The 136,985-nt window shown below is 41.9% G+C and overlaps 6 protein-coding genes and 1 long non-coding RNA gene across 8 annotated transcripts; 4 read left to right on the forward strand and 3 right to left on the reverse strand.

The window, feature by feature from the left end:
- The first annotated feature begins 1,813 nt into the window (after positions 1 to 1,813).
- cxcr4 (C-X-C chemokine receptor type 4) lies at positions 1,814 to 3,782 on the forward strand. Its single transcript, NM_001165293.1, is given in 2 exon segments — positions 1,814 to 1,860; positions 2,201 to 3,782. Coding segments are annotated over 2 exon segments (1,089 nt in total). The 5' UTR covers positions 1,814 to 1,836; the 3' UTR covers positions 3,266 to 3,782.
- A 547-nt stretch (positions 3,783 to 4,329) lies between these two features.
- LOC106586146 (uncharacterized) lies at positions 4,330 to 12,947 on the reverse strand. Its single transcript, XR_001324138.3, has 3 exons — positions 12,811 to 12,947; positions 5,268 to 5,440; positions 4,330 to 4,941 (listed from the first exon to the last, which is right to left on the reverse strand). It is a non-coding gene; the product is annotated as an uncharacterized LOC106586146 (long non-coding RNA).
- Positions 11,086 to 46,499, forward strand: dars1 (aspartyl-tRNA synthetase 1). Its single transcript, NM_001140539.1, is given in 18 exon segments — positions 11,086 to 11,190; positions 17,282 to 17,384; positions 27,212 to 27,241; positions 27,427 to 27,484; positions 28,803 to 28,895; positions 30,022 to 30,124; positions 33,775 to 33,877; positions 34,156 to 34,236; positions 35,210 to 35,269; positions 42,012 to 42,123; positions 42,764 to 42,898; positions 43,599 to 43,746; positions 44,375 to 44,521; positions 44,822 to 44,864; positions 44,979 to 45,059; positions 45,189 to 45,300; positions 45,496 to 45,567; positions 45,811 to 46,499. Coding segments are annotated over 18 exon segments (1,596 nt in total). The 5' UTR covers positions 11,086 to 11,167; the 3' UTR covers positions 45,903 to 46,499.
- A 1,001-nt stretch (positions 46,500 to 47,500) lies between these two features.
- Positions 47,501 to 56,380, reverse strand: tmbi1 (Transmembrane BAX inhibitor motif-containing protein 1). Its single transcript, NM_001141406.1, is given in 12 exon segments — positions 47,501 to 48,047; positions 48,163 to 48,216; positions 48,368 to 48,463; positions 50,596 to 50,683; positions 50,806 to 50,843; positions 52,430 to 52,469; positions 52,564 to 52,614; positions 52,746 to 52,799; positions 52,925 to 52,989; positions 53,093 to 53,163; positions 53,304 to 53,535; positions 56,342 to 56,380. Coding segments are annotated over 11 exon segments (918 nt in total). The 5' UTR covers positions 53,515 to 53,535; positions 56,342 to 56,380; the 3' UTR covers positions 47,501 to 47,897.
- Positions 56,381 to 59,370: 2,990 nt separating this feature from the next.
- pnkd (PNKD metallo-beta-lactamase domain containing) lies at positions 59,371 to 70,595 on the forward strand. The gene is made up of 9 exons (XM_014173050.3): positions 59,371 to 59,549; positions 59,737 to 59,852; positions 59,961 to 60,073; positions 60,688 to 60,746; positions 61,016 to 61,108; positions 64,612 to 64,775; positions 64,975 to 65,061; positions 65,205 to 65,320; positions 70,112 to 70,595. The coding sequence occupies exons 1-9, from the start codon at positions 59,392 to 59,394 to the stop codon at positions 70,283 to 70,285; spliced, it is 1,080 nt and encodes a 359-aa protein (XP_014028525.1). The 5' UTR covers positions 59,371 to 59,391; the 3' UTR covers positions 70,286 to 70,595.
- Positions 70,596 to 76,247: 5,652 nt separating this feature from the next.
- gmpaa (Mannose-1-phosphate guanyltransferase alpha-A) lies at positions 76,248 to 83,927 on the forward strand. 2 transcript variants are annotated; one of them, XM_014172936.3, is made up of 13 exons: positions 76,248 to 76,446; positions 76,936 to 77,033; positions 77,112 to 77,215; positions 77,309 to 77,501; positions 77,645 to 77,704; positions 80,710 to 80,840; positions 81,020 to 81,034; positions 81,854 to 81,994; positions 82,082 to 82,179; positions 82,268 to 82,314; positions 82,396 to 82,488; positions 82,668 to 82,836; positions 83,187 to 83,927. In XM_014172936.3, the coding sequence occupies exons 1-13, from the start codon at positions 76,407 to 76,409 to the stop codon at positions 83,285 to 83,287; spliced, it is 1,290 nt and encodes a 429-aa protein (XP_014028411.1). In that variant the 5' UTR covers positions 76,248 to 76,406; the 3' UTR covers positions 83,288 to 83,927.
- Positions 83,928 to 84,448: 521 nt separating this feature from the next.
- Positions 84,449 to 91,755, reverse strand: si:ch1073-416j23.1 (rac GTPase-activating protein 1). Its single transcript, XM_014173051.3, has 16 exons — positions 91,320 to 91,755; positions 90,574 to 90,776; positions 90,177 to 90,313; positions 90,012 to 90,084; positions 89,828 to 89,881; positions 89,649 to 89,747; positions 88,338 to 88,482; positions 88,082 to 88,248; positions 87,810 to 87,965; positions 87,626 to 87,721; positions 87,332 to 87,530; positions 85,836 to 85,941; positions 85,460 to 85,592; positions 85,132 to 85,252; positions 84,868 to 84,970; positions 84,449 to 84,718 (listed from the first exon to the last, which is right to left on the reverse strand). The coding sequence occupies exons 1-16, from the start codon at positions 91,432 to 91,434 to the stop codon at positions 84,664 to 84,666; spliced, it is 1,962 nt and encodes a 653-aa protein (XP_014028526.2). The 5' UTR covers positions 91,435 to 91,755; the 3' UTR covers positions 84,449 to 84,663.
- Positions 91,756 to 136,985: the final 45,230 nt, after the last annotated feature.

Genomic DNA, 136,985 nt, shown 5'->3' on the forward strand with positions numbered 1-136,985 from the left:
ATTTGAAAGTATGGCGTTGACATCAGTCCAATCAAAGCTACTGTAGAAATAACGGGATTTGACACAATTTTATCTGTGGCCAATGACCTTGAGCTTTCTTGGATGGGCACTTCTAATGTAACTCCATGGCAGCACCCAAGGGGCTTGAATTTTTGAGCTCTCCTCGTCGATTTTTGCCTGTTTTGCATGTTATTTTGGCATCAAAACAATGTAAAAAAATGTTTTATCATTGAGTTAATAAATCTGCATACAAACATGGTCTCTTTTGGCTTTCTTCAGTAAGGCAGCTCCAAAAGGCAGGTGTTTCAGCCTAGCTCAGTGCTTTCTGTGGTGGTGGGGCAGCCAGCGGAAAATACGGAGCATAGGGGTTGGTAATGTTCTCTAGTTGTGCTGTGATTGGCTTAGTGTTCTGTCACTCATGGGGACACTACGACACAGCAAAATCTACGGGGAGAGCTCGAAAATTCAAGCCCCATTTTGAATGGTCATCCAAATTCGGAATTCCAAGTCAGGAACTTGGGCCTCTTTCTAGAGCTCCGACCTGAAGATCACTAACGCCATGATTCAACCTTGTTTTTTTCTTTGAGTTCCCAGTTGTCTTGAAAGCACCATAAGTCCAGAGAATGCCAGACTTTGATGACAACATTTGATGACAAAATTTGCCCATGAAGGACCGCCATGATTAAAATGATCCCATATGGTATCAGGGAATATTCCCTTTTGACTGACCACTGTTCAAGTGAGCATAGCACAAGAAGATGAGTCCAAAAATGTATTGTATGCTGCTGCAGAAATTATGTAATATGCCAGGGAGATATGTATACTGTAGCTAAGAATGTAATACTAAGTGTGTGTTGCATAGTAAGCTGTTAGTAGCCCATGTGCCTCACCCAAATAAGTTGGTCCCTTTTCCCCTCATAATTTAGCATACTGTTCTGATTTGGTGGTGCACATGTAGCCTATAGACTGTTTTAGAGAAATGTCATCATCAAATATTGTAAGTGCTTTCATTGTCTGCTTAAAAGCCCCCTTTTATTTATGCTATGGTTCTGACTTGGTGTACAGAGAGAATACTGTAAGAACGGCCCATCTTCTGAATTCTGTAGCTGTACTTTTCAAAAGTGCTGAACAAATAGTTATTTATATTGACTATGTCCGTCCTAGCTCTAATACCTTAATCGAAATTACGGATTGCCTCTTATCCGCTCGTCGTCCCCTTATGCCATAGTTTGAACATCTCAATTGTCAGTAGAAACCACATTTGTTTAAAAGCAAGTCAGCCATATCAGCTATGTTTTTTTTAAATGGCAGTAAATGAGGTTGAATGAACTGTTCGCTGTTAGCACGGTGTAGCAGTGGTAAGGTGTTGGGACAGCTTTATGTAGACCCTAACAGTTTATGGGCACCGTTTGTCACCGTTATAGTCCAATTAATGTATTGTTTAGTGTTGTGTTGTGTAGTGGCTTTGCTGGCATGCATCTAAAAACATGTTTGGGAGTTTGCCACACCAAGATGTACATACTAAAATCGCCACTGAAGTGCACGGAGATTCCAATACCAATTAACGCCTCATTCAACACTCCAACACTCTAAAATCTGTCCCATGTTTAAATATTGCAAAAGGGCTACTGGGTAGATTTGTCATTGCCTCGTCTATGCATTCAAGTGACGTCGGCCACTTCTGTGAGAACCCTAAAAACGACAGTGTCACACGCGACCAAGGCTCCTCCTTTGGGAGGAGCGCAAGGAGGGTAGGCTATTTAGGTGCATTCGAATCCTCAGGTTACTAAAGTTATTCAGACCCGCGGAGATAACCTGCATCACTGCGTTGCCACGATGTCTTCTTTTTACGAGGTCGAAGTGAGTTTACCATTTCAGTCATTATTTCAAATTATAGTAATTGTATCTATAACTTTAATATAGACATAGGTTCTATAACACATTGTTCTATACAATAAACGAGGCTATGTTTCTCAAATGACTATTCTGTATAATTCGCCGCAATTTTGCTATGTATTTTATTTTCTCGAAGTAATTTATCAATGTTTCTCAAATAACACAAATATAGCCTTATAATAGGCCTAAACTATTCCGTCAAAACTAACTTAGTTTTAAGTATGTTCACAAATTGCCAATTATTATATTTAATAGACTTATTGTAAACGATTATAATATTACACTTTGTTTTTCTTTTTTGCAGCACATATTTTTGGACAACACCAGCTATGAAGAATCAGGGGATTTTGACTTGGATTTGGGTTTCGAGGAGCCGTGCAACAGAGTCGGAGGTGATTATTTTCAAAGGATCTTCTTACCGACAGTTTATGGAATAATCTTTCTACTTGGAATCGTCGGAAATGGACTGGTAGTAACAGTGATGGGCTACCAGAAAAAGGTCAAAACGATGACTGATAAATACAGGCTCCATCTTTCTGTGGCTGACCTCCTACTCGTCTTCACGCTACCTTTCTGGGCGGTGGATGCGGCAAGCAGTTGGTACTTTGGTGGCTTCCTCTGTACCACTGTGCATGTGATCTACACCATCAACCTGTATAGCAGTGTACTGATTCTGGCTTTCATCAGCGTGGACAGGTACCTGGCAGTGGTGCATGCCACCAACAGCCAAACCACCAGGAAGAGGAAGCTGCTTGCAGACAGATGGATCTATGTGGCGGTATGGCTACCTGCTGCTGTTCTCACTGTGCCAGACATAGTGTTTGCCACAGCTCTGGATAGCGGCTCCAGAACCATCTGCCAGCGCATATACCCCCAGAAGACTAGCTTCTACTGGATGGCTGCTTTCCGTTTCCAGCACATTCTGGTGGGCTTTGTCCTGCCTGGTTTGGTCATCCTCACCTGCTACTGCATCATCATTGCCAAGCTGTCCCAGGGTGCCAAGGGTCAAGTGTTGAAGAGGAAGGCTCTCAAGACCACCGTAATCCTCATCCTGTGCTTCTTCAGCTGCTGGCTGCCGTACTGTGTGGGAATCTTTGTGGACACCCTAATGTTGCTCAATGTGATCTCCCATAACTGTGCCCTGGAGCAGAGTCTGCAGACCTGGATCTTAATCACAGAGGCTCTGGCATACTTTCATTGCTGTCTCAACCCCATCCTTTATGCTTTCCTGGGTGTTAAGTTCAAGAAATCTGCCCGAAATGCACTGACCGTCAGCAGTAGGTCAAGTCATAAAGTACTGACTAAAAAAAGAGGACCCATTTCATCTGTATCCACTGAATCTGAGTCTTCAAGTGTCTTGTACAGTTAAAAGTCACCATCCTTTGACTTTTAAATCTCAGGTTGAAACTAAGCTTTCTTTTTCAGGGACAAACTACATTCTGTACAGTTTTGACATCTTTGTAAAAAAAACAAACAAAAAATAAGCTCTTTCTATTTGTAGTTGCCACTTACATTTTTTGTTCTCTGTAAAGAAAATCATTTTATGTACAAAGAAGATTTAATCTACAGGCAGAGCCTGATGTCCATTGACTGGTCAACTGTATATATCAATCCTGCTACAGACGCAATTCCTTGCGGACTATCATAGAGGATGCATTGTTCTAATACGGGACGTGCCATACTTCTTCATGTCTGCTTAGGGATACTATTTGTCCGTTTAAAATATCTGTAGATAGTTATTTGCCTTTTTTCTGTTCGCACTTAACTTGTGTGATTAGAAGTTATTATTTATTGCTGTCGCTCACACTGAACGTTTTGTATCATTATTTCCTATTTTGTTATGTGTTTATCATTTCAATGTCAATGCTATTTTGTTCAAGTGTTGTAAAATAAAATATTGATAAATGACATGTAATGGCCATGGTGTTCATTGCTTCTCAACCTTTTCTCGACAAATGAGTGACTAATGTCCCCCGGGGGCCTTATTTGACTGTGGAGGAGGACTGACCAGAGAGTCTTGTAATTGCAAGAACATCTGTGCACTTTTATATCCTAAGCAGCCGCGACACTACAAAAGCTCTGAGGTCGAGTCAGAAGGATGAGCACCCATATGGCTGGTTCTGGAGTAAGAAAATAATGTATGTTTAGTTTAGGTAGACAAACTGCACCCCTCCCCCAATAATGTAGTGGCTATGTAATGATCCAGTGTGTTTCAACTTAATTAGAACATTTTAAAGCAATCTATTGGCATGAGTACACAAATAGAGATGCTGACTGACCGATGTCTTCGTTCCAATCCCATATTGTTATAATAATACAATAGGGAACACATGATTCCCATTTAATGGACTTTTTTTTTTAAAGATGTACAGCAGGGGTGGTCAACTGTTATTTAAGAAGGTCCAGTCACACATTCCCTAGGTGGCAAAAGGTCCAGATGGATATTGTCATTTATCGGCGTAGTAACAAACAGTCATCTCACAATGCATGTATCCCGAAACTGTTAACACCCCTCTTGTAGGCGGAGATAGCATTTTGCAGTTTTAAAAGCTCATTTCCTGCAATTCTACACATTTGTCTTGGGGCAGAGAAAATGTGCCATTTTATAAGCTAATTTCCTGTAATTCCACACATTATGCAATTTCTTATGTGTGTTCATATACCTGAGTGACTCCACAAAAATCAATGGGTGCCCCCATGGGGTAAAGCCCCCTGGGCATGTAATCTGGTCTGATAACTACAAGATTTAGATAGCTAGGTAAATTAGTCTAACCAGCTAGCTAACATGGGCTAGTTTATCAACAGGACATTTCTGACAGGTTATAAATATCTCTCTAAGGTCTGTCAGTGAATGACATGACAAGTGGAAAACTACTCATGCCCTACCAAATTTTGACATTGCCCCTTGTGGCTTCTACTATTACAAATCAAATACTGTATAACATTTATTATTTTTGTGACCGGGGGCCTGTATTGACCCCGTTCTGGGTCCAGATCCGGTCCGTGGTCCACTTGTTGAGTATGGCTCATGTACAGTATGTAGGCCTATGGATAGTGAAACAGAAAAAATAAGCAGACAGACTCATTAATTGATAGTAAGCCATTGGTAAATGTGAACAGTGAATGTATCCATTTGAAATGATGAAAGGCTGATGATCAAGTTGGAGACTGGAGGAAGCCAACAACAATGGATGCCGTAGTAAATTAAGATGTTGAATGGGCTTCACTGCGTTGTTGTGGTTACAGTCATTCCACCAGAGTCCAACTAGGAGGCATTACCATGACTTTACCTTTAAAAAAGGTGTAAATCACCCCCCATAAGTTCCATAAGTGTTTGGTTATTTTTTAGTCTAGGTTCTCAGTCTACTCACAATAAAACAGGATGAAATAAGAAGTGCTTTTCCTGCTGGAAACGTTTTGGAAAGGTCCACCTATTAGCATACGAGCTAATTGTCCCACTCAGCTGAGGGAGAACTGGGCCATTCACACTCCATTGAGTTCAGCTGGGCTCACCACTTCTGCTTCTTAACTGCCACTTGGAAACCTATATATGAGATTATATAGAATTGATCAAAGACTAATGTTTATACTCCATCTGAAAGTCAATGTCTTTGATATGGCATCAGAGATGTATTATATTGAAATGATGCAGAAATGATTTGTTTAGTATGACAGAAGCACAATTCAGTTGAATGCAATCATCATAATCATCATTGTCCTCCAATTTAGACTGAATCATTTAGATCCATCTTGATTATCACACAAACCAATGGTTTCAAACTCAAAACTCATGTGTTTTCAGGAAGAAAATGGTCAACACATTTTGAGTCAAAAATGTTCCGTGATGATTCACTGGGTTGGATAGGATGTTTTTCCATTTCGAGAGGTTAAAGGCTAAAGCTGTTGACATGCACAGGAAATTGTTTCTAACCTGGGTTAATTAGCAATGTGCATTCAATTGTTTAGAGGTTCCGATTGACGGAGATATAAAGATCACTTCTATTACAAGATTTGACTCAGCTAATTGAGCTAAGATTACATTTATGGGAGATGAAAGTATAGGGTAATAGAGATCTCCTTCATATTAACCTGATGGAAGTGTTATTAGTTGGGGGCTAAAGTAAAACAAACAGACAAGGTTGCTCTGGGACATTAACCTATTACTAATGTTTACATTGTTTTGGTTGGGAAGTGACCAGCAGGAAGACTGTTTCCTGCATCAGGAGCTTCTGTGGCCAACAGCCTGTGAAAATACTTACGCCCCCCCCCCGCCCCCCCCGACTGTATTCAACCCTCCCAATGGACCACTAGATGCATTTAAGAGCAGGGTGCCAAAGTCATTTCGTCGCAAAGGCCATTCATGTAAAATATAATGTCAGCGGGCAACAAACTGGGGATTTAAGTTTGACCGATACAAATGGAATAGTCCCAAAAGTGCAAACTCCCACCAAAATCTAACGCACTTCAAAAGCTTACACGGTTTTGAAAACATTTTGACATTACCTGTAAATTCTGGTATTTTCTGTGTATTATTATTTCCTCAACTTCATGTTTGCTTGTTTTAATTAATCGCTGAATCACCTAAAAGTAGTTAGGCCCTCAATGAAGTCCTTGATATTATATAGCTTTATACAGTTGAAGTTGGAAGTTTACATACACCTTAGCCAAATACATTTAAACTCCGTTTTTCACAATTCTTGACATTTATTCCTAGTAAAAATTCCCTCACTTTATTTTAAGAATGTGAAATGTCAGTTCAATAGCAGAGAGAATGATTTATTTCAGCTTTTATTTCTTTCATCACATTCCCAGTGGGTCAGAAGTTTACATACACTCAATTAGTATTTGGTAGCATTCCCTTTAAATTGTTTAACTTGGGTCAAACGTTTCATTTAGCCTTCCACAAGCTTCCCACAATAAGTTGGGTGAATTTTGGCCCATTCCTTCTGACAGAGCTGGTGTAACTGGGTCAGGATTGTAGGCCTCCTTGCTCACACACTCTTTTTCAGTTCTGCCCACAAATTTTCTATAGGATTGAGGGCAGGACTTTGTGATGGCCACTCCAATACCTTGACTTCTTTGTCCTTAAGCCATTTTGCCACAACATTGGAAGCATGCTTGGGGTCATTGTCCATTTGGAAGACCCATTTGCAACCAAGCTTTAACTTCCTGACTGATGTCTTCAGATATTGCTTCAATATATCCACATCATTTGCCTCCTCATGATGTCATCTATTTTGTGAAGAGCACCAGTCCCTCCAGCAGCAAAGCACCCCCACAACATGATGCTGCTTTTCCAACAGACTTGAAGGAGTTCCCACATATGCGGAGCACTTGTTGGCTACTTTTCCTTCACTCTGCAGTCCAACTCATCCCAAACCATTTCAACTGGGTTGATGTCGGGTGATTGTGGAGGCCAGGTCATCTGATGCAGCACTCCATCACTCTCCTTCTTGGTCAAATAGCCCTTACACAGCCTTGAGGTGTGTTGGGCCATTGTCCTGTTGAAAAACAAATGATTGTCCCACTAAGCGCAAACCAAATGGGATGGTGTATCGCTGCAGAATGCTGTGGTAGCCATGCTGGTTAAGTGGGCCTTGAATTTAAAAAAAAATAAAATCACAGACACCATCACACATCCTCCTCCATGCCTCACGGTGGGAACCACACATGTGGAGATCATCCGTTTACCTTCTCTGTGTCTCACAAAGACACAGCGGAACCAAAAATCTAAAATTTGGACTCATCAGACCAAAGGACAGATTTCCACCGGTCTAATGTCCATTGCTGGTGTTTCTTGACCCAAGCAAGTCTCTACTTCTTATTGGTGTACTTAAGTAGTGGTTTCTTTGCAGCAATTCGACCATGAAGGCCTGATTCACGCAGTCTCTGTTACTTGAACTCTGTGAAGCATTTATTTGGGCTGCAATTTCTGAGGCTGGTGACTCTAATGAACTTATCCTCTGCAGCAGAGGTAACTCTGGGGCTTCCTTTCCTGTGGCGGACCTCATGAGAGGCAGTTTCATCAGAGCGCTTGATGGTTTTTGCAACTGCACTTTAGGAAACTTTCAAAGTTCTTGCCATTTTCCGGATTGACTGACCTTCATGTCTTGAAGTAATGATGGACTGTCATTTCTCTTTGCTTATTTGAGCTGTTCTTGCCATAATATGGACATGGTCTTTTACCAAATAGAGCTATCTTCTGTAACCATCCCTACCTTGTCACAACACAACTGATTGGCTCAAATGCATGAAGAAGGAAATAAATTCCACACATTTACTTTTAACAAGGCACACCTGTTAATTGAAAAGCATTCCAGGTGATTACCTCATGAAGCTGGTTGAGAGAATGCCAATAGTCATCATAAAGGCAAATGGTGGTTACTTTGAATAATCTACTTTTTTAAACACTTTTTTGGTTACTACATGATTCCATATGTGTTATTTCATAGTTTGGATGTCTTCACTATTATTCTGAAATGTAGACAATAATAATAATAATAAAGAAAAACCCTTGAATGAGTAGGTGTGTCCAAACTTTTGACTGGTACTGTATATTTTTTACCTTTATTTAACCACACAATTCAGTTAGGAGCAAATTCTTATTTACAATGACAGCCTAGGAACAGTGGGTTAACTGCCTTATTCAGGGGCAGAACGACAGATTTTTACCTTGTCAGCTCTAGGATTTGATCTAGCAACCTTTCGGTTACTGGCCCAACCACCAGGCTACCTGCCACCCCAAATATATAATTATAAACTGAGTGGTTTGATCCCTAAATGCTGATTGGCTGACAGCCGTGGTATATCAGACCGTATACCACGGGTATGGCAAAACATTTATTTGTACTGATCTAATTACGTTGGTAACAAGTTTATAATAGCAATAAGGCACCTCAGGGCTTTGTATTATATGGACAATATACCATGGCAAAGGGCTGTATCCAGGCACTCCACTTTGCGTCGTGCCTAAGAACAGCCCCTAGCCATGGTATGTTGACCATATACCACACCCCCTCGTGCCTTATTGCTTAAATATTACATTTACGTGTGTGGAGTGTAAGCAAAACATCCATTTCTTGCATGATCTTACACACACAGAAACGTGTACAAAGCTCTCCCTCGCCCTCCATTTAGCAAATCTGACCATAATTCTATTCTCCTGATTCCTGCTTACAAGGAAAACTAAAGCAGGAAGTACCAGTGACTCGCTCAATATGGAAGTGGTCAGATGACGCAGATGCTAAGCTACAGGACTATTTTGCTAGCACAGAATGGAATATGTTCTGGGATTCATCCGATGGCAATGAGCAGTATACCACATCAGTCACTGGCTTCATCAATAAGTGCATTGATGACGTCATCCACACAGTGACTGTACGTACATATCCCAACCAGAAGCCATGAATTACAGGCAACATCCGCACTGAGCTAAAGGCTAGAGCTGCCGCTTTCAAGGAGCTGGACACAACTTATAAGAAATCACACTATGCCCTCCAACGAACCATCAAACAGGCAGAGCGTCAATACAGGACTAAGATGTAATCCTACTACACCGGCTCTGACGCTTGTTGGATGTGGCAGGGCTTGCAAACTATTACAGATTACAAAGGGAAGCCCAGCTGAAAGCTGCCCAGTGACACAAGCCTACCAGATGAGCTTCGAGGCAAGCAACACTGAAGCATGCATGAGAGCACCAGCAGTTTCAGACGACTGTGTGATCCCGCTCTCCATAGCCGATGTAAGTAAGAACTTTAAACAGGTCAACATTCATAAGGCCGCAGGACCAGATGGATTACCAGGGCGTGTACTCAGAGCATGCGCTGACCAACTGGCAAGTGTCTTCACTAACATTTTCAACTTCTCCCTGACCGAGTCTGTAATACCTACATGTTTCAAGCAGGCCACCATAGTTCCTGTGCCCAAGAACGCCAAGGTAACCTGCCTAAATGACTACCGACCCGTAGCACACCACATCTGTAGCCATGAAGTTCACCCACAACCGCATGGCCAAGCACGACTCCAACACCATTATTAAGTTTGCAGACGTCATAATGTTGGTGGGCCTGATCACCGACAACGATGAGACAGCCTATAGGGAGGTCAGAGACCTGGCAGTGTGGTGCCAGGAAAAACAACCTCTCCCTCAATGTGAACAAGACAAAGAGCTGTTCGTGGACTACAGGAAAAAGAGGACCGAGCACGCCCTCATTTACATTGACAGGGCTGTAGTGGAGCGGGTCGAGAGCTTCAAGTTACTTGGTGTCCACATTACCAACAAACTAACATGGTCCAAACACACCAAGTCAGTTGTGAAGAGGGCACGACAACACTTATTCCCCCTCAAGAGACTGAAAAGATTTGGCATGGGTCCACAGATCGTCAAAAAGTTCTACAGCTGCACCATTGAGAGCATCCTGACTGGTTGCATCACTACCTGGTACTGCAACTGGTTGGCATCCTACTGCAAAGCGCTACAGAGGGTAGTGCATATGGCCCAGTACATCACTGGGGCCAAGCTTCCTGCCATCCAGAACCTTTATACCAGGCAGTGTCAGAGGAAGGACCTAAAAATTGTCAAAGACTCCAGCCACCCATGTTACAGACTGTTCTCTCTGCTACTGCATGGTAAGCGGTACCAGAGCACCAAGTCTAGGTCCAAAAGGCTCCTTAACAGCTTCTACCCCCAAGCCATAAGATTGCTGAACAGTTAATCAAATGGCTACCCGGACTATTTGCATTGACCCCCTTTTTTACGCTGCTGCTACTCAATGTTTATTATCTATGCATAGTCACTTTACCCCTACCTACATGTACATATTACCTCAATTACCTCGACTAACCCATACCCCCACATTGACTCAGTACCCCCTGTATATAGCCTCCTTATTGTTATTTTATAGTGTTACTTTTTTTACTTGGGTTTATTTACCCTCGTTATTGTTATTTTATTTTTAGATAATATTTTCTTACTCTGCATTGTTGGTTAAGGGCTTGTAAGTAAGCATTTCACGGTAAGGTCGGGGAATGTGACAAATACAACTTGATTTGAAAGATGACAGGGTGAGATTTCCACAGTTCTGGCGGAACTATTGTTATTTGACCTAGTTTCGGGCCGGATTGAGATAAACTATTTTTCTGTGCATCAGGGAAATAGGTCCGTCTTCTACCACCCATGAATGCTCTGTGAACAGCTGACTCTGTCTCAGAAGTAACTGTCAAGAAACGTTTGATATCAACTAACTACAATCTCAAAATAATAATAACTGGAATGACTAAAGATGGAGTCCAAGGGTAAGAGAAATGCTTTCTCGTGTCTCAGAATGTTTTAAACGCTAACGTTAGATACTGTAGCTGGCTAGTTAAAGCCGGTTGTATTTGCAGATGATTGCATCAGCAATATGATGTATCAGTTTTCCATCAAGATAGTAAACTAGTTTGCTAACTAGCCAGTTTAAAACAGAAAACGTCACGAATAGCAGCTACAGCTGTGAAGTCCACATTTCTTTCCGCTAGCTACTACAGCTAAAGTTTGACAGCTAACTTGCTAGTATCTTAACAGTAGCAAGCTAACCACTATGCATGCCAGTGCTCTCTGACCGTGCCATCATGCTCAATAATATATGCCACTTAATTTAGCTGGCTAACTTTTCATGCGTGCTGAACCTAGTAGTTAGTTAGGTAGGTAGCTAGCTTGTTAGTTAAAACAACAAAGCCTTGATTTAGTGGTTGAACTTTCATTTTGCATTCCTCCGTACTCAATAAATGATGTAAATAGCTAACTACCGGTATGTCGTATAAAACCTATTTGTGAGAAAGCTAGCATGACGTGCCATTCATTATTGAGTGTGGTTGTAAAGGCTCTGCAAAAGGGAACTTGTCATAACCTGTCCATCCATACACATTCCCCCAGTTGTTTGACCAGTGGCAGTTTCTGCTCGGGTCAGAGTGCACAACCATGTCATAAAGTGCAGTGTTTCCCTTAAAACAGCTAGGCAAGTGCAGGGGAAGCATTAGAATTGATTTTGGGACAGAAATAAACTGACAAGTCTAGATCACTGTTTGACAGCCAGTGTTGGACATTGTATAGCATGCATTAACACTTGTCCACTTGCAGAGACAAGTAAAACAAATTGTCAGTCCAGCAGATTAGATTTAAATTGCCCGACTGGACAAGTACAAAAAAAAAAAAAATGGATCAAAGTTACCTCTGGATGCGGTGTGTTGTGCACTGGCCTCCCAATCTCTGCAGAGCGCATCACAGTAGAATTATTTTAGGCCTGCGTTGACAGGCACGAGCGGTCTTTCAATCACGCAGTCGCAAGATGCGTTTTTGAGATCAGAGCCAGCGTAGCCGCGTGTGCATGTTTGTTGATATTCATTGCTAGTGAGTTATTTCCCCAGTTATAGCTGTAAAAGTCATGGTGTTTGCATCACCTGCATGCATGCGAGTGGGCTCTTGCCAGAGGCGAGAGAGACATTGTAGCAGCAGATAAAATAACGATATACAATAGACTAACTAGATAACCAGCCAAACTACACAATGTGTTTTGAATTGGCTATCTCGCTAGTTAACTATTTATGTATTAATGTCATGTCCAATGTCCTAAATATCTTTCCCACCCGGCACTCGTGTACAACCGCAAATGGCCGCCACACAGCTGATATGGGTGCACAGTTTATGAAACCAATGCTGAGTCCTCCGGGTTGCAAAACGTCTCTCAAGTGCTCAAAATTGGGTGTTTAAATAATTCTCACACCGTTGGAAAGCTGGGATTCTCCTCTATTCAATACTGGCCATATAATTCTAAAAACGTAAAAATAATATGATTTAAAATAGCCTAATTGACAAGTAACTCCTATGCTGCCAAGATCTCCCCTGAAAACAGAGAGAAGCGTGTCTTAGTTAGCTACCTTGCTTTGAAGTCGCCCACCTTAGCCATTTGATCCCTGGTAATTGAATGAGGGAATTATTTTACAAAGACAAAAAAAAAAAAACAGCTGCTCAGCAGTCCCTTGATAAGCTGACTGTGTTTGAGCAGGATTGGATCAAAAGCCGACACACCCAGTAGCTCTCCAGATAGAGGGTTGACCACATGCTTTATACAGTAGCCTATCAGTGTAGTATTTTACTTTGGGGGGGGGGGGTTTAGTGCCTTTCTCAAGGCAACAAAGGCAGGAGATATAATACATGGGATCAGAGACCAGCAGCCTTCCATTGTCAACACTAGTGATAATAATGCTTTTTATCTTTTGAAGTGGTTCCTTGCATTATGCAACACAATTTTCAAGCACTGTTTTGGCCCATGGTGTTACAGATGTTTTTTCACTTGTAAGTGACTTGAAGTTTCGGACAAGTAAAAAATCTGTCCTATTTGTCCTATGGACAAGTGACAAAAAAAGAAAATGACTGTCAAGCCCTACTATGTTCACAGCAGGTGAGGCCCAAGACTGATTTTACATGAGGGCAGGGGGGTGTTCAGCAAGACGCAACGTTTTGGAATGTTCAGATAGAAATATGGTACAGTATAACAAACATGCCTGTAGAATAAGGAATCACGTCTGCTCTATTTAGGGGCTCCCGAGTGGCGCAGCGGTCTAAGGCACTGTATCTCAGTGCTAGAGGCGTCACGACAGACCCTGGTTCGATTCCACGCTGTATCACAATCAGCCGTGTTTGTGAGTACCATAGGGCGGTGCATAATTGTCCCAGTGTCGTCCGGTTTAGGGTTTGGCCGGGGTAGGCCATCATTGTAAATAAGAATTTGACTTGCCTAGTTAAATAAAAGGTTAAAAATATATAGAGAGAAATCCATGAATATATCTGCAACGTTTTTGTAACTGAACATGGGGGCAGCAGTTGTCCCAAAAAGTGTAGACAAAAATGTTAAAGTAGGCCTATATGATGAAAATTTTAAATAAGTAGGGTGCATAATCAGCCAGTTCATGTCTGATCTTACTTTCACTTATTCAACACGTCAAGTCTTCTTTTGTTTTCTGTAAAATAACCCATAGTCTAACATGATGGCACATGTTGAAGTAGCCACACTGACTCTCTGAGTCTTTCATGTGGAGGAATATGGGCTTATTCTCACTGAATCGAGTTATCGGGAAGAAATCTCTATTTACATAATATGTACATACACTTAGAAGGTTCGGTTGACTTTCTTGCTTAGCAACTCAAAAATACTGTAAATGTCACAATAGCCAGCCACTAGCCAGGAGGCTACGCATGGGAATAGGGTTGCACATTTTGGGGAATATTCAGAGGTGGAAACTTTACGTGGGAATATATGGGAATTAACGGAAATATATGCAAATTAATATTAATACCATTTAAATGTAGATATTAATACCATTTAAATGGATATATTTACCATATCATATGGAGACAGAAACATAAACATTTTACCTTATCATAAGTAGACATATTTGCAAATTATTAAATCCTTCCAATAGAAAGAAATAAAAAAAAGAATTTAGTTGCGAAATTAACTTTAATTAAATGAGTTGACTCTTCACATGGGATGATTTCACTGAACAACAAAAGAAAGGGAATATTGAATGATCCATCGCATCTCCCAAAAATGTTTTCAACATACATCTGTAAAATGATAGTCTAGAAACTAAAGCTTTGGTTGTCTTCCGCTCAGGCGTCCATATCTTCTCCCTGGACCTCCTCAATGTTCACCTCTTGAACATCAGACTCTGAGGCCTCATCTTCACTGTCACTTTCCAATTTGGTTGAGGATGGCTCGTTGTCAGGCTCAAAAAGCCTCACATTTGCCTTGTATTGGTCAGCCTGTTGCGTGCTTTGGTGTGTGTGTTCCCAAACAAGGACCAGTTGCGCTCTGGACGGCTGATGTTGGTGGGATTTGTAGGATGATTGAGGCAACAGGGGAAAGAGCCTTAGATCCACAAAGTCCCTTCCACCAGGTGGCTAATGAGATATGTTGGCATGTCTGCCATATTCCATCTTCATCCCAAAGCCCTTGCTTGGAAGTGTACTTCGCCAGACTGCCAAGAACCTTGCCCTCATCCAGGCCAAGGTGGCGAGACACGGTAGTGATGACACCATAGGCCTTGTTGATCTCTGCACCAGACAGGATGCTCTTGCCAGCATACTTGGAGTCAAACATGTACGCTGCGGCGTGTATGGGCTTCAGGCAGAAGACTTCACGCTTTTGGATGTATTTCAGAACTGCAGTTTCCTCTGCTTGGAGCAACAGTGAAATGGGCAGGGCAGTACAGATTTCTTCTCTTACATCTGCAAACAGAGTCTGAACATCAGACAGGATGGCATTGTCTCCCTCAATCTGTGCAATGGCTACTGCTATAGGTTTCAGGCTGCTTACCACTCCCTCCCAAAATACATCATCCAGGAATGTCCTCTTGATGGGTCTGTCCATATCGGCAGACTGTGATATGGCCATTTCTTGGAGAGACTCCTTCCCCTCCAGGATACTGTCAAACATGATGACACACCACCACCCCAAATGGTGTTGCTGGGCAGCTTCAATGTGGTGCTCTTATTCTTCTCACTTTGCTTGGTGAGGTAGATTGCTGCTAGATGACCCTTCACATAACTAACAATTTTTTAAAATGTTACTAGGCAAGTCAGTTAAGAACAAATTCTTATTTTCAATGACGGCCTAGGAACAGTGGGTTACCTGCGTTGTTCAGGGGCAGAACGACTATTTTATTTTTTTAATCTCTAATATATATATATATATATATATATATATATATTTTTATTTAATTTATTTATTTGTTATTATTATTTTTTGACAGGACTTTTAATGTTTTCATCCTCCGTAGGGCCAGGCGTTTTCCCATAAGTTTACTTTTTTTTCTTCTCCATATTACCTAATTATAAAAGAATCGAGTCCCATCATAGTTTATATAAAACCATTTTTGGGTTGCTGCAACTGCTGAATTATTACTATGTCATACCTGGAGTTTTACCTGGTTAGGTTAGCCTACCAGATCAGGAGAAACTCTGTTTTCCTGAAGACCAATGTCCCCCCACAACTCTGGTACCTGTGGTGCCAACTCTGAAATTACCACACAATATTACAAATGAAAAAACATAGTAGAATATCTCAACATTTTTGACTTTTGTTGTTTGACTTCCTTTTCTCAATGTTGACTTGCATATGTCAACATTTTTAAGATAGTATCAACATGTTTTTAAAAGAAATGGTGGCGGGAAATGGTTTTCTATAGTTTTCCGTGGCTCAGTGCAGCTGGCAGGCTTAAACAAGTCTCAAATATTAGGAAAATGGCAATACATTTCAGCTGTTTCAAAAACATGGCCCAACGCGACATCTGTTCTAGCACTTGCAGCGTGATCATTTCGCAAGTTTACACAAACAGTATTGTCTCTCCAGCATCAATGCCTTTCGAGAACCTCTCAAGTGTCCCTTTTCTATCGTCACTGTGAAAACGGCCTATGTTATCAGTGATGCTAGATGCCATTAAATCAGTTGCAGCCTGGTCAGGGGTCCTACCACCATTTCCTCCTCTCGTCATTGTGTGTTAATGCCACTGGATATGTATATAGGTGTGAATGTGCTTAATTGCCCTCACTCATCCTGACTCTGTTGACATACTTGTATGGTTCACAGGGGTCGCTTTTATAGTATTACAGGAGATAAGGATGGTATTGTTTTGAAAATGTTCAAGATTCAACATCAAGAATTTTGAGTTTCGGTGAAGGATTGCCTTTGCCTAATGCCTATTATGCCTATTATGATTTCCTTTGTGACAGGAAACAAGTGGACGGGGAAAACATTGTAAAAACACTGGCAGGTCCTTCTTTTGAGGTCATTGCTTAACGCCATCTGTTGCTGTTGTGATTGTTGTTTATATTGCTATTTATGTCACTGTTCTCCTTTTGATCAGTGTTATTTCCTGTAGATGCTTACTGTCAGCGAGCACAATGACACAACCTGACACTACCACAGGTTGTGGATGAGAAAAATACCGTCTGCTGTGCGTGTGCAACATGCGTAGTAATATTATTGAGGAAGTGCAATGTTATTTTTTTTTTTCATGGAATCTTTGATCTCATTCTGGAAACAAATCGCCTATGCCTACCGCTCCTTGGTTACTATAGTCATAATAAAGGCTAGACACCCTTGTAGTCCGTATGAATCATATTGACCTAGAATGTTAAGTGATCCATTTATCCCCAGTAGCTGTGTTTATTGTTAGCCTGGACAGAAACATGGCTCATCAACCTGTGTCATTAGCCACATCCAGAGGTGGTGGTGATGGCTGGAATACATTTTCCCACCGGTCAAAAACTTCCTACAGGAAGCCCCCAAAAATGTAGGTAGCTAGTTGACTTATGTTTTGCATTGGTCTGGACTTCCTGTTGCAGGGTCGTGGAGGAGGTGGACCAGGCACCGTCGAAGAAAGGCTTGAAGAAACAGCAGAAGGAAGCGGAGAAAGCGGCTAAGAAGGCTGAGAAGCAGGCCAAACTGGTCAGTGGGTTTTGTATGCCTCTCTGCCCCTCAGTGCTATTGACGTGACACAATCGGGCAGGGAGGAGGGGGAGGGGGTCCATTGTTTTGCGATTCCTGTCGTTGGTTTGTTTTTGTCCACTCAAACAAAGAGCCATTTTCTTAAGTCGGGTATCAGTGTTGCATCGTAAGCAAGTGGGAGAAAGTTAAACTGTTTTTATGTTGTTTTTTTTTTAACCCATTTTTCTCCCCAATTTTGTGGTATCCAATTGGTAGTTACCATCTTGTCCCATCGCTGCAACTCCCAGACAGATTTGGGAGAGGCGAAGGTCGAGAGCCGTGCGTCCTCCGAAACACGACCCAGCCAAGCCGCACTGCTTCCTTGACACAATGCCCGCTTAACCCGGAAGCCAGCCGCACCAATGTGTCGGAGGAAACACTGTACCCCTAGCGAACGTGTCAGTGTGCATGCGCCCGGCCCGCCACAGGAGTCGCTAGAGCACGATGGGACAAGGACATCCCTGCCCTAACCCAGTTGACGCTGTGCCAATGGTGTGCCGTCCCATGCGTCTCCCGGCCGGCTGTGACAGAGCCTAGACTCGAACCAGGATGTCAAGTGGCACAGTTAGCACTGCGATGCAGTGCCTTCAGACTACTGCGCCACTCGGGAGGCCAGAAAGTTAAACAGTGTATGAAGAATGGTATTTTTGGTGGGTCATTCTCTCACTAGGGACAATCTCCGTTCAGATGCTTTCATGAAGTAGAAGTGTTTCCCCTAAATTCATTTAGCAGCTGTGCCCCGCCGCTGCTAAATCGTTGCCGCCATTTTGGACACACGTACTCATTCAAGGGTTTTCTTTGTTACTATTTTCTGCATTGTAGAATAAAAGTGAAGACATCAAACCTATGAAGTAACACATGGAATCATCTAGTAACCAAAAAAGTGTTAAACATGGCAAAATATATTTTAGATTCTTCAAAGTTGCCATCCTTTGCCTTGGTGAGTTTTACACACTCTTGGCATTCTCTCAAACAGCTTCACCTGGAATGCTTTTCCAACAGTCTTGAAGGAGTTTCCACATATGCCGAGCACTTGTTGGCTGCTTTCACTCTGCGGTCCAACTCATCCCAAACCATCTCAATTGGGTTGAGGTCTGATGATTGTGGAGACCAGGTCAACTGATGCAGCACTCCATCACTCTCCTTCTTGGTCAAATAGCTCTTACACAACCTGGTGTTGTGTTGTGTAATCGTCCTGATGAAAAACAAATTATAGTCCCACTAAGCGCAAACCAGATGGGATGGTGTATCGCTGCAGAATGCTGTGGTAGCCATGCTGGTTAAGTGGGCCTTGAATTCTAAATAAATCACTGACAGTGTCACCAGCAAAGCACGCCCACACCATCACACCTCTTCCTCCATGCTTCACGGTGGGAACCACACATGCGGAGATCATCCGTTCACCTACTCTGCGTTTCACAAAGACCGGGCGGTTGGAACCGTAAATCTGACATTTGGACTCATCAGACCAGTGGAAATCTTTCCTTTGGTCTAACGTCCATTGCTCATGTTTCTTGGCCCAAGCAAGTCTCTTCTTCTTATTGGTGTCCTTTTAGTAGTGGTGTCTTTGCAAGTCGACCATGAAGGCCTGATTCACTCAGTCTCCACTGAACAGTTGATGTTGAGATGTGTCTTACTTGAATTCTGTGAAGCATTTACTTGGGCTGGAATCTGAGGTGCAGTTAACTCTAATGAATTTATCCTCTGCAGATGAGGTAACTCTACGTCTTCCTTTCCTGTGGCGGTCCTCATGAGACCCAGTTTCTTGATGGCTCTTCAAGCGCTTGATGGCGCTTGATGGTTTTTGCAACTGCACTTTAAGAAACTTTCGAAGTTCTTGCCATTTTCCGGATTGACTGACCTTCATGTCTTAAAGTAATGATGGACTGTCGTTTCTCTTTGCTTATTTGAGCTGTTCTTGCCATGATATGGACTTGGTCTTTTACCAAATAGGGCTATCTTCTGTATACCAACCCTACCTTGTCACAACACAACTGACTGGCTCAAATGTATTCAGAAGTAAATAAATTCCACAAATTAGCTTTTAACAAGGCACACCTGTTAATTGAAATGCATTCCAGGTGACTACCTCATGAAGCTGGTTGAGAGAATGCCAAGAGTGTGCAAAGCTGTCAAGGCAAATGTTGGCTACTTTGAAGAATCTAAAATATAAAATATATTTAGATTATTTTTTGGTTACTACATGATTCCATTTGTGTTATTTCATAGTTTTGATCTCTTCACTATTATTCTACAATGTAGACAATAGTAAAATTAAAGAAAACCCCTGGAATGAGTTGGTGTCCAAACTTTTGTGTGTGTGTGCCAAATCAAAACAAACTTTATTTGCCACATGCGCCGAATACAACAAGTGTAGTCTTTACCGTGAAATGCTTTACATACAAGCCCTTTACCAACAGGGCAGTTCAAGAAGAAGAAAATATTTACCAAGTTGGCTAAAATAAAAAGTAATAAGAATAACGAGGTTATATACAGGGGGCAACGGTACCGAGTCAATGTGCAGGGGTACAGGCTAGTTGAGGTAATCTGTACATGTAGGTGGGGTGAAGTTACTATGCATAGGTAACAAACAAACAGTGAGTAGCAGCAGTGTACAAGGGGGGAGGTCAGTGTAAATTGTCCTGTGTGTGTAATATCATCAACCATGTGTTGTTAACTAGTGATTATGTTGAGATTGATCTATTTGATATATATATATATAAAATCAGCAAAAAAAAGAAACGTCCTCTCACTGTCAACTGCGTTTATTTTCAGCAAACTTAACATGTGTAAATATTTGTATGACCATAACAAGATTCAACAACTGAGACATGAACTGAACACGTTCCACAGAAATGGAATAATGTGTCCCTGAACAAAGGGGGGGTCAAAATCAAAAGTAACAGTCAGCATCTGGTGTGGCCAGTGCATCTCCTCCTAATGGACTGCACCAGATTTGCCAGTTCTTGCTGTGAGATGTTACCCCACTCTTCCACCAAGGCACCTGCAAGTTCCCAGACATTTCTTGGGGGAATGGCCCTAGCCCTCACCCTCCGATCCAACAGGTCCCAGACGTGCTCAATGGGATTGAGATCTGGGCTCTTCGCTGGCCATGGCAGAACACTGACATTCCTGTCTTGCTGGAAATCACGCACAGAACGAGCAGTATGGCTGGTGGCGTTTTCATGTTGGTGGGTCATGTCAAGATGAGCCTGCAGGAAGTGTACCACATGAGGGAGGAGGATGTCTTCCCAGTAACACACAGCGTTGAGATTGCCTGCAATAACAACAAGCTCAGTCCGATGATGCTGTGATACACCGCCCCAGACCATGACGGACCCTCCACCTCCAAATCGATCTCGCTCCAGAGTACAGGCCTCGGTGTAACGCTCATTCCTTCGACGATAAACGCGAATCCGACCATTACTCCTGGTGAGACAAAACCGCGACTCGTCAGTGAAGCGCACTTTTTGCCAGTCCTGTCTGGTCCAGCGACGGTGGGTTTGTGCCCGTTGTTGCCGGTGATGTCTGGTGAGGACCTGCCTTACAACAAGCCTACAAGCCCTCAGTCCAGCCTCTGTCAGCCTATTACGGACAGTCTGAGCACTGATGGAGGGATTGTACGTTCCTGGTGTAACTCAGGCAGTTGTTTTTGCCATCCTATACCTGTCCCGCAGGTGTGATGTTCGGATGCACCGATCCTGTGCAGGTGTTGTTACACATGGTCTGCCACTGCAAGAACAATCAGCTGTCCGTCTTGTCTCCCTGTAGCAATGTCTTAGGCGTCTCACAGTACGGACATTGCAATTTATTGCCCTGGCCACATCTGCAGTCCTCATGCCTCCTTGCAGCATGCCTAAGGCACGTTCATGCAGATGAGCAGGGACCCTGGGCATCTTTCTTTTGGTGTTTTTCAGAGTCCGTAGAAAGGCCTCTTTAGTGTCCTAAGTTTTCATTACTGTGGCTTTAATTGCCTACCGTCTTTAAGCTGTTAGTGTCTTAACGACTGTTCCACAGGTGCATGTTCATTAATTGTTTATGGTTCATTGAACGAGTATGGGAAACAGTGTTTAAACCCTTTACATTGATGATCTGTGAAGTTATTTGGAAGAAAGGGACCTTTCTTCTTTTTGCTGAGTTTATATATGTGTATATTTCTACCGAGACACGATTTTAATGGGATAGTGTGAGATTTTGGCAACTAAGCCCGTTTTCTACTTACCCATAGTCAGATGAACTCATAGATACAATTTTTATGTCTCTGTGTGCGGTTTGAGGGAAGTTGCTACCTAGCGTTGGCGCAATTGTTAATGGACTAGTGCAATGACTGGGAGTCTATGTGATCAGCTAGCATGCTAATTGTTCCAATTGATTTCGTCATTGCACTAACGCTAGTTAGCAATGGCAAGCACAACTTCCTTCAACCTGCATGCAGAGACATAAAAATGGTGTCCATGAGTTCGTCTGACTTGAAGTAGAAAAAGGGCTTAATTTACAAAATATCACTCTATGAAAGTTAGGATGCATGAGTTTTTACTCACCAATGTAACAACACAGTGTGGTCAGACTAACATAGTTGTAGTCAAGATTTGGTTACCTGTAAGTACATAGTTATGTTTTTGGGTTATTACATATTTATTAACTTCCGGACATCTTCGAAACTACCCACAATGCACAATCTCAACGTCATATGGAGGATCTACTCTGTGCTGCCGAGTTTGTATGCTAGCTCAGTAGTTAGCTCAAGCTGGCTAACGTTAACCACTAGTCATGATAGCATGTAATTTCATTCCAGACCAAGTGTTGGTGGTCGTGAGCTACAATCCACCAATAACAGGAAGTGTAATGTAAACAAGAAGCAGATGGGGCATGTCCGGCCATGCAGCATGCTCCTCAGACTTTTTTGCTGGTTATCTAGTGGGAACCCGTTAGCACGACAGATTTCTTCCCGTGGGCTCAAAACAAAAGAGAAAATCATTGCTTGCTCTAATTTTGTAGTACCTCGTCTGTTCTCCTTTTTGTTATGTGAACTTTTCGGCATGTTCTCTGAAGTAGGCTATGGGAGTTTTGTAACTTTTCCCACCTTGGCTTATTGGTAGCGCGCCATCTGACGGACATCTGGAATCTATTTGGGATTTCCCTGACTCTCCATCAGGCTGGTGAACCGCCCGTCTCCCCCTGGCTTTGGTAGTTAACTCAGCCTGCACACTTTTAAAATGTTTCCCATCGGATGGCCCCAACTATCAATCTGTAAGTCTCTGCTTTCTCTTTGCTTTGGTTATAGGGACTAGGGACTCTTTTGGAAGAAGCTAGCTAGCTAACGAAGAACAACAAAGAATATCTAGTTAACAGAAGAAAAGAAAGAGAAAATCAGAACAGAAGAAAAAGGATATCAAAGTGAAACAGTTCTCTAAAGACACAGGAGACAATAATACAAGAAACAACACTTCTGTAGCTTGTCAACTATGTGTCTGTCTATCCCTGTTCTCTCCTCTCTGCACAGGCCATACAAACGCTTCACACCGCGTGGCCGTTGCCACTCTAACCTGGTGGTCCCAGCGCGCACGACCCACGTGGAGTTCCAGGTCTCCGGCAGCCTCTGGAACTGCCGGTCTGCAGCCAACAAGGCTGAGTTCATCTCAGCCTATGCTACCCTCCAGTCCCTAGACTTCCTGGCGCTGACGGAAACATGGATTACCACAGATAACACTGCTACTCCTACTGCTCTCTCTTCGTCTGCCCACGTGTTCTCGCATAGCCCTAGAGCATCGAGCCAGCGGGGTGGTGGCACTGGAATCCTCATCTCTCCCAAGTGGACATTCTCTCTTTCTCCCCTGACCCATCTGTCTATCTCCTCATTTGAATTCCATGCTGTCACAGTTACCAGCCCTTTCAAGCTTAACATCCTTATCATTTATCGCCCTCCAGGTTCCCTTGGAGAGTTCATCAATGAGCTTGACGCCTTGATAAGTTCCTTTCCTGAGGATGGCTCACCTCTCACAGTTCTGGGTGACTTTAACCTCCCCACGTCTACCTTTGACTCATTCCTCTCTGCCTCCTTCTTTCCACTCCTCTCCTCTTTTGACCTCACCCTCTCACCTTCCCCCCCTACTCACAAGGCAGGCAATACGCTTGACCTCATCTTTACTAGATGCTGTTCTTCCACTAATCTCATTGCAACTCCCCTCCAAATCTCCGACCACTACCTTGTATCCTTTTCCCTCTTGCTCTCATCCAACACTTCTCACTCTGCCCCTACTCGGATGGTATTGCGCCGTCCCAACCTTCGCTCTCTCTCTCCCGCTACTCTCTCCTCTTCCATCCTATCATCTCTTCCCTCTGCTCAAACCTTCTCCAACCTATCTCCTGATTCTGCCTCCTCAACCCTCCTCTCCTCCCTTTCTGCATCCTTTGATTTTCTCTGTCCCCTATCCTCCAGGCCGGCTCGGTCCTCCCCTCCTGCTCCGTGGCTCGACGACTCACTACGAGCTCACAGAACAAGGCTCCGGGCAGCCGAGCGGAAATGGAGGAAAACTCGCCTCCCTGCGGACCTGGCATCCTTTCACTCACTCCTCTCTACATTCTCCTCTTCTGTCTCTGCTGCTAAAGCCACTTTCTACCACTCTAAATTCCAAGCATCTGCCTCTAACCCTAGGAAGCTCTTTGCTACCTTCTCCTCCCTCCTGAATCCTCCTCCCCCTCCCCCCCCCCTCCTCCCTCTCTGCGGATGACTTCGTCAACCATTTTGAAAAGAAGGTTGACGATATCCGATCCTCGTTTGCTAAGTCAAACGACACCGCTGGTCCTGCTCACACTGCCCTACCCTGTGCTTTGACCTCTTTCTCCCCTCTCTCTCCAGATGAAATCTCGCGTCTTGTGACGGCCGGCCGCCCAACAACCTGCCCACTTGACCCTATCCCCTCCTCTCTTCTCCAGACCATTTCCGGAGACCTTCTCCCCTTCCTCACCTCGCTCATCAACTCATCCTTGACCGCTGGCTACGTCCCTTCCGTCTTCAAGAGAGCGAGAGTTGCACCCCTTCTGAAAAAACCTACACTCGATCCCTCCGATGTCAACAACTACAGACCAGTATCCCTTCTTTCTTTTCTCTCCAAAACTCTTGAACGTGCCGTCCTTGGCCAGCTCTCCTGCTATCTCTCTCAGAATGACCTTCTTGATCCTAATCAGTCAGGTTTCAAGACTGGGCATTCAACTGAGACTGCTCTTCTCTGTGTCACGGAGGCTCTTCGCACTGCTAAAGCTAACTCTCTCTCCTCTGCTCTCATCCTTCTAGACCTATCTGCTGCCTTTGATACTGTGAACCATCAGATCCTCCTCTCCACCCTCTCCGAGTTGGGCATCTCCGGCGCGGCCCACGCTTGGATTGCGTCCTACCTGACAGGTCGCTCCTACCAGGTGGCGTGGCGAGAATCTGTCTCCGCACCATGCGCTCTCACCACTGGTGTCCCCCAGGGCTCTGTTCTAGGCCCTCTCCTATTCTCGCTATACACCAAGTCACTTGGCTCTGTCATATCCTCACATGGTCTCTCCTATCATTGCTATGCAGACGACACACAATTAATCTTCTCCTTTCCCCCTTCTGATAACCAGGCGGCGAATCGCATCTCTGCATGTCTGTCAGACATATCAGTGTGGATGACGGATCACCAGCTCAAGCTGAACCTCGGCAAGACGGAGCTGCTCTTCCTCCCGGGGAAGGACTGCCCCTTCCATGATCTCGCCATCACGGTTGACAACTCCCTTGTGTCCTCCTCCCAGAGTGCTAAGAACCTTGGCGTGATCCTGGACAACACCCTGTCGTTCTCCACTAACATCAAGGCGGTGACCCGATCCTGTAGGTTCATGCTCTACAACATTCGCAGAGTACGACCCTGCCTCACACAGGAAGCGGCGCAGGTCCTAATCCAGGCACTTGTCATCTCCCGTCTGGATTACTGCAACTCGCTGTTGGCTGGGCTCCCTGCCTGTGCCATTAAACCCCTACAACTCATCCAGAACGCCGCAGCCCGTCTGGTGTTCAACCTTCCCAAGTTCTCTCACGTCACCCCGCTCCTCCGCTCTCTCCACTGGCTTCCAGTTGAAGCTCGCATCCGCTACAAGACCATGGTGATTGCCTACGGAGCTGTGAAGGGAACGGCACCTCCATACCTTCAGGCTCTGATCAGGCCCTACACCCAAACAAGGGCACTGCGTTCATCCACCACTGGCCTGCTGGCCCCCCTACCTCTGAGGAAGCACAGTTCCCGCTCAGCCCAGTCAAAACTGTTCGCTGCTCTGGCACCCCAATGGTGGAACAAGCTCCCTCACGACGCCAGGACAGCGGAGTCAATCACCACCTTCCGGAGACACCTGAAACCCCACCTCTTTAAGGAATACCTAGGATAGGATAAAGTAATCCTTCTAACCCCCCCCCCCCCCCTTAAAAGATTTAGATGCACTATTGTAAAGTGGTTGTTCCACTGGATATCATAAGGTGAATGCACCATTTTGTAAGTCGCTCTGGATAAGAGCGTCTGCTAAATGACTTAAATGTAATGTAATGTAATGTTATGTTAGCTGTGTTCTAGCTGGTCTCCAGTAATTGGGCTCTAGCGTTCCGACCATAATCGTTAGGCTTGGCTGGCTAGGCTAATAGCTAGTTGGCAAAATAGATAATGTTAGCAGGCTGGCTAGCTTGCTGGCATCAGACAACTGCATATAGCTAATATTCTTTGATAACTGGTTAGATGGTGTAATGTATTTCCAAAACTTTTGTTTTCTTGAATGTGTCTGTAAGCTAGCAGTTGATAGCACTACATGAGCCAGCAAGTTGCTAACGTAATGTAAGCAGCCTGGTAGTGCTAACATTAGCAGGCTAGTAGGGCTGACGTTAGCAGGCTAGTTGGCTAGCAACCTTGCAAGTTGATTTGTAACAACAAATTTAATAAGGTGTTTGCTTGTAAGTTGCCTGAAAATAAAATTGAATCGACTAGTCACGAGTGCAAATGATTTGGTTTAATTTGAAGTTATACATTTTGAAGTTATTTCTGTTGGAGTTTACATTATAGGGAATAGGCTGGCTTACCGGGTCCATATTACATCACCCCCCCCCCCCCCCGGAACAGCGTTTTTCGCCATTTCTTCTGAATTCGGATCGTTTTTATGTAATAACTCGAAACATTTACAAGTGAGGGGTAACTTTGCATTGCGACTTTTGATGTGTATACTAATGCAAATTCGTATGTTATGTGGTTATGTTTATGCTACCTACCCTTTTAAGATCATAGTGACAAGTTAAAACTTATATTAGTTGCAAACAGGGTGAGCAGTTGCGCAAATAAGACCCATGAGTGCACAGCCACCGCTTGCTCCTCATCTCCCTACAGTGCAGTGGCACGCATCAGTTATTTCAGATGGTGCCAACCACCGCTGCTGAAAAAGATCTTAGGGGAAACACTTAAAGTAACCTATATTTCAGATGGAATACGTTCTCCCTTGGATCTTAGAAACTGCGAAAGCATCCATCCACTTCCATGGCCATTCCACTCATTCTCCCTCTATTCTACCAGCCAATACCGTAGACATATCAATTTGCATGGGAAGTGAAATGGTAGCCTAACCGTTAATGCTAACTTTCATAGTATGGAGATTTAGCATGAAGGTCGCCAAGAAGTCGTTGCACAGATAATATCAGTCCACTTGCTGTTCCCAATAAAAGGCAGTTTACCATTATTTAAATGCAATGTTAGGCCTATGTCCCACTGTATTGATTTGCCTCTTCTTTTCAGTCTGCTGACCAACAAAGCACAGATGACGATGTAAGTATCCTCGAGGATCAATTCTTCCATGTTTCAATTAGCTTCAGATATTAAGTATTTATTTACACTTTTTCTATATGGCGCAATACCAAAGGAAAATCAAAATGTATGCACCTCTAGTGATGTTTCCTATAAAGCTACTGTATTTGAATGCTTAGCAGATGAACTCTTCTCTTATTCATCAGGATTTTGCCAAGGATCGGTACGGTGTCCCTCCGATGGTACAGTCCCAGCAGAAACTGGGTCAGTAGTACAGTCAACAACTAACTCCTCTCTTCTTTGTTCCAACATAATATTTACATAGGAAATCCCCATTTTCAACAGCCCCTACTGTTAAGTAATATAGATAACGTGATTTATATCGGAGTGACTCAGTGACATGGCGCCAGCAGTGGCAGTAGTAAAGACGGCGTAGATATCAACGATGATTGTGGTGTGCCATAACTCCCAGATAAATGTGACAGATGGGTCGTCCACCTGTCTGCCTGCTCTTTCAGCTCCAATGGCATACAACAAAGTTGCCTTCCCACCTGCATGCCTGTCCACAGGGATGAGGAAAGATGGCGCGAGACAGCCTGCCTTACATGTGGGTGGAATCAGGTTCAACCAAATGGGTGGCTCACTGCCGCCGGGGCGCATGTAACGTTAAGCATGCATCAGTGACACAGGGCAAAGTAGAGTCCATTTGTCATAAGACAGAGAATGGGGCGAATTCTACGCAGGGCCGCAGAGCGTTTCATATTTATTACTTCTGCTCTCCTTGTAATATGAGTGTCTTTCCACGAATAGTGCCTTTTGCTTCCCTTTGATATTTTAAGGAGAAATTGCACACCGATATTGCATTTTAAAAGCCTGTTATATTAAGTTAGGTGCCCTTTTTAATATAGACCACATGGATAATTTAATCGATCAACATTTTTTATATGAATAAAGGCTTGCTAAAGTAATCCCTTAATCCCAAAATGTCTTAAAGTTTCACCATCATTGTAAAGCCCTTGTTATTTTGTTGCTTTGACACTCATTTCTAAAGATGATTATTTTATTTAATGTGGTTAATTTACATCTGTCCCTCATTTTAAGGTCACCCTGTTACGTGAACTGAACTCTCGTTTTAATATGGTGAAACTATGTTTTTCAAAAGGAACATTGAACATCTAATAGTCAAATCAGAGTGTAAAAGTGGTTGAACTGGTGCTACTTTATTTTTTTCTTTCAGTTTTGTGGTGGAAAACTACATTCAATTGCTGCTCCTTGTAGCACACGACAAGTTTCCATTCCCCCTGTCAAGAGGGGATTTATGGCCGTTACTTTATTTGGCACTTAGGCCGACTATAGTCATTTTTTTATTTAACAACTTGAGATGGAAAAACTTGTTTTTTGTGAAGTTGAATATGTGCTTTTTATTTTTTTTAAACCAAGTTACACTTCTCAAAAGGCACCGAATTGGTGGAACAACCCATGAGCTTCTTTGTGTGAATGTGTGTGTGGGCAGAAGGGGGAAGGAGGTATATGGTCTTTGAAGTTTTCTTGAAAGGCACACTTTTCTTCCCCTGTGAGCCAGACAGAGGGTTGGTGCGTGTCCAGGAGCTGACACCTGAGAAGGCTGGCCAGCTGATCTGGGTGCGCGCCCGGATTCACACCAGCAGAGCTAAAGGTGAGATTCTCCATCTTTGTCCAGCTCCCAATCACTCATATTTTCCCTTTAGTCCTCAGGACATAGCCAGCCTTCTAATCTAAATGGCGCCGTAACTGAACCTTGGGGTTTACCAAAAAGATTACCAACTGTCCTTGGGCCAAAAAGTCGCTACTCAGAGAAGAGCATTTTTTTCAGTCAACTCTCCTCAGGTTGGCAAATATGGAAGGTCAAAAAGCTAAACGAGTTGTGCACAATCTTGGAAAATCACAGTATGGCACCAGACTTTAGGTTTTTACCTTATTTGCGGGTGATGTGGGACATAGGGGATGGGGGTTGTAGATTGCAATGTTTCTGCTATTATAGATTCATTACACAAGCACATGCAAGTTTCTTTTTGAAAAGTTTGAAAACTCCAACCAAAGCTCAGTTATTTAAATGGAACCTCAAATTTGGGTTAAATTGTTATTTTCCAAACTTGTCAGAGCTTGAGGCTATAATTCAATGAACTCATTGAGCCTTGGCTAACTGTCGGATTCCATCCAAAATTATTTGAAACATCCAGCACGTACACAACTGTGCTAACAATATGCTAATAAATAAAGCATCGTGTTATGATGATATCGTGACGGCTTCCTTCCAGGACAACTTCCGTGTCAAAAGCCATTTTCCTCAACCTTCATTCAGCTCCATAGTGAAGGATGTCCTTAAGAGCAGAATAACATCCTGATTTACACTGGGATGAAGTGACTGTTTTTTGGGGATTGCAGCACCCAACCCCCCCCCCCCCCCAGTCAATGAACAGAGGAAACCACATCAAAGCACTTGGGTGGTGTCTGATGGTTGACAAACCTGGTTTACACAGTCTCAAGGTGTTTGGTTGGGAATTAGCTCTCAGCCTCCTTCCATACACCTTTCTTCAAAGGGTCGTCCGTTCACGGTTCTGACAGTTACCTGGAAATGCTGTGAAAAGTGTTTTAATGGGTGAGAGGTGGAATCTGAAACGGGTATGACCTGTTGGCCTGAGAGAGTGACATGGCATTGTATAGAACCACCATGGCACCTGTTTTGACAAGTGCGTTAGGAGTTGCTAGCCCAAATGAGAGGGCCCCTGCTGATGCCTATTGTATTGTTGTCATCGTTTTAGGGAAGCAGTGCTTCTTGGTCCTGCGCCAGCAGCAGTTTAATGTGCAGGCCCTGGTCGCCGTGGGGGAGCGTGCCAGCAAGCAGATGGTCAAGTTTGCCGCCAAGTGAGTACAAGACTGAATTTCCTGTAGGCCCCCGACAAACAATGGTGGGAAAAGCTGGCTCCTAATGGGCCCAATCCATTTTCACACATTCTGAAGGAATCAATCATTTTTCACCTGATGTCAAAAGTGGCTACTTTCAGATGCGATACAGCAGTGTTTAATGGAGCCATTCCTGCCCAGATAACAGAGTAAATACAGTAGATCAGATGGGAAGAGCCTGAGCATCATTAATCACTCTTGAGTCCTGCAATTTTGAGTTTTTGGGGGAGCATAAACAGAATCACATGTAGAATCCCTATTAATATAATAGGGTCTCTATGGGTCTGAAAGTTTGTTTAACATTTAAAATGTGTTAACTTTTAATGTGGCATTAATGTAACCACTCATGCTGTTTTCATCTGATTGCCAAACAATCACTGCAAACTAACAAAACACCCAAAAGTTTATTGAATGACATTCGAAAATTTCCTATCACTTGTAACCTGGATTGATGCGTCCACTCTCGGCGCGTCTGTCTCAGCCACTCATCTCTGCCTTTGAAAAATGGCACCGTTATCATCGAACCACACCGCATTCTGAGCGTATTCCACATGATTTCAAGTCCCTTCGCAAATGTTTCATGCGGGTGACTTGCGGTAATGATCACTGTAGGCAATAACACTATCTTTCTTGGCATCTTTGTTTTAATTATTGTGACATGCTCATGTTCAACCGGTACAGTGTAGCCCTATTAGTTTATTATTTACCCTTCTGGCTTACATGCTGACCAAACCGGACACGATCAGGACAAGCAGGTTGACATATCAAAACAAACTCTGAACCAATATCTAAAGACACTGAAGCGGAAAACTTTCTGGAAATTAATATTTGTGTCATTCTCAAAACTTTTGGCCACGACTGTACAACCGTGTGGAGTGTGGACGCCGGTTCATCTTTCAATCACCCACATGGGTATATGCTCTTAAAAACCAATGAGGAGATGGGAGAGGCCGGACTTGCAGCGTGTTGAGTGTCACAAATAGAACCTATTTCTATTTTAGCGCCTAGCCAGGCAGACGCTCGCTGAAGCGCACAATGATTGAACAACGTGTGCGTAAATGTATTTTGTAACGCTCAGCGCACGCGACACAAGCGGTGTGGTCAGCGTGTTGCTTTCACCGATGGCTCAGACTCAACTTAGCCTGCTACTGGAGGTCTTTATGAAAAGCGTAACAGCATGAGAATACTGCACTTTACCAAGCCAAGTATGTCAAACACGTTCTAATCTCGAAGTTGACATGATTACACTTAATGAATGACTCTGAAAACACTTCAATGAAAAACGATGAATGAAGTATAAATGGAACGACGATATAGGCCCAACACCACTTATTTTATCATCAGTAGGTCAGTCCAATATGCTTGGAAAGTGGAAACGTCAAAAAGTTAACGTTACTGGAGACGTGTTGGAGACTAATTAACGGTAAATAAGTGAATTGTTCCGCCCCACAGTTAAAATTGATTACAGACAGTTAGCAATTGCTCCTACACTTTATTGCTAGCTACAGTAGTGTTTCCATGTCAATAACATGTCTCCATGTCTCTAAAAATGACTGTGTCTCCTGTAGTACAACGTTATCTAGGCCAAGGTCACATGGTCAAAACATTCACCTCATTGACAGGACCCTCTGACCTTGTACGTTGTGTCAGTGGTTTGACCTCTCACTGTTTCCTCTCAACCTCTTGTCTGTGATGCAATCTAGGAGGTTGCTTCAGAGCTGGTGTACACTGTAGCAAAACGTTTTGCAACTGAAAACAAAAACAATCATTTGTTATTAGACAAATTCAGGTAGGCCCCCCGTAGTTTCTGCCCATTTAGTTCCTATTAAATGTTTTTTCTTTCTAGTTTAAGGACAATAATGGTCCCTGTTTGTGCTCTACATCGCTACCACTCATTCACCTGTACCTTCAAACACCCTTCCTCACACTTTGGCTAGATCTAGACTATCAGATCATGTATTTTTTTTAAATCCTGTGTCGCGATTGCTCCAAAATAAGAATAGTTTTTACTTTGCTTGTGTAAATAGGTGTTTTGATTCGGCAGTTTATTGTATTGCAGATATTGCACACAACCACCAAATCCATGATGAAATGTCTGTCATAAACCAGCTTACATCAAAACACACTCAAGACAAATGTATAGTCGGGTTGTGTCCCAAATGTCACCCTATTCCCTATAAAGTGCACTACCTTTGACCAGAGCCCACAGGGAATAGGGTGCCATTTGAGATACAGATCGGGTTGAGGCCTGCAGCTTCCGCAGAGATCTAAACATCCCGCTCCCCAATCTTATCAATCCACACAATGCATATTGTACTTTTCCCAACAACCGTTTTTAAATCACAACTATTGGCCTTAAACGGTTAATCAAATCTAGCTATTGGACATGTTCTATGTTGATTGAATTCTGGGGAAGCTGAGTAAGCTTCTGGGTCACATGGGTCCTTTCGTAATCATCAAGAGGTTAAGCCAGGCAAGTGGTGACCTATAGGGAAGAGCGTGTAATGCTTGTGTCACATAGTATTTCCACTTCCTCACGCCGAGTTAAATTAGGATCAGGGTATCCTCTGCCTCACATTATCTTGATTAACTTTCTCTTACTAGAACATAATATTACACAATGGATTGAAAGGTTTCACATATCTTTATATAAGACACAGCCTATTCAGTTGCCTTGTCTGAGCCAGAGCGGACCATAGGATCTCCTGTTCCTGTGGTGTGAGTCATCTTGATGTACAAGTACACCCCATGGATATGACACTAGTCTAGGTAATCAGAAGTCTTACTTGTATGACTTACTCATATCAGTTGATGGGCAGCGTTCATTGTCCCTGGGCAGGCTGGCCAGGTGTTAGAGGGAGGAGGTTATTAATGTGGGCTTTTTATTTGTCTAGCTGATCCCCCCCCCCCATAGTGTGAAACATCTGACTGAGGCAGCTGCAGTGGACTGACTGGGTTCACCATTCACAACGCTCCTGTCTCTCATTACTGCTTTTTAATGAGAAGAGGTGAAGGGTCACACCGGGCTTGCTCCATCTGGCTCCGTGCTATGTGACAGTTGGTATTGACAGTTCTTCATATTTCTATGAGGCTCTCCTGGGGGGGCTTGGACAGTAGGATAGGATAGCAGTGGCCTGCTCTGATAGTCACTCAGCATGTCTTTCAGAGGGTTGTTTAACCTCTGTCTTATTGTTGCGTGGCCACTGGAGTTTTACTGTAGTTCATAGCTGTGGTGTTTGGTGTTTGCACGTTGTCGCAATCGGATGATTAAATGAAAAGAGAATAGGAATGTCCGACACCATGGTAACCGTGGATCAAAACAACATTATCCTGTGACATTTTGTCTCAGTAAGAGTAGCATCAGGTGAATTTATGTAGCCGTCATTTTTGTATTTTGTTTCTTTATATCGTGGTTACCAACTGCTCAAACCCCCCTCCCCCCCTCCCCCTCACCACCAAATCTTTCAGATCATGAAAAGCTCCTGTGACTGTGAATCAGGGTTTTGAATGGAAACTTTCAGTTCTCAGCTAGACTCCCACTCGTTTGACTTCAATTGATCTGTGTAGACTAATAAGGGCTGTGCCTCTTTATCCCCCCCCCCCCCCCGCAGCATCAACAAGGAGAGCATCGTGGACGTGGAGGCGGTGGTGAAGAAGGTGGAGCAGACGATCGAGAGCTGCTCTCAGCAGGATGTGGAGTTGCACATTGAGAGGGTAGGTCTGTCTTCTGCTCTGTCTGACCACACCACAGACAAACAGACCGACATACATGGCACACGGAGGGAGGACAGCCGTGAATCAGAGGAGCTACTGGTTCAAAGATATCAGTCTACGACTTCTTTTGACTGCTTTCTCTTTTTCGAATTGTGGTACTTTCCGTTCCGCCTAGCAGTTGAACCTGGAAAGTACTGTGAGTTTAGAGTGACTTTCTAGCTGAATCTAGTTGAACCAACCCTTCTAAAGAAAAATCTCACCTTCTTTTCCTGTTTCAGATTTTTGTCATCAGCCAGGCCGAGCCTCGTCTGCCATTGCAGCTGGAGGATTGCGTGAGGCCGGAAGGAGAGGGGGATGAGGTGAGGATGAGGACCAGGGCTCTTGGGCCTCGCGCTGGCAGCTCTTCTTAGGTCAAACTCATTTCATCCAGAGATCTTCCTCCGTCCTGATGCTGGGTGAAAAATACATACACACCCTCAAGGCCTTCCACTGCTGTTTTTGAATAGTATTGGTTCTATATTGCCATTTATTTGATTGAACCTTTATTTAACTAGGCAAGTCAGTTGAGAACAAATTCTTATTTAGAATCCGGTCAAACCCTAACCCGGATGACGCTGGGCCAATTGTGCGCCACTCTATGGGACTCCCAATCACGTCCGGTTGTGATACAGCGTGGAATCGAACCAGGGTCTGTAGTGACGCCTCTAGCACTGAGATGCAGTGCCTTAGACCGCTGCGCCACTCGGGAGCCATGTTGTCAGTCAGTGTCTGTATTAAGGGTCTACTCCAGTGTGATTCAGAGACAGCTGAAGTGTGTCAGTGTTTATGCAGTAAGCCAACCCCAACGGCAGTTGTGTCTAAGGTTTTGTCTGTGGGGTGTCTGTCTGTCTGTCAGTTACAGCAACTACCGTTGGGGAGGAGGCTCTGGACTGGGCTCGGTCTGTGTCCTCCGTCTTCATGTTCTGACTCAATAGGAGCTGGATGTGTGGAGCTTCAGTAAAGCCTGACAACCTTTGGCATCCTGTGATGTAACATTTTAAGCGCTTCGGTGTTCTTTTACTGTTTTATTGGGTTGTAAATTGGTTGTATTAGTTTATATAAAAAACAACAGGTTTATAAGGTTTAAAAATAGAACAGGATAGTGATTCATTTCCAGTGGGGGGGAATAAACAAACATTAAAACGCATAGATCGATGTCGCACATTATATTTCAATATCCTACTGTGTTTTCACACATGTCCGATAGTTTGTTCCCATATACTTCAGATGTGTTTAACACTTTAAATGTTTTGTAATGTGGTCAAATGATGTTGGTGTTATGCGTTTACTCAGGATGGAAGAGCGACGGTCAACCAGGACACCAGACTGGACAACCGAGTCATTGATCTCAGGGTAAGTTCCACTACACTATCACACTTCAACCAGTGTTACATTCTTCCATGACAAATGAATGACACAAAAAATAAATATAATGAGTTATTATAGATTCAAATTGGGTTTGAAGACGCTACATTTGTATCAACAAAATATTGTGACGATGAGATGGAAAAATGACAGAATCGTGGTATCTATCCCACTTTGCAGGCCCGCGAGTTAGCCTGCTGGTAGAGTGGAGTATAGAACTGTGCATGGGTTCAGAGGTTTTAGGAGAGGGGTTCTAAACCAGACTCTGCTAGAGGCCTCATTGTTCTGCTCTGATGCGTATCCACACTAGTGATGTGGCAGCAGGAAAACAGCCCTACCGCTCGCCTCACCCTGGCTTTGTCACAACACCTGTTTCTACAAAATGTCTCTTTGAGCTTGAGGACTTGGGCCTGTTATCACAACCACACTTAAATGAAGGGTAAACCCATAAACAGGGTTTCACACAGACCGACCCCTATCCCTAACCCCAGTCAACAATAAAGGGCAACCATAATGAAAAGGCACCTACCAACCAAGAACTGTTTTAGTGAAAATGAAAGGATTATTTCACAAATAACTTCCCTTTTTCACAGTGTACAGGCCAGACATTTTGTTGAAAATAAATGGTTGATGCTCTCTAGGGAAATACGGTACTATCCGTTAGGCACCATATGAGTGGTGGTGGTGGTGGTGGCGTGTGACCGAAACCACAAGCCATGGGCTGTTAGGCACGATTGTTTTGAGAGCTTGCATGTCAACGAGAGTGACGCACTGAGTTATTTCGCTCTCACTCTCTTTTATACCTCCCACCCTGGTGTGAGGACATAGAAAGATAACGGACCCCTCCTCCCAACTCACAGTCGAGAGAAGTGTTTTTTTGCACAGGAATTACGTAACTTATTTGTATAAGTCCGTTTCTAATCAGGCTTTCATGTCAGTTTGTTTAGCTCACTAGGTATCTGCTTAGCAATTTGATCTAGTGTTATCCAGAAGTGGCAGTTATTCATCAGAGCAGGAGTTATTTTCCAACCACAGTCAACTATAGGCTTACATATCAGTTTACCATTTCAACCGAGGCCAGACTGGACCAGAGTCATTGTCTGCAGATTCATTCTCTGACAATGAGAGAGTCCGAAAACTCCCGTTAAGCCATTTGGGAATGTTTAGAAGATAGAAATGTGAGCCTTCAGCTTTCAGTGTTCAATCAGGACGCTCAGAGCTTTTTGTATTAAACTCTTTGTGTAGATGACTAAAACCAGAGATGAAACCCGATAGAACTGGTTGAATAACTCCTCAGTAATAACACCAGTCATATTAGGAAATTAGTAATCTGATCAACTGAGAACTGAGAACACCCCTATTGGCTCTTAGTAACCTTACAGTCATAGGGTTTGGGGATTTTGGCTGTTCCTCTGCTCGTTCCCAGACGTTATGTGTAATACCCAGCTTACTGACGTGCCTCATCACGAGTCATTTTGATGACTGGGTTATTTTCTACGCCACAAAGTTGACCTCTGTATACAACCAGAATGAATTGCCAATGTTAGGTTTTGAAAATATGACAAATATCTCATGTTTATTTTCTAAAGGCTTAGATTAATGCGAAATGCACCCCGTCTCCACTCCCTCTTATGAAATCAAAGGTGTCGAGACTGTACAAGGCAAGATGTGACGCAAGCAGTGTTGTCTGTTCACTCTTTTTTTTTGGCATCGTGTAATATCTCTGTGTGTGGGTCATTATCTACTCCGCACATTTTTTTTCAGAGGAACCTTTTTATATGATGTACGTCAGTCTTCATATCATAGAAACTGCAACGACTGCATCCCACTCTGAAACTTCAAAGTTTAAAATCAGTGTTCCATTGATTTGCAACCTTTTGAAAAATGGAAGGGGTGTGTGTGTGTGTGTGTGTGTGTGTGTGTGTGTGTGTGTGTGTGTGTGTGTGTGTGTGTGTGTGTGTGTGTGTGTGTGTGTGTGTGTGTGTGTGTGTGTGTGTGTGTGTGTGTGTGTGTGTGTGTGTGTGTGTGTTTGTTTGTTTGTTTGTTTGTTTGTTTGTTTGTTTGTTTGTTTGTTTGTTTGTTTGTTTGTTTGTTTGTTTGTTTGTTTGTTTGTTTGTTTGTTTGTTTGTTTGTGAGGAGGAGGACCTTCTAGTTTTGTGCCAACATCAAATTGCTCAGTTTTTCTTTATTATATTTATATACACTACCGTTCAAAAGTTTGGGGTCACGTAGAAATGTCCTTGTTTTTGAAAGAGAAGCTATTTTTTTGTCCATTAAAATAACATCAAATTGATCAGAAATACAGTGTAGACATTGTTAATGTTGTAAATGACTATTGTAGCTGAAAACTGCACATTCTTTATGGAATATCTACATAGGCGTACAGAGGCCCATTATCAGCAACCATCACTCCTGTGTTCCAATGGCACGTTGTGTTAGCTAATCCAAGTTGATAATTTTAGAAGGCTAATTTATCATTAGAAAACCCTTTTGCAATTATGTTAGCACAGATAAACTGTTCTGATTAAAGCAGCAATAGAACTGGCCTTCTTTAGACTAGTTGATTATCTGGAGCATCAGCATTTTGGGGTTTGATTACAGGCTCAAAATGGCTAGAAACAAAGAACTTTCTCCTCAAACTCGTCAGTTTATTCTTGTTCTGAGAAATGAAGGCTATTCCATGCGAGAAATTGCCAAGAAACTGAAGATCTCGTACAAGGCTGTGTACTACTCCCTTCACAGAACAGCGCAAACTGGCTGAAACCAGAATAGAAAGAGGAGTGGGAGGCCCCGGTGCACAACTGAGCAAGAGGACAAGTACATTAGGTGTCTAGTTTGAGAAACAGATGCCTCACAAGTCCTCAACTGGCAGCTTCATTAAATAGTACCTGCAAAACACCAGTCTCAACGTCAACAGTGAAGAGGCGACTCAGGGATGCTGGCCTTGCAGGCAGATTTGCAAAGAAAAAGCCATATCTCAGACTGGACAATAAATAGAAAAGATTAAGATGGGCAAAAGAACACAGACACTGGACAGAGGAACTCTGCCTAGAAGGCCAGCATCCTGGAGTCTGCCTAGAAGGCCAGCAACTCTGAACCAATGACATTAATTTGGGGACAGGTCGAAAAGCATTAAACATGTATGGAAATTAGGTAGCTTGCACTTGCTAGCTTGCACTTGCTAGCTAATTTGTCCTATTTAGCTAGCTTGCTGTTGCTAGCTAATTTGTCCTGGGATATAAACATTGAGTTGTTATTTTACCTGAAATGCACAAGGTCCTCTACTCCGACAATTAATCCACACATAAAACGGTCAACCGAATCGTTTCTAGTCATCTCTCCTCCTTCCAGGCTTTTTCATCGTTGAACTTATATGGTGATTGGCATCTAAACTTTCATAGTATTACCACGACAACCGGCAAAACACTTCGTCTTTCAATCACCCACGTGGGTGGCATGTTGGTACCTGCTTCTATAAACCAATGAGGAGATGGGAGAGGCAGGACTTGCAGCGCGATCTGCGTCAGAAATAGGAATGACTTCTATTTTAGCCCTTGGCAACGCAGACGCTTGTTGACACGCGCGAGCAGTGTGGGTGCAATAATTGAATAACATATATTCCAAAATGTATTTTTCAACGCTCGCGCTAGCGACGCGAGCGGTGTAGTCATGGTATACGTTGACTGTGCCTTTAAACAGCTTGGAAAATTCCTGAAATTATGTTATGGCTTTAGAAGCTTCTAATAGGCTAATTGACATCATTTGAGTCAATTGGAGGTGTACCTGTGGATGTATTTCAAGGCCTACCTTCAAACTCAGTGCCTCTTTGCTTGACATGGGAAAATTAGAAGAAATCAGCCAAGACCTCAGAAAAATAATTGTAGACCTCCACAAGTCTGGTTCATCCTTGGGAGCAATTTCCAAACGCCTGAAGGTACCACGTTCATCTGTACAATCAATCGTACGCAAGTATAAACACCATGGGACCACGCAGCCGTCATACCGCTCAGGAAGGAGACGCGTTCTGTCTCCTAGAGATGAATGTACTTTGGTGCAAAAAGTGCAAATCAATCCCGGAACAACAGCAAAGGACCTTGTGAAGATGCTGGAGGAAACAGGTACAAAAGTATCTATATCCACAGTAAAACGAGTCCTATATCGACATAACCAAAGAAGAAGCCACTGCTCCAAAACCGCCATAAAAAAAGCCAGACTACGGTTTGCAACTGCACATGGGGACAAAGATCGTCCTCTGGTCTGATGAAACAAAAATAGAACTGTTTGGCCATAATGACCATCGTTATGTTTGGAGGAAAAAGGGGGAGGCTTGCAAGCCGAAGAACACCATCCCAACCGTGAAGCACGGGGGTGGCAACATCATGTTGTGGGGGTGCTTTTCTGCAGGAGGTCTTGACTGGTGCACTTCACAAAATAGATGGCATTATGTGGATATATTGAAGCAACATCTCAAGACATCAGCCAGGAAGTTAAAGCTTGGTCGCAAATGGGTCTTCCAAATGGACAATGACCGCAAGCATACTTCCAAAGTTGTGGCAAAATGGCTTAAGGATAACAAAGTCAAGGTATTGGAGTGGCCATCACAAAGCCCTGACCTCAATCCTATAAAAAATGTGTGGGCAGAACTGAAAAAGTGTGAGCGAGCAAGGAGGCCTACAAACCTGTCTCAGTTACACCAGCTCTGTCAGGAGGAATGGGCCAAAATTCACCCAACTTATTGTGGGAAGCTTGTGGAAGGCTACCCGACACGTTTGACCCAGGTTTAACAATTTAAAGGCAATGCTACCAAATACTAATTGAGTGTATGTAAACTTCTGACCCACTGGGAATGTGATGACAGAAATAAAAGCTGAAATAAATCCTTCTCTCTGCTATTGATCTGACATTTCACATTCTTAAAATAAAGTGGTGATCCTAACTGACCTAAGACAGGGAATTTTTACTAGGATTAAATGTCAGGAATTGTGAAAAACTGAGTTTAAATGTATTTGGCTAAGGTGTATGTAAACATCCGACACATTGTAGAATAATAGTGTAGACATAACTATGAAATAACACATATGAAATCATGTAGTAACCAAAAAAGTGTTGAACAAATCAACTATATTTTTGATTCTTCAAAGTAGCCACCCTTTGTCTTGATGATGAGTTTGCACACTCTTGGCATTTTCTCAACCAGCTTCATGAGGTAGTCACCTGGAATGCATTTCAATTAACAGGTGTGCCTTAAGTTAATTTTTGGAATTTCTTTCCTTAATGCATTTGAACCAATCAGTTGGGTTGTGACAAGGTAGGGGTGGTATACAGAAAAAGCCCTATTTGGTAAAAGACCAAGTCCATATTATGGCAAGAACAGCTCAAATAAGCAAAGAGAAACGACAGGCCATCATTACTTTAACACATGAAGGTCAGTCAATCTGGGAAAAAAGTGCAGTCGCAAAAACCATCAAGCAATATGATGAAACTGTCTCATGAGGACCGCCACAGGGAAGGAAGACCCAGAGTTACCTCTGCTGCAGAGGATAAGTTCATTAGAGTCACCAGCCTCAGAAATTGCAGCCCAAATAAATGCTTCAGAATTCAAGTAACAGACACATCTCAACATCAACTGTTCAGAGGAGACTGTGTGAATCAGGCCTTCATGGTCGAATTGCTGCATGGAAACCACTACTAAAGGACACCAATAAGAAGAAGAGACTTGCTTGGGCTAAGAAAAACAAGCAATGGACATTAGACCAGTGAAAATCTTTCCTTTGGTCTGATGAGTCCAAATGTCAGATTTTTGGTTCCAACTGCCGTGTCTTTGTGAGACGCAGAGTAGGTGAACGGATGATCTCCGCATGTGTGGTTCCCACCGTGAAGCATGGAGGAAGAGGTGTGATGTGTGGGCTTGCTTTGCTGGTGACGCTGTCTGTGATTTATTTAGAATTCAAGGCACAAAAAACCAGCGTGGCTACTACAGCATTCTGCAGCGATTCGCCATCCCATCTGGTTTGCGCTTAGTGGGACTATCATTTGTTTTAAAACAGGACAATGACCCAGAACACAACTCCAGGCTGTGTAAGGGCTATTTGACCAAGAAGGAGAGGAATGGAGTGCTGCATCAGATGACCTGGTCTCCACAATCACCCGACCTCAACCCAATTGAGATGGTTTGGGATGAGTTGGACCGCAGAGTGAAGGAAAAGCAGCCAAGTGCTCAGCATATGTGGGAACTCCTTCAAGACTTGAAAAAGCAATCCAGGTGAAACTGGTTGAGAGAATGCCAAGAGTGTGCAAAGCTGTCATCAATGCAAATGGTGGCTACTTTGAAGAATCTCAAATATATTGTGATTTGTTTAACATCCTTTTGGTTACATTCCATATGTGTTATTTCATAGTTTTGATGTCTTCACTTTTATTCTACAATGTAAAAAATAAGAAAAACCCTTGAATGAGTAGGTGTGTCCAAACATTTGACTGGTACTGTATATTTATATCTCCTGCGATTGCATAGAATGTTTCCAATCCTTTATACTCTACATGTTTTATGTTATGTGTCTTGTGTAGCAATCCGTCACCACACATGAAGTTCCCTCTCATGAAATACAAGTTGAATTTAATTGACTGTACTTTTTTATTTTTTTTGGCATTGTGTGTGGTGTGTGTGTGTGTGTGTGTGTGTGTGTGTGTGTGTGTGTGTGTGTGTTTCTGCTTGTTTCTCCTCTGGTAGACAACAACCAGCCAGGCCATCTTCCGCCTGCAATCCGGAGTGTGCCAGCTCTTTAGAGACACCCTGACCAACAAGGGCTTTGTGGAGATCCAGACCCCCAAAATCATATCAGGTACCAGCACTGAGCTCATATAAAGCAGCGCAGGCTCGACTCTGACTATCTGGTCATTTGTGCTCTTTGATGAGCTGACTCTCAATTGCACTTCACAAGCGTGAGCACATAGACAATGTGTGACCATGTGTCACATTTTGTAGCCATAGAAATATGTAACACAACAGTGTTGTTTACTACAGTACTTGTTACCACAACCCCAAATGTGATAGTTTTTTTAACTGAGCTGTGGTGAAAACAAGTGTTGCTTTCACTTCCTCATCTTCGGTAGGAGCCAATGGCATTCAACCCAGCCTGGCATTGACGTATTTAAAATTGCCGCTTTTTTTTCGGTGAGAGCAGCTGCGGATCAACAGTGTGCGCTAATCTAAAAACCGCATTCACCTCTGCCAACACCCATCACACGTACCCTGCACAAAATGTTCTCTGTGACCACCCTTCTGTAAAGGTAAACACATCAGACAATCTACTATGTGACGCGACCGTTTAACACGTGCGTAAATAAGTTAATGGCGCTGTTAGGAAATGGTGTCATCACATAGACGACTTGAAAAAAGGCTGTTCGCTACAGACGATTTTTGGGCCATGTGTTCCTTCTCTCCTGGGATAGTTGACTAAAAGGTGTTTTTCTCCTCTCTAGCTGCCAGTGAGGGTGGGGCGAACGTCTTCACTGTGTCCTACTTCAAAACCAGCGCCTACCTGGCCCAGTCTCCCCAGCTCTACAAGCAGATGTGTATCTGTGCTGACTTTGACAAGGTGTTCTGTGTGGGACCAGGTAAGGCAGCACCTTGTGAAGAACCAATGGTCTAGCGGGAATGCTACTAGCCAGGCACGTGTACGCTACTCGCCACCGGAGACCGGGGTTCAATCCCTGTGTCCACCCTTACTTATGTGTTCCCTCTGGTCTGTCTCCCCCTTTGTTTCCAACTGTCTGGATAAAGTAAAAAATATATAATATTAATCTATATATATAATACCCCATCTCTAAGCCGTTCACCTATCTCCCCTGTATCCAATAATGGGAATTAATTTGGACTATTGGGTTGAATACATCAGTCACTCTAGTTATGTAGTCAACAAACAAACAGTGGCTTGCACAATATTAAACCTGGGCAGATAACTGCAAACACAACACATTTTTACACATAGACGGTGTTGTGATAGGGCTCATGTTGAGCAATAGGAAACATAATGTATATGATTGGCTTGTGCTTGGTTACACAATGTCTCTTTGTGAGGTAGGTCAACACGGCCATCACCTGGCCGGATCCACATGTAACCAGAGGAGTATTGACCTCCCCCCCGCAGTCTCACATGTCTAGGCTGTGTCCCAAATGGTGCCCTATTCCCTGGTCAAAAGTAGTGCACTATAAAGGGAATAGGGTGCCTCCTAGTTTATCTCTGGGGTGATGGATCTAATCCTCATACTGAAACACTACGTCGCTGATACTGACTGAAGATGTTCTCCGTTCCAGTGTTCAGAGCAGAAGACTCCAACACCCATCGTCATCTGACAGAGTTTGTGGGCCTGGATATTGAGTTGGCGTTCAACTACCACTACCATGAAGTGATCGAGTCCATCACCGACACCATGGTTCAGATCTTCAAAGGACTCCGAGACAAGTAAGCTGGGATTCACTTTGAACCCATATTTGCAAACAAAGTGAATTAGTATGGTTTAAACTTTCGATGGCCTATTTCAGGGCTGTAACTGAGCAAGTGGATGAGCCCCATATAAAGTAAATGTGTGCCTCCACCGCCATCTCCTGGTATGAAAGGGCATTGCATCTGTGCTGAGGGAGCAGGTGGTATTTGGGTAATCTCTCGTGGACATACTACTTAACCACAACGGGATGCGTGAGATAACGAGCAGCTTTCAATTTGGCGCTTTGGACAAATCCCGATTTCGCAGGTGTTAGCTTCTGTTGAATTTTGGAAGGGGAGGGGATATTTGGCTCATCGACTTGCCAGTAATTTACAAAGAGAGAGGGTGGAGCGCTTCGTTCCAGTTCCGATCCTCATTCGATCTCTTCTCTTAACACGTATGGACCCAGAACCTAATCGAGTATCTGACCAATTATGCAAGACTTTAGTTCTGGGTTAACCAAGATTAGTATTTCAGTGACCCAGTTCTGTGTGTTTTAAGGGAAGGTTTTCCTTTTAACAATAGAGGCACTTATCAACTTCTACTGTCCTCCAAGTGTTGCTGAATTACCTTTTTCACGTGTGTGTGTGTGTGTGTGTGGGCCAGGTTCCAGACAGAGATCCAGACGGTGGGGAAGCAGTACCCCAGCGAGCCATTCAAGTTCCTGGAGCCCACTCTTAGGCTGGAGTACTCGGAAGGCGTGGCCATGCTCCGGGAAGCCGGGGTGGAGATGGGAGACGAGGAGGACCTCAGGTCAGTAGCAGGTCAACATAAGACATTAAAAGGGGTCGGCAAGTAGCATAGCGGTTAAGCGCATTGGGCCAGTAACCAAATGGTTGCTGGTTCGAATCCCAGAGCCGACTAGGTGAAAAATCTGACAATGTGCCCTTAAGCAAGGCACTTAACCCTAATTGCTCCTGTAAATCGCTCTGGATAAGAGCATCTGCTTCATGACTAAAACGTGAAAAATAAAAACATGTAAAGAGCAAATTAAAGACTTTCTTTTTTTTCTCTACTGAAAATAACATTATTTTTTTTAAACGTTTTCCATAGCACTCCCAATGAGAAGTTGCTTGGTCGTCTGGTGAAAGAAAAGGCATGTTACGTTCAGTTTCTTTATCAACCGATTTTATATTATTCTAGATGGTACGTGCTGAGCATTTTAGGCTGCAAAGCAGACTAACTCATCTCTTTATCGCCTTTCTGTTAGTATGACACTGACTTCTACGTGCTGGACAAGTACCCCCTGGCAGTGAGGCCCTTCTACACCATGCCTGACCCCAACGACAAAGTATGCAAGTCACTAAACACAGGCATACACACACCACACTTCACCAGGTTGATCATGACACCATTGTGGCAGGACGTTGGCAGTGTTATACCAGAGGTGTAACTGACTTGACTGATGTTGCCTCCTCAGAAATACTCCAACTCCTACGACATGTTCATGAGAGGAGAGGAGATCCTCTCCGGCGCTCAGAGGATCCACGATGCCCAGCTGCTCACTGAGAGGGCCATGCACCACAACATTGGTAATTAAACAACACTGCCTTGTTATTCAGGGCAGCCATATTGGTCAATCAGTAACTCAAGCTTCTTTTCTTCTCTTAAGCGATTGCTAGAGAATCTGCATATTATTACTATGTTACGAATACACTGGTGGCTGGTGCTAATATGTCAAGTGGTGATGCTAGTATCAAATATTACAATGATTTGTGTTGCTGCAGACCTGGAGAAGATCAAGTCCTACATTGACTCCTTCCGATACGGAGCTCCCCCACATGGAGGTGGTGGCATTGGTAAGAAATAAAATACTGATTCTGAACCTTGGCCCGTACCCTCTCAATCTAATCTAAATATACTAATTGTAAATATACTCCATATGAAAGACATTGTAAATATATTCAATAAGAAATCCATTGTACATCTATTCTAAATATACTCATTGTAAATATACTCAGCATGAAAGATGTTGTCAAGGTATTCTAAATATACTCATTGTAAGTGCACTGTAATGCTGACATGTGAGTTGTTTCCCTCAGGACTTGAGAGAGTCTGCATGCTCTACCTGGGTCTTCACAACGTCCGCCAGACCTCCATGTTCCCCCGTGATCCCAAACGCCTGACCCCCTGAGCGGCCATCGATCGCCACTGGACACAGATGCAGGACATGGGGAAACCACATTTAATCTCCAACACACCAGACAGAGGAGACATTAGTGGCACAACACTGAAGTGCCACTGTGATTAACACGAGAATAATAGATAATCAAGCCAGGCAACTACGATTACCAGTATTCAGTTATAGAAAATGACACGGGAAGAAATAGATCCATAATATAAGGGATAAATAATTTGAAGACATTATAGAAGTGGAATATGATTTAGAGATGTAATAACTAAGGCTTAGCTCGAGTGCCTGTCTGTTTCTGCTGTCTTGCCAACTGCTTATGGACTTGTCATGCCGTGTTTGGCTTGACGATGATAATGGAGTAGGCAAAAGTACAAACAGTTTCCAGGCTTCCCTAGGCTCACCAATGGGGAAAATAAACCTGTGTTTTATGTCTAACACTTTTCTATAGGGTTTATCAACTTTGATACCAGTCTTTGTCAGAGTACAGAGGTATGACTAATAAATAGTCTTGGTCTGGTGACATAATTTTTAATTATTGCAGATGTTTTTAAAGTAATTGCAAGGGGGAAAAAGAATAAAAGAACTTCCAAAAGCTTATTTCGCTTTCCGTCTTTGCTCTCTTATTTCAAAAAGACAATCCTTAGTTTCGGGGGGCATACATCTGTATTGGGTTACTGGAGCCCCTCGGATATATGATATCTCAATCGCTCAAGGAGGAGCCACTAACCAGGTCATTGAAAACAATGGGGGGAAACAACCCCTATCATATTCTACACGTTCTTTGCTATGGGTAATGTGCTAAGGAGCTTGCTTTGTTCATCACTATAAGCCCTGTCACTTGAGAAACATTCATGTAGAAGTCTTTTGATTACCTTTCAGGAGGAATGCTGTCATGTTTGAAACATATTTCAGGGTTTGTTACATTTTGAAATTGGTGGACATGATGTGCTTTTTGTAAGGAAAAGGACCATAGTGAACTGGCACCTGAAAGGAATAGTGTATGAAATCAACTCAATGGAAGGACTCATTCTCAGTAGGCTCATAATTGGAAAAGTTCACACGCTAATAATCTGTAGAAGAGAACATGCCTTTTTCATTACTTCCCATCTCTATGCCATCCTGATTCAGTTGGGTTGAAAAAGTCCATGCAATAATTGCTTTCTCACACAAAAACTGCATGACAAACAGAACCTTCTGAGATATCATTGTCTTTAATTATTGGTTCTGATAATCAGAAATGTATATCAAGAAAAGTTAACTTTTCTACAGTTATCACATTTCCAATTGAGGAAAATGGAAGCGACGTTAGAATATACTGTAATTTGTTTTATAAACTGGGTGGTTCGAGCCCTGATTGGCTGACGGACATGGTGTATGCTAAAACATATTTTTACTGCTCTAATTACGTCGGTAACAAGTTTATAATAGAAATAAGGCACCTTGGTGGTTTATGATATATGGCCAACATACCACAGCTAAGGGCTCTGTCCAGGCACTCTGCGTTGCGTCACGCTAAGAACAGCCCTTAGCCGTGGTATATTGGCCATATACCACACCCCCTCTGGCCTTGTTGTTTAACTATAACACCACCAATGGATGCATACAAAGACAGTTTATTGTAGCCATTTTGACAATTAATTATGTTTTACATTCTTACAGTTTAAGGAAAAAGGCAACATAAGGACAAGAAATGTATTTTAAACATATGTAGGTCAAATCAAATGCAATTCAGACAATCATGTATGCATATTGCATTCATAACTTACCAAATCATCACATAACCAACATCCATTCTGGGAATAAGTAAATATATTATAAATATATAACAATCTTAATTGAAAGTTTGCAGCACTCTCATAGGGTTATGTTAATATAATTAAAAGACCAAAAAATAAGTATCATTTCCTGTCCTGTATGAGCAGCAACAGTTTGAGGTGAAAAAATAAAATATAAGTAGGATCTATCCACACTAGGTCATATGTCATCCTCCTGCCTTTAATCTGTGGAAGCCCCAACTAGTTGCAGGAGGAAAATGAAGATCTGGACAATGTCAACATAAAGTGAAAGTGCTCCAAAAACATACTCCTCTGGGCTGATGGAAAGCTTGCGGTTTCCGATAAGAAGCTGGGTGTTGTACGCTAAAAACTACAAAATAAAAATGGTTAATTTCATACATACAGGTTGGTTCAAGAGAAATTAAGAAAGTCACCATTCTAGTCCCTTTGATATACTGAGTCTTTTCAAGAAAAAACAAACTCACCAGGGTGTAAACGACAGCTCCAATTGCAGCATAGAGCATATGAAGCCATGGGACCTGTGAGTGGAAGAAAACACAGGACATTTTGTATGTATAGGCCTTCATTTCTCAGATTTGTGCAAATAGAGACAAAGTGCATTAAAATGTGAAAGATGCATGCATATTACTATTAAAGCAGTTCAACTTTTGACCAAACTGAGGCACTTACATATTTAAAGGATAGTACGATGGCTGTGATGATCCCAGTAACCAAGACTACGATGGCAAGAATACTGAAAAGTCCCCCACAAGATGTAAAATCCACCTGTCATAAGCATAGACATACAGTTGAAGTCAGAAGTTTACACACACCTTAGCCAAATACATTTAAACTCAGTTCTTCACAATTCCTGACATTTAATCCTAGTAAATATTCCCTGTCTTAGGTCAGTTAGGATCACCACTTTATTATAAGAATGTGAAATGTCAGAATGATAGTAGAGTGATTTATTTCAGCTTTTATTTATTTTGTCACATTCCCAGTGGATCAGAAGTTTACATACACTCAATTAGTATTTGGTAGCATTGCCTTTAAATTGTTTAACTTGGGTCAAACGTTTCAGGTAGCCACAATAAGTTTGGTGAATTTTGGCCCATTCCTCCTGACAGAGCTGGTGTAACTGAATCCGGTTTGTAGGCCTCCTTGCTCGCACACGCTTTTTCAGTTCTTCCCACAAGTTTTCTATAGGATTGAGGTCAGGGCTTTGTAATGGCCACTCCAATACCTTGACTTTGTTGTCCTTAAGCCATTTTGCCACAACTTTGGAAGTATGCTTGGGGTCATTGTCCATTTGGAAGACCCATTTGCGACCAAGCTTTAACTTCCTGACTGATGTCTTGAGATGTTGCTTCAATATATCCACATGATTTTTCTCCCTCATGATGCCATCTATTTTGTGAAGTGCACCAATCCCTCCTGCAGCAAAGCACCCCCACGACATGATGCTGCCACCCCCCGTGCTTCACGGTTGGGATGGTGTTCTTTGGCTTGCAAGCCTCCCCCTTTTTCCTCCAAACATAACAATGGTCATTATGACCAAATAGTTCTATTTTTGTTTCATCAGACCAGAGGAAATTGCTCTAAGAAGTACGATCTTTGTCCCCATGTGCAGTTGCAAACTGTAGTCTGGCTTTTTTATGGCGATTTTGGAGCAGTGGCTTCTTCCTTGCTGAGCAGCCTTTCAGTTTGTCGATATAGGACTCGTTTTACTGTGGATATAGATACTTTGTACCTGTTTCCTCCAGCATCTTCACAAGGTCCTTTGCTGTTGTTCTGGGATTGATTTGCACTTTTCACACCAAAGTATGTTCATCTGTAGGAGACAGAACGCGTCTCCTTCCTGAGCGGTATGGCGGCTGCGTGGTCCCATGGTGTTTATACTTGTGTACTATTGTTTGTACAGATGAACGCGGTACCTTCAGGTGTTTGGAATTGCTCCCAAGGATGAATCAGACTTGTGGACGTCTACAATTTTTTCTGAGGTCTTGGCTGATTTCTTTTGATTTTCCCATGATGTCAAGCAAAGAGGCACTGAGTTTGAAGGTAGGCCTTGAAATACATCCACAGGTACACCTCCAATGATGTCAATAAGCCTATCAGAAGCTTCTAAAGCCATGACATTTCCTGGAATCCAAGCTGTTTAAAAGGCACAGTCAACTTCTGACCCACTGGAATTGTGATACAGTGAATAATAAGTGAAATAATCTGTCTGTAAACAATTGTTGGAAAAATTACTTGTGTCATGCACAAAGGCGATGTCCTAACCGACTTGCCAAAACTAGTTTGTTAACAAGAAATTTGTGGAGTGGTTGAAAAACGAGTTTTAATGACTCCAACATAAGTGTATGTAAACTTCCGACTTCAACTGTACATGTTCTTCACAACATTGGTCAAACGACAATAATTAAGGTACACAAATGACCCAATAGTTGGAATGTTTCATAGGATGGCACATGAATGGGCATTTTTTAAATGTTATTTAAGTAGGCAAGTCAGTTAAGAACAAATTCTTATTTACAATGACAGCCTACCAGGGAACAGTGGGTTAACTGCCAGATCTTTACCTTGTCAGCTTGGAGATTCGATCCAGCAACCTTTCGGTTACCGGCCCAACGCTCTAACCACTAGGCTACCTGCCGCCCGAATAACCTCATATGAAAGGTCTACAAAAATTACCAACCATGGAATGTGCACAGTAAACCCAGGGAATCAATGTATGCTATTTATTTAGACAATCGATTACATAATTAGGAATTGCACAAGATCTTACCCAAAATGCCATGAATATTTAAAAGACAGTCGCCCATTGTAATCCTAGACAAAAGAGTCATTTGACACTGACAACAAAGACACTCTCACAAGCTAGATTCTGAAGAGGCAGTTTTTTATACACGTACCTTAGTTTGAAAGCAGAAGATGGTGACAATTATGCACACTATTGCTGTTATTCCAATGGTCAGAAACACTGCTTTTGTGTCATAGTAACTGCAAGAAATGCAAAGTAGATTGAGTCACAAAACAAACATTACTACTTCACCTTACATTAGTATTTCTAGTAGTATTATGTAAAAGAAAAGAAAAAAATATATGAAAATTCTATAACAAACCTTGATATTGTTCCTGTCATGTAGGACATGGCCAGTGTCTATAATATGACATATAAAACAATACAATCATAACATATCTATACTGTAATGTAAAGTCAGCAAAAAAAGAAACGTCCTCTCACTGTCAACTGCGTTTATTTTCAGAAAACTGAACACGTGCAAATATTTGTATGAACAAAAGATTCAACAACTGATACATAAACTGAACAAGTTCCACAGACATGTGACTAACAGAAATGGAATAATGTGTCCCTGAACAAAGAAGGGTCAAAATCAAAAGTAACAGTCAGTATCTGGTGTGGCCACCAGCTGCATTAAGTACTGCAGTGCATCTCCTCCTCATGGACTGCACCAGATTTGCCAGTTCTTGCTGTGAGATGTTACCCCACTCTTCCACCAAGGCACCTGCAAGTTCCCAGACATTTCTGGGGGGAATGGCCCTAGCCCTCACCCTCCGATCCAACAGGTCCCAGAAGTGCTCAATGGGATTGAGATCCGGGCTCTTCGCTGGCCATGGCAGAACACTGACATTCCTGTCTTGCAGGAAATCATGCACAGAACGAGCAGTATGGCTGGTGGCATTGTCATGCTGGAGGGTCATGTCAGGATGAGCCTGCAGGAAGGGTACCACATGAGGGAGGAGGATGTCTTCCCTGTAACGCACAGCGTTGAGATTGCCTGCAATGACAACAAACTCAGTCCGATGATGCTGTGACACACCGCCCCAGACCATGACGGACCCTCCACCTCCAAATCAATCCCGGTCCAGAGTACAGGCCTCGGTGTAACGCTCATTCCTTCGACGATAAACACGAATCCGACCATCAACCCTGGTGAGACAAAACTGCGACTCGTCAGTGAAGAACACTTTTTGCCAGTCCTGTCTGGTCCACCAACAGTGGGTTTGTGCCCATAGGCAACGTTGTTGCCGATGATGTCTGGTAAGGACCTGCCTTACAACAGGCCTACAAGCCCTCAGTCCAGCCTCTCTCAGCCTTTTGCAGACAGTCTGAGCACAGATGGAGGGATTGAGCAATCCCGGTGTAACTCGGACAGTTGTTGTTGCCAAGCTGTACCTGTCCTGCAGGTGTGATGTTCAGATGTACCGATCCTGTGTAGGTGTTGCTGTGGTCTGCCACTGCGAGGACGATCAGCTGTCCGTCCTGTCTCCCTGTAGCGAAGTCTTAGGTATCTCACAGTACGGACATTGCAATTTATTGCCCTGGCCACATCTGCAGTCCTCATGCCTAAGACACGTTCACGCAGATGAGCAGGGACCCTGGGCATCTTTCTTTTTTGATGTTTTTCAGAGTCAGTAGAAAGGCCTCTTTAGTATCCTAAGTTTTCATAACTGTAACCTTAATTGCCTACCGTCTTTAAGCTGTTAGTGTCTTAACGACCGTTCCACAGGTGCATGTTCATTAATTGTTTATGGTTCATTGAACAAGCATGGGAAACAGTGTTTAAACCCTTTATAATGAAGATCTGTGAAGTTATTTGGATTTTTACGAATTATCTGTGAAAGATAGGGTCCTGAAAAAGGGGCATTTCTTTTTTTGCTGAGTTTAGTTCCATTATGTGTTAATACATGATATAGAGATTATTTTTTGCAAGCATTACTTACAAAAATGGCCAGCAGCACAAAGTTCCAAGGAAAGCGTCTCCTAAACAAAGATTATTAAGATCAAAAGATAAATATCATTATCTGATGTTTAACGGTGTATTGTTGTATCATAAAGAGGGCATGGATAATCTTACCTTGGCCCTTTGCAGCAGACAAGAATGCAGTAAGTGACAAAATAAACAGCGCTGGAAGAAAAACATGCCATTTGTATGATAGGTCAAAAATATTGCTCATGTTTTATTATAATATATAATTCAGAAATAATAAATGAGTAATACATGTAGTAAGGAACCTTAATGGAATATGAAGTACTTACAATGATGTCCAATACACGGCTGGGTTCCTAATGACAAACGCACGTACTTCCTCACTGTAAAATAGATCAAATGCTAAAACGTTAGCATTACACAAACAGAAAACTAAAACAGAAAAGAGCTCACATTGATATTACATGGTATGACAGAGATAATACAATGTTACACTGTTGACACTTACACAAATGTAAACACAGCCACAATTGATACAGTGACGATGAGCTGAGCAGCCAATATTAAGTACACCTGTTCCAACACAAAAAAAAGGTGAATTCTGTCATGATCACAGCCAGTATAAGCAGACTGAGTGATTAGGAACTCGATGTGTAAAAGGTATAAGATCTCATACTTTTCGGATGAATGCATGTCGAACAGAAATGCTTTCCCATGCTGTAGAATATGCAAATTCATCGTCTTCCACTGCATTAAAGAAATACATGAAGTCAATAATGACCAAGTAAAACTATTTTGACAAACTTCAGATATTAACAGTATATCTTTTTTATATTCTGTTACATAATAAGTAATATATTATACTGTACAGTCAATAGCTCCAGAACCTGGGTTGGAGGTGGGCATTCCTAGAGGAATGGAATAAGGCATCCCAGATGGAGGGTAGCCCAGAGGGTACCCTGCTTGTCCTGGGTATTGTGCTGAGGACTGAGCAGGGTATGGTCCATATGCTGGTGGGGGCTGTGGGTAGTTCCCATGCCGGGGCCTGGGGCCATGTAGTGCATCTTCATAGGCTGGAGGGAAATCCGACTTTGACATTATGACATGCGATATGGGCACCTTATAAGACAAGAGGGGGTAAGAGGGAAACATTATGCCACGTTCAAAACAACTGCGAACTTTCTCTGACTTCAGTGCGTTCAAGACAACTAGGGGGGAAAAAGAGCTCAGACCAAGGGTGGAAATCCCGGGGGGGACACGACCCCCCCCATCCTGGGAAAAATATGATTTGTCCCCCCCAATATATCACTGAAACATAACTATGTAATTTAAATAATATTAATAATAAGCAATGAAAGCAATTGTGCTGATTATAGACACTTAATAGCGCGTTTTTAAGTTTCAAAAGATTGCGACCCCCCCTCCCTTTGCCTCACAATGGTTTGATCCACTGCCAGTTCCTTAGTTGGCAAGGTAACAGAGGGGTCGTGTCTACTGTCTGAAAGGCACTCAATGAACGTAACTGACGTAAGGTTAATCCAGTCAATCGCGCACACACACTAGCTGAATATGCAGAGCTAGCACGCAAATATTAACTATTAAGCTAGCTAGTACCTATTCCATTTATGTGGCGTCGTCAAAGATGGAATCTTTGCTATCGTCCATTTATTCCAAGATCAGCATGCAGATGATGTAAGTTAGTGCTTCAAAGTCCCTGTGTTAGCGATAAACTGAAGTCCAAACTGAACAGAACTACACTCTCTTCTACCATTGTCTTAAATATATTTAATGGTCTTGTTGCAAAAGCTAAATTGTCGCAAGGGAACTTTTATTTCTTTCTTTTATTTCACCTTTATTTAACCCGGGTAGCAAAGATTATAGCAAACACCACTGAAACTGAATTGGTGCTCGCTAGCTTTGCAAATTCAGCTATTGTTGGAAGCCAGCCAATATGAAACAAACTATTAAAATTACATAAGGTTGCAGCATATGTTGTGTAAATGGTGAACTCATACAGCTGTCAACTCTTGTCATTTTAATCCGTTTCACATTTGCTAGCTACCTTTTAGATCGAAGCCCAAATAGAATGATAGAAGATGATAGAAGCCCATCTCCTACTGTAAATAACCTACACACTGTGTGTGTGTGTGTAGCCAGCCAGCCAGCCAGGTAGAAAAATGGTAGAAAAATAAAAGACGGACATCAGAGTATTTTTCAATACACCAAAACGCATAGTAAGAACCCTAGTAGCCTAATATCTCAAAGACTAGTTGATAAAATGTTCATACGAAAGAAATGAAATTCTAATGGAAATGTTTCACAATGATGTCATTAGGCAGAGCAGGCAACAGATGGCACACAGACAGCAGAGTTGGGGACAGATATGCAGGGACAGACTGGCAGAGACAGGGAGTCTCAGGTAAGTTTGTTGAGTCTTTGTTTGGCAACATTATGAAAGGTTCTCCATTTTTTGGACTTGTAAAATAGGAACATAATTGGAAAATGCCATGGATACCCCCACTCTCAACTTAAACTGGTGACTGAACTAAGATTTGTTAAAGGCAATGGTATTGCTGTTGTGATTAGTTGTGTAGTTTTGGGTACCGGTAGTTAGGAGTATGGCAAACACCTTATTTCTTTGGTTCCTCAATATACATTTACCATATTACAATGTAGGCTATGTGTTACAGCACTACTTTTGGTGTCCCCCTCAGGAACTGCTCTTGAGAAAATTTCATGTAATTGTCCCCTCCAAAGTTGATATCAGATTTTCGCCCCTGGCTCAGACTGGGAAAAATCGTTTTGAACGGTGGTGATCCGACTCGGAAAGATTTGACCTTGTTTTTTTTCAGAGTTCACAGTTGTCTTGAAAGCACCATTAGACCATGCCAATGACATCACCATTTTTCGTCCCACAACGCTATATATCCATTTTCGGAAATGTTGGTCAATTAGCTTTAGTTGTTTAAATAAATAATGAAAGCGATGTGTGTTTTCTCACTATCTAATCATGACATGACGTTCAATGACATATAGCCTATGTGCTGTATTTGTTAAGAATCTATCACTTGATGGGTTCATTTCTCAGAGACCAATAATCATGTTTTTTTTGCTAAACGCTATATGTCCGCCTCACTCAGAGAAATAGGTAGTAGCCTCCTGCTAGATTTTGCACAGTCCAATGTAACAAATAACGACTTTTTTTAAATAAAGAACTGTACAGGTGATACATTTGTGACATCAATATTAAAAAAATATGTTTTGAATATTGTATACAGTAATATCTGTATGTAAAACATTTACATTTGAGCCAATTAGCAGATGCTCTCCCAGAGCGACGAACAGTAAGTGCATTCATCTTAAGATAGCTAGGTAAAACAACCACACATCACAGTCCAATGTACAGGATAAGAACATTCCATTCCAGCTAAACTATGGATAGGCCTATATTGTGCAAAAAACACATGTTCATACACATCTAAAATGTATGAATGAAAAATCTGAAAACAGTAATATTTTACATACACATGAAGGTACCCATAAGCAATAATTTCTGATGAAAAAAACACAAATGTTACATTTTTCGGGATATTGCGTTTTGGAAATACACTAAGACTAGCAGGGTATTTAAGGTTTAACATATACAGTCTCAGTAACTTCAGATAGGGACTCCTGCATGATTCAGATGACATGTTTGATGTTAATGATGACATCACATTTACCACAAATACCCAGCAGACCACACTGTCTGGCTTGACAAGCCTTCTAGCATCAACTGCATAAAGGCGTATAACAACATAATAATCGTACAAAATGTGAGTACAAAATAGCCATCCAGATTGTTATAACAAAGTCTGAATTCAATGTCATGTCACGTAGTTTCGACGAAAACTTAGCAAAAACATAAAGACGCATGTATACTCACCAAGTGGATTCTGATGAGATATCGATCTGCTATGTAAAACACCTAACGGTTAAATGGTTTGATCATTTAGCTTGGTCAAGTCTGGGACACTGTTCCTGTGTCGCCTACATTACACGGAGTTGTAATGAGATCTTTACCCAACATGCCCCCTGCGGATGCATTCTAAATTTGTAAGAAAAAAAGTGTGTTTTGTTCCAAATTAACAATTATTTAAGTTTTAAGGCCTGTCATTAAAACCATTATTTATTCACATTTATTAAGACATTATTTTGAGGTCATTACCTGGAGAAATGATTTTAATACCTATCCGAATAACGCAGGATTACTAGATACATTCCAATAGGCACGACCAAATAGCAACATTTCCGCTGAAGTTACACTGTAACAATGTGTCAACAATGTTTCATAGTTCGATACAATATTAGTTACATGTCATACTAGTAGGCGTCACTAGGTGTCGCTGTTTGGAAACTAAGTGCGACACAGGCCCAATTCCCTTCCCTAGTTCCTACTCTCATGTTTATATATTTGAAAGGAAAACAACGTACACATCATGGCCAAAGTTCCACTATCTTCTATTAACTGGTAGTCTTGTAAACATCACAATATGTATTGCATCCAAATCGTTTCAGATACTTGCTGCAGAATGTGGAAATAACAATAGTGACCGAAAAGTGATTGGGCCCATAATCACCCAACACCGCTAGTCTCCAAAACCAGACCCGAAGCGTTTTAAAATTGTGGGAACGCGGATGTCTAGACTAGAGATCTTTGTGTTTAGTTGTCAGTTTCTTTACTTGTTTGTAGCCTCTTGACTTGTCGTGTGTAAACTGTATGTGTTATCAATATTAAATTAATATAACTGACTAGAAACTCCATTCAGACTTGGCTATATGGTTCGCAATGACATGGACAACACATGAAAACGCCTATAAGGACACGCCTGACGCCTAACCCGATATTTCAGAATGTATAGGTTAGGGTTATGTTTAAGGGTTTGGTTAAGGTAAGGGTCCGTTTTAGGTTTTTGCTAGTCGGTTTAAGCGCCAGCTGTGTCCTAATGGTGCTTTCAAGGCAACTGGGAAAAACGGGGTCAAATCATGACGTCAGTGATTTTCAGGTCAGAGCTCTATAAAGAGTTCCGGACTTGAATTCAGAGTTTGATAACCGTTGAGAAGATTTTTCCCAGTCGGAGCTCGTTTTTTTTCCCCCGAGTTCCCAGTTGTCGTGAACGCACTGAATTTGGAAGTCAGAGTTTCTCAGTTCCGAGCTCCCCGTTGTTGTGAACGCGGCAATAGTCTCTCCCACAACACACTGGAGGAGGAGGAGGAGGACAAATGTAGGCTACACGTGTGTCGTGAACAACATTAGCGTGAGCAGCAATAGTGGAATCGGCGGTCTTCTTCAAAATAAAAGTCCCAAATTGAAACCACCTCAAACGGATACAAATAGTGAAAACATCCCACAATTGGACTAGATAATGCTGAACACGGTTTGAATGGTGTTATATACATTCAACAAAATATAATTATTAGTTAATTTGATAACAAACAACAAAAAATCTGTTTCAAACTGTATTTAAATATTGTATTCTTCGTTTTTATTAAAATGTTTGACATTCAATTGCATTGTTAGAAGCTAGTGGCATAAGAATTTCACTGTGCCGCTATAATACTTGCTAAACTGTGTGCGTGACCAATAAACTTTGATTTTGATTTGTGGATGTATTTTAATTCAGAATTGCATTGGGGGCACAGCCTATCCTATGGATTATGCACAGTGCTCGACTTGGACTGAAATACACGGAGTTTACAAAATACCTGCTCTTTCCATGACATAGATAGACTGACCAGGTGAATCCAGGTAAAAGCTATGATCCTTTATTGATGTCACTTGTCAAATCCACTTCAATCAGTGTCGATGAAGGAGCGGAGACAGGTTAAAGAAGGATTTTTAAGCCTTGAGACAATTGAGCCATGGATTGTGTGCCATTCAGAGGGTGAATGGGCAAGACAAAATATTGAAGTGCCCTTGAACTGGGTATGGTAGTAGGTAGCAGTTGAACATTTGAAGTGCTGGTACTCAGCTCACCATCAAGCACTGATTGTGCAACTATGAAATTAGGTGTCAACCTACTCAGTGACACCCACAGAACACAACTATGTAGAGTTTACACAATTATTAGCGTCTACATAGTTGTGTTCTGTGGGTGTCACTGAGTAGGCTGATACCTCCATTTCATAGGTGCATAATCCATATTTTAGGCTGTACAGTGCAATATGAATGTCCAAAACACAATAGACTGACTGGGATTGTAATGGGTGCGTGCTGGTGGCAGGGAAGTCAGGCGCAGGAGAGTGAACTTGGTATAAACGGAGCAGTTTAATAAATGCTAAAAAAATAACTCAGAAAACCAATATATACAAAAATAATATAAAAGGGTACAAAACCCATCGCACACCAGACCATGACTTGCACAAAACATACAACAAACAATCACCAACAAAGACATGAGGGGAAACAGAGGGTTAAATACACAACATGTAATTGATGGGATTGAAACCAGGTGTGATGGAAGACAAGACAAAACCAATTGAAAATGAAAAATGGATCAGCGATGGCTAGAAGGTCGGTGACGTCGAGCTAAGATGCTAATATTTGGGTAAACTCTACATAGCTGTGTTCTGGGTGTCACTGAGTAGGCTGATACCCCATTTCATGGGTGCATAATAGGTTAGGCTGTACAGTGCATACTGTAAGTATGCCCCCCAATGTTATTCTGAAGTCAAAAACATCCACAGTGCGGTTTCAACATATTTTTAAAATGTGGGGGTCAAAAGAACTAATAATTGTATTTTTGTTGAATTTATATAACAACATTTCAACCTTGCTTATCTTGTCAAATTGTTGCATGTTTAACAGTTTTAGTTTCAATGGGATACTTTTATTTTGAAGGCGAGTCGACGATTCCACTATTGTTGCTTACGCTAATGTTGGTCACAACACAAATGTGACGAAAATGTTGTCATACGTTGCACCGCCCACGCAATATGGCGCCTCCTGACTGGTCGGTAACCCTCATTGCAACTGCATCATTTTGCAGTGTGTTATGTTTATGTCTTCGTTTTAGGCGCACAGGACGTACCATTTGGAAAAGCTTTTTTGGTAAAATAATGGCACGCACAGAGAAACCCCTGTTTCGGATCGCGTAAGTTGGTTGAAGCGTCAGTATTTACGAATCAAATTGTATTTTTTCCCCCATTGTTGTTCCTCACTTCTTACAAAATGAAGCGATGCTTCTGTTAGCTAGCGAACTAGTTACATTGTTTGCAGGCAAAATAATGACAAATGTAACCCTGAAAATAACTGAAATAACACAGGCTATTACATTTTAGGTATACATTGTACACAAGAACCAAACTTGGTTACATGTACTACAAGAGGCAGATGAGGAAGGCACGCGAGCAGTACCCCACTGGACATTCCAGAGCACAGCCCATGGAATTAAACGGTTAGCTGTGGTTCCAACAGGCTACTCATGTTTAGTCACTTAATACTGTGAGCTGGCATAAAGATCAGTGCATGACTTACACGTCTCCCGTCACTCATCTATCTACAGGTATTAAAATCCTGCCCATTTCAGTACTGTCTGATAACTACAGCTACCTTGTCATTGACATGGCCTCGAGCGTTGCAGTGGTGGTCGACCCTGCGGACCCACAGACGGTTCAGGTGGGTGACGGGGTCATGGTTATGCCTTCTTTGTGGATATACTTTCTGACCGTTTTAATACTCTCTCTTGAAATAGTCGGGACGCTATGAAGACTGTCATGTAAACTTAACAAAGCATCGGGTGAGCTTGGCATTTCATAGGCCTATGCTACAGTGGATATTCAGTATGGATGAGCCTCTGAAAGGGCTTTTGCTGACTGTCATAATGCCTCATCTCATCTGTGGCACTTCCTCTTGGCCTCAATAAGATCCTCTTTGATTGGATGTAGCCGGCTCTGGTGCCAGTCTGGCCTCTGTCCCATACACATACAATGATTGCTCAGTCTGGAGTAGGCTACGCTGTGGTTTATGTTGTCCTAGATATATCCACAGCATGTTCCATATAAAAGTGCATGTTTCATATAACATTTTCGCCGAAATGACTTCAAACATGTTATATTATCTCTAGTTAATATATATAATAAAACAGCACTTTTCAGTTCCAGTCTGTGTTTTACCTCCATCTAGTGTAGCCTATATCTAGTGCTTTAAAGTGGTGGGTTTTAGCCACGGTCGTGATGTGAATGTTTCTACCCTGTCGATGATAATTGATGCCTCTGTCTGTAATCGTTTAGGCTGTCCTTGAGGAAGAAGGGGTGATGTTAGAAGCGATCCTCTGCACACATAAACACTGGTGAGGATCGAGAGTGTCATTACTTTTAATGCACAAATACTTGTAGATGGAGTATTAGATGGACTGGGTTGTAGGTGTCATGCGTATCAATGGACCCGTTCAATATTTTGTTGTTGACGCTACATTCAAATGTTATAGGTCACATTGCAATGCAATATTAAGTTGACATGTTCTGTGTTATTCATCTACGCACATTTTATAATGTGATATTAAGTAGCTGTTTTTTATTTTTTATTTTTTTTAATAGACATATTTTGTTTTATCCCTAGGGACCACAGTGGGGGTAACAAAGGACTTAAAAAACTGTACAGCTCATGTCGTGTTTATGGAAATGCAACTGATAACATTCCTGGCCTCACACAGTAAGTCTAGGCTCCAGCTGTTTAGTAAGTCACGATCCTATCTTTGACAGCTTTTCCGTTGTATTTGGAATTTCAGCCTTCATCTGACGTCATTATGTTCTAGTGAAAATTGTAGTCATGGCAACGTTATATGGGGAAATTGCATGTTATTTGCCCAATTCTGTGATTCAAAGTCATAGAGGAGGTTGGTATGCATCATTGAAGATATTGATCCAGAGGGCAAACATGCATTTCACTTGCTAAACAGAATGTCACCAGTAGTTCCCATGGCACTGTCCTTTAATTTGTCTACTATGGATTTGTGGAGAATTATCTCCTCAGTCTCAGATTACATCAAATCAGAAAAGGTCAAATGATTCACTGTGACATCACAGCTTCTCACTATTATTGGCTTGTATTTAGCATGTTAATCAGTTATTCATATATCATCAGTGCTTGACTTGGGATGGAAGAAGTACTGGAGCTGTCTTTTTCCATTATGCGAAAGAGATCTCTGATTAGTCTCTGTTAACCGTTCTTACACATTTTCCATGACTTCTCCATGTCTTTAAACCAAATTTTCACAACGATTATTATAGCCGACATGAAAAAGTAAGCATTATTGACACTGGAAAGCTACTGTGTCTGATCCCATGTAGACCTACCACCTCCTGCCGTTGTGCCCTTGATCAAGGCACTTATCCCCCCACATATAGAACTTCACTGTTAGTCGCAAGTGGTCAGCCCTCCATCTGGAGAGCGCCTGGGTGTGCAGGCTTGTCTTTTTCAACATTACAACCAAATACTGTTGTCTTTATAAAATTATTCCCTCATTTAACAAATCAGGGATCAAATGGATAAGGTAGGCTACAGCGAAGCAAGGTATCTAACTAGACATGCTTATGTAAACTCGGCGAAAAAAGAAACGTCCCTTTTTCAGGACCCTGTCCTTCAAAGATAATTCGTAAAAATCCACATAACTTCACAGATCTTCATTGTAAAGGGTTTAAACACTGTTTCCCATGCTTGTTCAATGAACCATAAACAATTAATGAACATGCATCTGTGGAACGGGCGTTAAGACACTAACAGCTTACAGACGGTAGACAATTAAGGTCACAGTTATGAAAACTTAGGACACTAAAGAGTCCTTTCTACTGACTCTGAAAAACATCAAAAGAAAGATGCCCAGGGTCCCTGCTCATTTGTGTGAACGTGCCTTAGGCATGCTGCAAGGAGGCATGAGGACTGCAGATGTGGCCAGGGCAATAAATTGCAATGTCTGTACTGTGAGACGCCTAAGACAATGCTACAGGGAGACAGGACGGACAACTGATCATTCTCGCAGTGGCAGACCACGTGTAACAACACCTACACAGGATCGGTACATCCGAACATCACACCTGCGGGACAGGTACAGGATGGCAACAACTGCCTGAGTTACACCAGGAACGCACAATCCCTCCATCAGTGCTCAGACTGCCCGCAATAGTCTGAGAGCCTGGACTGAGGGCTTGTAGGCCTGTTGTAAGGCAGGTCCTCACCAGACATCACTGGCAACATCGTCACCTATGGGCACAAACCCACCGTCGCTGGACTAGACAGGACTGGCAAAAAGTACTCTTTACTGACGAATCGCGGTTTTGTCTCACCAGGGGTGATGGTCGGATTCGTGTTTATCGTCGAAGGAATGAGCGTTACACCGAGGCCTGTACTCTGGAGCGGGATCGATTTGGAGGTGGAGGGTCCGTCGTGGTCTGGGGCGGTGTGTCACAGCATCATCGGACTGAGCTTGTTGTCATTGCAGGCAATCTCAACGCTGTGCGTTACAGAGAAGACATCCTCCTCCCTCATGTGGTACCCTTCCTGCAGGCTCATCCTGACATGACCCTCCAGCATGACAATGGCACCAGCCATACTGCTCGTTCTATGCGTGATTTCCAGCAAGACAGGAATGTCAGTGTTCTGCCATGGCCAGCGAAGAACCCAGATCTCAATCCCATTGAGCACGTCCGAGACCTGTTGGATCGGAGGGTGAGAGCTAGGGCCATTCCCCCCCAGAAATGTCCGGGAACTTGCAGGTGTCTTGGTGGAAGAGTGGGGTAACATCTCACAGCAAGAACTGGCAAATCTGGTGCAGTCCATGAGGAGGAGATGCACTGCAGTACTTAATGCAGCTGGTGGCCACACCAGATACTGACTGTTACTTTTGATTTTGACCCCCCCCCTTTGTTCAGGGACACATTATTCCATTTCTGTTAGTCACATGTCTGTGGAACTTGTTCAGTTTATGTCTCAGTTGTTGAATCTTGTTATGTTCATACAAATATTTACTCGTTAAGTTTGCTGAAAATACACGCGTTGACAGTGAGAGGACGTTTCTTTTTTTGCTGAGTTTTATAAGGCTAAAATATTCCTGTTTCGGGGAAGATCGATGCATAGCAAGTTATTTGTCAATTAGGCTATTTTTTGGGACTATTTATAACATTGCAATTACATGGCTACTGTTTAATAGAGGGGAATTCCAGCTTTTGAACGGTGCAGATTTATTTAGGCTACACAGTGCCGGTGGAAAGGCAACAACAAAGTGAATGCTTAGTTAGCTATAGTTAATGTGTAACAGTTATCTCGCTAGTTGTGTTTTGAATTGGTGATCTATTTACTCTGTCATTATTTTATACCTACTGCTGAAATGTCACGCTCTCCCTCCTTGGGCAACGGCCCACTCGCACTGGCACACGCAGCACCACAGACGTGCACTGAAAGGTCAATCCGATAATGGCTGATATGTCGTTTTTTTTATTTTTATTGATTGATCAAATTTAAGTGTGCTTTCATTAATTACATTAACAACAATTAGGAAACTAATTTCCATGACCTTACAAACCCTCATTTGACAACTTGAAACAGCGCGTCATGCCATACAGGCTGGCACGTTTTCAATCTGCGCAATCTTGAACAGCCTCCTGTCACTCTCTCAGATTCACAGACTAGCGGCAAATAAACTTCAACAAAGCGGAATGAGGAAACGAATTCCCAATCTCCATTGCTATTCAATGAAGATCCTGCCTTGATCAAACTTTTTTGCCTCTGTGTGTGTGAATCTGGGCCAGCGAAAGGCTACTTTGTTTTTATAGAGGAGTCAGTACGCAAATCCCCCAAAATTTGAAGTGCCAGTACAGTGTTCCGGACAGCTCCAGTCCAAGTCAAGCACTGTATATAATACATTGGGGGTATAGCACTGTGGCAGACTAGCGTCCTGTCCAGGGGATGTACTTGTACATCCAGCTGACTCGCGCTACAGAAACAGAAGACAGGCTCCTGCTCCTATAAGCCGTTCCAATTCACACAAACCAAGGCTTGTGCGAGGCGACTTATTTGCGCTTTGAAGCATCACACTGTTATCTGAGTGGTGTGAGCAGTGGTACGTGACTCGACTATGCACATCAACTGGCCAGGTGGGTCACATGAACTTATCTGATGACCACACGCACGAAGCCATTTGTCTTTTGCTTGGTTTCCAGCCCACTGACAGACAAAGATTCCATAGACGTGGGCCGTATGCACTTCAAGGCACTGTTCACACCTGGACACACAGTGGGTCATATGATCTACCTCCTGGATGGTCGTACCATAGGAGCCCCCTCCAGCCTGTTCTCAGGTGACCTGGTGTTCCTCTCTGGATGCGGTAAGTCCAGCTCCAAAATCAGCTCTGTGGTTAGTTATTTTGAAGCATTTAGCGAGCAATGTACACCTATTGAAAAGCAGGTTCACAGTTGTTCGGCTTCTGTAGCTGTAATGCACTATGTTTGCTTTGAGTTTCATCCACTGTGTCGTGCGTGTGTGTATATAACTTGGTAATTGCGGTAGATCATCTATGTCTGCAGGGAGGATGTTTGAAGGCAGTGCCTTAACAATGCTGTCATCACTAGACACGGTCGGCTCCTTAAGTGATGAAACCCTCTTATGGCCTGGTAGGGAAATGACCTCCTCCTTTATGTTTGCATTAAGTGCAAATGTATGCATTAGAATTACAAACAAAATATTTCAGCACCAGTCTTCTGTAAGAGTTGTATTGATGTCTGTGTTTCCGTGTGTACGGACTTGTATTTCCCAGGCCATGAGTATGCAGAGGATAACCTGATGTTTGCTGCTGAGGTGGAGCCCCACAACGCTGCCAGGGAAAACAAATATCAGTGGGTCCTACAACAGAGAGGTCAAAAGCTGTGTACGGTACGGGGAATAATCCATCCTCATTGTTATTCCTTACTGGCATCAAATCCCAAAGGTATTCACTATCCTGGGCTGTGTGGAAGAGAGGCTTGTCAGCGGCCCACAGGACAGTCTTTGTCAGAATGCCTTTGCACTCCCTCCTCTCTCTGAATGCTCCCATCTTTGGTGATACAACAGTCAGTGTATCGACTGTATCTATGCCGAACGTGTTAAACGGCGCGAATCAATTCTCATAACCTCATGTCTATGAAACTTTTATATGTAGGAGACTAAAAATAGCCCTACCATCAGTGATCCCATCCTCCTAGTGTCTTTGATGTTAGTGGATGCAGATTCCAACGGTGGAATGCATGCCAGACTAGAGGTGTGGGTGGGATTTTCATTTGGTCATGAGGAGTGGATTTGACTAATCTGAGCTGCTGGGATCAGGGTGTGGGTCTGATGCCTCTGCCCTCGGGGGAAGCTTTACTAACAAGCAGGGTGTCTGTTATGAAAATGTGGCGCCGAACATTTGACCGGCAGCATTTTAATTGACCGGACGTTTGAGAAATTTACCGGACCCGTATGCATTGGGTGCGTAACCTAATTAGGGCGTCCACTAACGGTGCTCAGAATGATAGAAATCGCATTTAGATTATGGTAGTTAAACATAACATGCAAGTTGAGAACGTAATGACGTGTGTCCTTACCGCGCACTTTGAAAATGTTAGAGTAACGGTCCACATCCTCAGCCAACAAGACGAGTAACGAACAGTCAAATCACTAGCCCATGTATGGACGGTGCGTGAGTTTCAAGTTTGGGGAAGCGCATTTTCACTATACAAATTCACCTTTATAATAAAGAATTCCATGCATCATTGTATTTGCCGACTTATGTGATGAGCAGATCGGATAGTCATAATTTTAGGCTAATAATATAACTAAATCACTGTTCGCAAAAAAAAGGCTGTTCAATGCATGGCTGAGCGTGTATAGCGGAGAGGTAACGTTTCTTCTTTGCACGGGAAAAACGCATGTCATGCAATTCTACTGCACTTTATATGATTGGAGACATTAGCAGAATCTTTTTCAATAGGACACATTCCAGGTTAGCCTACTCTGCTGACACTGACAAGCAGATCAATCAAAACGACGTTGTCCATATAATGGGCCTATGAGAAGGGGAGACACAAATAGAATATGACGTCTGTCTAAACTGGAGGAGGAAATTATTGTCCAAAAACAAACGTTTAAGTAGCACTGAGCCGACAATGATAAAGAGTGAATATGTGTAGTGCGCACTTACCGGCGATATGGCCGATGCTCTTCGCTGGTGCCAATAAGGTAGGCTATAGGCCTTCTGTTGTTCGGTCAGTTAAGTTGAGACTTTTGATAACAGATTAGTCTTTTTATTGTCTTCTCTTTACAGCAATAGTCATTTGCTTTACGAACAATGTTTTGCGTCAATTGAATTTAGAAGAATTGCGATATGCCTGGCTGGGCCTCATGACTCAACAATCATGTATTTGGTATTTGCCGGGCGCACTGCATAACTTGCGCTCTGCTTTCCTTCCAACTGTTAAATACAGGTTAAATAAAAAACTGTAGGCAATACATTTTAAAACAATCCACAACTTTTTTTGTTGTTGTAAGGCTAGGGGAAGCTAATGATCCTCTGTTGCCAAGTCATACTTTAGTAGGCTATTTTGAATGATTTTATTTATTTCTGTATAGACAGGAGTAGGCTAATTAGGCTATATCGTTTTGGCAATTTCATTCAATTTACGTAGGTTCATAGGTGGCGCGTTCATAAGGCTATGTCAATCTACTATCCCCCATAGTAGAAAAGTTTACCTGTTCTATCGGTCAGCTTTTCGAGAAAGAAATAGCCCAAACAACAGACTCTGGGACAGTTGTGGGACATAGATCCCAAATTCATAAAACCATTAGGTTTAGGCTACATAAAAAAACGTTAAGAAGCAAATCAAATCCAATTTTATTGGTCACATACACATGGTTAGCAGATGTTAATGTGAGTGTAGCGAAATGCTTGTGCTTCTAGTTCCGACCATGCAGTAATATCTAACAATTTCACAACAACTACCTTATACACACAAGTGTAAAGGAATCAATAAGAATATGTACATATAAATATATGGATGAGTGATGGCCGAACGGCATAGGCAAGATGCAGTAGATGTTATAGAGTACAGTATATACATATGAGATGAGTAATGTAGGGTATGTAAACATTTATATAAAGTGGCATTGTTTAAAGTAACTAGTGATACATTTATTACATCCAATTTTTAATTATTAAAGTGGCTAGAGTTGAGTCAGTATGTTGGCAACAGCCTCTCACTGTTAGTGATGGCTGTTTAACAGTCTGATGGCCTTGAGATAGAAGCTGTTTTTCAGTATCTCGGTCCCAGCTTTGATGTACCTGTACTGACCTCACCTTCTGGATGATAGCGGGGTGAACAGGCAGTGGCTCGTACGGTTGTTGTCCTTGGTGATCTTTTTGGCCTTCCTGTGACATCGGGTGGTGTAGGTGTTTTGGAGGGCAGGTAGTTTGCCCCCGGTGATGTGTTGTGCAGACCTCACTACCCTCTGGAGAGCCTTGCGGTTGTGGGCGGAGCAGTTGCCGTACCAGGCGGTGATACAGCCCGACAGGATGCTCTCGATTGTCCATCTGTAAAAGTTTTAGTGTTTTTGGTGACAAGCCAAATTTCTTCAGCCTCCTGAGTTTGAAGAGGCGTGTGGGTGGACCATTTCAGTTTGTCTGTGATGTGTACGCCGAGGAACTTAAAACTTTCCACCTTCTCCACTACTGTCCCGTCGATGTGGATAGGGGGGTGCTCCCTCTGCTGCTTCCTGAAGTCCACAATCATCTCCTTTGTTTTGTTGACTTTGAGTGTGAGGTTGTTTTCCTGACACCACACTCCGAGGGCCCTCACCTCCTCCCTGTAGGCCGTCTCGTCGTTGTTGGTAATCAAGCCTAGACACTGTAGTGTCGTCTGCAAACTTGATGATTGAGTTGGAGGTGTGCATGGCCACGTAGTCATGGGTGAACAGGGAGTACAGGAGAGGTCTGAGAACGCACCCTTGTGGGACCCCAGTGTTGAGGATCAGCGGGGTGGAGATGTTGTTTCCTACCTTCACCACCTGGGGGCGGCCCGTCAAAGTCCAGGACTCAGTTGCACAGGGCGGGGTCGAGACCCAGGGTCTCGAGCTTAATGATGAGTTTGGAGGGTACTATGGTGTTATGCTGAACTATAGTCGATGAACAGCATTCTTACATAGGTATTCCTCTTGTCCAGATGGGTTAGGGCAGTGTGATTGCGTCGTCTGTGGACCTATTGGGGCAGTAAGCAAATTGGAGTGGGTCTAGGGTGTCAAGTAGGGTGGAGGTGATATGATCCTTGACTAGTCTCTCAAAGCACTTCATGATGACGGAAGTGAGTGCTATGGGGCGATAGTTGTTTAGCTCATTTACCTTAACTTTCTTGGGAACAGGAACAATGGTGGCCCTCTTGAAGCATGTGGGAACAGTGGACTGGGATAAGGATTGATTGAATATGTCCGTAAACACACCAGCCAGCTGGTCTGCGCATGCTCTGAGGGTGCGGCTAGGGATGCCGTTTGGGCCGGCAGCCTTGCGAGGGTTAACACGTTTAAATGTTTTTCTCACGTTGGCTGCGGTGAAGGAGTCCGCAGGTTTTGGTAGCGGGCCGTGTCGGTGGCACTGTATTGTCCTGAAAGCGAGCGAAGAAGAAGTTTAGTTTGTCTGGGAGCAAGACAATGAATCTGGTGTAAGATCAGAATGTTTAGCCTAAAATGTTGCTAAACTATTATTTATTAACATTATTAGCGCAGCAAGGCAGTAGGCTATGGGCAAATGTGCATTTGGTTACCGGACAATGAAAGAAAGGTGAGAACATGAGAGAAGTAAGCTACTGGTTTCAATAGTTTATGGAAGTCTTTATAGAATAATTGCCTCCACGGATATGGTCAGATTTTGCCAAGGCTCCTGGGAAGCAAGGTCAAACATGCCTCATAGTATGAAGTAAAATGTTCAGGTTTCAAACAATTAAGTAGCTATATGTTTTCAAAATGGATACTGCCTCCAGCTCATTGCAAAGTGTTGTGACACGCTTTAATTACCAGTTGAGAAATAAAATTAGTAGCTCTCTTTAATTGTGGCCCAAAAACTATTTTTAACACACAATTGCATTTAGAATGGTTGTGGAATGATTGGGTTTATAAAATCGCTGTTTGACAGATTTTCCATTCAAAAGCTCTGTGTCTGTATGCTGTGCTCGTGTGATAGATGAGATGCATAACAAATATTTTAATTCCACTAAAATATGCACATTTACAAGTCACCCCCCAGGCAGAAACCTATTGTGACTACCAGCTAGTGTAAAGGATGTCACGCTGCTTGCTTAGCGAGTACCGCTTCCTCCTGATTCGGCTCACAGTGAGGCTCGAACCCAGGACCTCTGCCTTGCCAGCACACGTGGCCACCCTCCTGAAGCGTCTTACCAATCGGGCCAGGCGTAAAGCTAGCTATCCTCTACCGCAAGTGGTGAACCTTCAGGCTGAGGAGTACGTTTTCCACATTCCCATGTGCTACACGAGCATACCTCTCTGTCTTTACATACAGTACATGCAGATCATTTCTATCAAACCATTAATTGAAGAAACATTTCAGACCTCTACTTGGAAAAGCTAAGGCAAAAATGTTGAATTGAGAGAATTACTATTACTCTTTGTTCTTCATACATTGTTTACATAATCATGTGGTTTCAGAGTCCCTCCACCATTGGAGAGGAAAAGGAGTACAACCCATTCCTGCGCATCCACTCCTCTGAGCTGCACCAGGCTTTGGGCCTCCAGCAGGACCAGGATGAGGACTGGACACTGTTCCGGGCTCGGGTCTTGGAGGAGCTGCGAAGGCGCAAGGATATTTACAAGGGCAGATAGCGATGAGAATAAATGTCAACAAAATGCCTTAAGGTGAATTAAGCCAATAGGGAACTCTATATTGATGTAATGTGAGGTTCAAAACAAATACAGGCAGATGGGTTTTTTTTTTTTTAAGAATGCCATGTTCCATTCCATTCCATGTTGGTTGTTCTTTACCTTCCAGCTCTAATATTGCAGGTGACAAATATGAAACCTACTGCTTGAAATATGCACACAGAAAAGTTTTTAGTTCAGGACACTAGTTGTAGTATCTCACTGTAAAGTTGATCTTGTGTGTGTGTGATTCTAAAAGTTGACATGGTCAACAAATGTATTACTGTAATGCAGCAGTCTTTTCAAACAATTGTACCATTTCTGGTACTCAAACTAGACTCAGTGTCTAAAAGACTTGTTTGCACGTTCATGATATTTGTTGTCAGATTTCATTAATATTGAGCTATAAAGATCAAGGTATAGGTACTGTTAGTTAGCTGCTATTATAGGTTTGTTTTTTATTTGACACGTGGTGTAATGGGGGTAAACAGATTTAATATTAGAAAACCTGCATTACATTTTTTACGGTTAAATGACAAACTTCAGGCAGGTACATGCGTGTTAACTCACTTTTACTGGACCATATTGATACCACTTCAGTCAATGGGCACATGTTTCTATCTTGTATTTTGGCTGAATTCATACTGTATCTCCACATTGTATATGCTGTGATAAAATTATTAAGAATTGTTGCCATTATGATTTTTTTTCAAATGACTGTAGATTAAGTTATTATTGTTATGTGCAGAAATGAATTAAAGAAACCCTCTAGTTTATAATAATTACAATATTCTTTATAGGTGACTGCTGACTTCTGAAAAGTTAAATATTTTTTTATAACTACTTTTCTTGGACATGTTACTTAACAAGTTAGATATCCTTTATATTGCATTGAAGGAGACAATTACAAGTCATCATCAATAATAAGTTTGATATTTGGTAGAAGATTGAGAGTACTGGTTATTTGATGAAAATGAATTGGATTTTATTGCAATAAAGATTTTCAAATCAAAGTTTATTTGTCACGTGCCGAATACAACAGTGAAATGCTTACTTACCAATATTGCAAAAAAGGTGTTAGGTGAACAATAGGTAACTAAAGAAATAAAAACAGTAAAAGACAGGCTATATACAGTACAGTAGCGAGGCTATAAAAGTAGCAAGGCTAAGTACAGACACTGGTTAGTCAGGCTGATTGAGGTAGTATGTACATGTAGATATGATGAACAGAGAGTAGCAGTAGCGTAAAAGAGGGGTTGGCGGGTGGTGGGTGGCGGGACACAACGCAGGTAGCCCGGTTAGCCAATGTACGGGAGCACTGGTTGGTCGGCCCAATTGAGGTAGTATGTACATGAATGTATAGTTAAAGTGACTATGCATATATGATAAACAGAGAGTAGCAGCAGCGTAAAAAGAGGGGTTGGGGGGGGGCACACAATGCAAATAGTCTGGGTAGCCATTTCATTACCTGTTCAGGAGTCTTATGGCTTGGGGGTAAAAACTGTTGAGAAGCCTTTTTGTCCTAGACTTGGCACTCCGGTACCGCTTGCCATGCGGTAGTAGAGAGAACAGTATGACTGGGGTGGCTGGGGTCTTTGACAATTTTTAGGGCCTTCCTCTGACACTGCCTGGTGTAGAGGTCCTGGATGGCAGGCAGCTTAGCCCCAGTGATGTACTGGGCCGTACGCACTACCCTCTGTAGTGCCTTGCGGTCAGAGGCCGAGCAATTGCCGTACCAGGCAGTGATGCAACCAGTCAGGATGCTCTCGATGTTGCAGCTGTAGAACCTTTTGAGGATCTCAGGACCCATGCCAAATATTTTTAGTTTCCTGAGGGGGAATAGGCTTTGTTGTGCCCGCTTCACAACTGTCTTGGTATGTTTGGACCATTCTAGTTTGTTGTTGATGTGGACACCAAGGAACTTGAAGCTCTCAACCTGCTCCACTACAGCCCCGTTGATGAGCACGCACCCCTGTGGAGCTCCAGTGTTGAGGATCAGTGTGGCAGATGTGTTGCTACCTACCCTCACCACCTGGGGGCGGCCCATCAGGAAGTCCAGGATCCAGTTGCAGAGGGAGGTGTTTAGTCCCAGGATCCTTAGCTTAGTGATAAGCTTTGAGGGTACTATGGTGTTGAACGCTGAGCTGTAGTCAATGAATAGCATTCTCACAAAAGTGTTCCTTTTGTCCAGGTGGGAAAGGGCAGTGTAGAGTGCAATAGAGATTGCATCATCTGTGGATCTGTTTGGGCGGTATGCAAATTGGAGTGGGTCTAGGGTTTCTGGGATAATGGTGTTGATGTGAGCCATATATGTCCAATATACCACGGCTAAGGGCTGTTCTTAGGGCATAGCCCGAAGCCGTGGTATATTGGACATATACCACCAAGAACAACCCTTAGCTGTGGTATATTGGACATACCACAAACCCCTGAGGTGCCTTATTGCTATTATAAACTGGTTATCAATGTAATTAGAAAAGTAAAAAGTATGTTTTTGTCATTCCTGTGGTACACGTCTGATATACCATGGCTTTCAACCAATCAGCATTCAGGGCTCAAACCACCAAGTTTATAATTGTAAATAAATCCTGTTTGTGCATTTGCATAACTACAGATAAATCCGACAGGAGAGTTTGAGTGATAAAAGTTGGACAGAGGATCTCAAAATCTCTGTGCAAGCAACACTTGGAAGAATATAAAAAAATGAATGTGAGGCAATTTTTTGGCAAGTGCCATATACAGCTTTTTTGGCATGTGCCATATACAGCTCTGGAAAAATCTGCCTGACTCCAGCCTTGCTGAAGCACCCCCAGATCATCACCAATCCTCCACCAAATTTCACAGTGAGTGCGAGACCTGGAGAGGCCTACAAGCCACAGTGTCTTGCACCCACTGAAATTTGGTGGAGGATCGGTGATGATCTGGGGGTGCTTCAGCAAGGCTGGAATCGGACAGATTTGTCTTTGTGAAGGACGCATGAATCAAGCCACGTACAAGGTTGTCCTGGAAGAAAACTTGCTTCCTTCTGCTCTGACAATGTTCCTCAACTCCAAGGATTGGTTTTTCCAGCAGGACAATGCTCCATGCCACACAGCCAGGTCAATCAAGGTGTGAATGGAGGACCACCAGATCAAGACCCTGTCATGGCCAGCCCAATCTCCCGACCTGAACCCCATTGAAAACCTCTGGAATGTGATCAAGAGGAAGATGGATGGTCACAAGCCATCAAACAAAGCCGAGCTGCTTGGATTTTTGTGCCAGGAGTGGTATAAAGTCACCCAACATAATGTGAAAGACTGGTGGAGAACATGCCAAGACGCATGAAAGCTGTGATTGAAAATCAGGGTTATTCCACCAAATATTGATTTCTGGAGAACTAAAACATTAGTATTGGTTTGTTTAAAAATGAATATTAACTTATTTTCTTTGTGTTATTTGAGGTCTGACAACACTGCATCATTTTTGTTACTTTGACCAGATGTCATTTTCTGCAAATACATGCTCTAAATGACAATATTTGTATTAGGAATTTGGGAGAAATGTTGTCAGTAGTTTATAGAAACAAAAATGTTCATTTTACCCAAACACATACCTATAAATAGTAAAACCAGAGAAACTGATAATTTTGCAGTGGTCTCTATATTTTTTCCAGAGCTGTAAATATACAGTACCAGTCAAAGTTTGGACACACCTACTTATTCAAGGGTTTTTCTATATTTTGACTATTTTCTACATTGTAGAATAACAGTTTAGACATCAAAACTATGAAATAACACATTTGGAATCATGTTGTAACCAGAAAAGATCAAATCAAAAATATATGATGACAGCTTTGCACACTTTTGTCATTCTCTCAGCCAGCTTCATGAGGTAGTCACCTGGAATGCATTTCAATTAACAGGTGTGCCTTGTTAAAAGTTAATTTGTGGAATTTCTTTCCTTCTTAATGCGTTTGAGCCAATCAGTTTTGTTGTGAGAAGGTAGGGGTGATATACAGAAGATAGCCCTATTTGGTAAAAGACCAAATCCATATTATGGCAAGAACAGCTCAAATAAGCAAAGAGAAACGACAGTCCATTACTTTAAGGTGGGTAAAATTTTAAGAATGTTGAAACATTCTTCAAGTGCAGTCGCAAAAATCAAACGCTATGATGAAACTGGCTCTCATGAGGACCGCCACAGGAAAGGAAGACCCAGAGTTACCTCTGCTGTAGAGGATAAGTTCATTAGAGTTACCAGCCTCATAAATTGCAGCCAAAATAAATGCTTCAGAGTTCATTGTAACAGACACATCTCAACATCAACTGTTCAGAGGAGACTTTGCAGTAATTCATGGTCGACCTTCTGCAAAGAAACCACTACTAAAGGACACCAGTAAGAAGAAGTTACTTGCTTGGGCCAAGAAACACGAGCAATGACATTAGACCGGTGGAACTCTGTCCTTTGGTCTGTTGAGACCAAATGTGAGGTTTTTGGTTCCAACCTATGTGTCTTTGTGAGACGCAGAGTAGGTGAACTGATGATCTCCGCATCTGTGGTTCCCCCCGTGAAGCATGGAGGAGGAGGTGTGATGGTGCTTTGCTGGTGACATTGTCTGTGATTTATTTACAATTCAAGGTACACTTAACCATTATGGCTACCACAGAATTCTGCAGCGTTACGCCATCCCATCTGGTTTGCACTTAGTGGGACTATCATTTGTTTTTCACCAGGACAATGACCCAAAACACCTCCAGGCTGTGTAAGGGCTATTCGACCAAGAAGGATAATGATGGAGTGCTGCATCAGATGACCTGGCCTCCACAATCACTCGACCTCAACCCAATTGAGATGGTTTGGGATGAGTTGGACTGCAGAGTGAAGGAAAAGCAGCCAACAAATGCTCAGCATATGTGGGAACTCCTTCAAGAATGTTGGAAAAGCGTCCCCCATGAAGCTGGTTGAGAGAAGGCCAAGAGTGTGCAAAGCTGTCATCAAGGCAAAGGGTGGCTACTTTGAAAAATCTAAAATATAACATATATTTTGATTTGTTTAACACTTTTTTGGTTAATACATGATTCCATGTGTTATTTCATAGTTTTGATGTCTTCACTATTATTCTACAATGTAGAAAATAGTAAAAAAAGAAAAACCTTTCTTTTTTTTATTTTATAGAAATGCCATGGCCGCTGCAGTGTAATTTAGAAGTAGCCCAAAAACCCACCACCTGTGACCAATATATTTTCACTAGCATTGTTTTCAAAGGAACACAATTTGGAGGGAAAACGTGAACATGGATGTATTACGCAGCGGGTTAGAATAAATAACGTAGCAGTTTAGGATAATTAGGCTAAGGTTAGAAAAAGGGTTAGGGTTACCTAAAATGTTCTGTTAACATGCTACGAAAAGTCACTTCCGGTCGTAGCTATACTCTATCTAGTCACAACCCATTCATCCCGTTTAATTCACGCCACTGTGGCAAATATTTTTTATAACTAATGCAAGATAGAGCAGCACCTGTCGTTTTGAATAGTAGCAAATGACTCACAGTGGGCAGAACAAGCAAGGAGGTGGGCAGAGCCAAGCAGAAGCTAGGGAGAACCAATGGGCTCGTTCTAGCAATTATTTGCAAATTTCCATTAGGGAATACCGGCTCTTTGAAGTGCTCGTGTGCAATAACTCAATTCGTCCATGTACTCCTGAACAACACCATTTTGGGAAACTTTGACGAAGGGTAAAGTCTACAAAAACGCATTCCTCTCTGTTTGTTGCAGGTATGGAGATCAAAAGTTTCATGGTTAGAAAATTAGCAGAATGTCGGCCAAAATCCATCCCTCTCCATCTTCTCCCACTGCAGGGCACTGGGCTTCCTCTCATCACCATATTTGGTAGGAAGTGGAAACGACAACCGGATGCTTCACATTTATACATCCGTTGAAATATCTGGCTTATTGTTCTATGATTGAGGTATAAGATTCTCTTTCTGACCCACAAAATAACTCAAATTCCCATAATCCTCAGGTTTACGTGGTGACGTGTTGAGCATAACAAACAACTCAGGAAGAGCATATTTGATCCAGGTTAGACAGCTACCTACACATTCAAAATGCTGAAGGCTGTGATTCTCATTGGAGGCCCGCAGAAAGGTACGTGTTAAATAAATCACTATTTTACAAATGCCTACGTGTTTATTCTCCAGTACTGCTATATAGCCATGTATCTTGCTAACGTTAGCTAGCTATCCTTGCTCTAAAGGGCTAGCTAACTAGTTGATGGCTAGCTAGTTGTAATGAATGACGTGGAGTGATCATGGAAACCCCCAGGTGCAGTTTGCATATCTAAACATTCTAGCAATAAGCATTTTGTCGAAAAAGCAAGCAAACAAACAAACGATTGCATGGGCTGACAGCTTACCATCAAGATAGTTGATAGCCTGGCATAAACATTCAGTACCAGTACTTGCATTGGCATTCATTGAACGAGTTGTGTGCGTTCATCTCCTTAGAATATAATAGGTTGGAGTGCTTTTTACTACATCAGAATCTAGAATGGAATAATTCGTTTGTACTTTTTCTAAGGTAACTTCTGAAAATGTTATGTGATCAACTGAGCAGGTGACTTTCATTGTCATACAGGGACACGGTTTCGACCGTTGTCATTTGAGGTCCCAAAACCCTTGTTTCCAGTTGCTGGTGTGCCCATGCTACAGCATCACATTGAAGCATGTGCCAAGGTCGGTTAGCACTGATCAAATTATCAATTTCTACATCTTCATTGGTAGAAAGAAACATGTTTTTAATTTTCCCCATAGGTGCCAAATATGAAGGAGATTTTGCTTATTGGCTTTTACCAGCCAAATGAAGAACTTACAAGATTCATTTGTAGCGCACAGCAGGAATTCAAAATCTCAATCAGGTAAACAAGAGGATCTTACAGAAATGTCATAAAACTAACATGAAACAAGTTCAGAATGGATGGATCATTGATAAACTTGTTGAACCTCTGTAGGTATTTGCAGGAGTATGCTGCTTTGGGCACAGGGGGTGGAATCTACCACTTCAGAGATCAGATTCTATCTGGTGGCCCAGAGGCATTTTTCATCATGAATGCTGACGTGTGCTCTGAGTTTCCTCTACCAGAGATGCTCAACTTCCAGAAAGAACACGGAGAGCCGAGCAGTTTCGTCATCCTGGGGACAACTGTGAGGAGACATCCATGATTTCTAAGGCTATGACCAATACAGGGAAAGTTGGCCAATGAACTGTTGGGAGTATGTTTGATGGGGACATGGGGGTATAATTCCTTTGACTTTCATTATTACATTTTTTTTTCTTTGTTTTGCAGGCAAACAGAAAGCAGTCCATGAACTATGGCTGTATTGTGGAAAACCAGCAAACAAATGAGGTGATGATGCAGCACATTTTAGTCATGGGCAATTCCACAGTAACAGAATTTGCGCTGAGACTCAAATCTTTCACTTTATGTATGCCAAACAAAAACCATTGATTTCAAAGTTTAACAACCCATACAACTCTATGCACAAGGACTACTTTTAACAATTTACACTGAACATTTTGCAGATGCAAAGTTAGGTAACGGAGTTTCTGTAAAATCTCCATGTATTCTGAAACTCTGTGCTCCTAATTTAGATTCAACAAAGTCTGCATAAAGAATGGGGTGTCAGCTATGACATGACACATTGACTTTGAAAAAAATCTATTTTGTTATTGAACTACAGTAAGTGAAGTGGATTTACACCCGTTAACGGAATTCTATCATGGGTCCTTGATCTTTACTACACAGAAATGCATAATTAAGGATATGAACGTCATTCTCTTCATGGTAAAGAGGTACACAAAGGTTTAAATATGCAATATCTCCTTAGCATATTTGGGTATTATTCAACACACTGGTTATTATTTTAATGAGCTCTGCCTCCAAACCGGCCAAATCTGAACCAATTATAGACATCTGTTTCACAAGTTTGGACATCAAAGTACAACACAGAATTCAGTGCAGTTCAGTAAAATATACACTGATGTACAAAATATTAGGAACATTAGACTGACCGGGTGAAAGCTATGATCCCTTATTGATGTTACTTGTTAAATACACTTCAATAAGTGTAGATGAGGGGGAGAAGACATGTTGAAGAAGGATTTTTAAGCCTTGAGACGATTGTGTAAGGGTGAATGGGCAAGACAAAAGATTAAGTGCCTTTGAACGGTGTATGGTAGTAGGTGCCAGGCGCATCGTTTTGTGTGTGTCAAGAACTGCAACGCTGCTGGGTTTTTCACGCTCAACAGTTTCCTGTGTGTATCAAGAATGGTCCACCACCCAAAGGACATCCAGCCAACTTGACACAACTGTGGGAAGCATTAGAGTTAACATGAGCCAGCATCCCTGTTGAACGCTTTCGACAACTTGTAAAGTCCATGCCCCGATGAATTGAAGCTGTTCTGAGGGCAAGCAGGGGTGCAACTCAATATTAGGAGGGTGTTCCTATGTTTTGTACACTGTAGTTCAGTAGAGTACTTTAAAATACAGTAGTGTACTCAACTCTAGTGTGCTCTACTGTGTATTGTACTGAACTCTATTATACTTTTCTTTACTGTACTGTGCTGTCCCAACTTGTGAACCCAACTGGTCTGTGACTACTATGATTTCCCATTGTAGCCAATTCAATTGCAGAAATTCTGTTACCCATTTATTTTTATTTATATAAACACTACCGTTCAAAAGTTTGGGGTCACTTATACATTTCCTTGTTTTTTTTTGTCCATTAAAATAACAAAAAATTGATCAGAAATACAGTGTAGACATTGTTAATGTTGTAAATGACTATTGTAGCTGGAAACTGCTTTTAAAACATTTTTTTTAATGGAATATATACAAAGGTGTACAGAGGCCCATAATAAGCAACCATCACTCCTGTGTTCCAATGGCACGTTGTGTTAAACTTGGATTAGCTATCATTTTAAAAGGCTAATTGATCATTAGAAAACCCTTTTGCAATTATGTTAGCACAGCTGAAAACTGTTGTTCTGATTAAAGAAGCAATAAAACTGGCCTTCAGACCAGTTGAGTATCTGGAGCATCAGCATTTGTGGGTTCGATTACAGGCTCGAAATGGCCAGTAACAAAATAACTTTCTCCTGAAACTCGTCAGTCTATTCTTGTTCTGAGAAATGAAGGCTATTCTATGCGAGAAAATGCCAAGAAACGGAAGATTTCGTACTACTCCCTTCACAGAACAGCGCAATCTGGCTCTAAACAGAATAGAAAGAGTGGGAGGCCCCGATGCACAATTGAGCAAGAGGACAAGTACATTTGTTTCTCAAACTAGACACTGACACCTCACAAGTCCTCAACTGGCAGCTTCATTAAATAGTACCTGCAAAACATCAGTCTCAATGTCAACAGTGAAGAGTCGACTCCGGGATGCTGGCCTTCTAGGCAGAGTTGCAAAGAAAAAGCTATATCTCAGACTGGCCAATAAATAGAAAAGATGGGCAAAAGAACACAGACAGAGGAACTCTGCCTAGAAGGCCAGCATCCCGGAAGTCGCCTCTTCACTGTTGACGTTGAGACTGGTGTTTTGCGGGTACTATTTAATGAAGCTGCCAGTTGATGACTTGTGAAGCATCTGTTTCTCAAACTAGACACTAATGTACTTGTCCTCTTGCTCTCTCCAGCAATTCCATTACCGATTTGGTAACGGAATTGAGTTAATCACATGAGTCATAAACAAAATTGATATCATTAAACACTAACTAATTGATAGGTCTACCTTCTGTGAACTTTCATTATTAGGAAGAGAAATGTGAAAATAATATCTTAATGTGTGTTTTTGGTAATTAAGGCAATGTTTCATTAAGGCAATGTTTCTTAAACTTACAGAAGGCAGAACAAATTCCCAAACTAAATGTGTTGATATTCATTGACAGGGGTCTTTACTTCAACATGATTGTGTTTTGATGTATTTCTAATACCGTAAGACTTTTTCTGCTAGATGTTTTCTATGACCCCTTATCCATCTGTTTGACCTAAAATCAAAGCCTTTGCTTATTTGTAATTTTTAGGATGGAAAAATGCCTGCCTCTATTTTTTTCTAAAATAGACCTTTCATTTGACATGCTCCTATGAACTTTACATTGACATTTTAGTCATTTAGCAGACACGCTTATCCAGAACAATTAGGGTTAAGTGCCTTTCTCCAGGGCACATCGACAGATTTTTCATCTAGTTGGCTTGGGGATTCCAACCGGCAACCTTTTGGTTACTGGCCCAATGCCCTTAACTGCTAGATTACTTGCCATCCACTTCATGTTGGTGCTTTTACATGCTTTTCTACAAACATTTGACAGTTCTTACTTGATTCAGACAGTAATCTCCTGCTCTTATTTCAGGTTTTACATTATGTGGAGAAGCCTAGCACTTTTGTTAGTGACATCATCAACTGTGGAATATACCTGTTTACCCCGGAGATATTCCAACACATTGGGGCAGTCTTTCAGAAGAACCAGCAGGACATGCTGTTGTAAGTGGGAGGAATCCCTCGGGGACCCTATCGTGGGAGCATAGAGATCCTATAAAGATCTTAGGATTTCTATGCGTGGGTGTGGTGCATGTGCATTTGATCAATTCCTATCCTTGGTTGTCCTCATGTCTTTTTTTTCCTTTCCCCTTTCCCGCCATCATTCCGTTTCCCATCACCAGATATCCATATGAGGGGTAAGTCGGTACAGCTAGGCTGCACGGTGTGGTTGTAGAGCTGGGCATTAGTAAAATACGTCACACAAAAAAAATGTATCTAGAAAGTGTGTTTCTTCATGGAGTCAATACCAGCGCATTGGGTGATACAGTAGATCATTCTTAAAGCTGCAATATAGCACTTTTTGGGCGACCTGACAATTCACAGAATTGTGAGTTATAGATCTGTCATTCTCATGGAAAGCAAGTCTAAGAAGCGGTAGATGTTCTATGTGCACTTTCTATGCCTCCTGTGCTTAAGTGTTTTGTACACCAGCTTCAAACAGCTGAAAATATTTTTGGTTATTGAAAAGATATTTCACAGCGGTTTAGATGTACAATGATTATACTATACATTGGTTGTTTTGTCAAACTTTCCACACACCGCACATCCTCATCACTTTTCAATATTGAAGTTGGCACACAGATTTATAAAATCGGTTATTAATCACATGTACAATCATTTCAATACCATTTGGACACATTCAAAGGGGTTGTGATATTTGTATATTAATATTGTCTTAGAGTATGTGTACCATTACTCAAGTCAACCATGTTGCCTCTGATTCTTCTTCTGTCAAATAAATGTTCCTGTCACAATCCATTTTAATACTACTCTGCTTGTCAACTTAACACTCTCCATGTATCCTTAAGCACTGGGTGAATCCTCTACTCACTTTTGTTTACAGCCCTTCAAACTGTCTTGTTGCCTTTCAAAATTCAATCAGAAATAGTTGTGATCTACCTTTTGGTAAACACTTTTTACTACAGAATAGTCTCATACATTGATCTCTTCCTCAGAGATGAGCAGACCAATGGCAACGGCTGGCATCGGGCTGAGGCCATCCGGTTAGAACAGGACATTTTCACAGCCCTGGCTGGGCAGGGCAAGCTCTACGTCTACAAAACACCCGCCTTCTGGAGCCAGATCAAATCTGCAGGGTGAGTAAGTCGTCTCCATCTCGTCCAGTCGTCTCCATGTCGGAGTAGCGTACTGTCATAAATCGGCTTCGTCTCTTTTGTTAACAGGTCTGCAATATACGCCAGTCGGTTGTACCTTAACCAGTACCATAAAGTACATCCTGAAAGACTGGTTACAACTGAGGATGGAGGGCCTCGAATAAGTGGTAAGCTAATCCAGTACTTGCCGTTTTTGTTAGCTTTCCAGTTTCTGGTTTGTTTACACACCAGTGATTTGGTTTTGTTGTGTCCCAGGAAATGTTTACATTCACCCAACAGCCAATATTGACCCTACTGCGGTGGTAAGTGCTTCTTCTTGCTATTACTACTTACTTATACAGCACAAGACACAACAAAATCATATTCCTAATGTTTTTCTATAGTTGGGTCCCAACGTCTCCATAGGCACAGGAGTGACCATCGGGGCTGGGGTGCGCGTGAGAGAGTCAATCATCCTCCACGGGGCTACCCTACAGGCAAGCAGTTACCAGTGGCAAATGTCATTGTTTAAATTTGCCAGTTCCCCAGGCGAAAAATAAATTCTGAAATGGCTCTTCCCTTGATAAATATAAAAATGTGAGCTATGATCATGTCCGTGTTTTAAAGTACGATTGATAATTGAGTGGCTAATTCCATTGTCATATGGTTCTTTTAGGATCACAGTTGTGTGTTGAACTGTATAGTGGGGTGGGACAGCACTATTGGCAAGTGGGCCAGAGTTGAAGGAACTCCCAGTGACCCAAATCCAAATGACCCCTATGCAAAAATAGACAGTGAAACACTCTTCAGAGATGGAAAACTCACACCATCAATCACCATTCTTGGTAAGTTGCAAATACTTTCACATTTAACACTGAGTTGAGCTGTGCTGGCTTGGTTACGCATATACCATAGTTTCTGAAACCGTGCAGGAAAGACTATAGAGCTAGCACAGTCCAAAAAAGGTATTGAATATGTTTTAGTTAAAAAAATGTGAAATAATTGTATAAAAGTTAAACTACATACATCACCTGCCCAGACCCACTAGCCCCCACTCATCACTTTCTGCCACATGACCTCAAACTGCACCATTTTGTTTCTCTGTCGTTCACGCTTTTTCAATTTTTAGTGTGAACGACAGGATTGGCTGATTTCCAGTTGACAATGTTTTAATATTGCCCTTTTTGTCCCTCAGGTTGTAATGTGACTATCCCATCTGAGGTGATCATACTCAACGCAATTGTTCTGCCACACAAAGACCTCAACAGGAGCTTCAAAAACCAAATTATACTGTAGTTCATTTGCTGCCAAACTAATTAAGGATTGTAGCTTGAAGAAGAATGTCACTGCCTCTGGGTTATTGTATATAAGATGACACTGGGTGTTTTGGAAAGATTGTGTAGGTTTTAGCCTTTATGAATTAAAGAATGTTATGAGATGGCTTGGAGGATGATAGTGAGTTGGTTAGATTACCTCGACATGAATGTCGTCAGAGCTATGGATGCAACCATGTTGAGGCTAGACAGTGTTTAAACATCGGCGTAAAACCAGCTTTTATTATTTTGGGTTCTGATGGGGTATGCCAGTTGAACTAAGCACATGCGGTATGTATAAGTTAATCTTCAAGAATCAAAGTGGGTGTGTGCACACAATTAAGTCAAATGGATGTAGCAATTAAGGATTCTAGTTTCACATCCCTATGATTAGCTCTGGATTCACTACCATAAGGGAAATTAAAACAATGGTTATTTTGGCATAGGGTTTGCTAGCATTACTTACCATTTGGTGCTAGCCTAGTTATTGAAATGTCATCTTGAAAAAAAAGTCTGCAGCTGATTTAGTCAGATTGCAAAATGAAAGGAGTTGGTTAGCTGTGAGGGGTAATTTGGGGGCCTTTTTACATGTGCTTTGATTAAAACATGACCATTAACTGCAAGCGTTAAATTTCTTTCAGAAAAGAATGTGACTGTCATGTTTATTTTGGTTAAAGGGGCAATAACAAAGCGGCAACCCTGCCTGTTTTGGTAAATAGCTGAGGGACAGGGCTGTTGAACTGTACCACTTCAAATTCATAGCCAGCGCTAGGGATGCAAGAACTGACCAACCATGAGATAAACAGTTTAACCTTGAGGCTAGTGTTTGTCCAAAAATGAATGTACCAATTGCAATCAAGAAATGTTTGCTTTCAATTTGAACATGGCAGGGAACCTAAAGATTTGGGGCTGTAGGAGAGATTTACTTTAATGAGTAGCCTTATGATTCTGAAATTGTTACCCAGTATAAAATTGTTGCTGCATGCCTAATTTGCTTCAAATCAAGCGATCCTTGTTTACAAAACCACCCTTTGTAACTAAATTGCAACAGTCTGTGCCAAGTATAGGAGAAAAGGTTTTGATTCCCACGTTCATGCAGAAACGTCTCATTTCACAGATCTCTCCATTTAGAAACAGTATTACAACAGTTTCATAATGTCATTTATTTAAAGTTTCTCATGCATTAGTGTGGTTCCTAAAGTGTACACCGTTCTAACCCTTATACTCCACGTTATGATACAAAACATTTTTACACTGAAAAAGAGCCAAATGTGAAGTGCTTTAGTTACTCATGAATATACCAACAGTCTATTCCACAGAACTAATCCAATTTAAAGAAGTCTGGAAGCCACAATGATATCAGTTGGGGGATGTGAAGAACTTATTTTTGCCCGGGTCAGTCTTTGCCCTGTTACTGCAACAAAAAAACACCACAAGTGACAGGATTGGTTGTTGTAACAATGAGAAGAGCTAGCACATCATTGTCATACCATCCACAAAACTACTTAAGCAAATTATAAAAATGTTTTAATTTAAGAAAAAAAAAATCTAGAGTGGTCTTACGTATTGTTGAAGGCATTCTTCATTCTGCCCTTCAGTGAACCACTGGTAGGAGTCTTGGGGTATTTACTCAGCTCAGGGGAAGTCAGCGGTTTAAACAGACGATCTGAAGAGATGGTAGATACATGATGATTTTGCATTTGTCATAGTCCAGCATCATGTACACTAGTAACTCCGGTGACATTTGGGTGAGGGCTGTTGAGTCACCATTGATGGAAAAATGTAATGGCACAGCAGCTTAGTGTTGCTGGCAAGTTGTGCGTTTACCTCTGTCTGTACTGTGGCTATTGATGTTGGCGTCAACAACTGATGATATAACTTGGTCCCTCGCCACCATGATGAGGCGTTTCCAGTACTCAGCAGGGAACGACAGCATTCTGCCTATGACCTGACAGAGAAACCAGTTTCACAAATACAGAGGCATCACACCAAATTGAAATCGTATTACCATCTATGGGTGACATTGACAGTGCAAGTGTTTCAGCACCGAATCATTGGAAATACTGTGGCACTTAAAAAAAACCTTCAGGAACACTGCTAAATACTGAAATGGTGATCTCAATTGCATTACATTCATGCACAAGACAGTGCCCACCATTGGCTGAATGTTTGTGTCCCTCATAATGGTCATTGGGGAGGGCTCAGCCATTCCATGCCCAACAATGGTTGGTCCAAACACCCTGGACAAATTGTTCTTGTCCATCTGACAGAGGGGGCTCTGCATGACTCTACAGTGAGAGGGAAGGCAGTGTGGTATTTGTTATTAAGACAACCTCTTATTGAATATAGACTTCCTGTTTACACATGCAATAAACTGCATCTGAGTGGTCCAATTTTGCTTAACTACAATTATCGTGACAAGTTATGGAACTGCAAGTTGAGAAAATGGTTCAACGTCACAAATCAGTGCCCGATCGTGGAGAGAAACCAATCACTAAAGCCAGAGGTATCCCATCACCCATAGGTTTTACCTCTGCAGATGAAGCATGAGGAAAGCCAGTGTGTCTCTGTTGGGCTTAGGCAGATCCCCTATGGACCGGTACATTATCGCTGCGCTGTTGTCATCATCTGGAATCTCTGTAATTGATACACATCCCATCAGCGAGGCCCTTGGGACACCATAGGATAAAGAACATCGTAACAATGCTGAGAGATACAGTACACCTCAAATCTATACTCCCTCAGCAGATTGTAATCCTTAAGTTGATTTCGCTCACTTCATTATGACTGAGAAGGCCTCTAGAGAGTGCAGAAATTATAGTTCTCTGTACCATTAGCATATATCTATTATTGGCTGCCAAGGAAATTAGACAAAGCAACCCTGAGCTCCCTCAGACATCAACGCAATTGACAAAAGAGAGGTGCTATGTCCTAAAGTCAAATCGGCTTTTCTAAGAGGCAGCGAGAAAGACTGATTTAGATTGGATAATTCCCGGCACGGTGCAAATTACCACTTACCCTTCACTCAAGATCATATACAAGATTGAAGTGAATATGCTGAAAGTAGACAAACTGGGCTGGGAGAAATATTGAGCGTTGATTGTTTTACAGTCATCAGGGAGTTTGTCAGGAATTACAACGAAATAACCATCTGCCCTGAATGGATGAGCTTAAGTAAACGCATTCCATGTCTCCAGCACTTTATACCTAAATCTTTCCAAGGCGATATTGAGATCATTAAAAGTCCATCCATGAGTTACTGCCAAATGCATTCCATTTATGTAGATTACATACATCAGATTCTCTAGTGCAGCTTAAAACCAGAGGCCAAATCAAAAAGTCTTGAGTTCAACGCTCAGATCCTGGGTCCATACGTGTTAAGAGAAGAGAAAACGTGGAAAGAAGAGTTCCACCTTCTCTTTTCAAGTTGCGGGGAAGTCCATGTGCCAAAATGTCCCTTGTGAAATTTTAAAGATGCCAACACCTGCAAAAATCATGATTTATACAAAGCACCGGAACTAATGCATCCCGCTGTATCATGACAGCTCTACGGCACCATTTATATAGCTTGAAAAAAATCTTGTGTATTGGTTCTGCACAGTGGTTATAACCTAGTGCTCTTCGGTGTTAATAATCCAATACAATTGTAATCACAGCTGCTCAACAGGCAATTAAGACCACCTCAAGAGGTTGACTATTGTATACCCTCCACTTGAGAAACTATGGCTGCATTTAGACAGGCAACCCAATTCTGTTATTTTTTCCCACTAACTGGTCTTTTGACCAATCATGTCAGCTCTTCACATCAATCGAATAAGCTCTGAAAAAGAGTAGGTCAAAAGACCAGTTAAAAAAATGTTATCAGAAATTGTCTGTCTGTAGACGCAGCCCAAGTGTCCCTTCCATTTGGTGGTGTGACATCTTAGTGATAGTGGAGGAATCCCAAATGGCACCCTACATAGTACACTGCTGTACTACTGTTGACCAGGGCCGTGTGCCATTTGGAACAGTGTGTGGGAACACATACCACAGGCCTCCATGAAGGTTCTATGCAGCCTGAAGGTGATGAGAGGCTCCTTCAGTTTCCTCAGGAAGTCCTTGAGAAGTCCACAGACAACGTGGATCTCATCCACTCTACTGAGCATGAGTGGCCTTTTCCCATTAATGTATCTCTCCCTCAGCGCCTTCACCATACGTTCACCCCCGGGAACACGGTAGATGCCTTTCTGCAATAGAGGGAGGAGGAAGTCAAACTTATGTTGATAACTAGGCAAATATAAAACATCTGAATGAAAAGTATTCCAGATTGAGAATAACATACCTCCTCTAATCCTCTTTTCTCAATTTCATTCACGCACTGAACAATAATCGGAGGGATCCTAGGCTGGGTACGTGGGGCAAAGCTCTCTAACGTGTCCTGCAAGTGAATGTAAAAAACAAATATATATTTCTCAAAAAGAACAAAGCATTCACATTCTACCTTAGGGAATATTGAGTTGAGGTACCTCAGATCCATGAGCTCCACATGAGGCAGAGCAGCTTTCCAGGCACTTCGGTTTACATTCAGGATGAGCTACCACACGGCAGTCCCTGCACTTCACAGCCATCTTCCCAAACCGGATCCTCTTCCCACATGGAACACACGTTTCTGGACGAATCACCTGAAAAGAGCCCAGATGGCTAGAAGTTGCATTCACATTCTAAATAGTACTAACAATTCCTATTCAAGAGTCCATATGTTGTTTAACGAGACGGGAATCCATGAAACAGTTCTTACCGTTTTAGACAGGAAGTAGTGTCTCAAAGTTTTGCTAACAGTGGGAGTGAACACCTGGTTAAATCTAGGCTCTGTGGTGGACTCCATTTCTGTCATGGTGTCAGGCTCCACAGTAGTTTCATGCTCAACAGCCGTTTCATCATTGGGAGTCCACACGGACGTTTGCTCTGAAGAACAGGAATGTTGACAATTTTATTGAATGGGAATTGGGAAACGTCGCTTGAGCCACAGCGACCGTGGAGTACGTCTCCCTTACCGCCAACAGATGAAATCTGGTGCTCCTTCCGGTAAGTCCTGGGTGGTTTCTCAGGTGTTTCCTGGGTGATGTCAATCACCATGTGAATTTGACCTCCGCTCTCTGGGGTTGTGACAGACGCGGTCACAATCGTAGTCTCAACTTCCTGAATAAGAGTGTGAAAACACTTGCCATTTTCACGATTCGTATTTAATTAACTAATCTGATCAATCCATGCTAATAGAGTTAGTCAGTGCTGAATTGTCTTTGTTCCCTCAGAGTGAAGTGGTCTCTACAGCGCATGTGGGAGGAGGAGGAATGTGACCGAGGTAGACAAAGACTGCATCCCAAATGGCACCATTTCTTACATACTGAAGTAGTACACCATAGGAAATAGGGTGACATTTCCACCTGTGCACTGAAAGGATGACACTGAGCAGAGGGCCTGGAGACTGACGAAGGAGCCACCTAGTAGCAATTGACAACCCACTGGGCACAGACGTCAGTTCAACGCCTAGTTGACCAAGTTGTCAACTAACGCGAATGCAACAAAACATTTACCATGTCATTGGTTTTAGGTTAAAAATATATGAAATTCCCTTGCGTTGACCATTTCAAATCCAATCAGTTTTCCATGTGAATTCAGTCACAGATATCTGGTTGAAATGACATGGAAACAACGTTGATTCAACCAGTTCTTGCCGAGTGGGTAGGTCCAGGAACACATGATTCCGCAGAATAAACGTCTAACCAGGAACTGCTAATGTTTTAACTGCATTCTAAACCATAATGGGTGCAAATGAACGATTCTCTGTTAATCCAGCAAGGTTCTTTCTATCCCCCAAAAATGTTCAATGATTTATTTTCAAAAGACACAAGCTCTAATGACCAGCTGATAAAATGAATGTATATGTTTGAACTAAAAACCTTTTCATATTTTTGTGCTTAGGGCTTAAGATAGCCTGGCTGAACCAAGTCACCGTTTCCCCGGTGAAAAGGCCTTAGTTCCACTCCAGCTGATTCAAATAACTTCCCGAAAACTAGACTGCCATTGCATTGTGAAGCCAAATACGTTTTAGCAGATGATTGTGTAAAACCAGAGGGCATCCATTTTTAAACAAAGGAATAAGCATCAATTTGCAACATGAACAATTCAGAGAGTCCGTTTGTGGTTGAAACTGAAACCCCAGTGAATTTTTCTTATTATGAAAGTTAAATCCATGAACCTCCATGTTGCAGCCTTTTGTTAATGAAAAGAATGTTTGGTCAAAAAAAAAAAGAAAAAAAAAAAAAAAAAAAAAAAAAAATCACTCATATTTAGCCTTTGCTTACCTTTTCCATTGGTCTTCTTTCAAGGAGATCGTCTGAACGGCCACCTACTCTTCCCCTCTTCCCTGTGTGCGCACCTACAGTCGGTCCCATGGAAGAGCGCTGGTAATGCCCAAAAGTGCAGAACATGGGTCAAAGCACCATCGTAATCATAGCTTCAACCTCAAGAGGTCCACACTTACCCTTTTTTCCCTTGCTCTCGACTTAAGTGGTTTCACGGCTGTCACATCCAGGTCCTGTTCATATTGAAACAAAATGTTCACGGCAAAAAAGTGACACATGGACAAGCCACATCCAGCTTTGACATTTAATTATCTTGCTTTCAATGTGGATGTTCAGTCATAAATACCAACAAAAGACACCTACCATGTCATCATCAGTTCTATCATAACTAATATCAGAGTGAGACAGGAATGAAGACTCATCGATGACAGATAATCTAATGAGAAAGCAGAACAAAACAAAAGAAAAAAAACATGTAAAAAAGGAAATATGAAGCAATTTAAAAAGTAATGGCTATACGTGCGATACCGTTTGCTCTTGTGCTGGGTGACGTTGGCTCCCCTGTGGTTGAAGTTGGCCAGCAGAGATCTCTGCTCGTCATTCAGACATGCATTGGACTTGCTGTCGTGGACCAGTATGTCACACATAAGTTGCATCTGTCGCTGCTGTGTAGGTATACAATATGACAGTTAAAGGGACGACGTGTCCGGTCTACATACATACTTTACAAATCAAGCCATGCATTTATTTATGAATGTTGAATGGCATCACTGATAAGTTCACAAGTTTTACACAAGATATAATGGTGCTACTACATTTTCCACAAATAGGACACCTACCATGACATTGTGAAAGTCATTGACTTCTAACAGTATAAATCATGATTTCCAATAGGACAGTGCAACAAGGTTAAAAGGAGCCATACCAGGTACTGAAAGTCTGCCTCAGCCTTGTAGCGCTTCTTAATCTCCACATCGACCTGGTTGCGACAGTGTTTTAGTTTGACCTCCAGGGCAGCCTGGGCTATGTCGGACTTCAACAGTAGCGCCTTGTGCCTCTTCAGCTCCAGCTCTGCATGTAGCCATTTCTTCCTTGCGGCATCAAAGTTATTCACTACCTCAATAAACTCTGGCAGAAAGAGAAGACCAAAGTGATGAGGCCTTGGGTCAGATACCAATTTGAACACCATAGGCAGCAAGAATTGCATTGCCTGTTCCGCGTGTGTATATAATGCCAGAACAAAAAAGGATATACCATAACAGGAAGTTAGTACATGCAAAGTTTGGCCATAACATCTCACTACAATTCACACAAACGTGTCTTTTAGTGGAATAGACCTTGAAAATGTTCTCAAGTCACATGTCTGAGACTATACTGTAGTGTGCCATTCAACATTGTCTGTTCACATTTTAGGAGTGTAACACCTCTGAACTGAAAAAAAGCTAAATGGCATGTACACACAAAAAAAGGATTTGACTGGACATTCACTTATTTAAGTCCCAGTAAGCCCATGGAATGTAAACATCTGAACAGAAATATGGTATTACAGATTGGACTTCTAATTCTGTGAAACAGACACTCTGGCCAAAACCAAAATGTATAGTGTAGAGCCAGAAAGAAAACCTGCATTCTGCAACAAGTTCACAACGGCTATTCAGATTGCATTCTTACCAAGTTCAGTGTTGTTCATTGCATTTTCCTCCACAGCAATCCGTTGAAGGCATAGAGAGAGAAGCTCCCTGATAAAGGCTTCGCCCATTTTACTGATGGATAGAATAGTTTGCATCTAAATACATTGAGACTAAATTCAGAGACGCATAGCGCAATGGCCTAAAAATCGAAAACTATCAATAGGCCTACACTACAGCTCCTCCATACCTTTCAGGTAGGACGCAGGGTGTCAAATGAACATGCTTTCGGGGAGCCAAATAAAAGGCCATACCAAACACTGGGATAATCCAAAATGCACCTAAACAGGTAGGCTATTTCATGAATTTAAATGAATAAATCAATCAATAATCAATACGTATCACTAGTTTCAATATCAATAGCCAATAAATAATACATTACAACAAATCGGGATATAATATCACATTAACATTCGAGGACTAAATAGGAATACACACTTAAACATAGAACATTCTAATTACAAAGCGCGCGCACCTGCTGCTGGATATGTGGACGTGACCACCCAGCGCGATCCCGTTGCCTGTCCACAAACAGCTGTGGTGTTTAGTAGGCCTGGCCAACAGGTCGGCAATATAATGTAACTTCTTAACAATGTTATTTGATGTTAACATTTTAGCCTACACGCTAGTAACATCACAAACATTAGCAAACATTTACAAAAATTGTCGGCGTTGAACCAGTAGGTCTATCTGGGCATAGGAGGCGACAATGAATGAAGAGTCTCCTGTCTAGCCCAGTTAACTACCATTAATTTCCCAATTAGACAGTAGTGATGTCAAGGGCATAACTTTGTTTTGGATATTGGGGGGTCAGGGTCAATGGGTTTCAGTGTCAAAAACCCCTCCAGGGGGGTTTGGGGCATGCCTTGTGAGATTTGTTGTTTTAAATAGCTGTTTCTGTAGAATTTGAAGGCAAAATACATCCAAAAATGTCCTGATAATTTGGTCAATATACCCCAAACACCATTTTTTTAATCACCATCCCAAAGTGCAATTTTAACCTTCCCAAAATAAAATACGTTTTTGATATGCCAACATGGGTCTACTCTAGGACCTACAGTAGGTAATTCACTGTGATTTTAAAGGCTAATAAGAGTACTGTACTACTGAAATAGATAAACGGGGCTGTCAACAAAGCCAGAAATTCACCTCTAAAAAGGCCAACATTGGAATAATATTCAAATCTATTTTGCATAAATGTACAGGTAACTGACAAAATAAAGGGAACACTTGCGTAAATGAGGTATACAAAGTATATTGAAAGCAGGTACTTCCACACAGGTGTGGTTCCTGAGTTAATGAAGCAATTAACATCCCATAATGCTTAGGGTTATGTACATGTAGGATATAAAAATGCCAGGTTGCCCATTATTTTGTCTACCATAGCAAAAGAAGAGAGCTCAGGGGTCTCAAATGAGCTTAGGTGGTTTAAAGGGTGTGCGTGTGTCTCAGTCACCAGATATCAACCCAATTGAACACTTATGGGAGATTCTGTAGCAGTGCCTGAGACAACCACCATCGACAAAACACCAAATTATGGAATTTCTCATGGAAGAATGGTGTTGCAATCCCTCCAATAGAGTTCCGGACACTTGTAGAATCTATGTAAAGGCAAATTGAAGCTATTCTGGCGGCTCGTTGTGGCCCAACGTCCTATTATGACACTATATCGGTGTTTCCTTTATTTTGTCAGTCAGGCCTACCTGTACATAAATAATTTGCCTACATTTCAAAGTGTAGCCTAGGATATATGTCCACGTTGATGCTGACATGAGGGAGGCACCAGAAAATGTAGCCAAACTTTTAATTACATACATTTAGGCTAAACACCAGTCATGTTTGACAAATATAATGTAGGATTATATTCACATTAACATCTAAAGGCTTGATTTTGTTGACATACCTGAGGAACAGTTCATTCAGATCAAATGGTCACAAGAGTGGAGAGAAAGGCCAGCACACATCACCCACCTTGCAATCTGAGCAGAAGCAGTCAGCATTTTGAAACTATTTAAACATAAACTTAATTGTTTAAAACCTGGAGGTGTTATGCCATTTTATGAGGCATGTCTTAACTTGTTTTAAAATAGCCTATGCAAAATCAGACCATAGTTGAGGGAATTATTTGATAAACACTTCCTTTTGCCATTGAAACCAACATTTCTCTCATGTTCTGTTGGTTTTCAAATGAACTTATTTTCATTGTCCAGTAGCCAAAGACACAATCCTAGTCATATTAGCAACCCATGCTAGTTGTTTTTTTTATTTAACCCTTATTTTACCAGGTAAGTTGACTGAGAACACATTGTCATTTACAGCAACAACCTGGGGAATAGTTACAGGGTAGAGATGAATAAGCCAATTGGAAGCTGGGGATAATTAGGTGGCCATAATGGTATGAGGGCCAGATTGGGAATTTAGCCAGGACACCGGAGGTTAACACCCGTACTTTTTCAATAAATGCCATAGGAACTTTAGTGACCACAAAGAGTCAGGACACCCGTTTAATGTCTCATCCGAAAGACGGCACCTTGCACAGGGCAATGTCCCCAGTCACTGCCCTGGGATATATATTTTTTGACCAAAGGAAAGAGTGCCTCCTACCGGCCCTCCAACAACACTTCCAGCAGCTTCTGATCTCCCGTCCAGGGACAGACCAGGACCAACCCAGCTTAGCTTCAAAGACAAGCCATCAGTGGCAGGCAAGCCAGCAGTGGGATGCAGGGTTGTATGTTGCATCTTTGGATCTCCCCTCTTTCTAAATTTTGAACTGATATTTTCCTTTCTGTCACATGAAACCGCCTGCATGTGCAGTGCCCTTTTTAGAACAGCGTGTTCCCGCTAATTGCATTTTGGAACATTTGTACGAAGCCTATGGGCCTACTGCCACGTGCGCATTGCTGCGCAACTAAAAGCATATTTGTCTGTGGGGGGGGATACAATCATAAAATGAGGAACTGAGTCACTGTGGTGCGATGCCACATAAAGCCAGTAGCTTCCTGGCACTTTACAGTGGGGATTTCTTCTCTCTCCAATCAATCAAACTAATCGTGGTAGGATGTTAAAGGGGGGGTCAAATTGACCTGTTTCTAATATTGGTGGGGTCATGACCCCCATCCCCCCTGTAAGTTATGTGCCTTAATGATGTGCAGTTTGCGAACGGTGTGTTCTTTTTGAACAACTCTTTTTACTTACTTGAGAGTCATGATCTGTTTGTCAGAGTGACTCTTTAATTTGAGTCATTCATTTGACTTGCAGTAATGATTTATACAGGAGGATTAATACATGCTCCTCCGGCTCAGCAGCTCCAACTGTCTATCATGTGCACGCAGAAAATTTGATCATGCATGCAGGCAGCATAGAGAAGAAAAGGGCATGTTTAGGACTGATAAATGATTGCATGGTGCAATAATGAATGCAATTAATTGATTATTGAATGTTATCGATGGACACAGCTTTGTAGAACCAAAACATACACAGCCTGCTTCTGCTTAACACTCAAACTGGAGACTAATCATTTGGAGGGGGGCTAATGCAGTTCGCGAATGATATTATGCTCATCTCCCTTGCGGCTGCCAAGCAATTGCATTCCTCTAAGAGTCGTTCACAATCTAGTCCGCAAGTAGACCTCAATTCAAAGGTATTCATAAATAATTATATTTTTAGGTCTCTCCAGAGATGCTTGATCGGGTTCAAGTCCGGGCTCTGGCTGGGCCACCCAAGGACATTCAGAGACTTGTTCCGATGCCACTCCTACATTGTCTTGGCTGTGTGCTTAGGGTCATTGTCCTGTTGGAAGGTGAGCCTTTGACCCCATCTGAGGTCTTGAGTGCTCTGGAGCAGGTTTTCATCAAAGATCTCTTTGTGCTTTGCTCCGTTCATCTTTCCCTCTATCATGACTAGTCTCCCAATCCCTGCCACTGAAAAACATCCCCACAAATGATGTTGCCACCACTATGTTTCACTGTCGGGATGGTCCCAGGTTTCCTCCAGATGTGACGCTTGGCATTCAGGCCAAAGAGTTCAATATTGGTTTTATCAGACCAGAGAATCTTGTTTCTCATGGTCTGAGAGTCCTTTACGTGCCTTTTGGCAAACTCCAAGCGGGATGTCATGTGCCTTTTACTGAGGAGTGTCTTCCGTCAGGCCAATCTACCATAAAGGCCTGATTGGTGGAGTGCTGCAGAGATGGTTGTCCTTCCGGAAGGTTCTCCCATCTCCACAGTGGAACTCTGGAGCTCTGTCAGAGTGACCATCGGGTTCTTGGGCACCTCCCTGACCAAGGCCCTTCTCCCCCTATTGCTCAGTTTGGCAAGGCAGCCAGCTCTAGGAAGAGTCTTGGTGGTTCCAAACTTCTTCTATTTAAGAAATGATGGAGGCCACTGTGTTCTTAGGGACCTTCAATGTTGCAGAAACGTTTTGGTAAACTTTCCCAGATCTGTTCCTTGACACAATCCTGTCTCGGAGCTCTACGAACAATTCCTTCGACCTCATGGCTTGGTTTTTGCTCTGACATGCACTGTCAACTGTGGGACCTTATATAGACAGGTGTGTGCCTTTCCAAATCATGTCCAATCAATTGAATTTACCACAGGTGGACTCCAATCAGGTTGTAAAAACATCTCAAGGATGATCAATGGAAACAGGATGCACCTCAGCTCAATTTCAAGTCTCATAGCAAAGGGTCTGAATACTTATGTAAATAAGGTATTTCTCTTTTTTATTTTTAATACATTTGTAAACATTTCTAAAAACCTGATTTTGCTTTGTCATTATGGGGTATTGTGTATAGATTGAAGTGGGAAAACAATACTTTCGTACATTTTAGAATAAGGCTGTAACGTAACAAAATGTGGAAAAAGTCAAGGGGTCTGAATACTTTCTGAATGCACATCCATTGAGAATTACACTAGTTCCTCAATGTACACTGAACATAAATATAAAACACAACATGCAAGAATTTCAAGGATTTTACTGAGTTACAGTTCATATAAGGAAATCAGTCAATTGAAACACATTCATTAGGCCCTAATCTATGGATTTCACATGACTGGGAATACAGATATGCATCTGTTGGTCACAAATACCTTAAAAAAAGTTAGGGCTATGAATCAGAAAAGCGGTCAGTATCTGGTGTGACCAACATTTGCCTCATGGAGCGAGACACATGTCCTTCGCATAGAGTTGATCAGGCTGTTAGCTGTGGACTGTGGAATGTTGTCCCACTCCGCTTCAATGGCTGTACAAAGTTTCTGTATATTCGCAGGAACTGGAACACGCTCTTGTACATTTAAATCCAGAGCATCCCAAACATGCTCAATGTCTGGTGAGTATGTAGGCCATGGAAGAACTGGGACATTTTCAGCTTCCAGGAGTTGTGTACAGATCCTTGCAACATGGGGCTGTGCATTATCATGCTGAAACGTGAGGTAATGGCGACAGATGAATGGTACAACAATGGGCCTCAGGATCTCGTCACGGTATCTCGGTGCATTCAAATTGCCATCGATAAATTGCAATTGTGTTCGTTGTCCGTAGCTTATGCCTGCCCATACCATAACTCCACCGCCATCATGGGGCACTCTGTTCACAACATTAACATCAGCAAACCGCTCAACCATACACGGTGTCTGCCATCTCCCGGTACAGTTGAAGCCGGGATTCATCTGTGAAGAGCACACCTCCAGCATGCCAGTGGTCATCGAAGGAGAGCCTTTGCCTACTGAAGTCAGTTATGACACCAAACTGCATTTAGGTCAAGACCCTGGTGAGGACGACGAGGATGCAGATGAGTTTCCCTGAGACAGTTTCTGACAGTTTGTGTAGAAGTTATTCGGTTGTGCAAACCCACAGATTCTTCGGCTGTCCGGGTGGCTAGTCTCAGACAATCCTGCAGGTGAAGAAGCTGGATGTGGAAGTCCTGGGCTGGCGTGGTTACACGTGGCCTGCGTTTGTGAGGCCATTGTGGTTGTGAGGACCAAATTCTCTAGAACGACGTTGGAGGTGGCTTATGGTAGAAAAATGAACATTCTATTCTCTGGCAACAGCTCTGGTGAACATTCCTGCAGTCAGCATGCCAATTGGACACACCCTCAAAACTTGAGACATCTGTGACATTGTGTTGTGTTACAAAACTGCACATTTTAGAGGGGCCTTTTATTGTCTCCTTTGACAAGATAATCTATCCAGCTGACAGGTGTGGCATATCAAGAAGCTGATTAAACAGCATGATCATTACACAGGTGCTCATGAAACATGGGGCCAACACATGTTGCGTTTATATTTTTGTTCAGTGTATTTAAAACATCTTTACAGCTCTCTCCCTTTCGATAATCACAGAGCTTCTGCATTTATAAGCCTATCTCTGCATTCTGTGCTAAGTTCTTTAGCTGCCATTTGCTCATGGTGTAGGCTATCATACAATGTGTCCATTTGGCAGATGGAGGCGCTCTTACATTAGATACATTTTCAGTTTTAGAATTGTATCATTTTCATTTATATTTAGGGAATTTCGATTACCAACATGACAATGATTTTAAGATACAAATATGTTATTATAATTGAAATGAACTGTTCCATGAAAATGTGCACATGAAAATCATAACTAGCATGCAGATCAGTAGAAATAGTAAGATTAGTTGTAAATTGGCACTCCACATGAAAAAGGTATACGACCCCTGGTTCTAGCCTATTACCGACAACTTCAGGAGTGTGCCGGCAAAGGGGGAATCTGTGCAGAGGGAGCAGGATGAGTCATTTGTGTCTTAATTATTTAATTAAACATTGTGCTTAAAGCATCAGACAAGCTCAGTGCATATAGTAGATTGAATTAAAACACTATTTAAAAAAATATATATACACAACCAAAGTTCGGGGTCACTTACAAATGTCCTTGTTTTCCATGAAAACATACATGAAATGTCACGCCCTGGCCATAGAGAGCCCTCGGGGTTTACAACATTAACAATGTCTATACTATTTCTGATCAATTTGATGATATTTTAATGGACAAAAAAAATGCTTTTCTTTCAAAAACAAGGATATTTCTAAGTGACCCCAAACTTTTGAACGGTAGTGTATATACACTGCTCAAAAAATAAAGGGAACACTAAAATAACACATCCTAGATCTGAATGAATGAAATAATCTTATTAAATACTTTTTTCTTTACATAGTTGAATATGCTGACAACAAAATCACACAAAAATAATCAATGGAAATCCAATTTATCAACCCATGGAGGTCTGGATTTGGAGGCACACTCAAAATTAAAGTGGAAAACCACACTACAGGCTGATCCAACTTTGATGTAATGTCCTTAAAACAAGTAAAAATGAGGCTCAGTAGTGTGTGTGGCCTCCACATGCCTGTATGACCTCCCTACAACGCCTGGGCATGCTCCTGATGAGGTGGCGGATGGTCTCCTGAGGGATCTCCTCCCAGACCTGGACTAAAGCATCCGCCAACTCCTGGACAGTCTGTGGTGCAACGTGGCGTTGGTGGATGGAGCGAGACATGATGTCCCAGATGTGCTCAATTGGATTCAGGTCTGGGGAACGGGCGGGCCAGTCCATAGCATCAATGCCTCCCTCTTGCAGAAACTGCTGACACACTACAGCCACATGAGGTCTAGCATTGTCTTGCATTAGGAGGAACCCAGAGCCAACCGCACCAGCATATGGTCTCACAAGGGGTCTGAGGATCTCATCTCGGTACCTAATGGCAGTCAGGCTACCTCTGGCGAGCACATGGAGGGCTGTGCGGCCCTCCAAAGAAATGCCACCCCACACCATGACTGACCCACCGCCAAACTGGTCATGCTGGAGGATGTTGCAGGCAGCAGAACGTTCTCCACGGCGTCTCCAGACTCTGTCACGTCTGTCACATGTGCTCAGTGTGAACCTGCTTTTATCTGTGAAGAGCACAGGGCGCCAGTGGTGAATTTGCCAATCTTGGTGTTCTCTGGCAAATGCCAAACGTCCTGCACGGTGTTGGGCTGTAAGCACAACCCCCACCTGTGGACGTCGGGCCCTCATACCACCCTCATGGAGTCTGTTTCTGACCGTTTGAGCAGACACATGCACATTTGTGGCCTGCTGGAGGTCATTTTGCAGGGCTCTGGCAGTGCTTCTCCTGCTCCTCCTTGCACAAAGGCGGAGGTAGCGGTCCTGCTGCTGGGTTGCTGCCCTCCTACGGCCTCCTCCACATCTCCTGATGTACTGGCCTGTCTCCTGGTAGCACCTCCATGCTCTGGACACTACGCTGACAAACACAGCAAACCTTCTTGCCACAGCTCGCATTGATGTGCCATCCTGGATGAGCTGCACTACCTGAGCCACTTGTGGGGGTTGTAGACTCCGTCTCATGCTACCACTAGCATTCAAAAGTGACCAAAACATCAGCCAGGAAGCATAGCAACTGAGAAGTGGTCTGTGGTCCCCACCTGCAGAACCACTCCTTTATTGGGGGTGTCTTGCTAATTGCCTATAATTTCCACCTGTTGTCTATTCCATTTGCACAACAGCATGTGAAATTTATTGTCAATCAGTGTTGCTTCCAAGTGGACAGTTTGATTTCACAGAAGTGTGATTGACTTGGAGTTACATTGTGTTGTTTAAGTGTTCCCTTTATTTTTTTGAGCAGTATATTTGCACACTCTTGGCATTCTCTCAACCAACTTCATGAGGCAGTCACCTGTAATGCTTTTCCAACAGTCTTGAAGGAGTTCCCACAAATCTCAAATTTGGACTCATCCAACCAAAGGACAGATTTCCACTGGTCTAATGTCCATTGTTTGTGGTTCTTGGACAAAGCAAGTCTCTTCTTCTTATTGGTGTCCTTTAGTAGTGGTTTCTTTGCAGCAATTCGACCATGAAAGCCTGATTCATGCAGTCTCCTCTGAACAGTTGATGTTGAGATGTGTCTGTTACTTGAACTTTGAGGTGCAAATAATTGCAGATTTCTGAGGTTGGTAACTCTAATGAACTTATCCTCTGCAGCAGAGGTAACTCTGTGTTTTCCTTTCCTGTGGCAGTCCTCATGAGAGTCAGTTTCATCATAGTACTGGATGGTTTTTGCGACTGCACTCTTGAAAGTTCTAGACATTTTTTGGATTGCCTGACCTTCATGTCTTAAAGTAATGATGGACTGTCGTTTCTCTTTGCTTATTTGAGCTGTTCCTGCCATAATATGGACTTGGTCTTTTACCAACTAGGGCTATCTTCTGTATACCACCCCTATCTTGTCACAACACAACTGATTGCTCAAATGCATTAAGAAGTAAAGAAATTCCACAAATTAACTTTTAACAAGGCACACCTGCTAATTGAAATGCATTCCAGGTGACTACCTCATGAAGCTGGTTGAGAGTGTACAAAGCTGTCATCAAGGCAAAGGGTGGCTACTTTGAAGAATCTCAAAGATAAAATATATTTAGATTTGTTTCACACTTTCTTTGTTACTACATGATTCCATGTTTTTATTTCATAGTTTTCATTTCTTCATTTCATTCTTAATTTCTTGAAAGAGTAGGTGTGTGCAAACCTTTGACTGGTACTGTAGATGGTTAAAGGTCACATTTCTGGACCGCAACTTTGTAAGATCGTGCAAAATCTTTATTCTCCCTACCTTATACTCCAATGCGTTCAACATTGTGCATGTCCACCATGGTATTGGGCAGCTGCTCACTCATCTGGTTTAGAAATCAAACTGGTCATTTTATCGCAGAGCACATTGTATACAGTTTGCCCAGCTGTTTTTAAAGACTTTATTGCAAGGTATATGGATAGGATATGCCGTGTTGGATAATATGCATATGCAGCTGTAACGTTAAGTTTTTAAACCTCCATTTTAGCATACATGACACACCACACATCTTTCCATTTACAGTACATGGTTTTAATTGTGTTTCTATGCAAGTGATATGATTGAATGTTTATTTAAGCCTGCAGCTAGTTAATTGAAATTAGACATATAACCATGCCAACACATGATTAAAATATGTAATTCACAGACAGAGTGCTAGCTAATGAAACACTAGCTTCTTGATCAGGAAAATTGACATTTACAGTAGCTGGACTAGTCAAACTGTAACATTGGCTAGCGTACAATAAATTGTCTAAGTGGTCAATGGAGTTAACCCTTCATATGATCAAGACAATGTTCATTGCAAGCTGTATTTTTCAAGTGCACTCAAACAGATATTTATGTTACTTCAGTCATTACACACAGACAGCAGCTCGAGTTTTCATGTGAGGCTGTGTTTCAATGACTGTAAATCTGTGTTTACATCTTAGATAGAAGCCGGCCATTGGTTGCCTTCATCACGAGGCGTATGTACGGGAGTTCTGATTGGTTCCAAGTTTAGCACTTCGGCAAATTTGCCTGAGAAACAGTGTTGAAATATACTTTTATGAGAAAATGTGCAAGAATTGCCAATACATTTTATAGTTAAAAAAAATCTGATCCTCCCTAGACGGGAATCGTTTTTTGGTTTCGACCCACCACCTAGAAGTCATAATTATGAGATAGTAGGTCACAGTGTAAACTGTGTTTGTCTACAATTACATTGTTTACAAACAATGGAGTTAAACAAGCTGAATCAAACAATCTGATGTCAACCAGATCATCAAAAACTATATCACCACAAACAATCTCTCTCGAGCACGCATTCTCTCTCACACACACACACACACATTGTGTGATTGACTATAGGATATACACCTCATACCGTCATGACCTACTGACTTACAATCTCATAATAACGACATACTATCTCATAATTATGACTCACATATCTCATAATAATGACTTCCTATCTCATGACTACGACTTACTATCTCATAATTATGACTTACTATCTCATAATTATGACTTACTATCTCATAATAATGATTTACTATCTCATAATTATGACTTAATATCTCATAACTAAAAGTGTTTTTTTTGGGGGGGGGGGGGTGGGAACCTTTCACCTCGCAAACACCTTACTACTCTTCTGCCACCAAATCAGTTGAGGTTGAATTGAAATATGCAAATAAATATGTCTAGGCTACATTGTTTTTGTTTTCTAGGCCTACATGAGTAATGTAATGTGCATTATTGCAGTGCAAGAAAATATAGGGTTGGGTTATGTAGGTTGGCTGTGAAAACCTCTGTAGGCCTATGAGTAGGCCTAGTCTAAGGTTGATTTTATTGTGAGGCTTTAGTCCCTTCCATATCCATAGCACAAATTGAGGAAGTGGCAGAAACCAAACTAATTGGAGTGCAGCTAGACAACTGCTTATCATGGTCAGCTCAAATAACTCATCTATGTAAAAAAAAAGATATATATTTAAACTGCATGCATGATCAGAAGGATAGCTAAATATTTACCGGGAAAGATTTTTAATCGGGAGTCAGATGAACTGTTGTTCTGTGGTCAAGTTAAATTAGGAGGCTGGAGATTGCACAGAACAAAGCAGCAAGGATTGTTTTAAGGTGGAGATATGGTCCTTCTGTTGTAGTCATGCTCTTGGTCGGTCATCAATCAAGATAATTAAAAAAAAACATGTTTATTTTATTTCACAATGCACACCATTTAAAATGGTCAAATTCTATTCACAACAGTATTTAGTTGGTTAGAGACAGACATTCTGTAAATACTAGGAATAGATTTTCCACCATCTATGTGTTATCCAGACAGAAAAGAGAAATGGGCAAAACAACATTTCGATTTAGAGCGGTAAAGAAATTTAATAATTTATCTGAGCAAACCAGAAACCTTTCAATATATAAATTCAAACAATACTTTAAAACCATTTAACTATAATAAATTGGAAGGTTGTGCGGGACTATGGTAGATGAAGGAATCAATCTATCTTTTCAGACCGACATATTGACTATCTGGTCAATATGTCAGTGTATTATGTCTGTTTGTAACAGTGAAAATGTGATCGGATTATAAATTGCATTTTAATGTTTAAGGACTCTTGGAAGATTAGTCCAAATGAGGACTAAAAGAGATCCTATTAAAATCAATCACTGGCAGTTTCCAGAAAGCAGAGGGTGGATGTTCTCATAAGCATCATGATGTTAATGAATGCTGCTTCAATGCATTCACACATTATTCTGAAGAAGGTACATCATTCATTTGATTGGAGAAAGTAAGGCTGTCACTTATTTACAGGAGATGGCAGTGTGATTATTCTCATTATTTCCATAAAATCCTAATTTTGCACATTCGGTACATTTTAAGATTAAAGCGTATCAGGAACTTGGCATCCCGGGGGATGTCTTTTTCGGCTTTGCTTGCAGCAGCTGTCAGACAGCCCCTGCATGATAATAAGTGTTATATTGATGTGTTGTCAAACTCTAGTTATGTTCACTAACAAATCTCAGCTACCCTGCTCTGACTGAGCACAAGGGGTAGGATCAAAATCAAACAGTTGTGAACGTTTTTTTTTTTTATCAATAAGCAACGCCTTTCAGGTTTTTCTGTACATCATGGAGTCTGGATAACATAGTCAGCAACGTGCCCGTTACATTTTTACTATACCCTGACTGTTCATAGGCCTACTTCATCTGCAGAAGAAGAAGAAATGTTTGTCTGTCACCCTGCAAAAACATGTTGTATAAACCTGGTTAGACAGACAAACTGGTGAGGGTAATTGTTTTAAGAGCCATTTTGAAATAGTTGCAAATAGTATATATATTTTTTTAACAAACCATACTGTACTATTTTGATAAATGTGTGCTGGGCTAGTCTGACGTTGACTCAGTTACTTACAGCCTTTTTATTGACTCAGTGCACCGGACAAACTAACCACTCCAATGATTGCATGGAATAGCCTTGGGTGATGACATAATGGCCATTGACGGTGCATTTTACAGGCTAAGAAGGCCTTTTCTGCATTGTTTGTCGATTCTCTACATTGGCGTATGGAAAACCAAATCAAACCAATCTGCTGTTTTAATCTCTGTAAGGTCTAGAAGGCCACAACAAAGTTTATTGTTTGACTAATAATACAGACTTACTTGTGGTCTTTTTATTTAATCAATGGCCTCAGATGGTGTTTGCATAGCTCCATACATAACAATTGCGTACCGCTCCTGTAGTGCCAAGGTGATGTGGGATATAGTTTTTTCCCCCAGTAGAGGGCACTGTGGAGATTCTCTCTAGGATAGCCAGTAGCCAGTACCTCGTTTTAGTGTGTGGTTGTGCGGCCTCAGTGATTAGGAGGATGTTTGAGCAAAGCTTTGTTGTGTTTGGTTGGCTTTACGCTACTCACAAGAAAAAAATAAGCTCCCTTCTAATATGAAAAGGTGTTAGTACTTTTTTCTCAGTGTTGAAATGACTCTATTACACAAACCAGTAGTTCTAGCTGGCTAGGAATCACTTGAATTAGAGACCCATATTTTGACGCGAAATGAGGCCCTTGAGTCTAACGCAGATCATAAGCAACACTGCTTGGTTAGCTCCAAGTTTGAGACACAGGTGTGAAACTGTGATTTTACTCTTGCCTTGAGCGATTATTCATTATGAGGTAAACACAGACATTGTTGTTAAGCTCTTAATTAGTTTGAACATAATTAGCTTCCTATTCATACTGATTTTTGATTATTGCCAATATAATATTAGACATTATTAGACAGATTGGAAAGTAATTTAAAGTTAAATTACAATGGATCTACTTCCTTATCTGAATCTGGTAGAGATTTGACCTTTGAATTAAAGCTTTCCGCTGTTACACAAGAATGTTTATTGCCTATTAGTTGTAACACAAACATACCAAAACATTAAATAAGGAAAGTAAACTGGCTACAACTCATGTAATAAGCACTTCATATTATGGATAATGCTTAGCAGAAGTGCATATGTAAATGTTTTTGAATATTAAACACAAGTCTGAGTGCAGAGCAAATCTGAATTTTCCATGTTTTTAAGAACATTTTAGAAAAGGTGCAGAATTAGATAAACATTTTGACTCTCTGTGATGCAAATATGGTACACTACATCTTGGAGAAAGATAATGTGTCACCTTGCAGGTGAGCCATCACTCCCACACCCTTACCCTATTTTAGTTGCAATATGTCAATTTGAACGAGAATAGACTAGAGGTATTTTAATGAATCCTTTGTATAAAGCAATTTCTATTTATCTTTCTCTTTTACCCGCCTCTCTATCTTCGTTCCCTCTTTCTCACACACTTTTATTCTCTCTGTGCCCCCCTCTCTTCACCCCATGCATATAATTCCAGTGTGATTTTAGAAATTGAGTTTTGGTCTCTAAATGAAATGTTCTCCCAGTGCCATGTTGATAAAAATGTAATTCTGATAGGGAGTGTTGCGTTGAATGCAAAATCTGTTATTCTCCGGAGTATATTCCTATTTGCATTGTTTAGAAAACCCTAAAAATAATCAATTGGTGATAATAAGACATTTGATTCATGAAAGCCTTCATTTGTGGGGGAAATTGACATTGCAAATGATTTCCCTTGGATTAACACATGTTACTGCTGTTAATGTTTGTAGAGAGAAAATTGTTTTTTGCGTCATCATAAGCATACCATTTAAAGCTTAGTTTTATATTGTGGTATGAGTTCCACTATTGTTGATTGGTTTCTGCCAAATGTATAAATTGGACATCAGGGAGATGCTATGTCAATGTAAATGTACTATATAACAAACTATACACAGATGAAACTTAGTTGAAATGACCATCTAAAAATCAACCCAAATGTATTCAGAATTAGCCGTGTGTTTAGCTTCCATTTTTACTCTACTCTGTAGTCTTGGTAGGGCCACTAGCTGGTCATTGCAGCTGTACACAGCCCATCTGTAAATTGCCCACCCAACAACCTCATCCCCATATTGTTATTTATTTTTTTGCTCCTTTGCACCCTAGTATCTCTACTTGCACATTCATCTTCTGCACATCTATCACTCCAGTATTTAATTGCTAAATTGTAATTATTTCGCCACTATGGCCGATTTATTGCCTTACCTCCCTAATCTTACTACATTTGCACACACTGTGTATAGACTTTTATATTGTGTTATTGACTGTACGTTTGTTAATCCCATGTGTAACGCTGTGTTGTTTGTGTCGCACTGCTTTGCTTTATCTTGGCCAGGTCGCAGATGTAAATGAGAACTTGTTCTCAACTGGCCTACTTGGTTAAATAAAGGTGGAATAAATAATACAATAAAAGATGTCACTTGCGCATTTTAAAGATTATTTTTGTAATGAGAGTCCATTTGGGCAGTTTCTGTTTCTCGGCTCAGTGATTCTACAGTCTTGACTTCCTCTTTCTCACTCAGAGTCCTCATAATTCATTTAAACTGGTTTCACATCCAGTCCAAAGCACGACGAGTCTAAATAAAAGGAAGAATATGTCCCTGTCATGCCGATTGTGTAGGTGGCAGGGAAGTCAGGCGCAGGAGAATCAAACTTGGTATAAATGGAGCAGTTTAATAACGTAAAACAAAACCTCCAAAACCAAAGTACATAATCAAATAAACGTGGGTACAAGAACCCGTCGCACGCCAATCTAAATTCACGAGCATAACAAACAATCTCTGACAAGGACATGAGGGGAAACAGACGGTAATAAAATACACAACATGTAATTAATGGGATTGGAACCAGGTGTGTAGGAAGACAAGACAAAACCAATGGAAAATGGATCAATGATGGCTAGAAGACCGGTGACGTCGACCGCCGAGCACCGCCCGAACAAGGAGGGGCATCGACTTCGGTAGAAGGTTGTTATGCAAACATCATTGAGCAAAGACAATTGGTTCTTGTTCATGGGCATGGGTAGGCTATTTACTGTAAATGATTTTACCATCAGAAAAAGTGTCACTGTTTGATACTGAAGCTTCGCTGTTGACAGGCCTGCTTGTGTCAATCTGGAACAGTGGTCAACCCAGAGTCTACATCAAATCTCTTAAATTGGAATGACACCATCTACACTGAGAGCCACCACTCTGCTAAGTACAGAACATTCACTTAGTGGTGTACTTTGCTTAAACACTGCTGGGCCGGTGAAACATTGATTTTAGTGTGTAGCATTTTTGTCTGTGGTGCTGTTATGAAGGTCGAGGTGTGTACTAAACAAGGGATGCATGGCACTCCAAAATCCTCTGGGATCCATTATCAGCATCGCTGATGCAGGAAATAGATTCAATGTAGAAAATAATACCTTTGAATAATTAATTTGTTTTAAATGGGCCACTAACAGACTGCACCCAAGGGAGGTGGAGCAGGTAGGTTTACAAGCGCTGTTTAAAAAGCTGTGGGAGACCTCGGGACTGTCGATAAGAAGGCAAAGGAGAGGGATTTAAAGCGGTTCTTTAGCGTAGAAAGCATTCAAAACATTGGATCGTTGACATTGAAATCAGATGAAAACAAGAGTGGGGTTTGAGTATGTTCCAGCATACAGCATGTCAGTCAGCTGCAGTGGTCAGAGGGTCAAGTGGTGATGACATCAGTCTGGTTGCTAAGGACATTTGGAATTGACATGGGAGAATCTGGCGGCCTATGTCTCAGGAGGACATGGGTTTAAATTCTATTTCAAATACTTATCTGTGCTTGATTGAGCTTGCCTGGCTTAATAGAGCCAGTAGAATAATCGCCATAGTTATGGAACTCCAGGCAGACTCGGGGACGCTAAGTATTTTAAAGATTTCAAGTAGTATTTAAACCGGGGGTCTTTTTTTAACTAGTTGTCAGAATAAAATACTTTGTGGCATACTGATTGCTTCAAACATTTGTTGAGGTGTGTTTCTGTGTCAGTTAAGCCAATGAAAGGTGACTATTCACTAGACTGTGGCAAAGCAATGCATGAATGAATTCATGGGTTTTGTATAGATGCAAATTATTGGAATGTTGGTCGACAGAGGAGGTTTTTTGTAATGTTTTAATGTATTCAAAAGAAGCTTGAAAGATAACCTACAACGGGGGCGAAATGTCAACATTGAACACGCAAATCTTGTTCCGTCTCGTACGCAGCCCTTTTAAAATGGTTTTCTCCACTGGCTGTTTCCAGTGAGTAGGAGATGTTCAGTACAAATGTCACTATTTGACCTTTTGGTTGCCATTCCATTTAACTAAAGGACGCTGGCATAGGCTTCCCATAAGCCTTCCGAGATGTTTGGTATTAGCGAAATTAAGTGTCCCAATTAGATTTTTTTGTCATGTTTTATGTGACTTCAAACCACACTATATGCCCTGATATGTTAGTTGAATCAGCAAGCATGTTGAACTACTGACAAGCTTTTAATAGAACACTTGGCAGCCGAGCACTTCATTTGTTGATTTTGTGGAAATGTCAGTTTCCCAAATCTTCTATTTGAACATCACCTCCCGCTGCAACTGCTCACTTAGTAAGACTGTCAAATTACTTTTAAGGTTGAGAGGCATCCATCAGCTCCCATCGGACATGTTCGTTTTATTTATTACAAGTTATTTTCTTCATTCGTGATGTTTCTCCTGAGAGCAACCATCGTTTTTCTGTGAAAACACACACGCACACAATTAGTGTGAAAACAGGACCCATATGAATTCAGAGTGAATCGGGAGGGAGAGAGTAGTATAAGAGGAAACAGTGAATTCAGGAATGGACTGAAAGTAAACCAGACATAATGAAGGAATCTCTGTTCCACATCTCAGGAAGCCCGTTTATTCTTTATTCATGTTACGTTGATTTGAAGGTGTCTTTGTTTGGTTGTTGAATGAATGAAGACACAAGTGGAATTGTGTCATAATGACTTCTGAGGATAGTCTCCCAGCTGGGCGGCTGCTTGAAGGCCCAGCAGTTATTTGTTGTTTGCATTTTCTGTATTATGTAGTGTTTGTTGTTTGCTCTGAATCAGATAAGAAGTATGCACATGCATCTGAATACTGTATCTTGCACAAGACTGGTAATTCATGCACATTTCCTGTGAGAGAGGTGATGATGCCACAAATATACTGTTCTGTTATGTCAACATATTATACTCCCATGTAAATTGTGTTGTGGTCTCTATTGAGTGATAACGGGTCACTTGAAGTTCAGTATTCATGCTTATGATTAGAGCCTAGTCTGGACATGGCACTACATTAACTCTAGGATGTAGTTGTTTATTTTAGTTTTAGGCATCTTTCCAAACACAATGAGCTCCTGGAAATGTTTGTTCTCTCTTGGTTGAGCCCTTAAGACCACTTGCATTAGACTGCATAAATTAGACTGCTATCAGCCCAAGAGGTTGGCTATTTTTTTCCTGATATTTCATAAATAATGGCAAAATTCCAGGTGGCTGAAAGCCCTCAAAGTCATTTTGTTCAGAGTTGGAGCTCCAAGGACTGTGTTTATTGGTGCCTTGGCTGATAAGGTAAGAAGGGACAATTCATTTCATGCCAGAGGCCAATGTTGCTAGATTTCGCCTCATTGTTCAAAATGTCTCTCAAATACTTTTTTTGAATGACCAAATATAGGCCTATTTACCCCCCCGCATCTTGTTTCCACGCTAACCTGTGTTTACTGTTTACACACTAACCCTCAAAGGAATGAGCCCTTATCATCATATATGGTCAAGATAGTAAGTTAACCCCCCTTTTTCAGTGTGCACATTCTTGATTGGCGGAAGGACAATTATTTGCATAGTAGTACTGATGCAACCTTTTACAATAGTTTCTGAGAGTATTGAGTTTAATCATCATGTTGAACACTAAATAAGCCCTTAGGAAGCGTTAAACTTCTACACTCATTACACAGCCTATTGTTTACATTTGTCTGCAATCAGTTAAACGCAGAAGAGAATTTCAGTTGAGAAAAAAACTCGGCTCATAATTTTGTTACCCTAGCCAGACATGGAAATATTAATTAGTTGGGATTCATCATTTATGGAAGCTAATTACACAAAGTACATGGTTTTTAGGCATATCTGGGAGGATAAGTAGTGGGAAATCGCGATATTTCTGCTCAGCCTGCTTGGGGTAATTTTGATTATTATGAGGGAACTTTAGCAAATTGAGTCGGATTAAAAAATCATTATCAGTCTCTAATGAACATGCAGTTTGGCCTGCGAATTAATTGTGAGCACAATTTTAAACAAACAGGATAAAGAGATTATAGCAAACAATCACAATTTATTCTATATATTTCTGTGTCAAACGTCACAGCACAATTTAATCAGGGAATGTCACACGAATCACTGCAGGTCTTATAGAAAGGCATCAGGTAAACCTGTCCATGTCTCTTCTGCTTGAGGCAGATATGATATGTTTTAATTAAATGTCCTTGTCCCTGTTGGACCGTGTGCATTATTATGTCCATTTATTCACATGATTCTTTATTTCATGGGCCACACTCCTCTCTGAAAAGTCAAATGATATCTGGCCAGAGGTGTCTTCTTCCGTTTCTTTTCACATTATGTGGTTTTATTTTTGTTCCAATCGTCTGTGATGCGGAATGATACATTTAGAACTCACTTGGGTGAATACGTTCCAGAGTCCATTACTGTGATGGTAAAAAGTCCTCAAAGAATGAAAGTGGTGAGCCGGTCCAGCAATTAGAATGTCTTTAATTCGCTATAGGACAGCAGGATGAAAACCGACAGTTTTGCACTGTCATTCCTCGTAGATAGGCCTGCTAATGAACTGCTCACTTGTACATATTTCACGTGTCCTGCTGGCTGCTGGTTCAGACTAATGCAGTTTGTTCTAACGAATGGGAGACTGCGTCAAGTTGGCTGCTTCCCCCGCCCCAAAGTATTTGTTAATTTAAACTGCACAGTTTAGCCAAATCTAATAATGGAGAGGTACTGAGGTGAGTATGGGGAACAATCACAACTCTCTTAGAAAGTATTTGTGTTCTGTTTAGGCAAGTTACTAAACAATGGTCAGTGTCTAACAGAGTCTAGATATTCTGGATGTATAAAGTTCTCTGTGCCCAAGTTTACAGCAATATAAAGATGGACTATGATGTCTGCAACAGATACTCAGACATCAATCTTCTTCCCACAGATAATATGATCCGGCACAGTATAGGGGCTATCCAAGCTTGAGCACAACTTCTATTAAATTGTTGCCTCTCCTGGACATTTCCATGACCCTGTACCCACAGCAGCCATAGAAATACTACGTTGAGAGGTAGAGCTGGGACTTGGAGCCGCAGGAGAGAGAAATGAAAGGCATTGGAGTTAATTGGAAGCTAGCTAGGCCAATGCCAGATCAATTTTATTTGAGCAGGTTTAAGAGCCTAGGTTCTACAAGCGGCATGTTGCTGTCCTCTCAAAGACTCATGCATTACAAAAGGGGATATGACAGAGGTTATGGGGGAGATGATATATTGAACAGTTTATTTTTTTATAGGAATCTATGATTTAAGATTCGACAGGATATGTTTTCCCCCGGGAGCTTGGTCATTTTTCTCCAAACACTGTACCACAAATCTTTTGACCCAGCTCGAAGTACGTTCGGTTAATTGCAATAGTTTCCGCCCCTTTAACTACCGAATGATTTAACGTATGAACTTTATGTAAACAATGCAAATTGTAGTGACCTTCAGAGTGAAAAATTGATGAGGTTCCAAGCATCATCCTGTTTTCTGAGAGTTTCTTTTAGATGTGTTATTGGATGAAGTTTGAGCATCGCCGAGGGAGATGATTGTGATCCTTTGTCAGGCAATACAGTACAATATCTAGCCTGACAGTATTACCTGGGTACTGGAAGGTTGGCTAAGAGGGTGTTAATCTTGTAGAGATGGCAGGCAGAGAGGACATGCTGTGTCTTGGCTGCACTCTGATCAGTGTCGGCAGGACGTCACACTCCCTATAGTGAGATGTCTCACTGGGTTGGGGGTTGTTTGGGAGGAAGCCAGAGCCCACTTCTTTGTTTAACAGCAAATCATTGCCTGGCCATGAGTGGAAGGATGGCAAACACTCTAAAATATCTATGTTGATATAACCATAATGTTGAACAATCTACCTACAAGGACTTTGTAGTCAATATTTAGCTTGAGTTTTTTTTATTTTTATTGAAGATATTTTACTGAGTACTGCTAGTAGGCCTAAAACATATTTTCTCAAGGTTGCTCAACAGTGCTTTCAAACAAATACTATGTTTTTGGATGCTTTCACGCAAATGTGTTCTAATGTTGCTAACGCATGTCCCATTTTGCTGATCAATAAGCCCTTATCATGCCCGCTATCTGAACCAGAGGGAACGAAGACCATTAGAATAGCTTCCTGCACTCATTCAACCAAAAGAGAAAGCTTTTTATATGGACATTTTTACATCTATTCTACTTTGTTTTTCATTTACGATCTAGATATTTGATTGTATTTTTCCTGTTGTGAGGAGCTTCGTTGATGATAAAAGGTTTGTTGATGGAAAGGGTAATGTGGTTGACTTTCCTACTTTCCTACCATCCTCCGATGGTAATTTTGAAACAGTGGAGTGGCTGTGTCTCTCCGATACCAGAGATACACACTTAGAGGCCTGTTTATTAGGTACACCCATCTAGTACTGGGTCGGACCCACCTTTGCCTCCATAACAGACTGAATTCTTCGGGGCATGGAACCATTGTGCAATTGGTATCAAGGGACCTAACAGGTGCCAAGAAAACATTCCCCACACCATTACACCACCGCCACCAGCCTGTACCGTTGACACTAGGCAGGATGGGCCATGGACTCATGCTGCTTACGCCAAATCCTGACTCTGCCATCAGCATGACGCAACAGGAACTGGGATTTGTCGGACCAGGCAATGTTTTTCCACGTCTCAATTATCCAGTGTTGGAGATCGCGTGCCCATTGGAGCCGCTTCTTAAGTTTTTAGCTGATAGGAGTGGAACCCGGTGTGGTTGTCTGCCACAATAGCCCATCCGTGACAAGGACTGACAGTTGTGCATTCCGAGATGTCGTTCTGCACACAACTGTTGTACTACGCCATTATATGCCTGTTTGTGGCCCGCCTGTTAGCTTGCACGATTCTTGACATTCTCCAATGACCTCTCATTAAAGAGCTGTTTTCACCCACAGGGCTGCCACCTACCAGATGGTTTTTGTTTGTCCCGCCATTCTCAGTAAACCTTAGACAGTGTTGTGCATGAAAAGCCCAGGAGGCTGGACATTTCTGAGATACTGGAACTGCCATCGACGATCATACCACGCTCAAAGTCGCTTAGGTCACTAGTTTTGTCCAATCTAAGATTCAATCGAACAGTAACTTAATGCCTCAATGACTGTCTGCTGTCTGTAGGAGCGAACCATTTTTGTAAATTGGGTGGTGTACTGAATAAACTGCCTACTGTGTATAAAAGGCAATTAAATCCACTTCAGTCTTGTTCGTTGGCTATGACGTATCAAATGTTAACACATTTGGGTGGATGGTATGAAAGTTTCCCAGTGTCCAACTCCTGTCCTATCCATACTCGCCCTGAGGAGCTGAATATGCCAGAAGATTTGCAGCGGTTTTCCAGCAGAACGTCTTTCCATGGTCTACTACATGCAGTCAGCCGTGGTTCCTCCAGCATCGGGCTCTGCCTTTCTGTCTTTCTCCGGGTCACTCTGCTTCTTCTTCTACCACCGCATCTGTGCTATCACCTACTACTTCTAGTTCCATCATATCACCAAACTTGATGAGAAGAGACCAACAGAGATACTTCCCGGCCGAAACCTTCTGCGATGTCAATACGGTTCGACTGTCTGCGCTGACTGCATACGACGTGGAGCATGTTGGGAAGATGTGGGTGAACCTGACCAAGCATGTGGATCAGTCGAACGTAAAGCAGACCTGTTCTCCATGACCGAAGAGAAGCGCCACCTTTGTGTGTTTGACTGGACCGACCTGTACGAACGTCTTGTCACTTGCATAAAGCCCACTGCATGGTCGACGACTGAGTCAGTAAGTCATTTTTTTCTGCCTTTGAACTTAATCATTTTAGTGGAGGTTTGGCCTGAGGCCTGCAGGGTGTATGGAAGATGTCAATGAACCAAGAAATATGCATACAGGCCTCTGTCTATTCATGAATCAGAGATGTTCCAACTGACCACAAACTTATGTTGTAAAAAAGTGATTTCATAGTCAAAGAACAATGTATGGCTACTTTTGAGTATTGAGAAACAAGACTTCTACTACCTTTTTGAATAAGCTCTCTGCAAACTCTTGCTTTTTTGCCCATAAAGGCACTAACTACACATCAAAGCTTGAAATATATTCTGTTTGAAGTCCCTTTTTCTACTTCGGTATTTCCAAAGCAGTTCATATCATTTTTAGACCACCTGTCTTATATTCCTGAGTGCACATGAATCCTTAAATATGGGCTAAAGGAGGCTGTTGGTAAGACTGTTGCAGACGGAATAGTCTGTCGTGCTCAGCTTCCCTATCTGATACGAGTAGTACTCAGAATAAGCCTTTTCCACATACCATACTGTACTAATACACTTCATACACCATCGTATTAACCCAGTCAGTAAATAAAGTAATTAATTGCACTGCTACATGACGTAGACGCATGTTCTGAGCTACCTGTTTCTCGCTAGATGTACTCATATTGCACGGAACTTTTGCCCTTATCTGGCATCTCAGTGTATTGGTAGGGTGGATTACTCCGTAATGATATTTACAATCCTTCTCTATGTGATTAGAGATCTAAGATCATCAAAGCAGATTAACTCTCCCCTTGGTGTAAATAACCTCCCCATTTTCTCTCCACGGCAGCGACTGACAAGGCATTAAAGTCGTGAAGACTTTATCCTCCGCTCTAGTGTTTGGGGTTTAATTAAAACTCTGTTCACTCAGGAGAGTGTGTCACCACATAGAGATATCTCCTGAAAAGATGAGGTTCCAGCTATATCTTATCAATCTGATTGTCATAACCTCGCAGTAATATATATCGGTCCCGTGTGGCTCAGTTGGTAGAGCATGGTGTTTGCATGGTGTTTGCAACGCCAGGGTTGTGGGTTCGATTCCCACGGGGGACCAGTACGGAGAAAAAAATGTATGAAATGTATGCCTTCACTACTGTAAGTCGCTCTGGATAAGAGCATCTGCTAAATGACTAAAATGTAAATGTAAAAAAAAAATATTGGTTGAACTATTGTGTTGGTAAATCATATTAATGAAAGCCATACAGTACCTTAGACATACTGCACTGGAGGGAATATGAACAACTTGAAAAACACCGCCATTAACTTACTAAGAGAGGATAAAACACAAACATCTCAACAAAGCTTTGATGGATTTTGTGCATTACAAATACAATGTTAATTTGCCATGTTAGCTGAACGAGAAATGTATAAAGCTTTATTTGAACTCATCCTTGGATACGATGATATTGCGGGCACATTTTTTTTTGCCATGAATTACAGCATCGGTACGGTTTGCCCATTTGTACAATGTCCAGTAGCAGATGGTCAACAGTTGACAATTTGACTATTTCTCACAATGCTACTCCACTTGCCCCTGGGATGAATACAGAGAAAAAACAAGGGTATAGTAAGTAGGCTAGTTACTTTCCTTCTCTGTTTTAATCGGTGTCTGAGGTTCCTGTAGGACGTGTAGTTTATGCCGGCACATCTCATGTTCCAGTGCCTGTGGGGGGGGAACTGTTTTTCTCTGCAACCTTGTGGCCTGTAGACAAGTAATTGGTCTCTAGATTATTCATGTTGATTGTCATGGAGCGTTCATCAAGCAAGTCTAATTGACATATGGAAATCATTCTCTCTCACCCGTGTAAACAGCACACCCCCAGAAATGCCTCGGCACAGACATTCATGATTTGTAATTTACTAGTGTACACGATTAGACTTGCAGACCTTTTATCCTAATAGTTACTGACATTATGTAAACAGAGTCCCTTGCAGTTGGTATTGACCGATTCTGACTTGCTAGCTAATATTGATTGATGGGCCTGTTAGGTAAGTTGTATTGTCTATACATTTACATTTGTACATTCCAGTCATTTATAGCAGATGCTCTTATCCAGAGCGACTTACGGGAGCAATTAGGGTTACGGGTCTTGCTCAAAGGCACATTGACAGATTTTTCACCTAATCGTCCTCGGTGATTTGAACCAGCGTAATTTCGGCCCAATGCTCTTCACCGCTAAGCTACCTGTCGCCCTCTCTATATGGAGAAAAGTCTTAGATTAGGCTTGCTTTAGAGGTTTGATGTGTCGATTTGTCTATTACAGTGGTTGGTCCCGCGCTACTACTGATGATCAGATCAATGCAGCCTTACAATGGAAAACAAACCAGAGGGTGCCTCAGCACTGAGATTGGCTGCTCGATATTGGCGTCTCGTCACATTGCGCCAGGGTTAAAATGTATTTTTAGAGGTCGGAAAATGCAAGCTTATGAAACCAGTATGGAGGTCAATCAACATTTAATAATAATAAATAAATAAATACTATTGTTGCCCTTTTGCTTTAAGCATAAGCCACAAAATATGAACTTTCCTGTCAAGAAAGAATGATGCTTTAATCTCCCAGACATGCACAAGCTGAAATATATTTACAGTGTTGGTATATCTAATGAATTAAATGCAAAGCCAGTGTTTTTATACCTGACTGGCAGTGTCTTTAAGTTTTTAGGACAATGTATTGTGTGTTTGGCTTTAGCAGTGGTAAATAGGAGTGTAGTGAACCAATCCAAGATGTTGTCATGCATGGGAACATTCCCATTTCCAGCTCAGCAGGTATCCATGGCAACCCTAATTCTGCAGGTACAGCCAGATCGCTGGTGGTAATTGCTTCAAACGGATGCATACTTTTACCAAATTGACCTTTATCAAAACCTTGAGTCGTATTAATCTTCTGTTTTGTCGCCATTAGTCTGACTCTGCAAAGTCATCCTGATTTATGGCAGTGTCTGGAGGCAGGCTCCAGACACCAGATTTTGAAACAGGCCTGTGAATGTCATCATTTCATCCCGTCTATCAGAAAGAAAGAAAACAACTGACTGTCACTGAACCTTTGCTGTTGGTTTAGTGGTTATGAAGGGCCTGTCGGCCATTTAGTTCACTTTCGATTAGATCATCTTCCATTTCCAATGCAAAAGACAGCAAATCACTGAAAGTGGATAAAACATTTGCAATGATATCAAGGTGGAAGTGGATAGACATGGACATAAACGAATGTGTCAGACCTGATTTTATAACTAGCATAGAAGTTTATTAGAAGGTTAGCAACATTGTTGTCTTGTATTTCTTATAATATTCCCAGAACGCTTTCAGAATATTGCATGAAACTCAAACTTATAGTGAATTGGTATATTGATGATCGTTATTTCATTCAATAAAATGTACAGACTTTTGTTCACAGTCCGACACGTGTGGAGTTTTTGGTTCAGAACATTCTATTTTAGAACCACATGCTTCTTTGGGCCAGACTGGTTGAGAACACTTGCATAAGACCCATTACTAATAGAAGATTAATCCTTGAGAAGCTTCTACCATCCTCTGACTAGTAGAAAATTGTCTTGTCAGGGTATTGGGCTGGTAGCTTAGAGTGTTAGGGAAAGATGCCTCCTACCCTGCTTCTACCTCCTATGCATCAGAAGTCCGTAGTGTTTATCATCAGAGATTCAGAATCCTCAGATTATCTGTGTTCCGGCAGCATGAGGGAAAAGGCATCAGCTTCCAATTTTCTAGTATCAAAACAGCATTTTGTCCAAAGTTTGATGTGCAATTACTTTCCCCCCCTGCTCACAGTTCATGATTCTCTCTCACCCCCCCCCCACACACACACCCCCCCATCCTTGGGAAATGCACTGGCCTTAAATGCTTTTCACTAAGGTCTTACTGCTGTTCTATAAAGATGTAGCCTATTGGATTAAAAGCATTTTGTGCATTTATCACATTTAAACCACAATCTCAAAAGGAAAATAACATGGTGGCACACTGAGAATCAATAAACTATACGTTTTCATTCTACAGAGGACACTTGCCTGTCGATGTCCCTCACATGATAGTGACAAAATGTTTCATTACTTTATTTGATATGTTTCTCTCTCAGTAGGTGTTTGATGTTATCTGAGGGCATGTTTTCACTCTGGCCACATGGATATGATATATCCTCAACCAACCCATTGGTTTGCTCTTGGCATATCATTAGAGTCAAAGACTGGTCTGTGATCATTAACAACATGATATTTCTGTAAGTCCCACAAACGGCGTTATGGTGAGTGACCTAGAGTAGCTTCTTTTGTCCGGCTTTTTTTTCTCTTCATCTTTAGCTATGACCCTAAAGCTGTTTGCTAACCAGAGGAGTCGCGAGGGGACTCAATTTGCTTAAATGACTCGCTAATAGCGTTTAATGAGCTGTGTTTTGGCATGATGATGTCTTCCGGAGCTTGTTTGCAGAGCGAGGCGATCTGACACCACCCGTCTGCAACCCACCCCAGAGTGTGTGTGAGGTGGCGTGTGTGTGTGTGAAGCAGTTTGTGTGAGGCGATGTGTGTGTTGGGTGCTGATCACAGAGAGCCAGCCTCGCAGGCTTAATGGAGCCAGATGTACTCTACCAAGGGTCTCCCTAAGGACCTGCAGCTCTCAGGCCTGCCTCTGGAAAGCCGCAGTCCAGAGAGACCCTGGCTATTTTAAATCCCCTACAGGGAAAATCAGTTAATGTGTTTCTAGGAAGCCATGCAGTCATGAATTGAACCAAGTGATTACGCTGGAAGTTGAGAGAAGAACCTCCCACATAGCAAGTCAACAGGACCAGGGTGTATCATTCTCAGGACCGGACAGCTGGCTGGATCAACAACTGGCTGGATCATCAACTAGCCAGGAACCCAAAGACCTGGACATCCTAGGCATTATGGGTATGCTAGGGTCTCAACTCCTTGGCTTCAAGTACCCTGAAGGATATTTCTTAAAATAAAGATTCAGCCCCCTGATTTCTCCCCAAATGAGCTCCACATGGATTTGTTGTCTCCATGGTCTGTTACATCATTAGCACCTATGACCTGATTTTTCAAACCTGGTTGCATCTGTCTTTTAATCTTTTAAGTACTATAAATAACCTATCTTGGATGTGTTATTATCTGGTACAAAATGAGCATGCCTTTTATTATTTAACCCATCTTATCATGTTAGTTATGGGTTTGATCTTTGCATGATGACGAATTAATGAACTTCAGTCCGGCCCTTGACTCCCTGCTGCTTTGGAGGATTTCTCTGTTAAGATTCTACTGGAATCTCTTTTGGGTTCTTTTGAAATCTCTTTTGGGTTCTTTTGGAATCTCTCTATTAATAGACATGTCTGGTATCTTTGGTAATTACAGTCATCTGTTAATATTTGACATATGTAAAGCAAGAGTCTAAAATATAGCTGAGATAATGTCGATATTCATTTGGAGGTTTAGCCTATAGGTGGAGCTACCGTCTTCGATGATGCCTGGATCAAATGGTACTATATCAGTAATTGTTAAGTTTGACAAATTATACAAGTGTGCCAATTTTCACGTCTATACCACAGTGGTACGATTTTATTTGCGCTTATCTGCTGTGCTAACTGTGTCTGTTTGTCATGCAATTAGGGGGGTGGCAAATCGAAATGTTACAGGAATGCCTGCGCTCCGGTTGAAATTAATTTTCCAGACCACGGTGAACTTTGGATTTAATAAGCCATTATCAAGTAATCTGTATTATGGTTAAATGCAATAACTACTGAACACACATTTACAAAGGGAAAGCCTAATGAGGTTTGCATGACTTATAGTCTGTCTTGCAGTCTGTTTCATTCATATCCATGAAAATTGATTTGTAAAAATATTATTAAAGCTACTGAACCATCATTTGACTAATAATCCTAGAGCAACCTCAACATTTATATTACCCTCCCAAGTCCTTTTTATTCTGCACCCAAAAACCTTTGAGCCTCCCCGTCATCTCTGGGTAGCTGCATGCCTGGAATGTTAAACTCATGAAGAATAGTCTACTTCTCCTGCTTTCTCTCCCTCCCCTGTGTTAGTAACAGGATATCACCATATACACAGCTTTGCTGATACAATATATATACAAAAGTATGTGGACACCCCTTCAAATTAGTGGATTCGGCTATTTCAGCCCCACCCATTGCTGACAGGTGTAGAAAATCGGGCACACAGCCATGCAGTCTCCATAGACAAACATTGCAGTAGAATGGCCTTACTGAACAGCTCAGTGACTTTCAACGTGGCACTGTCATGGGATGCCACCTTTCCAACAAGTCAGTTCATCAAATTTCTGCCCTGCTAAAGCTTCCCTGGTCAACTGTAAGTGCTGTTATTGTGAAGTAGAATTATCTAAGAGCAACAACGACTCAGCTTCGAAGTGGTAGGCTACACAAGCTCACAGAACGGGATCACCAAGTGCTGAAGCGCGTAGTGTGTAAACATTGTCTGTCCTCATTTGCAGCACTCACTACCGAGTTCCAAACTCTCTGGAAGCAACGTCAGCACAAGAACTGTTCGTTGGGAGCGCCATGAAATGGGTTTCCATGGCCGAGCAGTTGCACACAAGCCTAAGATCACCATGTGCAATGCCAAGCATCGGCTGGAGTGGTGTAACGCTCGCCCCCGTTGGACTCTGGAGCAGTGGAAATTGTTTTCTGGCAGTTCAATGGACTAATCTGGGTTTGGTGGATGCCAGGAGAACGGTACCTGCCCCAATGCATAGTGCCAACTGTAAAGTTTGGTGGAGGAGGAATAATGGTCTGGCGCTGTTTTTCATGGTTCGGGCTAGGCCTCTTAGTTCCAGTGAAGGTAAATCTTAACGATACAGCATACAATGACATTCTAGACTATTCTGTGCTTCCAACTTTGTGGCAACAGTATGGGGAAGGCTCTTTCCTGTTTCAGCATGATAATGCCCTTGTGCACAAAGCGAGGTCCCTACAAAAATGGTTTCTTGAGATCGGTGTGGAAGAACTTGACTGGCCTGCACAGAGCCTTACCTCAACCCCATAGAACACCTTTTGGATGAATTGGAACGCCAACTTCGAGCCTGGCCTAATTGCCCATCATCAGTGCCCGACCTCACTAATGCTCTTGTGGCTGAATCAAAGTCCCCGCAGCAATGTTCCAACATCTAGTGGAAAGCCTTCCCAGAAGAGTCAAGGCGGTTATAGCCGCAAAGGGGGGAACAACTCCATATTAATGTCCATGATTTTGGAATGAGATGTTCGACGAGCAGGTGCCCACACATGTAGGTGCCCACACATGTAGTTGGTCATGTAGTGTATTTCAGATTGAAGTGTGGGCGCAGAGAGGGATGATGCCTTTACAGCTACTCACACAGATCATTGTTTTTTCCCCCGCCCTCTCTTTATGCAAAACAAACATGAGTTTGAAGTACACCTCGTGGAAGTTGGAATATGCAGTATTAACTTTTAAAGAGCCATTTTTGTCTAAACTATAAGAAAAAAAAATCATAGAATTTAGATGTGAATTCACAATGCAGATATTGTCCTGCTCATGACCAGTAGGGGGCTATTTAGTTCCATCTACGCGGTCAGGGCTACCAGACGACGCTCACCTTCCTGCTGTCCCCCACCCACTCAACAATAATGGTAGTTAATGACGTTTTTAGGTTCTGTGCTGTGTGCCTTTCCTCCATGTTCTCAGTGGTCTGTACATGGGACTTCATGTCCCACTTGTCATCAATATTATGGCTCGTTGCAGTGATGTATGACAGCATGTTCATAGAAGTCCAATAATCTGTAACCACGTATGGGGTGTTTGAGAGCTTGTGCTTTGTACATGGAGAGGAATCATTGTACAATTTCTCCATCCAGGCCGTCGTGGTTTTTAGACATGGCATCTTGTAGTCTGGTTCTAGATATGCCATCAGGGCATTGAAGCCAACATCCTCTACCATTGACAATGGCTGCATATCAACTGTAATCATCCCTGCTGAAAAAAACAGCATAGACCAGCATACATTTCAAGCTGGTCCATGGTGGTCTATGCTGGTCAGTGCTGGTTGGATGCTGGTCAAGCTGGTCTGACCAGCATGGTCTAACTGGTTCTGCTGGCTGACCAGCATGGTCTAGCTGGTTATGCTGGCAGACCAGCCTTCATTGTATTTTCGTCGTGACCAGCCTTCTTTGTGTTTTTTTTCTGGTGACCAACCTTCGCTGTGTTTTGGACACTGGTGACCAGCATAAGCTAAAGCTAAACCAGCATCAAGTCACATTATGCTGGTTTACAATGTTGTTCAATTCCTATTGGATTCCAGCCAGAGTAGATTCCCACAATCTGCATACAGAATGACTACCGGGGTTAGAAAGATACATTAATGAGACTACCTAAACCATCTAAACTGGAACAACCATTTCAATAACAGATGCAATAAATCCAACTAACATATTGGATTTGTTTATAAAAGTGTATGTTATGTATCTTTGTGCAGCATAAGGTACATTACTTGATTAATGCACATGCAAAAACACAGATATTGCAACAAACAATTCCAAAAATCTAACTGCAATAGAGCATGCTGGCAAATATGATAATGATGGGCGTGGTTTTGCAAACCAGCAAAATTCTGGTTAGTTGGGAGTCAACCTCACTTGAGATATGAACTCCTAACCTCTCGGTGCGAGCAACCTTCATTTTCTGCTACGTCACTGGATCTGTTGGTATAATAAAGATTGTAAAAGTGTACAACCAATGGACATTCTGTCATTTGTCTCTATGGGGGAACCCTTTTGGGTGCCACAGAACTCTTTGATTTGTCCCTGTAGAGGAACCCTTTTGAGTTATATAGAACCCTCTCATAAAGAACCCTCTGGTTCCAGGTAGAACCAATGACAGGTTCTACAGTTATACTTATAGGATACTTCAGATGTGCTTATGGCACACACTATTACAAATTACCTGTAATTTGACAGTAAGTTACCGGCTACTGAGTTGCAGTAAAAATACAGTAGTTTTACGGTTGGATTAAGGTGTTATTGTTTTACCTTTACTTTCACGGCACTTTGAAATATATGTGGAGCTATGTACTGGTGTGGGCTCAGTAACATATTTGGGGGCATGGTCTAAAATGTTGCATTTGTGCCAACCGTTAGTGGAAGTGTTATACCAGTTTAAGTTGTTTAATCGTTATGTTGAAAGTTGAGCAGCTCATTTGTCCACTTTGAGTTTTACAGTCTTTGTAAAATCTGGTGACACTCAAGAGCTGCACTGTTAATTAAGAGGCTGCTGTGCATTTTCCAGTATCTTAAAGGAAAGCTTCACCCATTTTGAGTGTTATATTGTTTTTGTGTATCGCTGAGTGAAATTCTATTGATTCCTGGGGTCATTACATGTTTTCATGTGTATCTGAGCTATTGCTGTTCAAGCAGGCCAAAATTGGTCTGGTATGATGTAATATTGTGATAAAGCTGCTCTCACTAAACTGGAAGTTAATAGGAATAAGACTTTTAGATTGCAAAAATGTCTATCATACATGTCAGATTTCAGAACAGGCCAATGTCATAACACGGGAGGTAAAGTAGTTATTGTAAAATTCCCAGTAACTTACTGTGGCTGATTTCTGTCACGCTCACTAACCTGAGGGTGTGGCAGGAAGGTCAGTTTGCTGTCAACCAAGAGGTTGAGGCCTGGTGAGGCTGAGTCCCGTGTGTGCTCACCACATAGAATGCTTAGTAGTTTTCACCTAATGTTATAAGCTTTCTTGTAGGAGGAAGAAGAATAAGAAGAAGAAGGTACAGTGAGTTACTGAGTTCTTTAACCCCTTTTTCTCCCCAATTGGTAGCTACAGTCTTGTTCCATCGCTGCAACTCCCGTACAGACTTGGGAAAGGCGAAGGTTAAGAGTTATGTGTCCTCCGAAACACAAGCCGCACTGCTTCTTGACATGCTGCTCGCTTAACCCGGAAGCTAGTCGCACCAATGTGTCAGAGGAAACACTGTATACCTGTCAACGTGCATGTTCCCTGCCTGCCACAGGAGTTGCTAGAGTGCATTGGGACAAGGCCATCCCAGCCAGCCAAACCCTCCCATAAGCCAGACAATTGTGCGCCGCCTCATGGGTTTCCCAGTCAGTATCGAACCTGGATCTGTAGTGATGTCGCTAGCACTGCAATGCAGTGCCTTAGACTGCTGCGCTACTCGGGAGGCCCTTACTGTATATTTCACAATAACTTATTGACATCTTGTTGCCAGTTAGGTTGCCAGTTTTGCCAGTGAGTTACTAGCAGTTACTGGCTATTACGTTACTGTGAATTTTACAATAACTTACTGACAGCTGGTTGCCAATTAGGTAATGTACAATTCAGAGCAACTTCCACACTGTAAAAAAGTAATGTTGTTTTTATGGTAACTTACTGACAGCCATTACCGTAAAAATGGTACAGTATGTTACCGTAAATTCCAAAGAAACTTTGCTTTAACGGTACATTACTGTAAACTTTGGTAATTCAGCCAAGAGGTTGTAAACTCAAAAAAGTAGGTATAGTCTCAAGTAACCAGAATTAAGCAGCATACTGTCCATTTACAGCAATAACACCTTCATTCAGCTGTAAAAATGCAGGAACTTGATGTTTACCATACTTTCACTGCAACTAGTAGCCTGTAGTGTACTGTCAAATTACAGGAACTTTTTAACAGTGTAGCATAACATGGCATAAAAGGAAAACATGGTGCAGAGTTAAAGAACAGCATGGTTCTTCACAACCATCACAGCACGAAAGAGCCCTTCCTGGTGTGTGTAACCATTTTTTTTACATCACCTTCACCCCTGACAAAGAACCCCTCAATAACTTTTTTTTTTTGTGTGCGTATGCTTGTCTAGCGTTGTCTGGTCAAGCTGGTCTGCAAAACCACGCCCATCATTATTAGATTTGCCAGCATGCTTTCTTGCAGTTTAAAAAAAATAATTGTTTGTTTCAATATCTATGTTTTTGCATGTATGAAGGCTGGTCAGCAGCAAAAACACAACGAAGGCTTGTCACCAGCCTATTCTGGTCTATGCTGGGTTGCGGTTTGTTTTTTTGTAATTAGCGCTGTGATTTTATCACTCCGTCCGTCATCACACTTCTTTCGTGTGAAGAGCCTGTTTAATGTCGGTTGTTGGAGGCCTGCGCTGCTGCCAGCAACGGTTTGGGTCTCACTGTGCCTCCCTTTCATATAGCTGAGCATTGCACCTGCATTGCCACAGTTGCTCAATTCCACCTCGCAAAGTTTGCATTTCACCACTTTCTCAATTAACTTCTCAAAATATTGTCACATGGAACTTCGCTGCTGTTGCTTCCCTGTCTCACACTCTGACATTTTCCCAACTGTTAATGATGATGACGTGCAGAGGGCTTTATATCCGTGGTAAATCATTTGAAAGATGCACATCTCCGACTAACGTCACAGCGTTGTTGTGTTAGGTGCTGTATGTTTCATTTGTATTTTTCCCGTTATGATGATATTTGGGACCTGTTAGTGGTAGTTTTGTGATAACTGCACTGAGATTTTTATTTTATTTTTTTAAACAACTATTATTTGGCTAGATTGTTTTTTAATTAAGGATCTGCCCCTTTTTTCAATTTTCGCCTAAAATGACATACCCAAATCTAACTGCCTGTAGCATTATTGATACCATCTGAAAGGAAACACATTGAAGTTTGTGGAAATGTGAACGGAATGTAGGAGAATATAACACATTAGATCTGGTAAAAGATAATACAAAGAAAAAAACATCCGTAAAAAAAAAAAAGTACCATCTTTGAAATACAAGAGAAAGGCCATAATGTATTATTCCGGCCCAGTTGCAATTTAGAGTGTGGCCACTAGATGGCAGCAGTGTATGTGCAATGTATTAGCCTGATCCAATAAAACATTGCATTTCTGTTCAAAATGTTGTATCAAGACTGCACAAATGTCTCTAATTGGTTTATTAATAACTTTTCAAGTTCAAAACTGTGCACTATCGTCCAACAATAGCATGGAATTATTTCACTGTAATAGCTACTGTAATTTGGACAGTGCAGTTAGATTAACAAGAATTTAAGCTTTCTGCCAATATCAGATACAGTATGTCTATGTCCTGTTACCTTGCAACCTCATGCTAATCGCATTAGCCTACGTTAGCTCAACCGTCCCATGGACGGGACACCAATCCTGAAGAAGTTTGATCTTAACGTTTTTTCTTAATGTGTCAAAGTTAATAGCGGCACGTGTTGATGCTTGCCAAAATTCAGGTGTTAATATTTTACGTTCTGTGGTAAAGTCCGCCCTCAACAAACAAGATGTACTTCATCACTCTGCCATATGCTTTACCACTAGTGCTCCATTCCAAGCCCATCACTGTGACTTATAGTATATTCATCCATTAACTGACCATCCCTACATGTACAACGTCAAACCCACTGGCTCACATTCATATACAAATCCCTCCTCGGCAAGACCCCGCTTTCTCAGCTCACTACGAAGACTCCCCACCACCATCAGCAACCTGAGATCCAGCAATTACTGTACATAAACCTGGCAATCTCCAAGACATGCAGTATCTTTGGTGAAAATGCTTTTCAATTATCCGCTGCTGGAGACTGGGCCATCCTTAAAAAAAACACTGAAACTAAGCTCTTTTGTGTCCATTGGTGCTTTAAAAAAAAAAAAAATGTCTGAGATTTGAACAGATAACAGATTTCCCCTGCCTCTTAAATACTGCCTATTACTAAATGTCTTACTGACTGTTTTACTGACTGTCCATTGTGTATTTTTGACTGTTGTTTGAATGATATTGTTTAATCTATTTGTGTGTTGTGTGTGTGCAGCGCTCGTTCCCTGACAGGTCATCATTGTAAATGAGAATATGTTCTTAATTGACTTATCTGTATAAATAAAGGTGAAAAAACAACCAATTATCTTAGAAATGTAGCGAGAGATTAAATACAGCCAATAGCTTTTGAAACATTTCAACGCGCTGATTATTTAATTCCACGTTTTGAGTTTTCTATTAAAGATTAGGACAAAGTTGGAGAGACGTGGATGGGTTTTATCCCTGCATTGTCTGTGTTGGTTTGTATGAGCACGTCAACATGAATGTAGAGAATTGCTGTAATGAAAATAAAAGGCACAGGGGTAAAGGAGGAACATGCATGTCCAGCTGTAGAAGCATTCCAGGTCTGAGTAGATGACGTTAGATTCCCTGACCAGCTCGATGGGCCTAATCTCTGTCTTGTTTCAGGAGAAACGCACACCAGGCTGCCACGCTGATAATTACAGATATGGCTTTGAGGTTTTGCCCTGTAATTCTACGTGATGGACACTAATGACATTGAAAGACTCCATCAGTGCTATCTCACTGTTATCGGTATGGATTCCGTCTGCGTGTGTGTTGCCATTATCGCAGCCACTGCTGTCATCATTACCACCGCCGCCATGGAGACCGAGGGCGGACAAGGTCTCATCCATTCCAAACCCATCAGCCACTGGGAATTATTCAACCCTGGGCTGGCCTTCTGTCCTCCTCTGGACATGCCAGACCCACTGGCCCAGAGTTCATACTAGGGAGAGGGGGCGGGCGCGACATCATCCTGCATCATACACTAGTTTAGAAAATCGATGGCTCTACTGGGCAGTGAGGAACACAGGGCAGGGGAAGAGGCAGGAGAGAGGGAGGAAGGGGGAGGCAGGGGCTTCCTGTGTGTGTCCAGCAGGCCAGAGAGCAGCCTCATGTTTATGGAGAAGTGTTGAAGAATGCAGGCAATGGCAGGCAGGGGAGGCAGGAAGGCCACCATGTAGACTGAGATTGTCTAGGTTCCCCCAGCAGGACTCTGGCGCACTGAGATTAGCTGTGCTGAGGGTCAGCGTCAGATTGGGCTTCATGGTTCATCAGGCAACCCCGATGGAAGTGGGTCTGAATGTGTGTGACATGCTGGGATCAACCTGAACTCTGTCGCTCTCACCAAAGGAAGAAGCTTTAAAGCCTGTGGTGTGACTAAAAACACCTGCCTCTCCACTTCCAGTCTCAAACCGGTAGGATGAAGTGCAGTCATTTCATTACTATAGGAGGAGTTGAAAGGCATGGTGTGTATGCATTGTACAGCCAACACACATCTGAAATGGTGCACAGTCACTTGAAAAAAACGAATGTTCAGATGGGAAGTCATTCTAGAAGAAAATCTGAAATTGGTACTGTTTCAGGGCATTTGCTTGTGGAGGTTGGAAGAAGTGCATATGATTTTGTTGACTATACAGTATACTCAGTGGAGGCTGCTGAGGGGAGGACGGCTCATGATAATGGCTGGAATGGAGTCATTGGAATGGCATCAACCACATGGAAACCATGTGTTTGATACCACTCCATTGACTCCCTTTTAGCAATTATTATGAGCCGTCCTCCCCTCAGCAGCCTCCACTGAGTATACTGTGTAATACTGTATATGAAAAGGATCTAAGAATGTCCTATTGGTGGCATATGGGATTGACATGAAACGTTTCCGATAGTTTTGCTGAGCTGTGTTATTTTCTACTGAAAAATAAGATGGACTGAGCAAAAGCTTATCAAAGTGTATCCTTCTCCACCGATAGTCTGTTCATTCAGTTTACTGTGACACACCGTGGCATCCTTCATCTGATCTCAACACAATTTGGTTTATTTTCCTTGTTCCAATGCCAGGGTCCTCTCAGGTGAGGACAGGGCCAGCGGCCTGTACAGCTGAGATGGAAGACTGGATGGATAATATGTGTATCTCTGGGGTTGACGGATCTCATCCACTCCTTCACTTTCATTCACTTTCACTATGATCCCACTCATTCAAAGATAGGCCAGCGTATTATGGACTAATTTACAACTCAAAAACCCTAAACTCTTATCCAAAACTCCCCCGGAATCTACAGGGGGCCATGCCGCCTCTGAGACTCACAGGCTGACAGATGGACTGAAAAGGGTTCCAGCTACATTTGGATTAAGGACTTGTTTAAATATTGAAGTAGCCTTTCATTAGGATTTGTTATCCATGTTGCATATGCAATACTAAATTGAAGCACATCGTGCTTCCTGCATCCAGATCAATAATGAATATTCAATTATCTGTGATTCATTTTCTACAATTTATTGTACTGGGTTTTCATATTTATTGGCTATTCTGGTCACACATCTGCATATATTTTTGTTGTTGGACAGAGTTTGGCACTATGAAATATTTTCGTTTGACAAGGTCCAACGTTGACAAGGACTTCATTGTCCCTGTGAAGAAAATGTGTTGCAGTAACACATTCACAACAGTTATATACAGTATATACCGATGAACGAACACCAGCCTGATAGCAACATTAACTTAAGCTTTTTAGGAGGGATATCACACATGACACAAACGATTGTCTAGATCTGTCTTTCCTGTAGGGAGGTGCCCCCATATCTGCGCCCAGAGGGGAGAAGTTCAAGGTCCAGGGGGGAATTTTAATTGCCTTACTCCTCACATCCTCTCTCCTAGCCTCCTTCTCAAAACACATTGGAGGCGAAGATCAAATGGGAGGGACCTCTGCTTTTCACATGGGTTTTGAGGAGACAAGTAGAGAGGACACAAGGAGTATGCAATTGAGATCTTCCCCAGGTACAGGGGGTGGCTTGGGTCTAAAAGGATTCAGTGACCCTTGCTTAAAGATCTAATCCAAGCCTGTCTGTCTGACTCCAAGTACCTTGCTTGCTGTGGTGATAATCTGTCTCAGAATGTTTTTCTGACTGACAGTGGCATTACCAAACAAACAAAGCAGAAAGTTGTCAGTTATTACATTTTTTTATGTATGCAATGAGACTTCCCCCGGCCGGTGAGGATGTGCACCTTAGTTCTTACACATACACTATACCAGTGTTTTCCAAACTAGGTACTGGGGATCCCAAGCAGTGCACATTTTGGTTTTTACCCTAGCACTACACAGCCGATTCAAATAATCAACTCATCATCAATCTTTGATAATTTAATCTGCTATGTAGTGCTAGGGCAAAAAACTAAATGTGCACCCCTTGCGGTCACCCAATAACAGAGTTTGGGAAACGCTGCGCTGTACTGTATATGGTGAGCCTAAGCCTTGTCCGAGCCAGAACAGGTCATAGGACAGGACCCCATCTCCTGTTTCTGTAACGTGAGGCAGCTTGATGTACATGAACCCACCCTGGACAGGATGCTTGAGGGAAGGTAGAAATGCATGTAGGTCCTCTTTCCTCGCGTGCCTACAGTAAAATGAGTATTTACTGCCATGCTTCTATTTTAACCATTGCCCTGATGTACTGTAATTGACTGTGTAGCACTTATTACATTGGACATTATTCTCCAGTTCTACATTTTCAAATGGCTAGTAAAGGGGGAAGGCTTAATCATTACTCTGCTGGCTGAAGATACATTTTAACTCTATACCTTATCTTAAAGATGGTTAAACACAATCATAATGGTATTTAGCAATCACCGTAATGCATAATATGAAAGAAGTCATTTTGTGACTAATTTGCATAAAAAAATGGCTGGGCTGTTGTGCCTTCAGTCATGAAGTTCAGGCGCACTCATGTAAGCAGCCTCTGGGCTTGTAGCATGAACATATTGGAGCAGGGAGTACCACAATAGCTTGGGAATACTAAAATGGAGGCAATTGAGTATACTGACGTTCAGCTACTTTGCTTAGAAGAAGTATAAAACAGAAGTAGGTAAAGGAAAAAAGTAGGCCTAGATTTAGTGTACTAGTATACTTTGTTGTTAAAATTTTCAACTTTGATGTGATAGTTTGAACTGTTGAGTTGAACTACATACACTCCCCTTGTTAGGCTTTGAACAGATAAAGGTTTTTGTTAAACTAACAAACGGACAGCTCTTCTAAACTGAATGTAATTTGCTAAGTTGATTGATGCTCTGGGAAGCCTGAGCAATCTACAAAACCATTGCTCAGTAAAATGAGTGTGTGAACGCATCACTGGCCCAAATATCACCAGGCTGGCTAACATTTCTAATCTGTTTTCCATCACACACGTAGCAGTTATTTTGGAGATATTTCTTCCACAAGTGACTTGCACTTGGTTGCCATCTGTATCATGTTTGATTTAAAGATGCTGCTTGTGCATAGTGTGCTGCATGTTGATAGTGTTCAACTGCAATCAAGTCATCTCCATATGAAGTAGCAAATGAATTTGATGAATCTGTGGTGTTTATTGAGTCTGCGTTACCTTTTGTAATTTCAATATGTTGTCCGTCAAGAACCCTTTTTAAAAGGCTAGAGATTTAAACGCCTGCCCACTCTGGCCCCCCACCCCACTCTAACCTTCCCCTCCCATAGATTGGTCCCACAGCTTCATCAATCAGCAGTGTGGTCACCATGCTGACAGAGAGCATCTTGGTTTCTGCGTCAGGTTCTAATAAAGGTCCCGCGGTGTGCCCTGACCCCTGTCGCCTTGACACGTGTTTTACTTAGCTAAAGTGTGGACGAGTGGAGGGTCCTGCCCCCGCCTCGCCCCTGTCGGCCTCCGCCTGTCACTGGCTTCCTGTAATCACTAACTTATTTACAGTCGTCTCCCATCCCGCAGCCTCTGATGGCAGGCTTCTCATTAACGCCAGGCCACGGCCTCCACACCAGCCGGCAGCCACGTCCAGAGCCATACAGCCCAACCCAGCCGGCAGCCCAACCCCCTCAGCTCACCTTTAAGCCAAGCCTCCCTACCTTAATTAAACAACCCACTGAAAGAAAACTGAGAGGAGATGGAAACAGCACTAACCCTAGCTACCTAGCTTTGAGTTGTTATTATTTTAGAAAGTGTGTATGTATGTATGTATGTGTGTGTGTGGGGGGGGGGTATAATAAAGGGAGTGAGAGAATGTGAGAGTGTTGAGGGGGGAGGTGAGTGGATGTGAATGATTTATAAGTGTAGCTGGACACTTAATAATTACTTAAAACACACACATAGATCACCTTTACAGTATTTCTGTCACGCGGTGGTGCAGGAATGGAAGTGACACGTGATTGATGCCAGGAAGCACAGGCCCGGCCCAGGGGGAACGCGGTGCAAGGTCTTACTTATAAAATCATCAATCAGAGAGCATGCCCTCCCTGTGAAACGGGGCTGTGAAACACCAGCGGTACCCCTCGCCTCACACCACACTGCACTGTGCACCATGGAGCACTGCCTACCTGCCTGCCTCAGAGGGAAGGGGCTTCCTTCTGTTGATTAATGAAGACATTGGTCGTGCCCGAATACCCATTCTAGCGTACTACATACTTACAGTGCCTTCAGAAAGTATTTATACCCCTTGACTTATTCCACATTTTGTGTTACAGCCTGAATTCAGAATGGATTAAATGAAAAACGTTCTCACCCATCTACACATAATACCCCATAATGACAAAGTGAAAACATGTTTTAGATTTTTTATTTTTTATTAAAACATAAATATCTAATTTACACCTTTTGGCAGCGGTCACAGCTGTGACTATTTCTGGGTAAGTTTCTAAGAGCTTTCCACACCTGGATTGTGCAATATTTGGCCATATTATTTTCAAAATGCTTCAAGCTTTGTCAAATTTGTTATACTAGACAACCATTTTCAGATCTTGCCATAGATTTTCAAGTAGATTTAAATCAAAACTGTAACTTGGCCACTCAGGAACATTCACTGTCTTCTTGGTAAGCAGCTCCAGTGTAGATTTGGCCTTGTGTCTTAGGTTATTGTCCTGCTGAAAGGTAAATTAATCTCCCAGTGTCTGGTAGAAAGCAGAATGAAACAGGTTGTCCTCTAGGATTCTGCCTGCCATTACTTTTCTTTTTTATCCTGAAAATCTCCCCAATCCTTAACGATTACAAGCATACCCATAACATGATGCAGCCACCACTATGCTTGAAAATAGAAATGGAGTTATAGGCCTACTCTGGCTGGTTATAGGCAGACTATCACATTCAACATATACCTTAGTAGACCATATACTGTAGCCCATCTATCCTATTTAAAAACAATTGAAGACAGAAACAGATAACTTGGATCCATTTCAACATATTTATTTGTGAAACCAAAGTGCTGTAACATATTAATTAAATAGCCGTAGGCTTACACACACACACACACACACCAAAACTTTTCAAATGTTCAAATCAAAAGGGTATCGCATAGAAAAACGTGGACAGTTGGGTGCATCACAAATTCAGAACCGCTGGACAGCAACATAATAAACTAAACCACTGATCATTGGAATGAGATCAGAATGACTGCCAAGGCTTGATCCAGAAATGTAATAACTAAACTTAAACAATCCATATTTTGAAATAAAACGGCCTGATTAACATGACATCATTAATGCAGCCACATCTCGAGTCCCCGGCACCGACAGGCAGAAATCAAACGATGGTTTAGCATTTAGTTTAAAATACTTTCCCGTGAGAAAACAGAAATCCACTTAAAAAAATTAAAAACAAGACTTATTTTTTCAAAGATGTAGCCTACGATGCAATACTCATGATCATTTTAAGGAGAACATTTGAACTCCGCAGAAGCTTTGGGCATTATCACAATTAAGTAGCCTAGTTTTGTGAAAAAGTGTGCATCGAATTCTACTAGATGAAGAGCCGAAATGAGTATAACATCCTGGAATTTAACCATACAATTAAAATAAAATGTTGCGTACTATGAAACATTCTATTTTCGCATATTGAGTATGCGTCATGTGTGATTGCGTTGATTTCGGTAGCACATCCCCATATCTAATTGATCAGCTGTTTTCAAAGCCGAAATGAGTATGACATCCGGGTATACTAGATTTACGAAATGTCACATACTATTAAATATTGTTTCGCATACTCAAATGGCCTACTATTTAGTATGCAAGTATGTGTATTCAGACAATTCCATTGACACCACATGTGTCTACAGTACTGTACACTACACTACTGTACATAGGCTACGGCACAAACACCTATTGTTTAAAAATCAAAATATTCTATCCAATATAGCTGGCTTGGTTTGTGGGGGTCCTATTGATGTGTAGTTGGATAGGAGGAGCAATTAGGTACAGTGCATTCAGAAAGTATTCAGACCCCTTCCCTTTTTCCACATTTTGGTACTTTACAGCTTTATTCTATGATGGATTAAATCAATGTTTTTCCTCATCAATCTACACACAATACCCCATAATGTCAAAGATTTAAATAAACATTTGGTGCAAATGTATTAAACATTTAAAACAGAAATGCCTCATTCAGAAAGTATTCAGACCCCTTCCCTTTTCCCACATTTTGTTACGTTACAGCCTTATTCTAAAATGGATTAAATGAGAAAATGTCCACATCAATCTACACACAATACCACATAATGACAAAGCGAAAACAGGTTTGTAGAAATCTTGGCACATTTATTAAACATAAAAACATAAATACCTTATTTACATATAAGTATTCAGACCCTTTGTTATGAGACTCGAAATTGATCTTAGGTGCATCCTGTTTCCGTTGATCATCCTTGTAGTGTTTCTACAACTTGATTGCAGTCCACCTGTTAATTCAATTGGTTGGACATGATTTGGAAAGGCACACACCTGTCTATGTAAGGTCCCACAGTTGACAGTGCATGTCAGAGCAGAAACCAAGCCATGAGGTCGAAGGAATTGTCCGTAAAGCTCAGAGACAGGATTGTGTCGAGGCACAGATCTGGGGAAGTGTACCAAAAAAAATGATGCAGCATTGAAGATCCCCAAGAACACAGTGGCCTCCATCAGTCTAAAATGAAAGAAGTTTGGATCCACCAAGACTTTTCCTACAGCTGGCCGCCCGGCCAAACTGAGCAATCAGGAGAGAAGTGCCTTGGTCAGGGAGGTGACCAAGAACCTGAAGGTCAGTCTGACAGAGCTCCAGAGTTCCTCTGTGGAGATGGGAGAACCTTCCAGAAGGACAACCATCACTGCAGCACTCCACCAATCAGGCCTTTATGGTAGAGTGGCCAGACAGAAATCACTCCTCAGTGAAAGGCACATGACAGCCTGCTTGGAGTTTGCCCAAAGGCACCCAAAGGACTCTCAGAACATGAGTAACAAGATTATCTGGTCTAATGAAACCAAGATTGAACTCTTTGACCTGAAATCCAAGCGTCCCGTCTGGAGGAATGCTGGGACCATCCCTACAGTGGAACATGGTGGTGGCAGCATCATGCTGTGGGGATGTTTTTCAGCAGCAGGGACTGGAAGACTAATCAGGATCGAGGGAAAGATGAACGGAGCAAAGTACAGAGATATCTTTGATGAATAGTTGCTCCCGAGTGCTCAGGACCTCAGACTGAAGGTTCACCTTCCAACAGGACAACGAACCTAGGCACACAGCCAAGACAATGCAGGAGTGGCTTCGGGACAAGTTTTTGAATATCCCTGAGTGGCCCAGCCTGAGCCCGGACTTGAACATGATCGAACATCTCTGGAGAAACCTGAAAATAGCTGTGCAGCGACGCTCCCCATTCAACCTGACAGGGCTTGAGTGGATCTTCAGAGAAGAATGGGAAAAAATCCCAAATGCACGTGTGCCGAACTTGTAGCGTCATACCCAAGAAGACTCGAGGCTGTAATCGCTGCCAAAGGTGCTTCAACAAAGTACTGAGTAAAGGGTCTGAATACTTATGTAACTGTGATATTTCCATTTTTTATTGTTATTGCTTTTTCATTATGAGGCATTGTGTGTAGACTGATGAGGGGAAAAAACTATTTAATACATTTTAGAATAAAGCTGTAACGTAACAAAATGTGGGAAACGTGAAGGGGTCTGAATTAGAGGTCGACCGATTAATCGGAATGGCCGATTTAAGTTTTCATAACAATCGGTAATCGGCATTTCTGGACACCGATTGTGGCTGAATTTTTTTTTTTTTACCTTTATTTAACTAGGCAAGTCAGTTAAGAACACATTCTTATTTTCAATGACGGCCTAGGAACGGTGGGTTAACTGCCTTGTTCAGGGGCAGAACGACAGATTTTTACCTTATCAGCTCAGGGATTCGATCTTGCAACCTTACTAGTCCAACGCTCTAACCACCTGCCTTACATTGCACTCCATGAGGAGCCTGCGTGGCAGGCTGACTACCTGTTACGCGAGTGCAGCAAGGAGCCAAGGTAAGTTGCTAGCTAGCATTAAACTTATCTTATAAAAAACAATCAACCTTAACATAATCACTAGTTAACTACACATGTCTGATGATATTACTAGTTTATCTAGCGTGTCCTGCGTTGCATATAATCGATGCAGTGCCTGTTCATTTCTCATCGAATCACAGCCTACTTCTCCAAACGGGTGATCATTTAACAAGCGCATTCGCAAAAAAAGCACTGTCGTTGCACCAATGTCTACCTAACCATAAACATCATTGCCTTTCTTTAAAATCAATACACAAGTATATGTTTTTAAACCTGCATATTTAGTTAATATTGCCTGCTAACATGACTTTCTTTTAACTAGGGAAATTGTGTCACTTCTCTTGCGTTCCATGCAAGCAGTCAGGGTATATGCAGCAGTTTGGGCCGCCTGGCTCGTTGCGAACTGTGTGAAGTCCATTTATTCCTAACAAAGGCCGTAATTAATTTGCCAGAATTGTACATAATTATGACATAACATTGAAGGTTGTACAATGTAACAGCAATATTTAGACTTAGGGATGCCACTCGTTAGATAAAATACGGAACGGTTCCGTATTTCACTGAAAGAATAAACTTTTTGCTTTCAAAGTGATAGTTTCCGGATTTGACCATATTAATG

The sequence above is a fragment of the Salmo salar genome, chromosome 25 (genome assembly GCF_965601325.2).
Source record: "Salmo salar chromosome 25, fSalSal1, whole genome shotgun sequence".
Taxonomy (NCBI): Eukaryota; Metazoa; Chordata; class Actinopteri; order Salmoniformes; family Salmonidae; genus Salmo; species Salmo salar.

Excerpts from the sequence above, each read along its gene's own strand:
- pnkd (XM_014173050.3), top strand. The coding sequence starts at position 59,392 with ATGGCGCCTCCTGACTGGTCGGTAACCCTCATTGCAACTGCATCATTT. Across the intron at positions 59,853-59,960 it reads ACAGCCCATGGAATTAAACG|GTATTAAAATCCTGCCCATT; the intron begins GTTAGCTGTGGT and ends ATCTATCTACAG. Across the intron at positions 61,109-64,611 it reads AACATTCCTGGCCTCACACA|CCCACTGACAGACAAAGATT; the intron begins GTAAGTCTAGGC and ends CTTGGTTTCCAG.
- gmpaa (XM_014172936.3), top strand. The coding sequence starts at position 76,407 with ATGCTGAAGGCTGTGATTCTCATTGGAGGCCCGCAGAAAG. Across the intron at positions 77,034-77,111 it reads ACATTGAAGCATGTGCCAAG|GTGCCAAATATGAAGGAGAT; the intron begins GTCGGTTAGCAC and ends TTTTCCCCATAG. Across the intron at positions 77,502-77,644 it reads TCGTCATCCTGGGGACAACT|GCAAACAGAAAGCAGTCCAT; the intron begins GTGAGGAGACAT and ends TTTGTTTTGCAG.
- si:ch1073-416j23.1 (XM_014173051.3), bottom strand. The coding sequence starts at position 91,434 with ATGCAAACTATTCTATCCATCAGTAAAATGGGCGAAGCCTTTATCAGG. Across the intron at positions 90,085-90,176 it reads ACCCAGCACAAGAGCAAACG|ATTATCTGTCATCGATGAGT; the intron begins GTATCGCACGTA and ends CTTTCTCATTAG. Across the intron at positions 87,531-87,625 it reads AGAAAAGAGGATTAGAGGAG|AAAGGCATCTACCGTGTTCC; the intron begins GTATGTTATTCT and ends CCTCTATTGCAG.